The 135,346-nt window shown below is 44.5% G+C and overlaps 1 protein-coding gene and 1 long non-coding RNA gene across 6 annotated transcripts; one reads left to right on the top strand and one right to left on the bottom strand.

The window, feature by feature from the left end:
- Nucleotides 1-39,695: 39,695 nt before the first annotated feature.
- On the top strand, nucleotides 39,696-42,566 carry LOC121137564. Its single transcript, XR_005874849.1, has 3 exons — nucleotides 39,696-39,779; nucleotides 41,894-41,985; nucleotides 42,332-42,566. It is a non-coding gene; the product is annotated as an uncharacterized LOC121137564 (long non-coding RNA).
- Nucleotides 42,567-47,280: 4,714 nt separating this feature from the next.
- Nedd4 (NEDD4 E3 ubiquitin protein ligase) lies at nucleotides 47,281-135,105 on the bottom strand. Of its 5 annotated transcripts, XM_040740002.1 has the most exons (30): nucleotides 134,911-135,059; nucleotides 128,088-128,252; nucleotides 126,952-127,025; nucleotides 120,682-120,760; nucleotides 120,548-120,586; nucleotides 113,083-113,136; nucleotides 85,881-85,931; nucleotides 84,458-84,519; nucleotides 81,926-82,028; nucleotides 77,032-77,198; nucleotides 74,913-75,030; nucleotides 74,659-74,823; nucleotides 72,040-72,105; nucleotides 70,013-70,132; nucleotides 68,189-68,389; nucleotides 66,290-66,364; nucleotides 65,989-66,043; nucleotides 65,829-65,896; nucleotides 64,583-64,648; nucleotides 61,526-61,755; nucleotides 59,976-60,097; nucleotides 59,817-59,887; nucleotides 57,754-57,849; nucleotides 57,358-57,431; nucleotides 57,070-57,130; nucleotides 55,739-55,798; nucleotides 54,831-54,938; nucleotides 54,056-54,152; nucleotides 50,535-50,607; nucleotides 47,281-50,069 (listed from the first exon to the last, which is right to left on the bottom strand). In XM_040740002.1, exons 1-30 carry the CDS (start codon nucleotides 134,953-134,955, stop codon nucleotides 49,967-49,969), a joined length of 2,868 nt encoding a protein of 955 aa, XP_040595936.1. In that variant the 5' UTR covers nucleotides 134,956-135,059; the 3' UTR covers nucleotides 47,281-49,966. The 5 variants fall into 5 exon arrangements, with proteins under 5 accessions (XP_040595936.1, XP_040595935.1, XP_040595934.1 ...); XM_040740001.1 differs by lacking the exon at nucleotides 68,189-68,389 and having other exon boundaries at nucleotides 134,911-135,105; XM_040740000.1 differs by lacking the exon at nucleotides 68,189-68,389 and having other exon boundaries at nucleotides 61,526-61,758.
- Nucleotides 135,106-135,346: the final 241 nt, after the last annotated feature.

The following is a 135,346-nucleotide window of genomic DNA, read 5'->3' as shown; positions in this document are numbered from 1 at the left end:
CAAAACAATACAGAGAAACCCTGTCTCGAAACCCCCCCCCAAAAAAAAAGACTAGGGGTAGGTAGATATTGGGTCTCTCCCTCAGTTACTATCCCCCTTGTTTTTTGGAGCAAGGTCTCTCACTGAGCCTAAAGGTCACTTGTTCACTAAGTGACTGGGCACAATCCCCAGGGAGCCTCCTGACTCGGCATCTGGGATTGTCGATATGTCCACACCTGGACTATTTTACATGGGTGCTGGGGATCTGAACTCAGGTCCTAGTGCTTGCATGACGACCACCTTAGCAACTGAGCCATCTCCTGGACCATACTACTTTTTGTTGCTTCCTTGCTTTGGATGAAGTCAGAGTTTTGCTAATCATGCTGAATGTCTGCAAAGCTTTTTTTTTTTTTTCCAAGACAGAGTATCATGTAGGTTCAGGCTAGCTCCAGACATGATATGTAGTAGTTGATGACTTTGAACCTCAAATCCTCCAGCCTGTATCTCCCAAGTGATGTTCCAAAATACAGGTGTGTGCCCTCAGACTGGGGAAGTCATTCTTGACCCAACACTTGACCGTGTGGTGACAGTGAGTGGGGTGACTGTTTCCCTTTTTAGGTCTCCTCTTTACTCTCTTTTAGTATCTTTCTGTACTCCAGAGAAACTGGACAGTTTTGCTCTCAAGACAGGATCATTTGAGCCAGGCAGTGGTGGTGCACACCTTTAATTCCAATACAGGAGACAGAGGCAAGCAAATTTCTGTGAATTCGAGGCTAGCCTGGTCTACAGAGCGAGTGCCAGAAGTGGTGGCTCCAAAGTTACACCGAGAAACCTCTCTGAACCCCCACCCTCCAGAAAAAAAAAAGACAGGGTTATTTGGATCCCTGGAACTTGAGTTTCCAGTTTCTATGTCCTCTCCTTTCTGTACGGTAGCAGGAGAGACACCAGGGGACAAATGTGTTTGCTGTGCAGGTAACCATGCACTGAGCTTAGTTTCTCTTTCCTTCTTTTTCTCTCCCTCTTTGTTTTCCTTCCTTCTTTTTTCTTTTTTGGTGGTGGCACTAGGGATTAAACCCAGTGAGGCAGACACTCTACGACTGACTGTGTCACATCTCCAGCCCTCCGGAGTTCACTTAGTGAAAATATTGCAGCACCTTGCATTTGTGAAAATGGTTTCAAATTAGGAAGTTCAGGTTTCTTCATTGAAACTGAAGAGGCTTTCAGGTAAGATGTGAATTGAAAGGAAAGAAACTGCCAGTTTCTGTCCCAAAGGTGACCCTTTTAAAGACATATTTGTTAGTTGTGAGTGACAGAGGTTACAGAGCCAGCCGGGACCATTTCTAAAGTGTTAAACTGACCTTCGGTAACAAGGTCACGAGGTCGGTGGGGGTGGGGATCGGTGCAGGAGAACCCTTTGCCTTTTGTGGAAAGCTTCTTTTTAAATGCTCAGGCTTTCTCTCCCTCCCTCTCTTCTTGCCGGTCTCACCCTGCCTGGCTGTTTTTAAAAAGCACCGAGGTTTGAAATCTGACTCACAGGCTGACCTCCCCAGCCTGAGGGCACATGGACAGCCAGATGCTGTGGCCAGAGCCTCTTCCCATTTGGCTGGGTGGCAGGACCCTGGCAGGAAGGACTCTCCTGCCTTTGCCTCCCCCCAAGTCTCTTTAATGCTCTCTCCAGATTGTCCCTTCTTCTACCTCAGCCTTTCTGTGTCTCTGATGACCTCGGGCTGTCATTCACACTTCCTGGGACTTTTTCCCCCTTCTCATTGACAAAAGAAGAAATTTGGGCTGGGGGCTGGAGAAATGGCTCAGAGGTTAAGAGCACTGACTGCTCTTCCAAAGGTCCTGAGTTCAATTCCCAGCAACCACATGGTGGCTAACAACCATCCGTAATGAAATCTGGTGCCCTCTCCTGGTGTGCAGACATATGTAGAGGCAGGATGTTGTATTCATAATAAATAAATAAAATCTAAAAAAAGAAAAAAGAAAAAAAGAAATTTGGGCTGCATGGTGTATTCTGGGTTTTGTTTGTTTTTTCAAGACAGGGTTTCTCTGTGTAACAGCCCTGGCTATCCTGAAACTCGCTCTGCAGATCAGGCTGGCCTCGAACTCACAGAGATCCACCTGCCTCTGCCTCCCCAGTGCTGCGATTAAAAGTGTGTGCCACCAACACCCGGCCTGCATCCTTGATTTTATCTTTTTTGTTTGGGTCAATAAAAAGCCTGCACTCTTTTTGCTCTTGTTATTCCTGATTAATAAAGTTTAAAAAAAAAAAACACTTGGTACAACGTCCAAGTTCTTACACATCATGTATGCTCCATGCATGGTTCTGTTTTCTCTGGTGCATATGACGTGGCACTCAGACAACCCTGACACCACACCACAGTGTTGTGCACTCTGGTTTCTGACAGAGACAAACTATGCTCTAAACACACTCTTTCTCTTCTGAGCATGAGAGGCACATTCTGAGATGTATCCTTTGAGCAGAGAGATCCAGCAGCCTGCCCACCAATGCCTGAACTCATGCAGTGATACCCCTTCCTCATTAATCTCTCTCTCTCTCTCCTTTCTCAATCTTCAAAGGCTGAAAAAGCCTTTGACAAAATCCAACACCCCTTCATGATAAAGGTCTTGGAGAGATCTGGGATAACAGGAACATACCTAAACATAATAAAAGCTATATACAGCAAACCAACAGCCAACCTCAAACTAAATGGACAGAAACTCAACGCAATTCCTCTAAAATCAGGAACAAGACAAGGCTGTCCACTCTCTCCATACCTTTTCAATATTGTACTTGAAGTTCTAGCCAGAGCCATACAACAACAAAAGGGGACCAAGGGGATACAAATTGGGAAGGAAGAGGTCAAACTTTCACTATTTGCAGATGATATGATAGTTTACATAAATGACCCAAAGAACTCTACCAGGGAACTCTTACAGCTGATTAACACCTTCAGCAAAGTGGCAGGCTACAAGATCAACTCAAGAAAATCAGTAGCTCTACTATATACAGATGATAAAAGGGCTGAGAAAGAAATCAGAGAAATATCACCCTTTACAATTGCCACAAACAACATAAAATACCTTGGGATAATGCTAACTAAACAAGTGAAAGACCTGTATTGCAAGAACTTTGAGACTTTAAAGAAAGAAATTAAAGAAGACATCAGAAGATGGAAAGATCTCCCATGCTCTTGGATAGGTAGGAGCAATGTAGTAAAAATGGCAATCCTGCCAAAAGCAATCTACAGATTCAATGCAATCCCCATTAAAATACCAGCACAAATCTTCACAGACCTTGAAAGAACAATAATTAATTTTGTATGGAAAAACAAAAATACCCAGGATAGCAAAAACAACCCTGTTCAACAAAGCAATGTCTGGAGGCATCACCATCCCTGGCTTCAAGCTCTATTATAGAGCTATAGTCCTGAAAACAGCTTGGTATTGGCCCCAAAATAGACAGGTAGACCAATGGAATCGAATTGAAAACCCGGGTATTAACCCACACACGTACGAACATCTGATCTGTATCCAAATATACAATGGAATAAAGAAAGCTTCTTCAACAAATGGTGCTGGCATAACTGGAGGCTGGCATATAGAAGAATGCAGATAGATCCATGTCTATTGTCATGCACAAAACTTAAGTCCAAATGGATCAAAGACCTCAACATAAATATAGCCACACTGAAACACTTAGAAGAGAAAGTAAGTGGTACCATTGAACGAATTGGTACAGGAGACCGCTTCCTGAACATAACACCAGTAGCACAGACACTGATGTCAACAATTAATAAATGGGACCTCCTGAAACTGAGAAGCTTCTGTAAGGCAAAGGACACAGTCAACAAGACAAAAAGGCAGCCCACAGAATGGGAAAAGATATTCACTAACCCCACATTTGACAGAGAGCTGATCTCCAAAATTTACAAAGAAATCAAGAAGCAAGTCTCCAAAACACCAAGGGATCCAATTAAAAAGTGAGCTACGGAACTACATAGAGAATTCTCAACAGAGGAGTCTAAAATGGCTGAGAGGCACTTGAGAAAGTGCTCAACATCCCTATCCATCAGGGAAATGCAAATCAAAACAACTCTGAGATACCATCTTACTCCTGTCAGAATGGCTAAAATCAAAAACATCAATGACAGTTTTTCTTGGAGAGGATGTGGAGAAAGGGGAACACTCCTCCACTGCTGGTGGGAGTGCCAACTCGTACAGCCACTTTGGAAATCAGTATGGAGATTCCTCAGGAAAATGGAAATCAGTCTACCACAAGACCCAGCAATTCCACTCTTAGGCATATATCCAAAAGATTCACATTCATACAACAAGGACATCTGTTCCACTATGTTCATAGCAGCATCATTTGTAATAGCCAGAACCTGGAAGCAACCTAGATGCCCCCCAACTGAAGAGTGGATAAAGAAAATGTGGTACATTTACACAATGGAGTGCTATTCAGAGGAAAAAAACCATGGAATCCTGAAATTTGCAGGCAAATGGATGGCACTAGAAGAAACCATCTTGAGTGAGGTAACCCAGTCACAAAAAGACAAACATGGTATGTACTCTCTTATATATGGATTTTAGATATAGATCTGGGGAGTGCCAGCCTACAATCCCACGGCCAAAGAGTCTGGGAAACAGAACATTCAACCAATGACTGATGGAAGCAGAGGCAGACACCCACAGCTAAGCACTGAGTTGAACTCAAGGAACCCAGTGACAGAGAGGGAGGACTGATGAGCAGTTAAGACTGGCTGGTTTAACCCCCAGAAACAGCTGACCTGACAAGGGTTAGCTCTTGAATCCCAGACTGATGGCTGGGAATCCAGCATGGAACTGATTAAGACCCCCTGAATGTGGGTGTCAGTGAGGAGGCCTAGGCAATCTATTGGGTCTTGGGTAGTAGATCAGTATTTATCCCTAGCATACAAATGGACTTTGGGTGCCCATCCAACAATGAGAGATGCACTCTCACCCTGGACTCTTGGGGGAGGGTCTAGGCCCTGTCCTGGATGAAATGACAGACTATGGACACCCCCCATGGAGGGCCTCACCTTCCCTGGGGAAATGAGGGGGCATTGCGGGGGGGGGTTGGTGGGAGGGCATGGGAGGAGGGGAGGGAAAGGGAGAGGGACCTTGTATTGACATGTGAAGCAACCTTGTTTCTAATTTAAATTTAAATTTAAAAATAAAAATTAAAAAAAAAAGAGGCTTCCCTGTCTGTAGACTTAGGATGTCCTTTGTCCCTCAGAGGAAGAATGGACAGGGAAGAGGAGACTGTGGGGTAGCAGAGTCTTTGTTACTTCGGTTGTAACAGGTTCAGTGATGTGGACCTCTTGGTACAGAAAAGAAAACTGGAAATATAAATTCAGACATCAAGTGTACGTGGTTTTGATCCACAAGAATATTCTTTGTCTCCACATACGTCAAAGGGGAGGGGAAAAATCAATCCAGTATATTTTTTTAATTAAGCACTGTGCTAATTACCCCTAGGGAATAGACAGGAAGTTTCTGATTAGGTTTAAGACCCTTTCTCAGTCAGCTCTCAGGCTCTCTCTGTAGCCTTTTTGCCTCCGCCACCTTCCTAGACTACGGACTCCTTAATGCTAAGCCTTTGCTGGCTTCTTCCCTCAGGCCAAATGCCTGCAAGGCTCTACCTCGGCTGACAAAGTCATCCTTAAAGAAGATTACATTTCTGTAGGAAGTTTCCTGTCGCCTGCAGCACTGTGGTAGCTTTACCCCAGCCTGTCCTACAGCAGCAACAACTGATGTGAAGCTCTGGGCAGGGACTGAACCCATCCCACAACACAACTAGCAGTCTTCTGCACAGAGGAGACACTCAGTGCATATCTGTAGACTGAATGTAGGCCAGTGAAAGACCTTGCCTCAGAATAAATAAATAGAAAAGAGAGAAAAGAAACATTTGAAAACACCCCAGGACTCTCTCTCTCTCTCTCTCTCTCTCTCTCTCTCTCTCTCTCTCTCTCTAGTATAGGTGTTAGGTAAAAATTCCAGTGCCAGGGGCAGGTTGCCTGTGAGCTGTTGGTCAGGGATTCACTCCCCGTCCCCAGTATAGGCTGTAGATTGTACAGATTGCACACATCAGCTGGGGGGTTAAGTCCCTGTTGCTGAAGGCGCTGCTGTATCCTTTGGTTGTAGAACAGGGGAACTTAGGCTAGGGCTAAGTTAGAAGCCCCCTACCCACTGGTTGTCATTCATAGTGCCAGAGGGCACAAAGCAACTGCTGGAGAATTGTTTCCATTGGTCCTGCCAAGCTATGAGCCTAGCATTGAGACTAGCAGCCTGCCAGGCAAGATATGCACATTATGTGATAGTGGCCCAGCTATGGGGGGCACTATCAACTATTTTCCACTTGGACGTAATGCCTGATCCACAGGAGAGAACCTGTGTAAGTGGAGCAAAAACCTGTAGCCAGAGGTCCTGGTGGGGAAACTATTAGTGGTTTTTGTTATATGTGTGTGTTTGTGTGTGTGTGTGTGTGTGTGTGTGTGTGTGTGTGTGTGTGTGTGTATTTACTACTGCTTCTGTCAGTCTTGGTCAGAGAAGCTTTTTATTGCAGAGGATGGTGGTTGCTATGGAGACTCATAACCAGTCACCCTTCTTGGAATAAATTCTTGTTGCTATGACACATGGCCCAACACTCAGTCCTAAAGTGGAGAAATATACATCCTCTCTAAGCTTAGAGAACACAGGAGCAGGGTTTCTCTATGTAGCTTTGGAGGCTGTCCCGGAACTCTCTCTGTAGACCAGGCTGGTCTTGAACTCACAGACATCTGCCTGCCTCTGCCTGCCATGTGCTGGGACTAAAGGCGTGCACCACCACCACCTGGATCATTGTATTAAATTTTTTAAAGATTTATTTTTATTTATGTGTCTTGTGTGGGTATGCACACATGTGTGCAGTACCCATGGAAGCCAGAAGAGGGTGGAGGATTCCTCGGAACTGGAGTTACAGGTGGTTGAGAGGCACACTCACGTGGGTACGGAGAACCGAACTCAGGGCCTCTGAACAGTGGCAAGCACTCCTAACTGCTGAGCTATCTCTCAAGTCCTGATTATGGTCCTTTCAAATTGAATGCCTGGGATTGCTGTGGTGGGGGCTCTCATGAAATGGGGCCTTACTGACATTCCCTCTTGGGGTGGTTGGAGACTCAGAAGTCCCCTCTTCCCCCAAGCACGTACAAACAGTTAATGGTGGTAGGAGGAGACCCTTAGGAGCTATAGCTGCTCATAGATTGCCCGATTCCTTTCTCATGTACAACTCCAAATAAACTAACTGGCTCACCAAGACAGGTCTGAGAGGAATCCTTTGTGTGGTCTGTCACTGTCCCCTCTGGCTGGCATGGATAGAAATAGACCCTCCAGGGAAAGTCACACATGATCAAAGCCTTGTAGGCTTGTCTTCTGATGGCTCTACGCAGGGCTACTGATTTTTAGTTTGTTCAGCATTTTGTTTTTGCTTGTTTGTTTTCTTATTGGGATGAATATGAAGGTCCCCAAGTCAAGAATCATTAGTCTCTAGATAGAATAAGACTAAGGAAGTAGATGACCCAGAATAAGGATGTAAAGAAGCAGGCAGTTTTAGGTCTTGTGCCTAGTAGTTTCTCTTGTCTGTGAGGCTGTGCCCCGCTGGGATTTAGCAGCAAGCCCCAAGTTCCCTATCTGTGTCCTCCATATCTTACCTTCTAGGGAGGGCCTGAAGAGGAATTACTTATCCCTGGATGCTTTATCTATGGCTAAGGGCCTAAGGTCACACAATAAGCATGAGGCTCTAGAGCCCACCCCTGTGACCTGGGATCTTTGTAAGATGAACAGAGCCATAGGAAATGTCCACCTCACTGTTAGCTGTTGGAAGTGCTTATGAGAAGATGGAGGGCAAACTCAACATCTTTTCTTTTTTTTTTTTTTTTTTTTTTTGGTTTTTACGAGACAGGGTTTCTCTGTATTGTTTTGGAGGCTATCGGTCCAGCCTAGCCTCGAACTCACAGAGATCCGCCTGCCTCTGCCTCCCGAGTGCTGGGATTAAAGGCGTGCGGCACCAACACCCGGCCAAACTCAACATCTTACACGTGCTAGGCGAGGTCTCCAGCACAGAGCAACATCCACAGCTTCAAATACATCCAGGTACTAAAGACTGAAGGGACGGCAGCTAGAGGAAGCCAAAAAATTAAAACTAAAAACTTTGTGGAGTAAGGCGCTGGAGAGGTGGCTGTACAGTTAAGAGTGCATGCTACTTTCCCCAAGGACCAGAGTGGAGTTCCCAGTACTCAGGGCACATACCCTCAGCCCCACAGCATCTGATGCCCTTCTCTGGGTTTCATGGGCACTGTGCTCCTGTGTACACATAGACACAACTGGAAATAAAATAGTTTTTGAAAGCATATGGAATGGGAGGGGCAGAGGGATGGTTCAATGGTTAAAAACACTTGTTGCTCCTGTAGAGGATCTAGGCTCAGCTCCTGGCACCTATGTGGTGGCTCACAGCTATCCGTAGCTCCAGTTCCAGAGGATCTGATGCCCTCTTCTGAACTCTACAGACACCCTACATGCATATGGTATACATACATACATGCAGGAAAAACACTCATACACATAAAATAAAACAAATTAACCAAAAAATAAGTATATGGAACAAAAAACCTTTAAATTCTCTGATAATTTGGATTACCCATCGGAAATGTCAATGGAGAGAGGAAAATTGGGTGACTGTGGGAAGGAATTCAGAGATGGCTTTCTGAACAGAGTTGCAAACCAGAGGATGTGGCTGAGGCTGAGTCAGTAGGGGGAAGGGTGGGAGGGAGGAGAGGGGATCCACTGGGGGCTGGGGGCACAGTTTTGGCAACTTTGGGGGCAACTGTTTGGCAGCCTTCTGCAAACAGACTGGCAAGTCACAGGTTATGAATGGGTAAAGGGATCAGAGGCCAGGGAAGAGGTTGGGATCTGTTTCTCCATTTGTTTTATAGTGCTGCTGAGCAGATTGGACATGAGGAATCCACTGTCTCCATCCTAGAAACTGAGATTAAGATGTTGTCTGGTGGGGCTAGAGAGATGGCTCAGAGGTTAAATACATTGGAAAGTCTTCCAAAGGTCCTGAGTTCGGTTCCCAGCAACCATGTAATGGCTCACAGCTTCTATAGTGACTGCATCTGGAGCCTTCTTCTAGCATGTAGGTAGGCAGATAGAGCACCATGTACATACAATAAATATTAAAAAAAAGATGTTGTCTGGTGTCTGAGTTAGGGAATCCAATGTTTCTGTTACTTTGATAAAACAGCATTCCCAAAATCAACTTGGGGTGGAAGGGGTTTGCTTCATCTTATATCACTGAAGCCTGTCAGGGCAGGAACCTGGAGGCAGGAACTGGTGTGGAGGCCTTGGAGTGCTGCTTACCGACTTGCTCCTCACAGCTTGCTTACATTGCTCTCTTATATCACCCAGGACCACTTGCCCAGGGGTGGCACCACCCACAGTGAGCTGGACCCATCATATCAATCACTAATCAAGAAACGGCCTAAGAGCCGGGCGGTGGTGGCGCATGCCTTTAATCCCAGCACTCGGGAGGCAGAGGCAGGTGGATCTCTGTGAGTTCGAGGCCAGGCTGGACCGACAGCCTCCAAAACAATACAGAGAAACCCTGTCTCGTAAAACCAAAGGAAAAAAAATGGCCTAAGAACTTGTACCCGGTCCAGTCTGGTGGGGGCAATTTCTCAACTGAGGTTTCCTTCTCCCAGATGACTCTACTTTGTGTCAAGTTGACATAAAACTAGGCTGCACTCCTGGGTTGTAAACTACCCTGAGTGACTCCATTTTGTCCCAGAGTTAGCTAACCATCATGTGCTTCACCCGAATGTTCCCCAGCCACAGGTAACCACAGCCTGCAGAGCAGTGTGTTTTCATGCAGTGCACTTTGGGAGGTCCATTGTCTTACAACATAAAACAAATGGTTCTAATCAACCTAACTGAAACCTTTGAAATGTCTGCCCCTAGCCTGCCTCTAGTATAATGTAATTGTGGGTTTTGGCTTCATAAACACTACTCTTCCTTTCTCTGGGGTTAAGAGTTCTTTCTGGGGCTGGAGAGATGGCTCAAAGGTTAAGAGCATGGGCAGCTCTTCCAGAGGTCCTGAGTTCAATTCCCAGCAACTACATGGTGGCTCACAACCATCTCAGAGGGATTTGATGCCCTCTTCTGGCATAAAGGCATATATGAAGATAGATGCCTTTATCTTAAAAATAAAATAAATCTTTAAAAAAAAGAGTTCTTTCTGGCACTAGACTGCTCTGGACCACTGACAAATAAAGGACCCTTCACCTGACTTTTGTTGAGTGGTGGTTTCCTGCATGCCAAGTGGGTCCATCAGGTTGGTTCCTTCTGAGGCTGTGGGAGAGGATCTGCCCATGCCTATCTCTGGCCTTGTGGTGTGTGGCCCTTCAGGCTCTGCCTTCATCTGCACAGGCTGCTTCTTGTGTCTGCACTTGGCCTTCTCAGAAAGACAAGGGAGTGGAGTGTAACCTCATCTTTGTGAGTTATATCTACAACTACCCCTTTTCTAGATAGGGCCACATCTGAGTTCCTGGGGCTGTGGTTTCTTTATATTTCCTTTAGCACAGAGAACCAGTGAGTTTTCTGGTGTTACTTACAGGAATGTGGGTGGCTCAAAGGTGATGGCATCCTCAACACTCCCTGCACGACCTCCAGGTTAGAGAGCCCCCTCCCTAGTATCGACACATTTTCTTTTGAGGGGACACAAGTAGATGTTTAGCAGTTTCCACTTTATACATGAGCAGACTAAGAATCAGACAGGTCAAAAGAATTACCCAATGTCATTCATTCTGTCTTAGGCAGGGTTTGAATCTAGTCTCTCTGACCTCAGGACCAAGAGGCTCTCTTCTCTGTGATCTGAAGGCTGGTGCAGAGCAAATGGGCTCAGGAGAGGCTATCAGCAATGTGCTGAGCACGGAGACCAAAATAGCAAGCAGGTCTCTGGAGCAAGTGGGCAAGCTCAAACCCTCTGCTGGAGATTGGAGGGGAGTCCTAAGGGTCAGCACCATGTGCTTCTCTTGTAGAGGGCTCCACCTCTCCTCCCTCGTCCTTTCTCCTTCTGACAGCCTCAGCCACACCCTCAGGCTGCCATCTCTATATCCAGAAAGCCAGCTCTGAATTCCTTCCAACAGTCATGCTTTTCTCTTTACCGTTTGACAGCTGATCTTTCATATAGAACCCACATGAACAGTGGATTTAAGATTAGTCTTTGTTCCCCATACTTAAAAAAAGAGATTTATTCCATTCTTTTTAACTCTCTCTCTCTCTCTCTCTGTGTGTGTGTGTGTGTGTGTGTGTGTGTGTGTGTGTGTAAGTTCAGTAACCACAGAGGCCATCAGATTCCAGTTTGGTTCCCAGAACCCATGCAAGGCAGCGCACAACCATCTGCAACTCCAGTTCCAAAGGATTCAATAGCCTCTTCTTGTCTCTTCACACACACACACACACACACACACACACACACACACACACACTCCTAAAATTAAGGGCCAGACAAATGGCTCAGTGGTTAAAAGCATTGGCTGCTCTTCCAGAAGACCTGGGCTTGATTCCCAGCACCCACATGATGGCCACAACTATCTGTAACTCTAATTCCAAGGAACCCAGTGCATTCTTCAGGACTCCAAAGGTACTAGGCACCCTTGTGGTACACAGGAATACATGCAGGCAAAACATCCATATTCATAAAAATTAAATTAAAGCCGGGCGTTGGTGGCACATGCCTTTAATCCCAGCACGGGAGGCAGAGGCAGGCGGATCTCTGTAAGTTCGAGACCAGCCTGGACTACCAAGCGAGTTCCAGAATGGCCTCCAAAGCCACAGAGAAACCCTGTCTCGAAAAACCAAAAAAAAAATTTAAATTTAATTAAAAACTTAAATACTAGTAGATGGCTCAGCAGTTAAGAGCACGGGCTGCTCTTCCAAAGGTCCTGAGTTCAATTCTCACCCCCCACATGGTGGCTCATAACCATCTATAACGGGGTCTGGTGCCCTATTCTGGTGTGCAGGTGTACATGCAGACAGAGAATTAATATACATACATAAATGAAAATTTTAAAGATTTTTATTAAGTACACAGCGTTCTCTGCCTGCCTGTCTGCCTGAGGGCCAGAAGAGGGCACCAGATCTCATTACAGATGGTTGTGAGCCACCATGTGGTTGCTGGGAATTGAACTCAGGACCTCTGGAATAACAACCAGTGCTCTTAACCTCTGAGCCATCTCTCCAGTCCCTCTTTAAAAAAAATTTAAAAACCAAATAAATAAAAAGAAAATAAGCTGGGTGGTGGTGGCACACACCTTTAATCCCAGCACTTGGGACTCAGAGGCAGTAGGATCTCTGTGAGTTTGAGGCCAGCCTGGTCTACAAAGTGAGTTCCAGGACACCCAGGGCTATACAAAGAAACCCTATCTCAATGAGAAAAGAAGAAGAAGAAGAAGAAGAAGAAGAAGAAGAAGAAGAAGAAGAAGAAGAAGAAGAAGAAGAAGATTTAAATTAAACAATGGTGGTAATAATAAGGACATTTTTATATTTATTTATTTTTTGATTTTTTGAGACAGAGTTTCTCTGTGACTTTGGAGGCTGTCCTGGAATTAGGTCTTTGTAGATCAGGCTGGCCTTAAACTCACAGAGATCCACCTGCCTCTGCCTCCCGAGTGCTGGTACTAAGGGGGTGTGCCACCGTGGCCCGCTTAATAAGGGCACTTTTTTTTTTTTTTTACGAGACAGGGTTTTGGAGGCTGTCGGTCCAGCCCAGCCTCGAACTCACGGAGATCCGCCTGCCTCTGCCTCCTGGATTAAAGGCGTGCGTCACCACCGCCCTGCCAATAAGGGCACTTTTATAGTGTGCTTCCTTTTCTACAGGATGCTTGACTCAATTTTTTTTTTTTTGGTTTTACGAGACAGGGTTTCTCTGTATTGTTTTGGAGCCTGTTGGTCCAGCCTGGCCTCGAACTCACAGAGATCCGCCTGCCTCTGCCTCCTGAGTGCTGGGATTAAAGGCATGCACCACCACCGAGGATGCTTGACTCTTTGATGCTACTTGACTGAGGGCTGGCTTGGCCCTGCTCAGTATCTACTGGCATCCTTAGATTACTGACCAGGAAAGTGAGGCTTAAAAACTCTGTGAATTCTCTAGAACCTCCCACCTGGCACGGGGAACAATGTCTAGGGCTCTGGCCCCATTCTCCGCCTCCCTCCCCCAAATACCACCCTCAGATGTCTTCTTCATCAAGGGTCAGCTGGAGCCACAAGAAATGGGTGTCATCACCAAGAAAGGCCAGGGAGAGAAGGAAGCCAGGCTAAGGTGCCTCGGGGCGAAGAACCACAGTGGAGACACTTGAGTCCACACAGGGCAGGATCGTGGACTCAGAGGGAGTGGGATGGCAACGGGCGCACCAAACGCTTGAGTACAGTCAAGGAGAAGGAAGATGGAGAAATAATGCCACTGCTTTGGAAATGAGTGTCTAGTCTGTGACCTCTTGCTGGTTTCAAGAGAGCAGGGGAGGAAACAGGCGCGCAGGGGGGCCGGAGGCGGGACTGAGGAAATGGGAGCGTGAGTGGCCCCATTTTTCATTCAGAAGCTTTGGCAGAGAAGAGGAGAGAACGCCATGGTAGCTGGAGGGCACAGCAGGACCCAGCAAAGGTTTTTCCAAGGGGGGAGGTGGGAGGGCTGTGCGTGTCTGGAATACATCGCATTTCAAGGCTAGCCTCTGCTTCCAGATGTGCGGTAGTCAGTGATGAATACAACAACGTCTCCATCTGTCAGCGCAGTCAGAGTCTCCCTCGCGAGGTTTCCGTGTTCATCAACATATGTTACTAATCCTGTTTGCGTTGTCTTGGGCGGTGTTTTGGCCCACACTTGTCAGAGAAGTTCCTAGCTAGATTTAAATGCATCCTATCGCATGGCAACATTGACTTCATATGGACTAAGAGCTCAGATTTGAAGGTGTAAGGAACAACTGGAAACCTCTGGCCAGCTAAGATGCTGTAACTTCACTTTCCTCATCGGGAGCCCAGGGCGGTGCCTACTATAGCATATTGCCAATGGAAGGAAATGAACTCAGCCCAATGCTGCCACATTCAAGTGCTCAGTACACTGCTTTACGGATGGCTGTGGTCGTAGGTGCAGCTGTGAGAACCATGCATCTACTGTTTTGCCCTTAAAATGGAAATAGAGTCTTGTCTTATTTCCGTATGGAGAGTGTGCAGTCTCTTTACCAGAATTTTCTTTAGGTCAGAGACCACTGGTGCAGAAGGAGCTACATCCCATCCCAGAGCAGACCCCTCCCCCACTCATTCCTCTACTATCAGGTCAGTCTGTGTGTGGGAAAAAAGATCTGAGCTCTTTGCAAACAGATCTGGATGGGGGTTGGGGAGGAAGAGGAGGAAAGGACAGACACCAAATGAAACTCTTTGATCTAAAAAAAAATGCCCCTCAACACACACACACACACACACACACACACACACACACACGTTTGTTTTCTCCCTAGCATGAGCCTCCTTTTTTGAGGCCTAAAAGATAAAAACAAGAACACTGTTGAGAAGTTTTGCTTTTATAGATATTAAAAATGGTGAAATCTGATGGAACCATCTCAGCTCTTTTATTGACCCACAAAAGTATCCTGGAAAAAAGTCCTGAATTATTATCTGGAATTAGATATAGATAGATAGATAGATAGATAGATAGATAGATAGATAGAAGATGTAGATCCCTTACATATATTCTACACACAGACACACACACACAGAAGCACGCATGCAACTCCAGCATGCACACACACACACACACACACACACACACAGAGGCACACATGCAACTCCAGCATGCACACACATCGCTTGGGATTTAGAGACGCTACACACTTGGGGGACTAGGTGGAAACGGGATGGAGGAAAGGCAGACTGCCTTAGAAACCCGACAAATATAAACAAATATCCAGGCCCACTGTGATTTTCTTTCAAGTTTTCTCAGCTCTTCACAAATACCATTCCCCTTTGATCAGTTTCTTCTGAAGACGATGGATCGGGCTTCCTGCTGCTCTCTCCCATTTTATCTCATTAGACCCTCCGCTCATCAGGAGAAGGCCACTTGGCCAGGGGAACCCATATCTGCCTCCTGGAATGTGCTCCCTACAGTACTGCTGTCAAGGAAGACTGATGGCCTCTCTGGAGTGTGAAGATAAACAGGTTTCTCCTGGCTACAGGGCTTGTTCCCAGTGCCACCCATCTACTCCTGCTCTGGAAGGACCCTCCCTCCCTGCCTTAAAAATGTCTCCCCAAATATGAAATCCTGCAGAGGGACTCTCTCTAGGATGCCATGTAATTTTCATTCTAGCATCCCTGAAGCGATTAATAACAAGGCAGGCTCTTAAGAGGACACAACACCAAGACAAGACAAGACAAGACGACTCCATAATGGGTGAGCGAGCAGAGAGAAGCACAAGGACTTTCTCTGAGGTCTGGATCTGCCCCCACATCTGCATACATACACACAGAAACATGTACACACACACACATGCATATAAACACACATATGCACACATACACAAACATGCGCACAGAGACACACTACACAGAAACAGACATATCCAGACCCACACATACACGTACTCTGAAAGACAGTCATGCACACAGACACAGACACCCTCATCCCGCCAGACATCCCTGTGTAACATCTGATTGCAGCCTCTTGCCCTGGGCACCCCATCCTCTTCTTCACTCACAGAGGGGCATCTTCTGGGTGTGTTTGTTCCTGTGATTCAGTGGTGGGTTCGGGTGCAGGCAGAGAGTGACCACTGGAAGGGGCTCAAGGGATCCCAACTGTGCTGTTATTAACAGCTCAGGGCAGACACAGCTGTGGGAGGTGGCAGTGAGCTCCTGATCTCAAAAACAAAACAAGACAAAAACTCTTTTTCAGTGCAGAATTGATGTTGTTTTCAGATGACCACAGTTTCCTACTAGTGTGAGGTGAAGCCTGGATTTAGCTTTGCAAAATGAAGGTCCTCACATAAGTCAAAGAAAAAGACACAGTCCGCTAATGGAACCACACAAGCAGACCTCGCGGCTGAAGGGGGCAGAGGCAGGGCGGAGCACAGCCTCCAGGCCAGGTAGGAATCTTAAACCGATAACCTCACAATAGCCAATTGGGTTGATAATCCCCCTGGCGGCAGGCGACAAAGGCTGCTTGATGCCTTGCAGACAGGACTCCCCTGCCGGGGGCCCCTAATGGTCCCTAGTGCCCCCGTGCTCCTGCTCTAGAGAAACCTCCTAGGCGCTGTGGGTTCTCTTCTGGCGCCAACAACCCCAGGCCAGTGCGGGTGGGCAGAGGGGGGCCTAGGAGGTTGAGGAAGGACTTCTCCAGCACAGAGAGCACTCTGTAGGAGGTAGGAAGTCGAAGCTGCGGGGAGGGCAGCTTCTGATTCCACCACTGGCTTCAGAGCAAACTGATGAAGAAGCCCAAAGAAGGGTTGGTCCTCCCAGCTCACAAGGGCCCTTCAGAAAGGGACCGATTTCCAAGTGAGCCCCAGCAAGGGAGGAGAGGAGTCGCGGAAGTGGACCCACACCCATTTCGGCATTCCTCCAAGGCTTTGACTCCCAGGGTCCTTGTTCCCCAGCTTCAGCTGAAATTCCTAAGCCTCTTACATGAAGCCCTCCCTGTCCCTCCCATTTTCTTCTTTGATTCCAGACTAGCTAAGCTTTGGGATTTGTCTGTATCCTTGTCTCCCTCGGACCTTAGGGCTCCTGCAGGTGATGTGATGTCTAAACTGTTTGGTACACTCCAGGGTGCTGTGGATGCTGAGTGAATAACCACGATAAACAAATAACATAATGAATAATAATGATGAATGCATGGACCATCCTGGACCACTCTCTAGAGCATCCTGCATTATTCTAGAATGCTTTCATACTAAGAGGTCTTTTAAAAAGAAACTTTTGCGTGAGTGCATGCATGCACACGTGCATTTGTGCACGCAAGTGTCATTGTGCATATGTGGAGGTCAGAGGACAGCCTCAAGTGTCCGTCCTCACCTTCCGCTTTGTTTTACACAGGTTCTCCCGTTTGCTGCTGCATACAGCAGGCTGCCTGGCCGGTGAACTCCTGTGGATTCTGCGGTCTCTGCCTCCAGGCTGGGATTACAGCTATGTCCTTCTGGACCGGGCTTTCCTCAGTTTCTGGGGATCTGAACTCGGGCCCTCACACTTGCATGGCTAACACTTTACCCTCTGAGCCATCCCCCAGCCCCAACATGGAAAGGTCATAAGGTACAGGAGAATGAAAGCGACATTCAGAATGCTGGCTGCATACCTGGACCGTCCTGAACACCTCACCCTTCTCATTTCTGTCTTTGGGTTTGAAACAGGGTGTCCTATAAGCCCAGGCTGGCCTAGAACTCACTATGTAGCTGAGGATGACCTTGAAGACTTGATTCTCCTGCTTCTACTTCCCTAATGTTAGGATTACAATCTTGTTTCACCATCCCCAGGGGTTATTGTTTTGTTTTTTAAAGATTTTACATTTTCTGTAAGTGGCTATGCACACAAGTCTGTGGGTACCCACAGAGCCCAGAAGAAGGCATCAGGCCTCTGAAGCTTGAGTTACAGGTGGTTGTGAGTTACCCAGTGTGGGTGCTGAGAACTGGACTCAGGTCCTCTTCAAGAACAGTCATCTCTTCAGCCCCATCATGTCACTTATGTGTGTGTAAAGCAAAGCTGGGGGATTGAACCCAGGGCTTAGTGAACATTAGGAAAACACTCAACCAACTGAACTACATCCCCAGCCCCTCAATGGAAAGCTTTTCTTTCTTTTGTTTCTTTAAAAATATTTTTATTGCCGGGCGGTGGTGGTGCATGCCTTTAATCCCAGCACTCGGCAGGCAGAGGCAGGCGAATCTCTGTGAGTTCGAGGCCCGGCTGGACCGACAGCCTCCAAAACAATACAGAGAAACCCTGTCTCGTAAAAACGAAAAAAAATATATATATATAATATACATATAATTTATTTTGTTGGTTTATTTTCTTTTCTTCCTTTTTTTTTTTTTAATGTGCATTGGTGTTTTGTCATGGGTGTTTGGTCCCCTGGAACTGGAGTTACAGACAGTTGTGGGCTGCCATGTGGGTGCTAGGAATTGAACCCAGGTTCTCTGGAATAGCAGTCAGTGCTGTTAACCACTGAGTCATCTCTCCAGCCCCTTGTTTTGGTTTTTTGAGATAGAGTTTCTCTATGTAACAGTCCTGGCTATCCAAGAACTTGCTTTGTAGACCAGGTTAGCCTCTAAGTCACAGAGATGCACCTTAAAGGCATGCACCACCGATTTATGGACAATGTTTTCATTTAGGATGAGATGAATGGGTTGTGTTTTCATCCTAGGTCCAGGAACATCAGTGTAACCAAGAATGTCCTATGTCTTGGTCCATTCATCTTATTGTAATGGAGCATCCCAAGGCCAAGGGACTTGTAGTAAACAGAGGCTAATTTTCCCTTGGCTCTGGTTTCTGGGAAGTGCAAGATTGTTTCCTGTATCCAAGATGTCACCTTGCAGTGGCATCCTTACTTGGCAGAAGGCAGAAGGGCAAATGGGATGGATGCAGCTATGTCTTCACAGACAGAGCTGTTCTGCCCTTTCTAAGAGCCTTAATCCCAGCCAGGAAGGGGGTCAGCCTCATGACAGTCATCTGTTGTGTTGTGGTTTGAATGTGAAATAGCCCCCTTTGGCATGTGTGTTTAAACACATGATCCCCAGTTGGGGAAGTTATGGAACTTTTAGTAAGTAGGGCCTAGCTGGAGGAAGTGGATCATGGGGGGGGCGGTTTCACTTCCTGTCTGCTCTTGACTTCCCGTGTGCTCTAGGCTTCCCAACTGCAGATGTGACCAGCTGCTTCACGATCCTGCCTCCATACCTCCCCTACCACAAAAGACTGTTTCTACTCAAACCGAAAGCCAAAACAAACCCTCCCTCATCTAAATCACCTTTTTGTCATAGCAATGAGCATGTTTTAATATTCATCCCAAAGACACCACCAAGTCAATATGAATTGTGGCGGGCACAGACCACAGCTCCCTATTTAGCTACAACTGAGCCTAGTCTCTTATAAAAAGTCCAATCAGTCTGGGTGGTGGTGGTGCACACCATTAGACCCAGCATTCAGTAGTCTGAGGCTAGCCTGGTCTATATAGTGAGCTCCAGGACAGCCAGGGCTATGTAGGGAGACCACGTCTCAAACAAAACAAAAGTAAAAACAAAACAAAAAAAGTCAGACCAAGTTTTGATGGGGCCTAGCTTGGAGCACATGCAACTCAGAGATGTTTGAGATAAAAGATCACATCACCTTGCTGTTGGAACCTATGAGAAATTTGCCTCAGGCAAGCCTAGAACGGACAGACTGTATATACATCAGACTGCAAATGCGTATGGCCATGTTGGTTATTCTGGTCATCCAGGCCCACTGTAGGAAATGGTGGGAGTAGAGTCTGTGGGGTGCTTCAGCACAGAGGGGGCCCCAGCATCAGCCTCACCCTGGACAGACTCACAGGGCTTCAGATGAGAGGCCAGGAGGTAGCAGGTGTACAGGATACTCTGGCCTTATCCTAAGCCCAGCTATGGACACACTGCTTGGACAGGCTTTGCCGTAGTTAACACTTGACAACTGTTCTGATAACATTCTGGAAGTATTTTCTGTGGCAAAGCAATACCATGATACTTTGACATTTAGAAAATATCAGGAAATAGGGCTGGGGGATGGCTCAGTGGGTAAAGGGCTTGCTGCTCAATCACCCTCCCCACCCACATAAAAAGCCAGGCATAGAGGCGCACACCTGTAATCCCAGTGCTGGAGAGCAGGAAACAAGAGCGTCCTTGGGGCTTGCTGGACAGCTAGCCCAGCCAATCAGTGAGCTCCAGGTTCAGTGAGAGGCTGGAGAGATGGCTCAGTGATTAACACTAGCTCTCTTACAGAGGATCTGGGTTGGATCCCCAGCACCCACATGGCAGCTCATAACAGTCTGTAACTCCAGTTCCAGGAGATCCGATGCCCTCTTCTGACATTTGAGAGCATTGCACATATGTGGTGCACAGAGCTACAAGCTGGAAAAGTATTCATGTGGCCATTCTGATGACCATGTGGCCACCAGACACTGCTGTGTGACCCTCATTCTCCTCTCAAAGCCCAGCATGAGGTCAGACTGCCACTGAGCCTTTTGGATACAAACCTAAGCCCAGGCCAAGCTAGACCTGGTGTTTGGGTTTCTGTAGAAATGAGTGTCTGGTTCAGTTAGGGCCCCCTTGCTAAATGCTGGGAGTAAGTATCCTGCTCCCTGGTCACCCACAGGCCTAGTCAAGTTAGGAGGTGACAAAACCACATAGCCCTGGTGATGAGGCATCCACTGTGGCTGCAGAGAATAGATGTCTCACTATGGAGAAGGTGACAGAGATTGGATCAGAGTAGAGAGAAAACAGCCTGGGCCGGTTGAGCCCACAGAGGCATCGGCTTCTTGGAGGACTTCAGTGCCAGCTCCAGGAACCATCATGGGGCCAAGCACTGGACTTCTCGTTTTGCGTATTCCTCGTTCTTCAGGCTATCGGCCGGCCACCAGCACCACTGTTTACGGCTCTGCTGTGTAGCCCTTAATGCAGCAGGCTCCTGCACACAGAAGCTCCGTAGTGGCCAAGAAATTGATTCATGATTTCTCTTCAGTAGTGCTGAGATCTAGTTTTAGAGGGACTTGTCACAGTCAGAGACAGTTGGGACTCATAGCCAGGTCTTGTTGATGTTGGGAGCGTCTACCCTTAGGCACACCTGCTTGGACCCACCTGGGCTTTAAAGAGGGCATCATCCACAGTCTGCAGTGTGCAGGCTAGAAAGGTTGCTAGGGTGTGTCTGCAGATAGGCCACCAACTAGACAGACACGTGAAAACAATCCAGAATGTCTCCCCCCGCCCCCCCCTCCTCTCTTCTGTCTTCTTCCCTTCCCTTCTCACTGTATAACCTAGACAATGGCCTCAGAAAATCCTGCCTCAGCCTCCAGTGTGCTGAGATTACAGGTTAAACAATCATGCCCTACTACTCCCTTCTTTTTTTAATTTAAATTAGAAACAATCTTGTTTTGCATGTCAATCCCAGTTCCCTCTCCCTCCCCTCCTCCCCTGCCCCCCACCGGTCCCCTATCCTATCCCCCTTTATGCTCCCCAGGGAGGGTGAGACCTTCCATGGGGGACTCTTCAAAGTCTGTCATATTGTTTGGAGCAGGGCCTAGCCCTCCCCCATATGTCTAGACTGAGAGAGTATTCCTCTATTTGGAATGGGCTCCCAAAGTCCATTTGTATACTAATGATGAATACTGATCCACTACCAGAGGCCCCATAGATTTCCCAGACCTCCTAACTGACACCCACGTTCAGGGGGTCCGAGTCGGTCCTACACTGGTTTCCCAGCCATCAGTCTGGTGTCCATGAGCTCCCCCTTGTTCAGGTCAGCTGTTTCTGTGGGTTTCTTGACCCCTTTACTCATCACTTCTTCTTCTCTGCAACTGGATTCCAATTCCAGGAGTTCAGCTCAATGTTTAGCTGTGGTGTCTGCTTCTGCTTCCATCTGCTACTGGATGAAGCCTCTAGGACAGCATGTAAGATAGTCATCAATGTCATTATTGGAGAAGGGCATTTAAGGTAGCCTCTCCACTATTGCTTAGATTGTTAGTTGGAGTCATCTCTGTAGATATATGGACATTCCCCTAGGGCCAGATTTCTCTTTAAACCTATAATTCCCTCTATTTTGGTATCTCTTTTTCTTGTTCTCCTTTGTTCTTCCCTGACTCGATCTTCCTGTTTGCTCATGTCCTCCTCTCCCCCCCCTTCTCCCCTTCTCTTTCTTCTATCTCCCTCTCCCCTTCCCTACATGCTCCCAATTAGTTCAGGAGATCTAGTCCCTATCCCCTTCTCCAGGGGACCATGTATGTCTCTCTTAGGGTCCTCCTTGTTTCCTAGCTTCTCTGGCAGTGTGGACTGTAGGCTGGGAATCCTTTACTCTATGTCTAAAATCCATATATGAGTGAGTACATACCATGTTTGTCTTTCTGTGACTGGGTTACCTCACTCAGGATGGTTTCTTCTAGTTCTATCCATTTGCCTTCAAATTTCAAGATTCCATTGCCTTTTTTTCTGCTGAGTAGTACTCCATTGTGCAAATATACCACAGTTTCTCTATCCATTCTTCAGTTGAGGGGCATCTAGGTTGCTTCCAGGTTCTGGCTATTACAAATAATGCTGCTGTGAGATAGTGGAACATATATCCTTGTTGTATGAATGTGCATCTTTTGGATATATGCCTGAGAGTGGAATTGCTGGATCTTGTAGTAAGATGAGTCCCATTTTCCTGAGGAATCTCTATACTGATTTATAAAGTGGCTGTTTGAGTTTGCACTCCCATCAGCAGTGGAGGAGTGTTCCCCTTTCTCCACATCCTCTCCAGCATAAAATATCATTGGTGTTTTTTATTTTAGCCATTCTGACAGCAGCAAGATGGTATCTCAGAGTTGTTTTGATTTGCATTTCCCTGATGGCTAAGGATGTTGAGCACTTTGTTAAGTCATTTTAGATTCCTCTATTGAGAATTTTCTATTTAGTTCTGTACCCCACTTTTTAATTGGATTATTTGGTGTTTTGGTGACTAACTTCTTGAGTTCTTTGTATATTTTGGAAATCAGCCCTCTGTCAGATGTGTACCCCCTTCTTTTTAAAAACATCTTATTTTAGCCGGGCGGCGGTGGTGCACGCCTTTAATCCCAGCACTCCGGAGGCAGAGGCAGGCGGGTCTCTGTGAGTTCGAGGCCAGGCTGGACCGACAGGCTCCAAAACAATACAGAGAAACCCTGTCATGTAAAAAAAAATCTTATTTTATATGAATAGGTGTTTTATCTGCTTGTATGTTTGTACACCACATGCATGCAGTGCCCACAGAGGCCAGAAGAGGGCATCATGTCTCCTAGGACTGGAGTTATAAATAGGTGCTGAGGTTTTAACTTGGTCTCACCGATGAGTGGCAGGTGCTCTTATCTATGAAGCCATCCCTCCAGCCTCTCCTATCTGCTTCCTGAAGCCACCTCTCATTACTGCAACCTCGGGATTTGTCCTTGGCCCCTCCCAGTTCTAGAACACACAGCTGCTGTTCAATGAATATTACTAGGTATTTGTTCTTTGCATGCTGCACGTGGTAGTTTTATTTCTAAGTCTTTTCTTCTACCTTTGGATGACTAATGTTTCTGCATGTGTGTCTGGCTGTCCTAGGGAGACTAAGCAAGGTCTCTGGAAGGGCTACCCCAGTGTCCTAACCTCCCTGCTGTACCCAGGCTAGCACACTGTAGGGCTTTCCTGCGCATGCCGGGAATGAATGCGCCTGTCCTGAAACTCCCAATAGCAGGGTCTCCATGGTTACCCAGGTCATCCTGCTTCCGCCATGCCATTAGCTCTCGCAGCTGGTCCACTGTGTGGCCCCGTGCTGGGGCCCGAGGGAGGGCAGGAGGATGAGCGAACCCTGACTTTTGCCCTCCGAGGGTGGTCAGTAGCACAGACCCAGGGATAAATAACCCTAACTTAAAATAGGAAAATGTCCCTCCATCCGAGAACAAGAGACAAGACTTAGCAAACACATCAGAGGAGGGAGGATTGTTTCCAGCTGCTGAGCCCAGGCAGGCCTCCGGGACACTCACTGTCTTCTGGCACTCACCCCCATCGAGGAGGAGTGACCTCCCAACACTTCAAAGGACTCTGAACCAAAGCAGATAACAGAGCAACTGGAGAGTCCCTCCCTGCCTGCCTGTCTGTGCTCCTTGGAATACTTCAGCAATTACTGTGTGTAGGAAATAGGATCTCTCTCTCTTAGTGTGTGTGTGTGTGTGTGTGTGTGTGTGTGTGTGTGTGTGTGTGTGTGTGGTGTCTGTCTCTGTCTCTGTGTGTCTGTCTCTGTCTCTCTTTCTACCTCTGTGTTTGTGTCTCTGTCTCTCAGTGTGTGTGTGTGTGTGTGTGTGTGTGTGTGTGTGTGTGTGTGTATGTGTATGGTGTCTGTCTCTGTGTTTGTGTCTCTGTTTCTGTGTGTGTGTGGTGTCTGTATCTGTGTTTGTATCTGTGTGTGTGTGTATATGTGTGTGTGTGTGGTCTCTGTCTCTGTCTCTCTGTGTGTATGTGTGGTGTCTGTCTCTGTGTTTGTGTCTCTGTTTCTGTGTGTGTGTGGTGTCTGTCTCTGTGTTTGTGTCTCTGTTTTTGTGTGTGTGTGTGTATGTGTGTGTGGTGTCTGTCTCTGTGTTTGTATCTGTGTGTATGTGTATATGTGTGTGTGTGTGGTCTCTGTCTCTGTCTCTCTGTGTGTATGTGTGGTGTCTGTCTCTGTGTTTGTGTCTCTGTTTCTGTGTGTGTGTGTGTGTGTGTGTGTGTGTGTGTGTGCGCGCGCGGGCGCGCGCAGGCACACAAATGCCACTGTGGAGGTCAGAGGACAACTTTGGCTCTTGATGTTCCCAGCTTGACCGAGATCTCTTTTGTTGCTAGCCAGCCCGCAGGAGGCAGCCATTCTCCTGTCTTCTGGCAGATGATGCTGGGATCACAGCCACCAGTACTACCATGCCCAGTTCTTACCTAGGCTCAGGCGATCTAAACTCAGTTGCCAGGCTTGTGCTCCATCTTCCTGTTCTGACACAGTGTCTTTACGGTTGAATGAAATCCCATTGTGTATGTATACCACACTCTTACTGTCTGGCTGATGGACAATGGGGCTACTTCCATCACAATGGTGTTGTGAGGCAGGGCGTTGGTGGCACATGCCTTTAATCCCAGCAGAGGCAGGCGGATCTCTGTGAGTTCAAGGTCAGCCTGGTCTACCAAGCGAGTTCCAGGACAGGCTCCAAAACAACACAGAGAACCCCGGTCTTGAAAAACAAACAAACAAAACAATGGTGTTGTGAATAGTGTGCAATGTACAGGTGTGTCCTGGTGTCTATGTGACAAGCCGACTTGGCCTCCTTTGGGTACTCTCCCAGGAATCAGGAGTGGAAAGTTCTAGTACTATGAGGAACTGCCAAATACTGATTTCCAGAGTGGTTGCACTTTTATGCTCCCATCAGCAAGATCTAAGGGTCCCACTTTACCCACACTCAGGCAAACATTTGTTATTATTTTCTATTTATTTACTTATTTACTTATTTATTTTGGGTCTTCAATACAAGGTTTCTCTGTGTAACAGCCCTGGCTGTCCTGAAACTCACTTTATATACCTGGCTGGCCTTAAAGTCACAGAGATCCCCCTGCCTCTGCCTTCTGAGTGCTGGGATTAAAGTTGTGCGCTACCACCGCCCCGCACACAAGATTTTTTATTTTATATGTTCAAGTGTTTTCATATATATATGTAGGTATACCTCATGTGTGCAGTGCCCACAGAGATCAGAAGAGGGTATCCAATCCCCTAGAACTGAGTTATAGACAGTTGTGAGCCGTGAGATGCTGGGAATTGAATCTAGATCGTTTGTAAAACAGCAATTGGCCGGGCGTTGGTGGCACACGCCTTTAATCCAGCACTCGGGAGGCAGAGGCAGGCGGATCACTGTGAGTTCGAGACCAGCCTGGTCTACCAAGCGAGTTCCAGGACAGCCTCCAAAGCCACAGGGAAACCCTGTCTCGAAAAACCAAAAAAAAAAAAAAAAAAAAAAAAAGCAGCAAGTGATCTTAAGTACTAGGCCAAGCTGCAGCTCCTTGGATTGATTTTTTCCCCCATGGGATGAGATATTTCTGTTGGGGGATGTCCTGTGAATATATGCTGTGAATATATGTTTCTCTTATTGGTTGATAAATATGGCTATCTTGGCAGGAAGTACAGGGGGGGGGGGGCTACCAGACTAGAAGAATGCTGGGAAGAGGAATGCAGAGAGGAGCTTCGAGAGGAGACGCCATATAGTTACTAGGAAGGTAGGATGCCTGGGCATTCTCTGGTAAGATAAGGACATGTGGAAATACATAGTTACAGGTTAATAATTAAGAGAAAGCTAGCCAAATAAGAAGGCTGAGCCATAAGCCAACAAGTTTGCAATTAATATAAGCCATATAAGCCTCTGTGTGTTTATTTGGGACTAAACAGATGTGGGACAGGGAGGGACAGAAACTTCCATTAACAGATGTCAATGCCATTTCACTCCTCCACATGTGAACACCCACTCTACCAGTACCGTTGTTGAAGAGGAGTCTTTTCTCGAATGCGTGCTTTTGACACCTTTGCCAAGATTAGGAAGCTATGCCTGCATCGGCTTGTCTCTTGCCCACTATCATGTTCCTTTGGTATCTGTGTCTGTCTTTGTGCTTTTTTTTTTTTTTTTTTTTTTTTTTGGTTTTTCGAGACAGGGTTTCTCTGTAGCTTTGGAGGCTGTCCTGGAACTTGCTTGGTAGTCCAGGCTGGTCTCGAACTCACAGAGATCCGCCTGCCTCTGCCTCCCGAGTGCTGGGATTAAAGGCGTGCACCACCAACACCGGGCTTGTCTTTGTGCTTTATTACTATGGCTTCTGTAGTATATTTTATTTTATTTTTATATATTTATTCATGTATAGCACATATATGAGTGTTCTGTCTTCATGCACACCAGAAGAAAGATTTTTGATCCCATTACAGATGGTTGTGAGCCACTATGTGGGTGCTGGGAATTGAGCCCAGGATCCCTGCAAGAGCAGTCAAGTGCCCTTAACCACTGAGCCATCTCTCCAGCCTCTGAAGTACATTTTTCAAATACAGTTTTGCTATGGCTCCAGCTTTGTTCTTTCTGCTAAGGAAGTCTTTGGTGATTTGAAGTCTTTTGTGTATCCACATAAGTTTTAGAATTGCTTTTTTCCCCTAATTATGTGAAGAATATCATTATAATTTTGATGGCAACTTCACTGAATCTGTAAATTGTTTCTGATAAGACAGTCACTTTCACAATATTAATTCTGTCAATTCCTGAGCATGAGAAGTCTTTCCATCTTATGTCTCTTTCATGTTTTCAATTTTCTTTTCTTTGTGGGACAGTTCTGGCTGTCCTGGAACTTGCTTTGTAGACCAGGTTGGCATTGAACTCACTGAGCTCTCCCTGCCTCTGCCTCCCAAGTGCTGGGACTAAAGGTGTGTGCCACCACCAACCAGCAGTTTTATTTCATAACAGCACCACAAGCCAGGTATCCAACATGACCCTGTGGGGGACACTTCAGGTTCAAACCACACCGCAAGACAAAAGGGACAGGGACATGGTTTGGGGGTAGAGAGAGGGAGAGTTTTAAAAAACTGACAGGGGCTGGTCTGGGATGTTGGCTCAGCAGTTAAGAGTATTTACCAGGTGTGGTGGCATACAGCTTTATTTTATTTATTCATTTTTAAGATTTTATTTATTTATCACGTATACAGTATTCTGCCTGCATGAATGCCTGCATCCCAGAAGAGGGCACCAGATCTCATTACAGATGGTTGTAATCTACCATGTGGTTGCCAGGAATTAAACTCAGGACCTCTGGAAGAATAGCCAGTGCTCTTAACCTTTGAGCCATCTCTCTAGCCTGGTATATTCCTTTATGTTGGGGGGAAGTCCTGTGCATTTGTCAATAAAGCACTGCTGGCCTATAGGGAATCAAGATAGGTGGGACTAGGAGTCCAGGAGGACTCTGGGAAGGAGAAACACAGGAGGGCAAGATGTAACTGCCATGGGGTAGGAAGCCCGGAACTATTCTCCAGTAAGAGAAATACTTAGATTAACAATTATTACCGGGCGTTGGTGGCACACGCCTTTAATCCAGCACTCGGGAGGCAGAGGCAGGCGGATCTCTGTGAGTTTGAGGCCAGCCTGGTCTACAAAGTGAGTTTCAGGACAGCCTCCAAAGCCACAGAGAAACCCTGTCTCGAAAAACCAAAAAAAAACAAAAAACAAAAAACCAATTATGGGGTAATTACTTAAGTCAGAGCTAGCCAGTAAGAAACAAGCAAGGCCAACAGCTTCATAATCAATATAGCCTCCTGTGTGTTTATTCGGGACTGATGCGGCTCTAGAACCAGGCTGGCAGGAAGGCTCCTCTCAAGGAAAAAGCTTCTCTTTACATCTTTAATCCTAGGACTCTGGAGGCAGAGGAAGGTGAATTCTAGACCAGCTTGGTCCACAGGGCTAGTTCCAGAACAGCCAAAGCTACACAGAGAAACCATGTCTCAAAATAAATAAATAAATAAATACATACATACATACATACATAAATTTGCTGCTCTTGCAGATGACCTAGCATCCACCATGGGCAACTTACAAGCATACGTATCTCTGTCTCCAAGGGACCCAATGCCCTCTTCTGGCCTCTGTGGGTACCTGCATATGCATGTACATAGTACATATAAACTCATGTGAGCACACACACACACACACACACACACACACACACACAAATAGATTTCTTAAAATGTCAGGGAGAACAAGACAGCTAAATTTATAAAATCCAAAGAAAACATGTAGAATGCTTAAGCCACACCAGCAATGGGCTAAACACACCTTTTCAACAATCTCATGCCATCTTCACAAAGCTCAGATACAACAGTTCTTGCTAGTGATGAAGAAACGGAGGGACAAGGTCACACAGCAGCTAGGCAGAAACAGATAGGATGTGTGGACCCTATATGGAAGCCACACTCCTGAGCACTACACTGTGTGACGGGAATGTGGCCAGAAGACACCCAGCAACCTCGCAGAGTTGTTATCTGCTGCACAGTCTGGGAGGGCCCCAACCTTCCCCAGCGATGCTCTGAGTCAATCTGCAACTGTGCTCTGGTGCAGACCTGAGGGACCAACCCTGCTAGCTGCTTCCTCACCGCAGGCCCCACGGCAGCTCACCTTCAGAGCTCTGCTGTGTCCACTCCCAACACCTAGTTTCCCACACATCCCTGTAGGTGCAGCAGGACACTCTCCTCACCACCCTAAGTGGGGCCTTCCTAACTTCAGGACTTAGCACAGTGCTGCCCAAGCAGGAAGCCAGGGTTGTAGAATGAGGGGCAGGTTTGCTTTTGTGAATCACTTGTGCCGTAAGGCATACAAAAAAAAAAGATAGTCTCGGATTTCAATTCTCCTTCCTTCACACACACCGCAGCGTAACACAGAACAAAGCACGAGTTCCCTGGCTGCGTCCATGGCTAAAATCGGGGTGTCAAGTCCACATCACATGCCACAGCGTACCTCCTTCCCAGGAAGAGCTGGCTTCTGTCCTCGGATGTGTCTTTTTAAAGATTTATTTTTATTTGTGCACATGTCACACGGGTGCAGGCCCCTGGAATTGCAGATGGTTGTGTGCCACCAGAGGCAGCACCAAGAATTGAGCAGGGTCTCTCACTGTGTTGGAACTCATCAAGCAGGCTGGTTGGGTGACTAGTGAGCCTCAGGGATCCCTCTGTCCCCACCTCTCCAGTGGTAGGATTACAGGTGCCACCAGGACTCAGGGATTTGACTCAGGCCCCCTCCCGGATGAGCTATCTGCCAACTACTAGCCCCCCACCCCTGCGACACTTTTCTTCCTTCTCTTCTTTAACATGTGAGGAAAACAAAAAACAAAAAACAAACAAACAAACAAAAAAACCGGAGCCTGGGATCCCGTTGGGACTTTTCAGTTCACATTCACTTTGTCTTCCAGGCCGGCTTTGGTGGCATCAAGGACATGGCCCTGCTCTTTTTCTGTCCTGATCCCTCGTCACCATCCTGACCCGGCTCACAGAAAACTGTGATGACTACATAACCACACTTTCAGGGCCTCTCTAGCTTAGCTGCTGACAGACTGCAAAATTGTCTATCCGTGCTCTCCGGGCAACAATTAGACAATTGCCAAGCTCAGTGGCCGTTTGGACCTTCTGAACAGCATGCAAATGGCTGGTAGTGGATGCAATTCAATAGCGCATGAGTATCCCTAGCTCTGTTAGCCCTTTCCGGAAGCCAGATGACTGTCCAAAGGAAGACCACGGCGACATGCTTGAAGGCAGCAAAGGAGCAGACAGTGCAGTCCCACCCTGGCTGGAGGCAGGAGCATCAGTATTTTGAAGATTAGTCTGCTGGCGGCTGGTGAGTAGGTGAATTTCCTGCAGCTTCTGAAAGCAGGGAGGCTTCCCAAATGGCCCGCACACAGTTCTGGGGGAAACATGAGTTCGTGGCGCCACCTTCTGGCAGAAATTACCTCAGGCTGTTGCTGAGGAAAATGTAGACATTTTGTTGGAGGCTCTAGAAGATTCCGAGCTGGGAGAGATCACAGGACTGGTTTTTGATCTGGTCCAGGCTTCTCATTTCATGGGAAAGCAAATGGAAGCCTGGAGCTGAGGAGTAGGGTGGGGGGCTGACGGAGTCAAGGAGACAAGGAATTCCATGAACTGATGCCTACCCGTTGACTTTCCTTAAGACTGAGCACAGTCGAGTACAAGTATCTTATCTTACACCCTCCGTGTGAAAAGTGAGGTCAGAGACGCTCAGGTGACATGCCCTGGTGGCCTTTCATGCACACAAACGTCACATGCAGCAGACACTCAGCCTAGGCTCCAGGGTGTCTGCCACTCTATCTGTTCATGTCTCCAGAGCTCCTGAATAGACACAGGCCCTGTTCTTTGGCTAGAGAGCTGTGTAGGGGCCTCCAGGAAGCAGTGACATGGTGTCTGAAGGAGGCAGGGGGTCCGTGAGACGTCAGCCAGCAAATAACATTCACTGTTGCCCTCTGTGAGCTTTTTCACAAATGCCAGAGCAGTGTCTTGTTTGGAAAAAATAGTTCCTACTCAGGAGACACTGTTAAAGATAACAGATTGGGCTACAGAGACAACTCAGTAAGGGTGCTTGACTTCAGCGGGGTCACCTGAATTTGATCCCCGTGAACCACATGTGAGGAGATGCTGAAAGTAGTCCTCCAACCCTACACACATGCCATGGTACACACAGAGAAATAGAATGCATATGTCGTACATATGTGTGTACTTACATACATACATAATTAGATTGCCCACAAGAGAGAATATGGGCATCGTTTCTACACTCACACACACTACACACACACACACACACACACACACACACACACACACACACACACACAACCTACATACATTATTTCTCCAATTCTTTTTTTTTTTTTTTTTTTTTTTTTTTTTGGTTTTTTTGAGACAGGGTTTCTCTATGGCTTTGGAGGCTGTCCTGGAACTCGCTCTGTAGACCAGGCTGGCCTCGAACTCACAGAGATCCACCTGCCTCTGCCTCCCGAGTGCTGGGACTAAAGGCGTGTGCCACCACCGCCCGGCTATTTCTCTAATTCTTAATTCAGTTTTACTAACTCCAGAAATCGCTTGCCTCCCTTTAATATGTTCCTATAAAGTTATTCCTTTGTTGGCGCAGTTGTCAGACAACTGCAGTCCCTGGTCCTAACAGTCACTTCTTGAGGTCTGTTCGTCTTCTACCGAGTGGTGGTCATGTTCCTCCTATGCTCTTTCCATAGGACCTTCCTGGGGCTTCTGATCCCACCATGCAGCCCCATCCCTGGTCCCAGGTGCAGCCTGCCGAGCAGGTCAACTAGGGACGACGTCTCTTTCATACCCAGGCCCTGCCAGGACCAGGCCTGCCTCCACCAGATGACAGACCTGAAAAGCATCTTGTACCCGACTGTGGCTCCTAATGAGCCTAACAGCCTGGTTTGCACCTGGCTTTTCAGAGAACACTGTAATGTCTGCAATTATTCGGTAACTCTGTATTGTTTGAGCCCTGCCTTCCATCTCATCCATAAAGCAAGGGATGCCGGACTGTTTACTTCAGGGGCCCTTTGTGTTTCTGATGCAAGCCCTCTTGGCATCACCACAGTAGTTCTGAGCGCCTACGCTGGTCTCTGGGGAGCGCAGACGGAAGCATTTTCCAGTCACATTTGTGTCTCATCTGCATGCTAATCTTTTCCTTCCTAGAAATTTCATAATGACTACAGATTACTACTAGGCAGAATCTTTTCTGCCTGAGCTGAAGAATCCTTTCCATTTCTTTTATTTATTAGTATTTTGTTTGTTTGTTTGTTTGTTTTTTGAGACAATGTTTCTCTGTATTGTTTTGGAGGCTATCCTGGAACTCGCTCTGTAGACCAGGCTGGCCTCAAACTCACAGAGATCCTCCTGCCTCTGCCTCCCGAGTGTTGTCCATTTCTTTTCTTTCAGCCTCCTGCCCCTCGCCTTTCCTCAGGCCTCTCAGTGGAAGCAGCCTGGGCCACTTCCTCACCTCAGGACTTCCTCAGGTTCTGTGTAGTCATCTGGGGTAGCAATGCATGCCTTTCCCACACCGTGATAGCCCTGACAAGTCACAACAGGGATTTCATGTAATGTTCATGTATGTGTAGGCGTGCTTATGCGTGGTAAGGATGGCATGTGGAGCTCAGAAGTCAGCCCCGGCCGCTTTTCCTCGGGTGACTGCCATCTTTTGAGATAAGGCTTCTGGAACTTGCAAATAGGATGGACTGTGTGGCTTGTGAGCCCCGGGGATGATCCGTTCCTGTATCCCTCCCCAGGACTGGATTACAAGTGCATGTCACCACACTTGGTGTTTTTTATGTGGGTTCTGGGGATTGCACCCGAGTCCTTGGACTTGTAAGGCACTGAGCCATGCCTCAGATCCCAGTGGGGAATTCTGAACACTGAAGAGGGTGTTATCTTCCTGATGGGAAGGTGTTCCCCAGCAAAGTCAGTGACAACCGCCTGCCTGTGTATTCAGGCCACACTATTCCTGATTTTTCTCCTCAAACTGTAGAGAAAAACAGACAAGCTGTGGCTCAAACTCTGAGTCTAGGCTCTGCTGTCCTTGGAGTCCTCTGTCCCTGGTAGGGACAGCAGAGGCTTTGCTGTGGCTACCACACAGGAATAATCATCATAAGAGAGTAGAGACAAAAATATTTTAATTGCCTTGTAACTCTCCCTAGCTGTGAAACGAGGTGGCTTTTACAGCTGCCCCCCAGAGAGACTAAACACTGGCCAGGCCTATTCTGAATGGAGAGCCATAAAGCGCCAGCAGTTAACAAGAGGCAAATCTGTAATCAGGGCTATTTATAGCGCTGGCCCCACACAGGCCCAGAGCTCCTGAAACTGAGCGGGCCTGCCCTCAGCAGCTGGCTTTGCCCGGAGCTGAAGGCCCAGAATCCAGCAGAAGCTTGGGTTGGAGGAGGCCTAGGTTATGGGACTAATGTCTCACACACACACACACACACACACACACACACACACACACACACACACACACACACACACACACACACAGAGACAGACACACACACACATGAATAAATCTTTTGAGAGCATCAAAATAAGAAGGGCTGGACATTAAAACAGATGTTGAAACTGGGTGTAGCGGTGCACACCTTTAGTCCTGGCACTTGGGTGTTGTATGAAGTTTTACTCTTTACTCTTTTGGGGGGACCCACTACCCAGCTCCCAAATAACTACACATGGAGGCTTATTCTTAGTTACGAATGACCGGCCTTACCTTGGCTTGTTTCTTGCCAGCTTTACTTAAATTATACCATCTACCTTTTCCCTGTGGGCTTTTATCCTTCTTACTTTCCTTCTTACTCCATGGCTGGCTGGGTGCTGATCCCTGATGTCCTCCTCTCCTCGCTTCCTCATCCTTTTCCTCGTTTCTCCTTCTGTTTGTCCTCTCTGCCTGCCAGTCCCTCCTATCCTTGCTCCCAGCTCCTGGCTCTCACTATTGGCCGTTCAGCTCCTTATTAGACCATCAGGTGTTTCAGACAGGCAAAGAATCACAGCTTCACAGACTTAAACAAATGCAGCATAAACAAAAGTCACACTCCTTAAAATAATATTCTACCACACTCAGGAGGCAGAGGCAGGAGGATCTCTGAGTTTGAGACCAGCCTGGTCTACAGAGTGAGTTCCAGGACATCCAGGGCTACACAGAGAAACCCTGTCTGGAAAACAACAACAATAACAAAGATTGCTGAAAGAGAAATTCTATCAAAAAGAAAGTAAAAAAGAAACATGAAAGCCGGGTGTGGTGGGGCATGCCTTTAATCTCAACATTCATGGGGCGAGGCAGAGGCAGGTGGATTTTTGTGAGGCCAGCTTGGTCTACATAACAAGTTCCAGAACATCCAGGACTAGAGACCCTGTCTCAAAAAAAACAAAACAAAACAAAACAAAACAAAACAAAACAACAACAACAAAAGTAAAATACATAAATAACAAAACATACCACACTGGTGAGATAGAGAAAGAATTAAGCCTAAGGTTAGAATGTCCAATTCAACAGAAAGAACCACAAATAGGCAGGAGAGAAAACTATGAAAGGAAAAATGATTAAAGCTGAATAGCATTATGGCAACAAGTGACGTAAGAGTTAACAGGCCCCACCAGTGCTAAGGGTGTCATTTACTTGCCCAGCTCCCTAGAGGCTCCAGGTTCAATCCTCAGCAATTCACTCTTATACACAGAATGCCTTGCACAATAAACCTAGAAAATGGACAAGGTGTGGTGGCTCCTACCTCCATTTCCAGAGCTTGGGAGGCAAAACAGGCAGATCTTTGTGAGTTTGAAGCCAGCCAGTCCCTACATAGTGAGCCCCAGGGAGGGCTACATAATGAGAACCTATCTCTAAGTAGGTTCATACACACATATATCATGAACCCTCACAAAACTGAAAATGAAGGTTGGAAGTGGTTAAAAGCTGAAAAAAGCAGCATACCTAAACAGATATGCCTTGGATGATGGTCACAACCATTAATGGTAGAACACAATAACACAAATGCCAAAGACCATGAGGTAAATGACTATTAACTAGAAATCTGTACCCAATACAACTATCACCTGAACACGAAGGCAAAGCCAAGATCCTCTCAAGACTTAATAAATTATTTGCAATATGTGTTTTAGGCATTTACCCTAAGATGTGTCCTAGAAAAACAAATAAGCAGACTAGAGAGATGGCTCAGTGGTTAAGAGCACTGGCTGTTCATCCAGAGGACCTGAGCTCAATTTCCAGCAACCACATGGTGGCTTCCAACCATCTGTAATGGGATCTGGTTCCCTCTTTTGTCATGCAGGCATACAGGCAAATAGAACACTCATATATACACAAATAAGTAAATCTTTAAAGAAAAGAAGAGAAAGAAAAACAAGGGGGTAAGTTGTGAAAGACCCCTGACTGGGTCCAGTGTCAAAGAGTCTCAGGACCCAGAGGACCTGTGAACTGTCTGCCCAGATGGAAATCCTAGGAGACAGGTCTACAGGGAACATCGCCACTTCAATGGACATGCAGTCACAAACAGTTTGGAAATCAACGGAAACATGCTAAAGACATTGGTGGAGCAAATACACAAGGAAGATAACAAGAAATTCCAGGAGAGGGCCTAGAGAAATGCTTAGCAGGTAAAAGTGCATGTCGTACAAGCCTGGCGACCCGAGTTTGATTTTCAGATCCTCTGGTGGAAGGAGAGACTGACTTCCGAAAGCTGTCCTCTGACTCCACAGTATTACAGGCAGAAGTAAATAATGTATTTTTCAAATGTATGTATGGAGTGCTGATATCTGATACCCCGGAACTGGGAGTTAGCGATGGCTGTGAGCCACCAGAGGGCGTGAGCGCTGGAAATGAGAGTTCTCTGCCGGTGTGAGCATGCCCTGGTGTGAGTGGAGGTCAGAGAACAATTTGCAGGAAGTCGGTTCTCTCTCCCACTGTGTGTGCACCAAGGGTTGAATTCATTCAATTTGCAGGAAGTCGGTTCTCTCTCCCACTGTGTGTGTACCAAGGATTGAATTCACTCGTTGGACTTGCTGGCAGGGGACTTTGCCCACTGAAACATCTTGCTGGCCATTGTAATACGGATTTTCGAAATTGGACTTAGTCAGCAAGCAATGTAAGAAAAACTACATGCTGTTTTTGGACCCAAATGTTAGCATCTTGAATCTTGAAAATAAAAAGTTAGATGAACAATTAGGAAGAGGAGCGGGAAACCAGCTGAAAGATAAAATATGGGGGTTGTTAAAAATTCAATAAAAGAAACGCCACCCATGGCACATGAGAGGAGAGATAAAGGTATTATTTAAACATTTCTTTTTTAAAAAAGATTTATTTATTTATTACATATACACCAGATTGAATTGTCGATGGTTGTGAGCCACCATGTGGTTCCTGGGAATTGAACCCAAGACCTCTGGAAGAGCAGTCAGTGCTCTTAACCTCTGAGCCATCTCTCCAGCCCTATTTAAACATTTTCAACTTTGTGTTGTGTGTGAACATATGTGAGCCTGCTTGTCTATATGTGTACTGTGTGTGTGTGTGTGTGTGTGTGTATGTAACATATGTGAGCATATGTGAGCCTGCTTGTCTGTATGTGTACTGTGTGCATGCAGTGCTTGCTACAGTCAGAAGAGGGCCTCAGGTGGGGCCCTCCAAAGCTACACAGAAAAACCCTGCCTCAAAAACCAAAAAGAAAAAAAAAAAGAGAGAAGAGGGCCTCGGCCCCTGGAACTGTAGTTATAGATGATGACTGTGAGCCACAGAGACTGTGGCTGGGGTCTGAACTTTAGTCCTCCGCAGAAACACTCCTGTTTTGTTTTGTTTTTGTTTTCTGAGCCAGAGTTTCTCTGGGCAGCCCTGGCTCTCCTGGAACTCGCTCTGTAGACCAGACTGACCTCAAATTCAGAGATCTACCTGCCTCTGCCTCCTCAGTTCTGCGCCACTACTACCCAGTAACAGTGTACATTCTTATCCATTTCTTCAGTCTCAATATCAGCATTCCTGAAAGGTTCAATCTCTGTTCTGTGATTTAGGACGTCACTTCTTAAAATTGATGATTTCCCCCCATGTATTCATTTCCTGAACTTCCTTTGCTTTTCCCTAGTGTTTGGACATCACCCCTTCGTGCTTTTACTAATAGTCCAGCATCATTTTGAGGTGGAATTGGTCTAGCCACATCTAGTAACTTTACTTCAGTGTTTTCCTGACTTTCCCCGGATTTCTGCCTCTTTTATATTAATCTTTATATCAATTTGTCTTTTTAAAGGTTAGTGGTATCACATTAAAATTTTAAAAGTATCTATTAATGTTTAAATTTGTGTTTGTGTGTCTGCACAATTGAGTGCAGGTGCTCATTGAGGCCAGAAGAGGGTGTTAGATTCCCTGGGTCTGGAGTTAAGATGATTTTGTAATGTTGAATCATTTCCTGCAAGAATAGGGCTGTCTTCCATTTGTTCAAGAATACTCCTGGATTTTCCAGGAGTGTCAAATTACATTTTAAAATATACTTGTTTCCAACTAATGTCAAGGCTGTGTTGAGTTTTTAGGAATGTGACATACAACAAGATGGAGACAACATATGTCCCATTCTCAGTGGAAAAAAAGATCTACATCTTAAATGGATTTTGCCTCAAACGCTAAGTGATGCTTTCAAAGCCCACAGTGAGGCTGGCTGATTCCTTTGATGAGCATTGTATCAATGTCAGATGCAGAGGGAGGCTGTGGGCAACCAGGAAATGCCAGGAACACCGGATTGTTTTCTTTTTTGGGTCTGCCTCTCAGTGCTCTGCAGGAAGCCAGATCTTACCACCTAAACCATAAAATTTCTTGAGAAACATAAATAACTTCTCTCTTCTTGAGGAGAGTAGGCTGATGTAACCCACAGTCAATAATCTGAGACAGACTCTTTCAGAAAAGAGTGTAGGGATGTTATGGCCAGGCCAGTACTTGTGATAACCAGGCACCAGCTGTGCTGAGTACACATGTGTACCCACAGGCATGAACATACAGAACACACGCACACATGTGTATACACAGGTGTATACGTGTACAGGCACAATACATAGACATATGCATATACACAGTGCACATATATGCATGCGAACATGCACATACATACACACATGAGTGTACTGCACAAAGTACATGGGAATACATGCTGAAACAGGAGTGCATACGTGTGTGTGTGGGGGTGCCTGTTCGTACTCATTTGGACATCCAAGGCCACAGCACCTAAACACACTAGGTTTCTGGTGAACTGTATGTCATGTTTAACTGTGGTATATGTCAGGGTTTTAGGACTCATTAAGGCTATATAAAAATGTAAATCCAGTAAGGTCTAGCTGTCCTCATACTCTTCCCATGTGGAGGAGAGGAAGAGGACCTGACTCAGACTCCAGACAGAAGGGTGGTCTCTGACCTCACCTGCAGGTCAGGCTCCGGGGATTAAGGTGCTTGCATTTGACCTCCACGGAGCTTGGAATCTGTCTAAAGCCTGAGTCCAGAGACCACCCAAAGAGACTGACCTCACTTCTAGACCTCCCTCTCACTTAGTGGGTGAGTAACAGCAAGCCATGACGACTTCTGACTTACCTTTCTAGCCCTCAGATGAGAATGAGAGTGTGCGCCTTTGCAACCTTCCCTGGCAATCAATGGAATGAGACAGTAAAAGAGAAAACACCATCTAAATGGCAGAGTGTCATGAATTGTGGGCTAGCGCCCTTCAACACTGCTCCCCAGGAAGAACAGCCAGCAGTTAGACTCTCACAAATGAGTGCCATGGGGTTTGAAACTACCCACTCACGGGGGGGGGCTGAGTCACCCTCCCCACCCAAGCTCGACACATAAGTGTCATTGTACGCATGCACGGGACCAGTTTAAAGGGCTTAGGAACCTGGGTCCCACAAGCTGAAAACACTCCAAAGCCCCATAACTTGGCAAACAGGGTTCAGAATGAGGCTGTCCCCACACAGCTGGCAGGGCACGCTGAGGCTGAGTCAAAGGAAAATAGTTATTGTCACCCTGGCAGAGGTTCTATAACCTCCAAGAAACATTTCTTATATTCAATTAGGTAACCAACATCATTTCAAACCTCATATTTATGGCTGTCCCTTATGGTGTAGGCGTATTTGTTCTCTGAGCCTGTGCCTGAGAACACTAAGCATCTTTGGGGTAATTCAATATTCAGGAGCATTTTGTGGCATAGAATTGTGAAATACTTGTACTCAGGCAGATGACACAGTCCAGTGGCCTGTGCTTTGTGGAGAACACACTGTCTGCCCGAACCTCTGCCTGACTATCCCTCCTGGCCCAAGATTGGCTTCAGGTGTCTGGGGGATAGAGTATGGCTCCCACAGACCCTGGGGGCTCTTTTCCAACTTAGGGGAAGTGTCTGTTTTCTAAGTAACCAACTCTGAAACAAAAGTAACCAACTCTGAAACAACAGTTGACTGAGGTCAAGAAATCTACTTTTCCCTTGGCTTTTAATTTCTTTTCTTCCCCTTTCTGACAGGGTCTCATGTGGTCCAAACTGATAGGAATTCAACATGTAGCTGAAGATGACCTTGAACTCTAATCCCTGCCAGAGTGCTGGGATTAGAGGTGCGCGCCACACACCCAGTTTATGCAGTGCTGGGGATGGAAACCGGGCAGTGCCTGGTGCATACTAGGTGAGCTCTCTGCCGGCTGAGCCTTATCCTCAGCCCTGGCCTCGTAATTTCAGTGTGGAAATGAAAGGCCTTTTCTAGTCAGGTTCGTGGTGGGAGTGCAAACCCTAACTCTCCGGTCTCACCCTTCTGAGGGCTTTGCTTTTCCTCTTCCGCAAGACTTCCTCAAGGCTCTGAGAGTGTCTCATTGTTCTTCCTGCCTGGGCCTTCCGGTCTGGTTGATTTTTCTATCTACCCAATCAGCTCATGGAGGTAACGGGGCTGTATCCCTGGACCCAAGTCCTCTGCAGGTACAGGCGGGGTTCCCCACAGCAGCGGCCTCCTAGCCCTAGATGCTAATGTGGGGAAGAACGAGACTGCCTTTATCCTCTGAGGGTGGGGTAGGGGTTGGGTGGGGCTCAGGCCTCTAGGAGGCTCAGTGTTTTTAAAATGTCTAGGTTTTCCTAGTAGCGAGACACAAACCTTGACTCAACGATCCCACATGGAGTTTTATTGGTGGACAGGAAAGGAAAGGGGGGTGAGAGGTAACCAATCCGAGAGAGGGGGAGAGGGGGAGGGAGAGGGAGGGGAAGGAGGGAGAGGGGGAGGGAGAGGGAGGGGAGGAGGAGGGAGGTGAAGGAGGGGGAGGGGGAGGGAGGGAGAAGTAAAAGAATAAAAGAGAGCATAATCGAGCAGGGGTCAGTCCTTTAAAGGGATCCTTTGCACCTGCGTGGTTCTCACAGAACTCTGGGCTGGCCTGAGTGCATCTTGCTAGGTAACAGGGCAGGCCAGCGTACTGCCTGAACCTTTCACTCAGGCCTGGGGTAGGGAGCTCAGACACCCTCAGAGGGGAGTGCAGGTGCACAGACTGTGAACCCTAGCCGTCAGTGGACTTCAGGCTGCCCGGGTGTATGCACATGTGTAGACATCTCACCAACCCAATGGTAAATTCTGACTTCGTACCTGCTGCCCTTACACAATGGAAGTCACCTAAAAGGTGAACGAACTGCTCTCACCGTGGCCGTTGCTCACGGGACCCAGATTGGTTGTTTCCACAATCGTCTGTTTCTATTTTTCCACCCCAAGATAATCTCTGCTCTTGCCCCGCCGAGAGGAACCCCTTGTTTAACTTCACAGGCCACACGCACAGCTGAAAATGAGGGAGCTGCTACAGTTCAATGTCTCCAGCTGGACCCAGCGCCCAGCCAGTGGTCCGTCTGCACTCCATTATCCCTCCTGGTCTGGTCCATCTGCACTCCATTATCCCTCCTGGTCTGGTCCATCTGCACTCCATTAACCCTCCTGGTCTGCTCCGTCCGCACTGCATTAGCCCTCCTGGTCTGCTCCGTCTGCACTCCATTAACCCTCCTGGTCTGCTCCGTCCGCACTGCATTAGCCCTCCTGGTCTGCTCCGTCTGCACTCCATTAGCCCTCCTGGTCTGGTCGCATCTTGTTATTATCCTCATACCCAAAAAAACAAACAGATGTCTCTCCCACAGCCTCTGCCTTCCCCTGCATGTCAGAGGTTTGCTCCAGGTGACCCCTGTCACCCCAGTCCCCGGGAGCTCCTGCCTCAAACAGCTGCTTTCTCCCGGCATTCTATTTTGTCACCGCCCTGTTTCTTGCACTTTCAGACAAACCATCTACTCCTGTTCACCTCCCAGCTGTGGGGCGCGCTCTTTCACTGAGACCTGTTTCTACCCACCATGCCCACTGCCTTCAGGATGGCTCCTGGGGACAACCTCAACAACCCCCCCCTGAATCCCAGGATAGACTTGCTATATAGCCAAGGATGATCTTCAACCTTTTTCCCCCCTAGATAGGGTTTCTCTGTAGCTTTGGAGGCTGTCCTGGAACTCACTCTGTAGACCAGGCTGGCCTTGAACACACAGGGATCCGCCTGTCTCTGCCTCCCGAGTGCTAGAATCAAAGGCATGTGCCGCCAATGCCTGGCTCGCTCTTCATCTTTTGATGCTCCTGTGTCTGCCTCTGAGTGTCAGGGTTGCAGCAGGTGTGCGCTGCCACACCCAGTTGATACAGTTCTGAGGACCGGACCCAGGGTTGCCTGCACCATAGGCAATCGCTCCATCAACTGAGCCACACCCTCAGCCCTAGAAGGGTTTCTTTCCACATCCCTATTCCTCTCCAGCACGCACTCTGGCAGATGTTGGCATGAGCTGAGGGTTCAAACTCCTCCCCACCGTGGTGGTTTGAATAAGAACGGCCCCTGAGTCTCATATATCTGGAGGCTTAGTTACCAGGGAGAGGAATCATTTAGAAAGGTTAGAAAGAGGCGTGGTCCTGTTGGAGTGGGTGTGGCCCTGTTGGAGTGGGTGTGTCTCTGCGGTGAGCTTTGGGGTTTCAAAAGCCCATGCCAGGCCCTGTCTCAGTCTCTCTCCTTCTCTTCCTCCCTCTCGGCTTGCAGATCAGGTTGTGGCTCTCAGTTATTCCCCAGCGCCGTACCCGCCAGCTGACATGCTCTCTACCATGATGATAATGGACTAAGCCCCTGAAACTGTAAGCCAGTCCCTAACTAAATGCTTCCTTTTATGGGTTGCCGGGGTCATGGTATCTCTCTCTTCATAGCAACAGAACAGTGACCAAGATGCCCTCATACTCTGCATCAGCCTTTCACCCAAGTTGCCGTTAGTAAATGTTATCAGTGAAGTGAAAACTGCTTCTGGGGACACACAAATCCCTTCCAAACAGATAGCCATTCCGAACCCTCTAAGTGTAGACTTTGAAAATGCAGAAAGTGACCGTTGATAGAGCGTTGCTTACTTCTCAGCATTTGGCTTTCCTGGAACCTGAGGGAGAAAGTGAACCCAGCTTGTCAGCCTCTCGCTGTCTCTCCCTTCTACAGTTCCAGCCTTCTTCATCGACGCCAAGGCTGTTTGACACTCAAGCACCAACCACACGTGGGTATTTGGACATGGCCAGTCCGAACTGAGATGTGGTATGGCGTAAGACAATACTGGATTTTGAAGACCTAATACCTCAAAGTGAAAAATCAGTTCATTACTAATTGTATATGGGTTACATATTGAAATGGGGTACTGTACACACAGGGTCCAATAAACATTACAAGTGACTTCCCATTCTATTTTTTACTTGCTTGAATGTGAATGTGGCTATTAGAGATTATAAAATGATACGTCACACGCATGTCCACTGGTTAAGGCTGCAGTTTCCAGGCCCTCACACAGGTCTCAGTGTAGCTTCCAAAGTCTGTGTTATTTCTCCTTTCTCCCTAAGGTCACCTACCTTGCCCATGCCTACACAACTAATTACAAGTCTTTTTCATTGGTTTTAAGACAGGTCTTATGTAGCTCAGGTTTTCCTAGAACGCCCTGTGTAGTTGAAGGTGAGCTCGAACTTCTGATCTCCAGCGTATGTGCAGCATCACACCTGCTCTCTGACTAGAGAACTTCTGATCTCCGGCGTATGTGCAGCATCACACCTGCTCTCTGATCTCCAGCGTATGTGCAGCATCACACCTGCTCTCTGACTAGAGATCTTGACACTAACCCCCCACATTCCTTTCCACACTCTCCCCAGATGGCAATGGAGCAAGCAAGCAGACAGAGCTCCTGGGCAACCATAGATAATTCCAGCATCCTTGTAGTGACTGTATTCCTAGAACTTTCTCTTTTCTCATCTCACAATTCTTTTGAAGAGATAGATGAGGTAAAAATGTCTTTGAATCCTCCTGGCAAAAAACAAAAACAAAAACAAAACAAACAAAAACCACATCAGCAACACCAAGTCACAATAATGTCCCATTACAAGCAAAGGCAACACTAAGGAAGCAAACCCAGCTGGTGGTTAGCCATTCATCACTGAGAGCACGGCTATCCCCTTAGAGGCTAAACATAAGATATCTCACTGTCATCAGCCGGGAAGAGTATTTATGCTGCTCTTGGACTGGCGCCCAGGGACAGAGTATTAACAAAATCATTCGTCTGGGCTGTGCTTTCAAGTCTAGCATCAGTGAAAACTCTGTTTATTTAAAGGGAGATTAGCTGTGGTTTGCTGTGCTTATTTACCTCTTAGTAGTTCAAGTGACTATGACTATTCTTGACTTTCTCCTGTGTAAAATGTACTTGTTTGGGGACTGGAGAGATGGCTTAGCAGTTAAGAGCACTTACAGTTCTTGTGAAGGACCGGTCTGGTTCCCAGAACCCACATAAGGCAGCTCATAGCCATCTGTAACTTCAGTTCCAGGAGATCTGATGCCCTCTTCTGGCCTTTGTGGGCACTGCACACAGTTGGTACACACACACACACACACACAGACTCACACACATACACTACATTTAAAAATATTCTTGTTAAGGAGAAACTATTTTCAGGAACACAGATGATTTGCCTTGATAATTATTTTCCACAAAATTAAATTATGGTCCAAATAAGGGACTGGATGGTACTGCTGTACCTAAATACCAGTTGTGTATTTAGTCTCTGATTAACTGGCCTAGGAGGAAGATGTCTAACCCAGAGCCGCTAGATTGAAGAGGATGGTTCAGGGTGGGAGTCCACTGCTGCCTTTCCCTCTTGGGCTTTCCCCACTGCTGCCTTTCCCTCTTGGGCTTTCCCCACTTCTGGACTCTGTTCTGACTTGGACCCACCAACTAATCCTGCAAAAAACCTTCCAACAAAACCAGCAACAGCCTTGGCCTTTCATTTCTCTACATAACAAGGAAACACATGATGGGTAGGAAAGTTTAACCTCAGACCAATTTGCCCTCCATGGTATTGAGACTAAGCCTCAGGAGCACACGAGGAGTTTAGTCCCACGGTCTGGTGTTCGAGTCCGTTTACACAGCCTTGTGTTGATTACGAATGCAGTGAGTGACCTGGTTAGGGTTTCTTTTGCTGTGATGAAACCCTATGACCAAAGGCAACTTGGGGAGGTGTTCATCGTCTTATTTTTTCCTCACCACTGTTCGTCACTGAAGGAAGGCAGGGCAGGAACCTGGAGTTGGAGCTGATGCAAAGGCCATGGAAGGGTGCTGCTTACTGGCTTGCTCAGTTTACCTTTTATAGAACTCAGGACCACAAGCCAGGATGCCTCCCCACTTACGAGCATCAAGCACTGATTAAAATGCTCTACAGCCTTGTCTGCAGCCCAGTTTCATGGAGACATTTCTCAGTTGAGACTCCCTCCTCTCCAGTGACTCTAGCTTGTGTCCAGTTGACATAAAATAAGCTAGCACACTGCGTATTATAGAATTAGACACCTCAGCGTTTTTATATTTTGGGTTGTGAGCCTAGCCTTTAATGATTGAGCCATCTTTCCAGTCTGACCTCAGAGTTTTTACAGTAGAATCTCCAGTCCCTTCCCTTCCTATCTTTTAAATTGTGGGGAGGCAGATTTTCCTAAAACAAACAAACAAACAAAACAATCTGGTCAGGCATGCCTGTGGTTTGCGATGAAGGAAGGCTCTTACTTCCGGCCATGCTGTGCAGATGGGTAAGCTGATCTGCGAAGGGAGGGTACCAGGTGGGCCACGTTTGGTCAATAAACCCTATCTGAAGGGAAATTTTCCACCTGTGGCAGAGAGAAAACCAGAGGCTAGGAGGCTGAGGTGCAACCTCTTCCTGAGCGGAGATGGGACCAGTGATGGGGGACGAAGGTAAGTGTCCCACTCCAGTTAACCGCAGCCACAGGAGTCCAGGCCTGGAGCTGTTAAGAACTGGACTCGGGAGGCCTGAGGTACCTTGGAGAAGGTAAAGCCCGGTAAGTTGCCTCCTGGGGTTTTTTTTGTTTGTTTGTTTGTTTGGTTGGTTTTTTCGAGACAGGGTTTCTCTGTATTGTTTTAGAGGCTGTCCTGGAACTAGCTCTGTAGACCACGCAGGCCTCGAACTCACAGAGATCCATCTGCCTCTGCCTCCCGAGTGCTGAGATTAAAGGCGTGCCCCACCAACGCCTGGCTGCCTCCTGGGTTTTGATGCCAGCAGAAGCTATAGAGGGTCTAGTTTTTAGAGGCTAAGTTTCTAGCAGCTTGTGCAAAGAAGAGCAGCATACTCAGGGAATTCATTCAGTTTCATTTTTCTTTTTTTTTTCTTCCAACTGTTTGCTTCTTTAAAGAGTATCTCTGTTAAAGTATCTTCACAAACACCAGTTAGTTAATTACCAAGGGTTAGGGTTAGACCAGGCTGGCCTCGATCCGACTGCCTCTGCTTCCCAAGTGCCCGGATAAAAAGTGTTAACTACTGCCACCCGGCATTCAACACAGTACCTTTATTTTTGGGAGACAGGTTTATTGACTTGAGTGTGATCAAGATGACCCCTCCTCCTCCCCAGCAATGAGTAACTATTAAGAATCTCTCAGGGAACCATCTTGTGAGTCAGGGCCTGATTCCAGTTCCCAACACCCACATCTGGCAGCTCTCAGCTGTCTAGCTTCGGATCTAGGGGATCTGATGCCACCTTCTGGTCTCTGAGGACACCTGCTCTCAGGTGTCATACACAGACACACAGATATCCATAAATAAAAACATATATATGTATGTTTTTATATATGTTTGGTTTTTCAAGACAGGGTTTCTCTGTATTGTTTTGGAGGCTGTCCTGTAGACCAGGCTGGCCTTGAACTCACAGAGATCTGCCTACCTCTGCCTCCTGAGAGCTGGGATTAAAGGCGTGCGCCACCAACGCCCGACAAAAGATGCATCAAAAGCCTTTTCTGTCCCTAAGCTGCAAAAATTTGTGCAAAAACTTGCAAATAATCATTAATTAGGTTATTGGTACTAGTGTATACCAATACTGATGTCACTGAGCCCAAAGAAGTGATGGAAAAGTAGAAATAAGGTGAGTGTTCCAGGAAATACAAGCACTGGGGACCTTCAGTGATCGGGGGTGGAGGACTCATAAAATTTCCAAATGTTTTTAATGAGCAAAGAAAGTATTGTGAAGGTTGACAGGGGACTTATGAGTGAGAGCATTCAAGGGCCCAGGCTTTAGCCTGAGGTCTCTTCTTATTGGGTGTAAAGGAAGATAGGGCTGGTTACTAAGGGATGTAGTTTGGGTAGCTCCCTATTGATTGATAGATTAGGTCAGATATTCACTTTTCCCACTGTGACGTCCCATCCCATAATGCATCTGACTTTAGTCATATGCACAGACATAGAAGGTAAATGGGGCAGTCTTTCCAAAGTTTACCGGAAGACACAGTTTTGCCTTACTGCATATGTACCCCAAAACCAGTTCAAGCTGGACCAGCCCCCCCCCTTTTTTGTTTTTTCGAGACAGGGTTTCTCTGTATTGTTTTGGAGTCTGTCCTGGAACTCTCTCTGTAGACCAGGCTGGCTTCAAGCTCACAGAGATCTGCCTGCCTCTGTCTTGGATCAGCCCTTCTAATCTTCGTATTTTGGTATGTCGGATATTCACTTGGATACTGACTAAATCTGATTGTTACCAGGAACAAGGAAGCTTACACTTTTGTTCAGAGAAGGGAGGATGTGCAGCTCAATGCAGGTGAGACTCCAAACGTGTCCTGGGCACACTGCTTGGAGGGGGTGTGTACGCACAGTACATGCAGAAGGAACTAGACTGCTGAATTCACTTTTATGGGAGAGTCTGCATAAACCCAAACCAAATGGGGAGCCCCGAACCAAACCGCCTCCTACGCTTGCTTCAATGGAAGTCAGAGGGCATCTCTGTAAAGTGGAGACAGACTGTCCATCAGTCTGAGTTAGTAACTGCAGAATGCGTTCACACATATGTCATGTCCATCTTGAGAACCTGAAGATGTCCCTCAGTAAACTGGCCCGAAGACATTTCTAGGTAAAATGAGTCACAGCTTTGTCTTTAAAATTAGAATAGAACTTTATTTGTGGAATTGAGATTTTGAAAATGATTTTATAGTTTATGCAATAAATTTTGATACATTAATCTGGATATACATTTACCATATAAGAAAGAATTTAAAAACAATGTCAAATAGCTTATCACCAAAACCAATTATGTTTAACTTGATTATTTTTAAGGAATAACTTGGACATTATAAATAAAAAGCGAAAACAAATTATCATTTGGATTTGCATTTGTAACATAATTTTGTGTTTCATTTGTGTGTGTGGGAGGAGAATTAGAAAAAATGAAGGCTAAAATACTTTCCTGGAAAAGTACAAAGCCTTTACTTTGTGAAATTGGGTCCACAACTCCCCAGCAGTCGAATGTCACTGAGACATTCCCATGCAGACTGGACGAGGGGCTGTGGTGATCTATCCAGGCTCCTTCAGACCATTGGTCCACGCCTGGGTGAGTGGGGGAGTGAGCCTGGACATCCTAAAACCAGGTTCCAGTGAAGTCATTGGACCATTCAAGGGGCTATCTGCCTATGAAGAGAAAGCTTGTGTTTTCTAAGCTTTGCTGTTGATGGCTTCTCCAAGGTGGACCAAACAGCCATGCACAAGTCTGTTTCACAAGACAGTTTCCCCCTTAGTTCCAAACAATGGGGACATTCCAGATAACACACCAGCCCTTATTAGTGTTACTTTGCCACTGTAGAGAAAGAGAACTCTGATGCTGAGATCCATGCATGAGTACATATATATATAGTACATATATATGCCAGCACACATTTGGGGCCAGCCATATCCTTTCATCCTCACCTACTCTAAATCACTTTCTCTGTAGGTGAGCATCCTCACTGGGAGCAGAGGCAGCTCTGGTGCCTGGCAGGAAAGCATTTAAGAAGAACTGCCTGATCTTTTGGTACTCCAGAACTTACCTTAACCTTGCAAGACAAAAGGGTGGGCATAGCTATTCACACTGGCAGATGATGAAACTGGAGCCTTGTAGTGCAGGCCAATGATAAAATCAAGACCACACAGGTGGTCATGCCTGGCTGACTCAATAAAGACACTTGGGAAGCATGCACTGGCCTGGGGTTACTTTCCCTGACCCACATGATGATGTGACCCACGGAAAGGGTTTTTGCTACTGTCATTGGAATCCCTACCATGGGCTGACAGGCACATGTCTTGTTAGAGTCAACAAGCTAAAACCAATGGCCATACGTACTTGGGACAGCTCCCATGGGGCATTTATATGCACCCCGGAAAGTTCTTAACACATGAGTACATTACTTTATACATACCACATTGAAAAGCAGGCTTAGTTTTTTCATATACATGCATAATGAGCATTTTCTGCATAATCACAACATCATAAGGATGAATAAAAAGAGTCAGCATATATGCTCTCTGCAGGTGGACTGGGACCTCGCCTCCCTTTCCTCCTGCTTTGGAGGCTGCTCATCCCTGCTGTCTGCTGTTTATGAAGTCAGCTACACATCTCTAGGTTTCTTTAGGATGACAATGGAGCTGGATTTCACTGCTGACAATTTTATCTCAGGCCCTGGTACATAGCTGGCACTGTCTATGTGTGCTGATTCAGGCATGGGGTCTCTTCCTATACTTCAATGTGGTTTCGGTGGGATTCCACCTGTAGCATTTGCCTCAAGAGTTTTTGACTTTTAATAAAACATAATTTTCATAGTAAACAGTTTTTTTTAGAAAGCATAAGAAACCTGGTAACAAATTTATACAAATTATGCACTGAACTACTCTTTGGTTATTTTAAACAAATTCTTTTATACTAATGTGATACTAAAAATATAAAAATGCAACTACAGAAATTCGCTTAATCTGTAAACATAATGAACTCCGTAAACACGTATGCACTACGTGACTGCAAGCGTGAAGAGTGGCTGGTAAGGGCAAGTCATACATGTAACTCGATTCTTCACGGCATGCGTAGAGACACTGTTTCGTGGAGATTGTTTAGTGTTTGAAGGGATTCTAAACGCACTAACACATAATAACTGTAGGCTTGAGGGTACACAGGCAAGAGGGAGGCCTAACACTCTCTACACATTGCAAATAAAAGCTTGTTCCTCCACTCGTCTTCTGAATGGCCTGGAGACTCAAGCTGCATGCTAACAAACGTGAAATACATCCCGAGTGAAGAGTAAATATTTTTTTTTGCAAGTGATTCAAGTGACTAAAACCATAAATGACACATTTTCCAAAGTTGTTCCAAAGATCTAGGCAATAAGGTACACTAGGCAAGTTCTACAGAATAAGTAGTGACAAGTAGCACTAACTGTGTCGCAGTTACTCAATATTAAAGACTTTTTGTCCAAATTTCATCTCAAAGAAGCGTCAAATTTTTCCCACCAGATATTACAGATATTTCACAGTTGGAATCTCAGTAGTTTCAGAAAGATGTGCCTAGCAAGATGAGATACGGTCAGAACTCAAGCACACAGGACTTAAATGCCCTGTCGCGTGAACCCCAACAACAGGACAAAGTAACTGGACAAATGAACACTTCAATATGGTGGTGGCTGAAACCATGGATGAACTGTCCTCTGGTCTCTTGGGGAAGAGCCAGTGACTATCTTTTAGAAGTACTCTGGAAAATGTTAAGATGCAATTTTGCTTAAAAACTATGGTGTTTAAGACACCACAGCTTGTTCCTTGTAATCTAATCGACCCCATCAAAGCCCTGAGTGTTTTCAATCGCCATCTGAAGTTTATCCCAGAGTTCTTCAAATGACTCATAGGGTGGCAGGTCCAGGCGATTAAAGCTGAAAGGATGGAGAGGATCTGGTTAGATTTAACAGCGATGCAGTAGATGTCACCATGGCAACTGCAGTATCATTGCCACTTGTCAGAAATATGTTCCATCATTGTTATCAGAGGTCACAATAGGCAGGGAGGTTCCTTATGCAGTCTTGACCTCACCACCCGCCCCCCCAATAAGTGGGTTCCTTGACTGTTAACCTCCAAGATAGAATATTCTAGCACTTTTGTGATAGGTCATCACCCATGGAACGGGGGCAATATATATGGTCAACAGTTAGTTGGGCCTCTCTGCTCTGTCCTTAGCTACCTGGATTTTGAGCCCAAGCAGCATGAATTCTGCGTTTCTGTTTGTCTCTTCCTCTCTCCTAAGGCTGCCACACACCCATCCCACAAGGGCGTGGTAGGGGCGGCTCCTAGGGCAGCAGGAAGGGGAATCCTGCTCCATCAAGGGTGAAACAGCTACTCACCAGGTATGTGCTCTTGGCAGCTTATCAGGGGTGCCCCACTGTTCAACTGTGAAGGACTGTGGTCCATTCGAGCCTATGAGGAAACAGTTTCTGTGGTTTAACTTACTTTACCCACAAGACCCTAGACATTGCAAAACACACTCTTGCTATATGTAGAACTTGCACACATAGAAACCTGGCCTGTGCTTGGATTTGCCGGCAAGTCGTAAAACAAACTGCCTGTGTTTCATCTATGAGTGACACGCCCCTCTGCCCCACTTGGTACACCTGGTGACACACCCGGCTCTGACCAAGCTGCATCTCCAATTAGGGTTTTCTTTACAGGTACAGAGAGGAAGTGAGGGCTCTGCTTTTGATTCCCATTGAAGACAGGTATGTCTCCCCTTTTCTGATTATATAGTCACTGTAAAACTGGAAAATAGCAGAATAAAACAGAACCAAAGAGCATAAAGTCATTCACACCCTAGTTCACAAGGTGTGGTTAAGCTGGGGAGGGCTTTGTGTGTAGTTTCTTTTGTTTGTTGTTTTCCAGTGTTGAACTTAGGCACTTGACTCCCGAGCCACAGTCTCAGTCTTGAGTTTTAAAGAAATTTAAATTATATGTATTCCTTATTATTTTCTGTGTGTACCTTAGCGTACATGTGCTAAGGTCCGTGTGTGGAGGTCAGAGAACAACTTGTGAGAGTTCTCTCTCACCATGGTGTGGGTTCTGGGGATTGAACTCAGGTCATCTAGCTTGGTGGCCAGTGCCCGGACTGTTGAGCAATCTCAGTGGTCTGCTGTTCAAGGCTGGGCCTCGAAATATAGCTGAGGCTGGCCCTAAACTTCTGTCAGTCCCAAGTACTGGGATTACAAGTGTGAGAGCCCATACTTGATTTAGGAGTCTTTCTGAGTGTATGCACACTCACATAGTTAGAGCCGTGGTTCCCACCTTCCTAACGGCGCCACCCGTTAATACATACAGTTCCTCATGTGTGGTGACTCCAAACCATACAATTATTTTGTCGCTACTTTATAACTAATTTTACTATTGTATGAGTCGTATGTAAATATCTGCTATTTAGGACATCTGACATGTGACCCACCAAGGCGTTGAGACCCACAGGTTGAGAACTGCTGACAGATGTCCACTCGATCCTGTTCCATTATACATAAGTACATTATAGTACTTATGTTACTATAAGTGTTCTCATTATGGACATTTTAGAAACTGCCTTTCCTTTTCTCTCAGAGTTTCCACTTAGCTCTCTCCAATCCCCAGCACCCCAACCACCAGATAATGAGACTCCTATGCTGGTCTGTGACTTTCCATTCTTCTCCTTACATCTCATAATCCCTTCCAAATGTTGCCAGAAGCAGTGAGAGAGCATTTCATATTCTCAGCAGTCAGTTTTCTTAGAGGCATACCTTTGCACATCTCACCCACCACGATCAGATTCACAGCTACACGTTTCAGTACTAGGGCTGCAGAGGGCTCCGGGGTAAAGAGCCCACACCACTCTTGCAGAGGACCCAACGTAGGCTCCCAGCACCCACAATGGGTGGCTCACAACCTCCTCAACTCCAGCTCTGGGGAATCTGACACCCTCTTCTGGCCTCCATGGGTACCAGGCAAGCACGTAGTACACAGACATACAGGAAGGGAAAACACCATTACACATGAAATAAAAGGAAAAATTAAGAGAGAGAGAGAGGTGTGTGGTCTCATCTGGGGTCCTGCCATCTCCCTCAAGAAGGAAGAACCTGCTGACAGCCACTACTCCATAGATCACACCAAACCACTAAAGGAAAATCAAGAACCCACGACCAAGAAAACTCTGGAAAACCTTAAGAAATCTTCTGGATCTTCCTCATCGATAAGAGAATAGGTTTCAAGCCCCCCCATGGATGCCTTAAAGAGTGGGTAGCACTGACCCCCATGTTTGCTGGTGTTACATATCACACACTGACACCAACAAGGTAGTAATTAATAATCAACAAAGAGGAGAATGTAAACAGCACAGGGCAGCCAAAGCCATGAATGAGGTCTCTGCTTTTTTTTTTTCTTTTGAGGGAGGGTGGTTCTCTGTGTGGCCTTGGCTGTCCTTGAACTCTCTCTGTAGACCAGGTTGTTCTCAAACTCACAGAGATCCTCCTGCCCCTGCCTCCTGAGTGCTGGGACTAAAGGAATGTGCCACCACTGCGTGGCTGTGGCCTCTGCTCTTTACTGAAACACCTTTCAATATTTTTGGATGGATTGTTGTAGTTGAAATAGCAAAGCGAATCGTTGGACAAGAGAGACAGTTGAACTTTCTTATCCCGAGGCCACTATTCACTGCTTAGATGCTGGCTAACGACCTTTCAGTGCTGTCCCTACCTGTCATTACCCCAGAGCAGTAGTTCTCAACCTGTCAGACAAGACCTTTGTCGGTGTGTGTGTGTGTCAAGCTACCCTTCTACATGGGTCACCCAAGACCAGCCAAAAACACAGATATTTACAGTTCATAACAGTAGTCAGTTATGAAGTAGCAATGAAAGGGTCACCACAGCACAAGGAACCATCTTTTTTTTTTTTAAGATTTATTTACTTATTTCATATACAGTGTTCTGCCTACATGCCAGAAAAGGGCACCAGATTGAATTGTAGATGGTTGTGAACCACCATGTGGTTGCTGGGAATTGAACTCGGGACCTCTGGAAGAGCAATCAGTGCTCTTAACCTCTGAGTTAACCTCTGAGCCGTCTCTCCAGCCCCCGCGAGGAACCATCTTAAAGGGAAGTTGAGAACCACTGCCTTCCAGGCACTAATGTTTCTGGGACCACAGAGAAAATAGAGCTTAATGCTCAAGAATCGAAAGTAACTCAACCGTTTCCCAGTTTCTCCTTCATTCTCTGATTACAAGGTAGAAATACAACCTGACCTACTTCGGTATATCAATCACTTAAAAGTCTTAATTCTTAGCCGGGCGTTGGTGGCCCACGCCTTTAATCCCAGTACTCGGGAGGCAGAAGCAGGCGGATCTCTTTGAGTTCGAGGCTAGCCTGGTCTACAAGCGCTAGTTACAGGACAGCCTCCAAAGCTACAGAGAAACCCTGTCTCGAAAAACCAAAAAAAGAAAAAAAAAAGTCTTAATTCTTTGTGTGCCTACGTGCACGCACGTGTGTGTTGGAAAACAACCTCAGGTGCTGCTCCCTAAGGCATCACACATTTCTTTTTCCTGGGTCACGGTCTCTTAGCCACTTGTAGCTTGCCAAGCAGTCTAGGCTGGCCAGCCACTGTACTCCAGTGACCCACCTAACCCTGCCGCCCAGGACCGGGATTACAAGTGAGCCTCTAGACCCAATTTTCAATATTAATTCTGAGATAGTCTCAAGTGCTTGCCAGGTATGCACTTTACCAACCAAGTTGTTTTTCAAGTCCTCAACTTAATTCTTTAAAATTAAGTGAAGCATCGTGAAAACGGTAGAAGCCTGAAGACTTATCAGCCATGAAAATGACAGTCAATGGCTGCGTTTCTGAGAGATCTGTGCAGAACCCTTACCATAGAGTTCAGCAAATCCGTTCATAGGCACCCGGGACGTGCCAGTAACAAACTGAAGCAAGCGTATTCTTTTTTCTGAGTCCATCATTAAAACAGCCTGAAAAACAGAGACGTCAGACAAATTATCCTGGGGAAAAACCTATTAGAATTTAGAGAACTGATAATCACTACATTGTTCTTATTCTCAAAACCTCATTTCCAAGTCTTTACTCTTGGGGCTACACAGAGATGGCCCAGACGTTAAGAATGCTTACTGCTTTTGCAGAGGACCTAGAATCAGTTCTCAGCAACCACATGTTGGTTCACAACTGTCTGTAACTGATGCCCTCTTCTGACTCCTGCAGGCACTGCATATGTGTGATGTACATAAACTCATACACACACACACACACACACACACACACACACACACACACACACACACACACTTTTTAAAAACATCCTTAGTAATTACATTTATCGACATTACTGAATGGTGTAAGAGAATTTAAAGGAGTCACACTGCAGGTTATCACAAGTTCTTGAAAGAATCACCACTTCGGTGCAATGCTAGCGTGTCTACTTTGGCTCGTTTACAACTATTCTGAATGCTTCCTCTCCTTACCTCTAAATATCAGAAGGGTGGGATCACACTCAAAGACAGAACATACAAAATCAAACTTGTACATGTGTTCAGCTGGTGTGCTTTTCTGGGCTACCCGTGTGCATGCACCCAAAAGTTATTCTAGAGGCGCACAGTATAATTGAATCTACCAAAAAGCAAGTTTGAGATTACCTTCCAGAACCAGTGGATGACCTGGTGGTTCATGCTGTAGCCATTTTTGTACTTTGTATGTTCCTTCCAGTCGCTGACATCCACGTCACCCAGGCCACACATGAGAAGCTGCAGATAAGATTAGCAGTCAGAACTTCAAGCAGGAGAAACTGGGGGCAAAGCTGGTTTTCTTTTTCTTTTTCTGCAGACAGGTTATCACTATGTACCTCTGGCTGTTTTGGAACTAACTATAAATATCAGGCTGGCCTCAAACTCACAAAGATCTGTCTGCCTCCATCCCACCCTCTAAGTGCTGGGATTAAAGGCATACACCACTATGCCTAGTCAAAACTATTTTAACATAAAATAGCTCTCACTTTGTTGATTTTTTTTTATTCCATCTACTATTTACTTAGTTGTGTGTGTGGCATGTGTATGGCATGTTGCCAGTGTGAAAGTCAGAGGACAGAGTCAGTCTCCCTTCTAGGGCTCAAACTTGGGCTGTCAGGGGTCGGTGTTAAATGCCTTTCCCACTAAACTATCTTGTTGGTCCTCCAGTTCTCTCTTTAACGACAGGGTCGCCTGTAGTACCAGGTTAGCTTTGAACTCATAAGGAAGCCGAGGATGGCTCTTGCTTTCACCTCTTGAGAGCTGCATAGCAGGTGTGCACCACTATACCTGGCTTTCGCTCTCCTCCTGATGGAGCCCAGGGCCTCATGCGTGCTAAGCACACTCTCCTTTCTCCCCACCTCCTCTCCATAAACTCTACCACTCCACAGACTGAGCTGTATTCTCTCCTCCCTGCTTCTCTCCACTCCTCTGTCTTCTTTTTCTCACCCGCCCCCCCCGGGTGGCGCTGAGGACTGAACTCAGGACCGAGTTCTTACCACTGAACTATATTCCCAGCCACACACAGAAATATTTCTTACCTCTAGTTCATTTTCATCAAATATCTTGATGAGATCCTGTGGTATCAGTTCAAAGAATCCCTGAAAGGAAATGAATGTGTCCCAAGCTGGTTAGCAGACTTAGCTCCTATGCCTGGGCATCTTGCAGCATGGGAGCACTCTCATGTAGCATGGGAGCACTCTCACATCTACAGACGCCAGTACACATTCATGAGCTCTGCACCGTGATCCCAATAGGAGAAAATGAGAGGCCCTGGTCGGCTCTCTGTCTTTTTTTTTTTTTTTTTTTGGTTTTTCGAGACAGGGGTTCTCTGTGGCTTTGGAGGCTGTCCTGGAACTAGCTCTTGTAGACCAGGCTGGCCTCGAACTCACAAAGATCCGCCTGCCTCTGCCTCCCAAGTGCTGGGATTAAAGGCATGCGCCACCAACGCCCGGCTCGGCTCTCTGTCTTGATTGCTCAAAGTGACTGCATTAAAACATTCCACTACTTCTCAAGCCCCACCCACCCCATCATCACTTCTTCACAGCACAGAGAAGGAAGACAGAGGGAGGCAGGCCCAACCCCCACCCTGCTGAACCCCACGCTGGCAGTGTCACTGCAGGGGATGGAGGGCCCCTCTGGCAGCCTCATCACCTGCTGCTGCTTCCTCATTCCCTCCGCCCACTGAAGCCTGTCCAGTCCACAGCTGCCTTAAAAACACCTTAAAAACTCTTCTTCCTTTCACAGCCAAGCACACGGTACGTAAAGTCAAATCCAACTGTTCATACCCCAGCTGTGGCTCCACCAAACTGCCACCTGCACTGCTGCGGACAGAGCCAAGGTCACCTTTGCAGCGGTCTAGCAAACACTTCCTATTTCTATCCTCTTTGATCTTGTCTGCTTCTAAAAAATTACAAGTCTGTGCGTGCGCATTATTTTAAAAACATAGCATGGGGGTTTGTGTGTGTCCTGTTTCTACCTTCCAAGACAGGAATTACAGGTGGCGGCTGAGGCCACCCAGCATTTACTTGGGTTCTGGGGTCAGAACTCTGACCACACACTCGAATGGCAAGCACTCCGACGGCTCGGCTCCTCCCCTGCCTTCTCAGCGTTTGCTGCTCAGAGTGACTGTATTGGAAAGGTGAGCATCTACACTGCTCTTGCAGAGGACCTGAGTGTGGCTCCTAGCACCATGCTGGGCGTCTCACAACTGCCTGGGACTCTAACTCCAAGCGACCCTTCACTAGTTCCCAGACACGCAGTGTACATACTTTACAAACATAAGATTAGACTATACACACACTGAGCGTGGCTTTACAGAGCCCCACATCCTAGCTGAAGGTGTGGGAAGACAAGCGGAAAGGCGCCCTACCTCTTTGAAAGCAGCCATTTGTTTCTGGATTCGGTTCACAAAACGCCATTGTATTACAAGGCTAGAAAGAGAAAAAAAAAATCAAAACATTTTCCTCTCACACAAACCAAGAAACAATTTAACACATGTTCATTCCAGGTAGGAACAGACTAGCTGAAGAGAAGCAGGGAGGACTGAGGGGTATTGTTTCCAAGAAAATCGAGATTCTGGCCACGGGGGAACAAAGAACAAGTTAAGGAAAGAGCACAGAACTGTTTGTAGGAAAATACTCAGAAATAAATTACTTACTAAATATACTCCTTCTTGTTCTTATTGGTGACAACGATCTCTGATCCACCAGTTTTCAGTTCATGTTGATGTGTCTAAATCAAACATGATACGTTGTTTTAGTGAGGAAAATGAAGAGTGAAAAAGTGTACATGAGTTACACCAGAAGCCTGGTGTTTTAAATTAAATCCACTCAAAAGCTAAAAGCTAAGAAAACTTAAATGTTAGTTCTACTAAAATAAATACAGAATGAGTCAACATCAAAGCAACTACAAATGCTGGCCGAGAGACAGCTTTTGCTACCAGAAAAGGAAATTTAAAAGCAGTGCACAGAAGAGTTTCGGGCGTGTACTGATGACTACACTTAGGTGACAGCATTGGTTTTGCATACGAAGTATTGTCTGAAAGTCTACAAACCTGTCCAAAAAGTTCTTCATCTATGATAAATCTCAGGTCGAGCTCTGTTGGGTCATTTTCAAGAATCCATCGCAGTGAACTGTAATATTCGCTATCCTAGAAGGGAAATTACAAATTAATGAATTAATTTTGCAGTGCTGGGAACTGAACTCAGGACCCTGTACATCCAGAGCTGCACAGAAAAACTGCACTTAAAAAAAAAATCTGTATACACAGAGGCAGCTGAACGACCGCAACAACCACATTGGTGCTGGGGAGACGGCAGTCAGTGAACAGCTTGCTTCACAAGCTCAGGACCTGAGCTGGGATTCCTAGCACTGTATGAAAAGCCGTGCACAGGGCATCCACCCGAGATCCCAGCCCTAGGGAGGTGTAGACAGGAGGATCCCAGGCGCTCAACGGTCAGCCAGCCTGGCCAAGTCAGTGAACTCCAGGTTCAATGAGAGACACTGTCTCAAAGAATAAGATGGAGAGAAATGGAAAAGACACTGACATCAGCCTCTGCTCTCCACAAGTGCACACCATACATACATACATACGCACGCATACCACACATAGAGCTTATGAGCACTTTCCAACACCCACATGGCAGCTCACAATCATCTGCTACTCCAGTTCAGGGGAGCCAGCATCCTCTCCTGGCCTCTGACAGCACCAGACATACATATAGGCAAAACGCTTATATGCATAAAAATAAACACATCTTTTTTTTTAAAATCATACTGTTTGTACCAATAAAGTGTATCAAGAAGTAATAACAAAATACTTAGTACTAAAGATCCAACCTTGGAACCCACATGTGTTCACACTGCAGGGGGCCACCAGCAGCAGAGACAAGACTTGGTCCTTCAGCTTCTGTTTCTACAGGAGCCCACCACAACACCCCGTCTTTGGAATGCCAGCTTCTGTTTCTACAGGAGCCCACCACAACACCCCGTCTTTGGAATGCCAGCTTCTGTGTTTCTACAGGAGCCCACCACAACACCCCGTCTTTGGAATGCCAGCTTTAAACATTTGCCATCACTGCAAACGATTATAACTCAAAACCTGATGCAAAAGAAATATAACTAATGTACGGCATAAAAAACCCAGTGAGGTCTGGCAAGATGCCTCAGGGTGTAAAGGCAGCAGCCACCAAGCATGATGGTCTGAGTTCAATTGTTGGGATCCACATGACAGAACGAGAGAAGCGACTCCTACAGACTGTCCTCTGACTTCCACAGGTGTTCCATGAACTAGTGATGCTCCCCTTCCCCAAATAAATAAATAAATAAATAAATGTAATAAAAATAAATACATATAAATTTAGCAGCAAGTTGACCACGGAGCTGGCTCAGAAGCTAAACCCGATGAGCAGGGTTCAATCCCTGAATTCACACGATGGAGGAAAGAACTGACTCCCTTTCTATGTGGGTGTCTAAACATAAAATAATCCAGCAGGTGTAACTAATACTTGCAGTGCGTGAGAAACCTAAGATGACTGATAGGCACAGGCGCAGGGATAGAGCTGGTGTGTGGTGGACACTGACACTCACTGAAGTTTGTTCCCATGCACCATATGCAGGAAGATGTTCATGTGTGTATTTTTGTGTGGAAATGACTGTGTGTGGTGTGTGTGGGGAGGGAGTATGCATCCACTGAGCACACTTGTCCTGTCCTGCTCTGTCACTCTCCACACAGAGTCTCTGGCTGACCCTGGAACTGACCTCACAGTCAGCAACCCCCAGAAATTCTCCAGCCTCTGTCTCCCACAGTGCTGGGGATACCCACAGTCATGCTCAGGTTTTTATGTGGAGAGAAGACATAAGCTCAGGTACTTGAGCTTGCCCAACAAAGGCTCTTACCCACTGGGCCACCTCCTCAGGCCCCTTTTCATTTTGAAACATTAAAGTTTATTAATTTCTGTTTTAAAAACAAATTATCTGGGCTGTGTGAATCGCTTAGTGGTACAACACCAAGTCAGCAATGTGCAAGGCCCTGGGTTCAATCCCCAGCACCGTGAAAACAACCACCCCTGAGCCCCAATTCCCGAAGCCTATCAAGTTCCAGTGTGAGAGACCTACCACAGACTCCATATCGTGAAGCGTTATCAGTTTCTGAAGCATCATCTTGTAAAAGGGGCGGATGAAAAAGCCTTGTAAGAAACAGAATATGTTAAGATGCTTATCAATTAAAAACAAAACAAAACCCCACATTAAAGAAGTTTGCTACTTGATGCTAACCATCCAGCAGCTTGCCATGATAAACTGCCATCCCAGCCACACGACCGATGAACTTGAAGTACGAGAGGTGATCTTCGTTACACAGGCCCGAGTTTGGATTTATCTGGAGGGTGTAATTATCCCTGTAAAGACAAGCCACATTTATGTGATCCTCTCGATATTTCAATAGAAAAATTTACTTAGGCAAGTGATTAAGAGAATTTCCCTTTTTGTTATTTTTTTCTCTACTAAAACCAATGGGTCTGATAATGGTCTTACAAAAAAAAAACTCCATTTCTGTCAAAAGATGAATAACCCCAAAGTACAGGTAAAGGAATAGGCAAAACCTATATATTTTTATGTTCAAAAGACAAAGAGAAAACCCTGACACTTGGTGTAACATGTCTGGACAGAAGATTGGCTGTTGTACAACAAATTCCTCTGAATTAAATTCAAATACTCCCTCCTGGAGGGAGGGTGGGGCTCCTAAGACTCAGGAAGTGGGGCTGGAGAGATCGTTAAGTGCTGAAGAGCACAGAGGCCAGGGGTTGAATTTCTAGAATCCACACAGCAGCTCACAACTTATAACTCCAGTTCCATGAAGCTGATGCCCTCTTCTGGCCTGTGAGGGTACTGCATGCATGTGGTGCATAGGCATACATGTAGACAAACACCTATACACATTAAATGAAATAAAAAAACCAAAGACCCAGGATGTTATCAGTTATCAAAATTTGCAAGATCCACAAAGCCCTCTCCTGGGTTAGGTAAAGCAGCAATAACTGTGGGGAGAAGAATGCTGACCAACTGAGCTACCTGAAGTCATGCATTGTGGGCCCTCACCCACGCTAGGGTGGGCTTCTCTGTTGCCCAGCTGCCTGAGTCATCCCTGATGCTGGAAGAATCCCTCACCCGTCTTCTGAAAGTAATCCAAATAATTCACTGGTTTGCCAACCCGGGCTTTGGTTGAATCCTAACTTGGTCTGTTCTCGGCTCCCTATCTGGGGCGAATAGAGGTTTGTTCATGTTTCCCAAGGAAATGTCACTTGACATATACATATACAGTAATAACATATACTGAGGCCAAATGTTGTATGCTTCCGTTCATCTAATGTAACTAGAGTAGAGAGATTCACAGGGAATCTGCTGATGGTGTTTAATGGATGTAGACTTATTTCAGGAGAATGGAAAGGTACAGAGTTCCATGATGCAGAATGGACTTGAAATGCCAGCCAAGTGTGTGCTTACAGAGGGCTTGGGTGGGAGCTCTGTGGAGGCAGGCCTGCCGATCATGAGCAATCCAAGTGCACACAAACACAGTTAAAACAGGCACCTCTGACCGGTTAGTCTCCCTGTGACACCAAACACATGCTATCTAACATCAACCCAACTTTGAAGACTGACTTCCCTCCCCTTCTATACATGATCATTTAAAGTGCTTATACCGGTGCGGTGGCACATGGCTATAGTCTTAGCTAATCAGGAGGCTGAGACAGGAGGACTGCTTAAGCCCAGGAATTCAAGGTCAGCCTGGGAAAACTGTGAGTCCTGGTAAGAAGGAAGGAACTTACGTAGCAGAATATTCAAAGAGCCCATAATAAGGGTTAAACATTTCCTTTGAAATGAGGAAGAACCATTCCCGAGCAACTCCTCCATAATCAAGTCCCTTTTCACCATCGAACTCAATCCAGAGTCGAGCCTTGAGGAAGTCGGCTTTCTTCACACCCATAATTCTCCGGTAAGAGTCCTCCAGAACATTTGCGCGGCGAAGCTTCATTTCAAATTTGTTTGGAATGTCATTCTGCTGAGCCAGGGGGAGAGACACGGTTTAAACCAGTCCATCGTGTTTCCCACACTCCACTCTGTACCACAGCCCTCTTCCTTTTAAGCAAAACCATCAGGAAAAACCCACGGGTGCACTGACCTTTCTTCCCCCAGCCCCTCAAGAATCAGGGTCCATTCTTGTGACCTAGGTTAGCCATGCACTTGCTATATATACAGCTCAGGCTCGCCTAGAACTCAAGATCTTCTTGCCTCAGCAACCCCTTCTCCCTTACAGGTATATGTTCCCGCATCTACCCTGGATGTACGGTCTTAACATTTTTCTACAATGGCAGAACGTAGGCTTTTTGCTCCTACTCACTTCTGATTATACCTAAAGGAGCTAAACTGGTGAGAATAAACCCGAGAAGGCATTTTGCCAGTAAAGAGCTCCATGTTGTTACAGGTTAGGTCGGTCTGCAATCAAAGCTCCACCTACTGCGGGCCACCTGCCTACTGCTAGCTACTCACTACCTGTCTGTCCTTACTCCCATCCCAGGCACTGCTGTCTACATTTGATGGGATCATTCATCCATGCTTCGTAACAACACCACAATAAGCCACCATCTCTGTTTTAACATGAGAAACTATAGACAAAAGAAACTGAAAAGGTCTGACTTCCCAGCCTCAGCTCTTAATGTAGGACACGTGGCTCCCTCATCTCTTATACACCTGTGCTTCGGAGACAAATGCAGGTAACTGTCTCAGATCCCACTGTAAATACTATAATGTATCCGAGTGTTTCATCCCAGCTGTGTACAACCACCAAGTGGGTACTGTTGGAAGAGAGGTTCTGCTTCTACTGTCAGCTCAAAGACAGACAGACAAGTCTTTGGAGGACACAGGGAAAGCCGAAAGCCCCACAGGAACTTCATAGAAACAGCTCACAGAAGCAGCATAAGCATCCTACCGGTTTCCCCTGCTGCTTGTGCAAGTTCAACAGTGGTAGGATTGGAGAAAAGTGGTTTTTAAAAGACTAATTACCAGGAGGCTGGAGAGAGAGCTCAGCAGTTAAAAGCACTGACACCTTATCCAGAGGATTGGGATTCAATTCCCAACACCCACTAAGGCAGCTCACAACTGTCTGTAACTCCAAGATCTGACACCCTCCCACAGACATACATGTAGACAAACCACCAATGTACATAAAACAAAAAACAACTAATTACTAGGCGGCTGGTGCACGTGGCATGTAAATAAGGGCCCATTATGGGACAGGCGCCATAGTGGAGCCAGGAATGGGAAAAGGGAACTAAAAGTGGCGTGTCAGATGTCCTTCCTCAAGGGCTGTACCGTATAGTGTGGATGGAGGTGTAAATACAGTCAAGTCCTAACTTACAGGACCGCCCAAGAATGATCAGTGGGAGTATGCAAGAGTGAGTTCCAAACACTAGTGATGTATTTATTTATATTTAATTTGGGGTATTGTGTGTAGGTCAGAGGTCAACATTCAATGTCTTCCTCAATTGTTCTTCACCTTCAAGAAAGGGGTTCTCTGTGCAGCTTTGTAGACCAGACTGGCCTGGAACTCACAGAGATTTAACTGTCTCTGCCTCCTGAGTCCTGGGGTTAAAGGTGTGCACCATCACTGCCTGGCTTCATTGATTTTCTTTTGAGACATGTTTCACTATGTAGCCCTGGCCTGGAATTCTCTATGTGGACAAAGCTGGCTTCGAACTCCCAAGTCCTGGGATTATAGGTGTGTACCACCAGGCCCAAGTTTCCATCTTTAAAATTTTTTTGAGAGTTTCTCTGTGCAGCCCTGGCTGTCTTGGAATTCTCTACGTAGACTAAGCTGGCTTTGAATTCAAGAGATCTACCTTCCACTGCCTCCTGAGTGCCCAGAAAGCACTTTAACGACTAGACTATTTACCCATCTCCCTTATTAAATGTTGCAGAGTCAGAATGCCTAAAAGTAGAAAACAATTTTCAGAGTAATTTAGACATAAAGCTATCGTTTAAGGATATCAGAGCTCTGGAGGATTTAAAAGCCCTTTACTTTTAAAAGTTCTATTGGGGAATATAACATTTACACTAAAAAATTAGTATTTTATTTTGTTAAATTTGTGAAAAACTCTGGTATCCAACCCACCATTTTGAATCACTTGAAGTCACCAGCTTGGAGCCCTAGAAAGTACAACCCAACGTTGCCACCTAGTGGCCACACTCCTAAACTGTAGGGAAAGGAGGAAGGGACCAGCACATGAGGAAGGCATTTAAAATGTTAGTTACACCAAAGGATGGGCAAATGAATTTAATTCTGAACATACTTGCAGTTTGATGACGGGAGAAAGTGCAATGAACACATCTGCCGAACATAAGGAAATAAGTAACAATCCTACCATTTGCACTGTCTGCTCACTGTTAATTTTTAAAGTGTGTGGAAACGTGTTGCATTTAAAGCTGTGGAGAATGGATGGCTATTAACACTTAGTGTGGTAAAGGAATCCAGAAATCTCAAGCACAGTCACAGGGCTGGAGATGGCTCAGTGGTTAAAAGGACCCAGGTTCAAACCCACATGGGATCTTGACTACTTTTAATTCCAGGTGCTGAAACCCAGCACCCTCTTCTGGCCTCCACAGGCACCAGATCAGACACATATGTGGTGTATATGCATGAATGTCTGCAAACACACTCACAGAATAAAATGAATCAATCTTTAAAAAATAACCTAAAACTTCTTTAAAACACAACCCCTTTCTCTATGAGATAGTGACCACTCAGCCCTCAAACACAGCAGTGCGTATCTGTAAATGCTCACCATGCCCTGGGCCCCTAGAGAATGGCTGTTAACAGTGTCACTAACCTGCTTCTTCAGCTTTCTTCGGAAGAACTCGTACTTCCTTTTGTAATCCCTGGAGTAGGGCACTGCCTTTAGTTGAAAAATTTGGAAAAACAAAGTTTAGGCTTTATTCTGGAGCAGTGTTACATTATCTCCCCCTGGATATCTTATGAATAAAGAAAGAATTGTTTGGGAATTAATGTTTCATTTGAAGAAAAGCAAACAGAAAACTTAATTTAAAATAAAAAAACTTAAAGATAAAATTGCATTCAGCTGTTACTGTGGCTGCAATTTCTTCATGCATTTTTTAAAAAAGAGTCTCTCCATGTATCCCTGGCCGTCCTTGAACTCTCTACAGGTTGATCTCAACTCAAAGAGATCCACCACGCCCACCTCCCGAGCACTGAGATCAAAGGTGTGCATCGCCACTTCCAGCTCATACAAAATTCTTAAAATGCAACATCCCAAGGGCAAAGTAAGTCTTTCAGGTAGAGAAAATGTAGGAATGAAAATTTCTACTTCTGAAAGGCTTTGAAAGTGCATTCTTCACCGAAGGAACCATTGAAAAATGCATTTTTCCTTGAACTTCCAGGAGTTCCCCTTCTTACTTGTTATTTTAAAAGAGTACATGCTGAGATACTAGCCACTAATCTAAAAATCCTTACATTTAGTTTTTATTAATTTTGTGAATTAACAAAATCTGAAGAAAAAAATGGGAAAAGTAGTTATATATAAAAAAACAAGGATTTTTTTTTTTTTTTTTTTTTTTTTACGAGACAGGGTTTCTCTGTATTGTTTTGGAGGCTGTCGGTCCAGCCCGGCCTCGAACTCACAGAGATCCGCCTGCCTCTGCCTCCCGAGTGCTGGGATTAAAGGTGTGTGCCACCACTGCCCGGCAGAAAACAGGGATTTTTATAGTTAATCTGACTCAAGGGCAGTATAATCATGGTAGAGCACAGTATTTTTACAAAATATGAGTAAGGTTTAAACAGTGGGTCTTTACAAGGCTGACTAAAAATCACTCATCCTGACTCAGGCTGGCCCCTTCTGGTTTGCATTGTTTTTAGATTGGCAGGTGTCGGTCTAGGCCAAGCAGCTTACTGCCCCAGCCTCTGACTGTGTCTCACCGCCCAGGTTTGTGGTGTGCAGTAAAAATGTCTTCACACCATCTTTTCAAAGAAAAGAGTAGGTACAGTGGAGGGCAGGCCAGTGGAGGCTGTTCCTCTCGGTTCCACCCTTGACCTAGAGCAGCTGGACGTGGGAGACTCACTGGTCCAGTTGTTGCCAAGTTCTGAGTGTTCTGAGTGCGCGGGTCTTCCCACTGTGTCTTCTTTGTATCTAAGAGGGAAAAGAAAAGAGATGTTGCTCTTCCTCATGGCCGCCACAGGGTACTACAAAGAACTACAATGGAGAAGTCGTGCAGCACGTACTGTGATTTATATAGAAGACTCTTCCATCTGTGTGGGTTCTTTCTTCCCATCCTGGCTGCAATGAAACATTTGTTGCAATTATTTAAAGCACCAGGCCTTAGATAGACAGGTTATTTAAAAAGAACCCCCAAAACCCAAATAAACAAAAAACCCAACAAATTGGCATTGGCTTAATTTGCATATATCATTTTTAGCAGAAGGTATCAATAGTTTAGTAACAATGTTAATTACAGTTAAATAACTCCTATATTTGAAGGTACAAAGCATCTGAGTTAGTCATCAGCTCAGCAGCAGAACTTACAGGTAAAGGTCCCAGGTCATTATCCACTGGTGTCTTTGCTCTCAGATGAGCAGGGATCTTCGATCTTGGATCGTCCTTTATTTGGTTAAGTCACAAATAAAACAACACACATATTTCAAAATGATAGTCATGAGCTACAGTTGTTCTGTAAAGTTAACGGATATTTAAAATACTCCCTTTGGAGTTGGAGAGACAGCTCAGTTAGGAATGCATTTGTCCTGAAAGAGTTAGGACTGGAGTTTGGATCCCCTAAATCCACGTAAATGCCAGGTTGGCACCATGCCCATTGTAAGTCTTGGATGGAGGAGAGGGGATTCCCATGGCAAGCTGGCTAGACTAGTGGCACAGACAAGCTGTGGGCTTGAGTGACAGAGCTTGCCTTAATGAATTACTAGAAAAACAATGGAGAATGATTTCGGGCATCAACCTCAGGCCTCTACATGGGCGCATGCACGCGCATACACACACACACACACACACACACACACACACACACACACACACACACAGAGACAGCAAGCTCACACATATACACACATACAGCATACATAAAACATGCACACACACATATATATGAAAATGGACCACATCTGGGCTGGTGGCTCAGTGGGCTGAGGTAGCTGCTACCAAGCCTGATAACCTGAGTGCAATACTTGAGACCCACATAGAAGAAAAGAACAGACTTATACAAGTTGCTCTCTGATCTCCACATACATACATACATGTACACATACAGGATAAATAAATGCAAGGGTATAATCAAACAGACAAATGAACAAATAAATAGGGCCATATGTTGTGGTATCTGTTTGGGCATTGATTTACTATATTTTTGAAAAGGAGAAGGGTACGGTAGCCTAACAAGAAAGTAACTAAGATCAACTTACATCTTAAAAGACAACAAAGTTCAATTTATTTGAATTAATTAATGTATTAATTACTTTAATATTATTATATTAGTCAAGTTACTTAGCTTTTTTAGATTTGTTTCAGCTATGTTGACCTTTTAAAATAGTTACTAAGTCTCGAGTGTTGTTTGGAGAACTTTATGTTGGTGATGAGCTAAATACCAAACAACTTTAAGACTTAAACTAAAAATATCAGGACTCTGCAATTAAGAGTGCTGGCTGTTCCTTCAGAGGACCAGGGAGGATTTGACTCTCAGCACCCATGTGGTGGCTCACAAACATCGGTAACTCTAATTCTAGGGGATCTGACACCCTCTTCTGGCCTCCATGGGTGCACAGGCATACATGTAGGCAGTCATACATATAAGATAATGTAAATAAATTCTACAACAGCAATGACAACAAAATATCTGTCCTGCCTAGCTTGGCAGTCTTTCTAATAATATTAATAAATGAAACAGAAACACTGAAAGTGCTTTGAAAATAGAAAAGTTTCATATAAAGGTAAAAAAAGGATTACTAAAATCTTTCTAAGCCTTTATGACTAGTGAGCCAAAAGCTGAAAACAGGAAATAACTGTGAACACCTTCATAAAAATCTAACAATCTCAAAAAGTAAAAATATACTTTGACTACAAATAGTATTAAGACTCCCTGGAGCTTGGGGTGTGGCTCAGCTGGAAAACACTTGCCTAGCAGGCACAAAACCCTGGTTACATTCCCAGCAGAAACAGTGTCTCAAATGTGTGGGACTTGGGCAGTGGAGGCAGGAATATCAGGAGTTTAAGTTCAGGTCCAGTTACACAGCATGTTCTAGGAAAGCCTGGACTATATAAGACCCTGCCTCAAACAACAAGAACAAACCCAACCCACAAAGCAAGACTTTTACATGTAATTCACTGACTATTAGGAAAGGCAGACTGCGCTAACACATGTAATAGATGCAGAAGCAATTGTTGCTATGCATTTAAAGTGAGGAGCACGTAAGTTACCCAGGTAGTGGTCTTGGTGTTGCGGTCAATAAAGAAAGGTCTCCCATTTGGCGCATGCTGGACTTCCCCACCGTTGGGAAGGAATCTTTGCTTAGTGTCAGACGGTGGACTCGCCTGTTGAGCGGGGCCACAGGTAGGGAGCTGTGACTGAAGGCCTGTGGAACTCTGGCTCAATGGTAGCTGACTGGTCTCCGCTGTGGCCTGCCATAATGTAAAACTATAGAGAACTCACAAATACTATAATTAAAATAGCTAGCTTAACCCGTGAAGAGAAGGCACACCTGTAAATCAGCCCTAAACGTTTGAGGCTAACTTTTTTTTTTTGGTTTTTACGAGACATGGTTTCTCTGTATTGTTTTCGAGGCTGTCGGTCCAGCCCGGCCTCGAACTCACAGAGATCCGCTTGCCTCTGCCTCCCGAGTGCTGGGATTAAAGGCGTGCACCACCACCGCCCGGCTTGAGGCTAACTCTTAAAGATTTGTTTTTATTATGTGGAGGTGGTGCATGTGCCTGTATATCGATATGAGTGCAGGGGTCTGTGGAGAGGCTAGAGTTGTCAGGTTCCCTAGCGTTGGAGTTACAGACGATTGTGAGCCCTGATGTGGGTGCTGGAACTGAACTTGAATCCTCTGGAAGAGCAGCAAATGCTCTTAAATCATGGAGCCATCTCTCCAGGCCCAAATCACCAACATTTTAATTTCTTTCCCCTGAATTTAAATAAGTTTTCTATCAAACTTGGTTTTTATAATAATTTAGTCAACTAATTTACAATAATTTAGCTAATTAACACAAAGTAAGTTGACTGTTAACTGCTGAGGGCACATCTGACCCAGGAGCCACAGCTGCCAGCCTATGTAGCAGAGCTGCAAGGCGGGAACAGTACCCAGAGCAGAAAGCTGGCCAGGAAGATGGCTCAGTGCGCAAAGGTGCTTGCTGCCAAGCCTAAGACCTGAGTTTGACTCCCCAGAACTCACATGGCAGGAGAGGACCAACTCCTGTACGTTGTCCTCTGACCCCCCCCCCACCCTGTGGTGTCCACCTTCCTTAAATAATAAATGTAAAAAGAGAAAAAAAATCAATGAAAGAAACAGTGATAAGATAAAATAAACATGTTATCAGTCTGCTACAAGGAAGAGGTCACAGTTATGAACTGCTTTTAAAAATTTATACATTTTATTTTATATGGTGTTTTGCTTGCATGTATGGCTGTGCACCAAGCATATGCAGTGTCCATGGAGGTTGAAAGAAGGCATCAAGTCTTCTAGAACTGGAGTTATGAGTGGTTATGAGTCACCCAGTAGGTGCTGGGCACCCAACCTGGGTCCTCGAAAGAGCAACAAGTGCTCTAAAGCACTGAGTCAATTCTTCAGCCTCATAATTAACTATGTGAACAAGAGCCCAGGGTTGCCTCGGGGATAAAGTGCTTGCCATGGTATGAAGACCAGAGAGAGCTCAGATCCACAGCACACACTAAAAAGCCAGGTGGGTATGGTGACCAGATTATGATGTAGTATTTGAGAGATAGAGACCAGATCCCAGACAAAACTCCACATTCAGCAAAAGAGCCTCACTCAAATAAAATGGGGAACAATTGAGGAAGACACATGGTGTCACCTTTAGGCCTCCACATGTGTGTGCATGCTCAAATGAATGATCTCTCTCTCTCTTCTCTCTCTCTCTCTCTCTCTCTCTCTCTCTCTCTCTCTCTCTCTCTCTCTCTCTCTCTCTCACACACACACACACACACACACACACACACAGAGTAGAAGGGTGCAGCGCGAGCTTGACATGGAAGCTGTAAGACAAGCTAAGAGTGCAGAGTACCTGCATGGTGGGCTTGGCCCATGTGGTTGTTCTAGAATTGTGGTCTACGTAGTATGACCGTCCTCTTTCATCTTGTTTTTCTTCCCAACCTGGTGGCAATCCAGATGAAGTAGGCAACAGCTAATGTGTAACAAAAAAAACTCCATGTTAACTGGGAGAGCTCCTGGCTTTTCCCCACTGCCAGAGCTTGGAAATGATTCTTATTTTATTCTGAACTAAAACCATTTTAAATTTAGAACTATGGAACTCATTTTAAATAATATTAAAAAAAAACAGCAATTCACTTGGGAAGAAAAGAAAAGAATGAAAATTATAAAACATGTCAACACTAGAAACCATATACTTAGGGAGACATACACAGGCACAGGCACACACATACAAACTGATGAGATTATTGCTAACACTGGCCTACTTTACGTATGGTAAATTGAGACTTTGGAAAGGAAATGACTCCTAGGCCAGCACTTCTAAGAAAAGCAGTTGAGCTCTGAACCGAAGCACACTAACTCCAGAAACCACATTAAGTGGAGGGAGGCAGAGGCAGGGGTTCTCTGTGAGTCTGAGGCTAGCCTGATATATCAAGTGAGTTCCAGGCCAGCCAGTGATATCGTCTCTGCTTATACATGCTCTGGTCTAATAGAGGAGGTCAGATAAGACAGGATGTGGATCCCTAAACAACATAACAGGGACATGCCCAGTGGCTTCTGTAATCTGTCGCCATGTTGACCAGACCCGTGGGTTTCAGAGTCAGTTGAGCCCTTATCCTCAGCACAGGATGGAAGGGATCTGTTGTAGGACAATCTTTCTGTACACTATAAAGATGTGTTTCTGCCTAAGGTGCCTTTTGATTGGTTTAATGAGTTGAATGGCCAATAGCTAGGCAGGAGAGAAGAACTTGGAAAGATCCTAGGCACACCGGCGATATCAGTAGGACATACCAAATAGAAGAGGTAAAAGCCATGTGGCAGAATGGAGATAAATAGAAATGTGTTAATTTAAGCTTTAAGAGCTAGTTGGAAAAGAGCCTAAGCTAAAAGTCAAGCTTTTATAATTACAATGAGTCTCAGTTGTCATTTGCAGGCTGGCAGTTCCAAAGGAAAGTCTGACTACAGGAATCCTTTTCAGTAAGGAACCATCTTTTTAAGACAGATAAACCACTTCTAAACTGATGATTCCAGAGCCTCAGCATCTCCATGCTGTAATCCCATGAACGCACAAACCTCATTCTCATAACTGATACATGGACCATCATTCAAAGGTGCAATGATTGGTGGTAAAGTGAGGATGTATTCTCAAGGGAAGTGGAATGTGCACAGATGAGAGGGAATTAGGATTGTGAGGACAGCCAGGTGTTTGGAAGAAGGCAGTAGGTACCAGGCAATGGGAAGGGAGGGCCGAAAAGGCCTGAGTTTAGTTCTATCTGAAAAAGCAAGTGGGGCTGGGTATATAGCTTAGTTGGAAGAGTGCTTGTGTAGCAAGCATGAAGCCATATGTAAATCAGGCATGGTGGCATATGCCTGTTAATTCTAGCACTTGGGAGATGGAGGCAGGAGGATCGGGCACTCAAGGCAGGCCCGGGACACATGAGATCCTGTAACAAACAAAACAAAACGTGACTAACAAGGCAGTGAGAACTTGGCATAATGAGAGGGGATTCAGAAAGACGGCAGAGGAGGGAGGATCACTGTCAAATGACAGGAGTGGATCTCTGCTGACTGGTGGACTGAGACCAGTGGGAAGAGAGGAGCAGGAGATGAAAACTCCAAGATGGCTACTGGCACACACATCGGATTGAGAGACGGTGATCCCTCACTAGCCAACGCACACAGAGCAGATCTGGCTGCTGGGTGCCAGGTCCTGCCCACCACTATCAGTTCTCTGAGGGCTGACTTCCGAGGTTGTACCCCATGTCTCCTCAGCCCCCTGCTGGGCGGCCACTCACACTCAGGGTTGTGATATGCAATAGTTTAAAAATGGCTGAGTTTTCTGTCTTCCATTCTTGTCTGAGGGGAGAGGAGAGAACTTACCACAGGAAGTGCAGGCTGTTCCTCAAAGATACAGGCTTGCAAGCTGCCACTTCTGCCGGAATGATTCTTGTGGGGAAGAAACAACACTTTTAGGTCTTCCCTCAGAGCACAGACAAGGAAGTAAGGGGGAGGGTGAAGGAGCAGGAGAGAACATGCTGGGGAGGGCAAAGACTCACAGGGAGAAGCCTTCTCTCTCCCTCCACCCCAAAAGGGCCAGTTCTGTGTCCTTTCTCCCAGGCCTCTGCTGTCCACACCGGACTTGATTTCCCGGGTACACCTGAGCTAACTCATTCCTTCACTCACTCAGTCTTCCCACCTGGTGCTCAGCACGTTCACCTTCCCTGATGGCTAAAGTATGGCTCTTGTTGTCCCTAAACCTAATTCTCACCATTTGTCACCCTAACCACCCCAGCAGTGACAAGGGCTTCCTGACGCAGCCAGAGGGCTTGATGGAGTCCCCTGGTTCTCTGGCTGAAGCCTTCAACAGAGTGTCAGCTACCACTCGGATGTACAGCACCAAACAGGGCTTCCGCCCCGGGCCCCACCCCTTCCTCATCTCTAGTCACTTCAGACCTCCCAGCCCACCACTGGGCATTCCACGCCAATGACTTATTTCCTGGAAATCCCATATTCTCTCTTCCCCTTTCCCTTGATATATAAGCTCTTACCACTAACTGAAATATCTTATTTTTGTTATTAAATGTCATCAAAACTTATAAACACACATGCATGAAACCAGAATATCACAAATTATATTGTTTACGGTAACAGATGGTTAAACAATCTAAGTTCATCACAACAGGAAAACGGCGGATACTTTCAGGACAACTTATACAAGAGCCATGCTACAACTTTAGATTGTTTTTGGTGACTTTAAAAGAGGTACATTGATAGCCATGGAAACAGTCCAATTAGCAAGTGAAAAAAAGTTACCCAAAGGCCTACATAAGATAATTTCAAAGGGATGAGGGCGTGGCTCAGAGTAGGGCACAAGCTCTGTATGCATAAGGCTGAGTTTGATTCTCATACCCATAGCAACCAATCCCCAACGCAGAACAGAAACACACATACAAATAAACCATGCACAATTGTTATACGGGCTTGAGAGATGGCTCAGCAGTTAAGAGTGCTTGCTGCTCTTCCAGAGGACCAGATTTTGGAATTCAGCACCCATCAAGTGGCTCACAACTACCTGTAACTCCAGCTTCAAAGGATCTGATGCTGTCTCTCGCCTTCATCGGTACGACACTCAGGTGCACAAACCCGTATACAGACACATCATTAAAAACAGATCTTCTATAAAAATTTTAAAAGTATACATGTATGTTTATGAATGTATAGAAAACGTTTAAGACACCATGTCCCAAGCCATTAATGGTCACTGAGGGGACATAATTACTAGTTAAGAAAGAAGAACCATTTATTGTTCTGTAGATCTCAATACTGTCTCACTGGTGACACTTGTATATGGCCTAAGCGTGATGACTGTATGTATGCCAGCACACCTGGTTTTTATTTCACGTGGGTTCTGAGCATCGTAGTCAGGGACTCATGTGTGCACGGCAAACACCGTACTGAGTCATCTCACCATTCCTATTCTGTGAATCTGACGAATCCTTTCCCCAGCCCCCAGAACGAACAGGCAGGTGGAAAGGGGAAAGCGGCAGGTGAACTGATGGACAGTGCATTCAACTGTGTAGTAAGCTTCTTGAAGGTGCTCCAAGATTGCAACCCCTGCCCACCAAGGTCCAACACCGAATGCTAGTTCTTCTAACTGCTCAACTCTGAGATACGGTGCGAACGTGGTTACGGACAAGTAGCAATGGCTGGATTCCAATGACACCTTATTTATGGCAACAGGCAGCTGGAGATTTGGCCCGCAGGGTGCAGCGATGACCCCTGTACTAGAATGGAAGTCTTGTAAAAGAAAGGGGTTCTGTTTGCCTCATTACAGATGAACTCCCAGTGGAGTGATCAGTTATGGTGCCCTGAACCTGCTTCATGATATAGATATAAAAAGTCAGCCAGAGTTTCTCACAGGGGTGGTATATGCTAGGATGCTTTCTTCTGGATTCTGCAGACAGTAAGTGAAACCATCACCTCTCATTTAATCCACAAGGCTCTTATTTACATGTGTGGACTAGTGACATTTGTGATGTAATGTTAAAACCTCATGGAGGGGATGGAGAGGCTGCTCAGTGGCTTATAGCTCCTTTTGCTCGTCCAAAGGACCTGAACTCAGTTCTCAGCGTCCACACGGTATTTCACAACTTTCTGTAACTCTAGTTCTTGGGGATCTGTTACTCACTTCCGGCCTCTGAGGAGACCAGGCAAGCGTGTGGTACACATACAATGCAGTCAAAACACTCACACACATAAAGATGAGTTAGAACAAAACAAAACCCTCGTATAATCAAGAGAGAGAAGCAGTCTCTTGCTGAAATGTGCAAGGAACTCAGCTTGTGGTTTTGCTGATTCCGGTGGGACCCTGAGACTACAGCGGCCATTAGGATTATCCATCATTACATGCTATTTAAACAAAGGTTTGCATAAAACATAGCTGCTGAATCGTATTTATATGAAATCACAAAGCCATGAAAAAAGTCTAAGACATCTTACTGAGCTGGTGACTGGCTGGCCGGTGGCTGGATTTCCATACATAGTGAGTCTGGTATCTAACTCTTCTGCAAGGCGAACCTGCACGTCTACTTGACCTGCTGGAGGCGACTGGATGGCCTGACCGCTATACACAGCGTTGTCATCATCTCGTACAATTTCCCAGTTCTAAAAAGAACAGAACCCACTTCAGCCACACATACACTCATCCACTGCTTAATACGTGCTGGAAACAGGAACAAGAGAAGGGTTCGTACCTCAGGGGACTCTCGGTTGTCAGCACTATCCACATCCTCGGATATCTGCCGCCTGGTGGTAAATGCCCGCTGCGCCTGCAGCTGGATATTACCGTTCTCAGCATCTGAGAGGTCATCCCTAGGGTGGAAGTGTAAAAAGGTATCATTCCTGTCATGTCACAGTTAGAATCACAACCAAAGACTGCAATTAATCAATACTTGGACTGAAAATGTATTGGTTTTGTTCAAAAGCTGTATCAATATGCTGATCATACTGTCAGCATATTGGTACCTGGTCTAGGGGACTGGGGAAGGGGGAGAGAAAGTACCTTGGAAGTGGAAAATCTCATGCAAATGTGTAACTAACAGCTGATATGTACTTCATCACTGTGCCTAGGACAGTGTCCTAGTTTGCTTCTTGTTGCTGTGACCAAAACAACTCAGGGAGGAAAGGGTTTATTTTATTTAATGGGTTCCAGTCATCATCAAGGAAGTCAGGGCAGGAACTCAAGGCCAGAACGTGGAGGTAGGATCAGAAGCAGAAGCCATGGAGGGTGCTGCTTACTGGCTTGCTTCCCCACTGCTTGCTCAACCTGCTTTCTCACACAACCCAGGACCACCTGCTGCTCTGGGGTGGCTCTGCCCACATCAATCAATCCAGAAAGTGCCTGAGACATGCTCACAGGCATATCTGACGGAGACAATGTCTCATGTGAGGTTCCCTCTTCCCAGCTGACTCCAGCAGGCCTCAGGGTGACAAAACTGACCCAAGCAAATCACATCTGACATAAAAGAGCTTTATAACTCATTTACTTTACCACATTAGCATGAGATTAAAACCCAAGGCAGCGCTGTTATATTCCACCTCCGTGAATCGAATAACTGATAGAATTGGTCTTATTAACAAGGAGCTGCCGGGTGGTGGTGGTGCACACCTTTAATCCCAGCACTTGGGAGGCAGAGTCAGGCAGATCTCTGTGAGTTCGAGGCCAGCCTGGTCTACAGAGTGAGTTCCAGGATAGGCTCCAAAACAATAGAGAAACCCTGTCTCGAAAATACAAAATCAAAACAAAACAAAAAAATTCACTAAGGAAACAAGAACTAGAATATACCAAAGGTCATTACATCCTTGCTCTTTTCATGTGGGAAGATTTGTGTCCACTGTCCAAACTGGAGACGGGTCTTTAATATAAGACCCTTATTAGTAGTAGCTCCTCTATGATTTAAGAACAATTTATATTTTAAAAAATGAAGTGCTGCGGTTGTAGTTCAATGGCAGAATGCTTGCTTAGCATGAATGAGATACTTGTTCAATCTCTAGCAACACAAAAACATTGCAGAAAATACAAATTTTATATTTTAACAGACCACCACAAAATTTTCTGATATGTGCATGTATTTGTTGCACGGACACACATGCAGCCATACACATAATATACATAACCCCAGGCTGGTTCTTAGCCTTGCTGTAGTTAAGAATCATCCTGCCAAGCCAGGTGTTGGTGGCACACGCCTTTAATCCCAGCACTTGGGAGGCAGAGGCAGGCGGGTCTCTGTGAGTTTCGAGGCCAGCCTGGTCTACCAAGCAAGTTCCAGGATAGGCTCCAAAGCAATACAGAGAAACCCTGTCTCGAAAAACCAAAACAAACAAAAAACAAAAAACAGAAACCTCCTGCCTCCACCTCCTAAGTACTGGAGTACAGGTGTGCATCATCATATCACATTTTATGTGGTACTGGGGACAGAACTCAGGGCCTCCTGTATGGCAGGCAATTACTTCACCAACTGAGCCACAGCTGCACCCTTGAGTCTTTTTTTGTTTATGTATAAGTATGAGCATGGCATGGTACACAGAAGACAGCTTTTGAGATTTGGTTCCCTCTTTCCATTATGCAGGACCTGGGTATCAAACTTGGGTTGTCAGGCTTGGTGGCAAGTGCCCTTCATACACGAAGCCATCTTGTTGGCTTCAAATAATTTTAAATATTATCAAATCACTAAAAAAAAAAACCTCAGCCGAGATAGCAGTTATCACTGACAATTATCTTACAGTTTAAGGATGTCTGTGCCACTATGAACCTACTGGAAACAAGGCATCGACATGCAAAGCAGTGGAAAATATATCCAGATTGGCACATACTCAGGGCTTGGTCTTTTCCACTGTGTTCGTCTAGAATCATGGTTCACATAGTAGGTCCTTCCAAGGACATCCTGTCTCTCTTCCCATCCTGGAGGTAGGGGAGAGGGTTCTGGAGGATGCTGCAAATGGGTAGCAGCATCTGGTTGGTCCAAAACAACCCAGCCAGGCTGAAAAATAGAATGGAAGCAATTAAGTTATGCTCGACATTTTTTAAAACTTTATAAGTTATAAATAAAGGAAATTAAGAAGAATTTCACATGTTCAATTCCAGAAATTATATATAAACAGAATTAATACATGATCAACTCTTGAAGCCAGGATGTGAATGTTTTATAGCCAAGACTTTCCCACAAAATGATAAGCATTTAAATTTTGTTTGAGAATGTTTTCAAATTATTCAAAAGGCTTAAAATTCAAAACAGAAATGAAAAGGACAAAACAACAACAAACTATCACCCCCCACGCCCGCCGAAAATGAACCAACAAGAAAAAAACCACCCCAATCTCTTTAAATAACTGAACAAAGGTGGTGATGTTAGAAGGTACGGAGGAAGTGAGAAAAAGGCAGGGAAGGGGTCTCGGTGGTCACCGTCTCTCCCCACAGGGAAAGTGCATTGCTTATGGTGGAAATCAGCCAACACCAGAGACATGAAAAGAGCTGTCAGCTGAGGTCAAATCCTGAGAGGCCCAACACAGACAGGAGAGTACTGAGAAACACTCACTACACAAGGGTGTGTGGTGATGGATACATCACTCTGATACTCATGTCTGCATTTTCTATTTCTCCCCTGGACCCAGGATAGGCATTGTGGTCAGGTCATAAAACAGTCAAACAAAGGATTAAAAAAGAAATGCACAGGGAGTTGGTTCTTTTAAGACTATAAAAAGAGACACAATGTACTTAACGAAAGGAATTAAGTGAAAAAGGTACTAGATATTAATGACATGCTTTTGTATTAAAAAACCTGGTAACAGAGCCTGAAGAGACTGCTCAGTGATTAAGCACATACTGTTCTTGCAGAGGGCATGAATTTGGTTCCCAGAGTCCCCATCAGGTGGCTTACAACTGCCTGTAACTCAAGTTCTAGGGGATGCCATACCTTGAGGCTCTGTAGGTATGTATACTCAAGTACTTATACATACACTCTGACACACACCTAATAATAAAAATAAAATAAAAAATCTCTTGCTAAGAGGTGGTGGTGGTGCACACTTTTAATCCCAGCACTCAGGAGGTAGAGGCAGGAGGATCTCCGTGAGTTCAAGACAAGCCTGGTCTACAGAGTGAGTTTCAGGATAGCCAGGGTTTCACAGAGAAACCCTGTCTCGAAAGAAAAGGAAAGAGGAGAGCTGGAGCATGTAGCTCAAGTAATAAAGTGTGTGCCTATCATACACAAAGCTCTGGGTTCCACCCCCAACACCACATACATCAGACATGATGGAACACCTCCTCAGGACAAATTTGTCAAAATTCTGATAAAAATATTATATGTTATAGAAATATGTTTATAAAAATATGTTTAAGAAGAATGAGAACCACTTCTCAAGTTCAAATAGAAATACAAACAAGATATAATCAATTTATCTTCTAAGGAAGAAGAGAGGTGTGGAGATGAATCAGTAAGAGAAAACACTGTAGACTGAGCAGGGTGGTACAGACAGCCCAGAATAACAGACTAGGACACCCAGAAAGAACGAAGCTCAGAGGGTTTCAGCATATGATAAACAAATTTTCAGTATGTAGAAAAATAGGAAGATTATTTAGACAATGGGCACTTGGGAAAAATTAATTTGGATCCAAACTGTATACCAATATATGCTACAGACTAATATTCAAATGTTAAAAAAAAGCAAACGCAGCAGGGTGGTGGTGGCGCACTCCTTTAATTCCAGTACTGGGGAGGCAGAGGCAGAGACAGGCAGATCTCTGTGAGTTTGAAGCCAGCCTGATCTACAAAGCTACACAGAGAAACCCTGTCTTGGAAAAACCAAACCAAAAAACCAAAATCAAAGAGTATTTGAACAAATTTGGATAAATGTAAAGCAACATATTCTAAGCACAGGAAAATGTTTAAATAAATTTAAAGCAACATATTCAAAGCACAGCAAACTCAGAAAGTACAAGGGAAGAATTATATACCTGACTTGAAAACCACAAACATATGTGCCCAGCCTCTGCTAAATCAAAGCAAAGATGATTCCCTGGAAAGGCTTTGGTACCATGGCAGATAAAAGTAATTTAACATATACTGGGCTTCTATTCTGGGCAATGCGGGCTGGGAAGGAACTGCTGCACTGTTGGAAGGCTGTGCCCGACAACGGGGGGGCCGAGAAAAGATGTAGGAGGAAGGGGATGTGGAAGAAGAAGGGATGAGGGGCAGGGAGAGGCTCTACACAGGAGAGTTACTTGGTGGGGGTTCTACCCGGAAAGCTAAACCCCTTTCTAACTTATTCCTATCGATTTTCCTTTTACTTCTATGGGAGTCAATGCCACATTTTTCCCTGTTGCTCAAATTCCATTCTCCTCTTTGAAAACGTATATTCTCTCTTAAAGATCTGCTTTCATGTTGTCCATGTAAATTCAATAAGAAAAGTGAAAAATGTAACTTAATTTAGGGCTTTAAAAGATTAAATGGTTTCAAGTTTGAGAAACTACAGTTGTACCCCAAATACTACTGGAGAGACAATGTTTTCAGTCTTTGGGTAGAATTCCTCTAAGAAATATGGGTTATCTATTTTTCTCATAAAATAATTTTCTACGAGTCAAGGAATCCTAATTACTAGTCTTAAAGCCAATATGCAAATACCTACAATTTCGCAGAGTCAGAGGCGCCAGAAAGCAAGTACAAAGTGCTTAGACAAACATTTTACCCTAATCTTGTAAAATCCATACAGCTTGCCCTACGGCACAGAGAGCACAGAAGGAAATGTTATATAACTGCTATCCAGAGCCACACGATATTCAGAAATGCAAGCTGCCCAGAGTGCGTCTCCCTCCAAAATCACAATTGTTTTCTTCAAATAGCAGAATTTTAAATATTTACTTACAAACTTGATGTCAAAGAACCAGGCAAGACTTTTCTGGTCTTTGGCTACCCAGAAAGATAAATAAGCACATTTGTGTGTCTGAATTCCTTGGCCTTTTTGTAAATAAACGACACGCTTACATCTCCTGAAATTATAAGGTGGACTCTGAAGGAATTCAAACATTGCAATGGGAGGCCACAGCATGAAGCAAAGCCAGTCTACACCACAGAAGCGAACCATGAATGAGGTGCCTGTGATCCATGTGCAGGCAAACCCTGGAGCAAGATCCTACGGAATGAAATGCTGTTCAATATTTCAAGTCTCTAGGAAAGTCTTCATTTCAAACAGAACTCAACAATGTAAGATACCCTCTGTACTACAATGCAGACATTTACTTACCCACCCCCATCTCTTGGAAGCTTAAACTTTGGGACAGTGAGATAGCTCCAGAGGTAAAGGTGTTAGCTGTCAAGCTTTATGACCTGTTCAGTCCCTGAGACCTTCATGGGGGGAGGTAGGAGAGTGACCTTCTGCAAGCTGTCCTCTGACTTCTACTAGAGTACCATGGAAGACACACCCACCCACCAGCCCCCCTCCTCCACACAGGGAAGGAGGAGGCAGGGAGAGAGGGAAGAAAGGAAAATGAATGAATGAATATGAACAGGGGATGGAGAGATGGCTCAGCAGGTAAGAGCACTGGCTGCTCTTGCACAGGATGTTGGTTCAATCCCCAGCATCCACATGGCAGCTCATAGTTATCTGTAACTCTAGTCCCAAGGGATCTAAAACACAACCTCTGACTTCATGAGCACAAGGCACATACATAGAGCGTGGACATACAAGCAAAGTTACATCCACACACATATCTGAAAAATTATTATAAGGGAAAAAATGAGACAGATTTGCTTCTATTTTTTCACACACTCCCCCACAAAGCAAAATCTCATTAACACATTAAATAAGTACCAAAAGCTTTGCTAATTCATAATTCACTTCCTGCTCTAGAATGTTCTTTATCAAGGCATCCAGGCACATAAGCTAGAGCCCAGACCTCGGGGGGGGTCTTGGTTTCATAGATCTTGTGGGGATCAGAGCAGACCTTCAGCGGAAGAGAGACAAGCCTGGTGAAGAAAACACATGCAACAAAGAATCTTCCAGCACAGTCAGCAACATACATACACCGTGTGTGGTTGAATAAACTCTGCCTCTGAGGGACCCAGGAAGGAGGTGCTTTGTCTTTTCAACTTAGGGAAGAAGCCCTAAGGGTGACCCGGTGCCGGCCACAGCTTGCCCCTGGGGCTCAGCTGTCCACACCCACTCCACCCTGATACTCAATTCCTCCACAGACCCAGTTCATGGAGCTCGGTCCAGGCACCCGGCTTGGACTTCCTGTTATTCCTGTCATCCATGAAAATCATGAACTTATACTTATTTCAAGTAAACACAACAAGAATTACATATCCCAAAAGTTTCTTTTGTAATAATGTAATTATTATATAATAATATATTATGGTAACTTTATAAAGTAAGATGTCTATATACTTAGCTTTACAAATACTACATCATTTTCTTATTCTGAAGGAGACTAGGGTGTGGTTTTGAAAAACTGAAGAGTCAATGATGTAATTATAATAAACACATTGGTAACTACTGCATCTCCTATTTTCTAGAAGTCTACCAACAGCAACCACTCTACAGAAATGCCTTCACAGGAAAGAACCACGTAAGGAGGATTTGGTCAAATCAACATCTCAGTGATTTTTATTACATGTTAGCTTCTCTGAACAACAGTATTGTTCTACAAAGGGTGTAGAACGACAGCAGCCAGCTCCTTTGCGGTGTAAGCAAATATCTCGGGGAATCTCACCTCTAATTCCTCAGCCTGGTCTGCATTCTCATCGTCCGAGCCAGTGGATTTAGGTAAGTAAGTCATTTTTAATCTCAGATAACCTTTAACTCTGGATTTGTGACTGTGGAAAAGAAAACAATTATTCACAAAATTGAACACCAAGTAGAAAGTATCCATTCATTTGATGAGTTTACAGAACACCTTGCTGACTCTGAGGGGTCCTACTGGGGGCTCAAGGTCAAGTTTCTGTGAAGATAGAGGACATTCATCAGAGGAAACAGGGGTGGAAGGAGGCCATCACACTACAGGTAAGGTACTTGGGATGGTTAAGGAAAGGGTCAGAGAAAACCCAGGCTCTTCAGTTGGGCTCCAAGCCGAGGGGGCAGGGTGGTGGTGGCTACGGTGGTGGTGGGGTGGGGATGGGATGATATGGTGTAATCAGAAACCCAAGAGGCTGTAGTGTCTGCAGCAAAGTCAATGCAGATACGAGATGTAATTTCTTTGTTCTTTTCTTTCTTTCTTTTCTTTTTTTTTTTTTAAAGAACAGGATACTACACAGAGTTTTCAGCAACTGAAGGGCCGGCAGGGCAAGCGAATAAGAGGGAAAATATTTGCTTAGCTATTCTTGGTATGCACACATTGCAATCAGTCCAAAATTAAAGGAAGAAAAGAGATTCAACTTCTAGACTTTTACAGCAATTAAACACAGGACTCTCCTCTAAACAGTAACAGCCACAAAGCATGGGCTCCTTTATTTTTAGTATTTATATTATAACGAATAGGTTAAGGCAATCATTTTGACTGAAAACAAAATTAAGTGCCCGTAATATACTGTTCAAATGCACTGCTTAGTTTAAAAAAACTAAAGTAAATGCTATGGCTTTCCCAGATGTCTGTTTCTCTTGGTCTGTTACTTGGACTCATAATGGTAAATCACACATTCTAAATCGACTTTACTTGGACTTTGTGGCACAAATGACCAAAAGGAGTTTCATTTACAACCTAAAATTTAAATTTTGAGGAACCCAAGTGATGGCTCAGTGGGTAAAAGCACTTTCTGTTCTTACAGAGAACCTGGGTTTGATTCCCAGAACCCACATGGCAGCTCAAATCTGTCTGGAGACTCACTCTCACTCTCTCTCTCTCTCTCTCTCTCTCTCTCTCTCTCTCTCTCTCTCTCTCTCTCTCTCTCTCTCTCTCTCTCTCTCTCTCTCTCAGGTAAAACACTCATACACATAAAATAAAATCATAAAAAAGTCTCTTAAAAATATTGCACTTAGGGGGCTGGAGAGATGGCTCAGAGGTTAAGAGCACTGACTGCTCTTCCAGAGGTTCTGAGTTCAATTCCCAGCAACCACATGGTGGCTCACAACCATCCATAATGAGATCTGGCGCCCTCTCCTGGCGTGCAGACATACATGGAGGCAGGATGTTGTATTCATAATAGAATAAATAAAATCTTTAAAAAAAATATTGCACTTAGGGCTGGAGAGATGGCTCAGAGGTTGAGAGCACTGACTGCTCTTCCAGAGGTTCTGAGTTCAATTCCCAGCAACCACATGGTGGCTCACAACCACCCATAATGAGATCTGGTGCCCTCTTCTGGCGTGCAGACATACATGCAGGCAGAATGTTGAATTCATAATAAATATATAAATCTTTAAAAAAAATATTAGCTAGCCTTTATTCACAGCACTTGAGAGGCAGAGGCAGGCGGATCTTTGTGAATTAAGGCCAGCCTGGTCTACAAGAGCTAGTTCTAGGACAGCTAGGTCTACAGAGAGAATTCCAGGGTAGGCTCCAAAGCTACACAAAGAAATCCTGTCTCAAAAAACAAAAACAAAAACAAAAAAAAAACAAAACAAAACCCAAAAAGATTAAACTTCTACTTTGAAAAAACCAAAAAAGCAACCATATAAACCATGTAACTTAGTTCAGGAAAATGGAATTACAAGAATGCTATTTGGGTTTTAAATTTACTCTGTTCAAGCTATTTTCTCTGAATATGTGCTTTCTAAAATATTTTTAAATTAAAATTTTTATTTGCAATGTAAACCAAGTACTTTACATTTTTAAAGATTTCTATACATGTGAATCTGTGTGTTTTGTATGTGTGTCCACGAACACCAGATCCCCTGAGGCTGCCACTCAGTATGAGCGCTGGGCCCACTTTTAATCACTGGGCATTTATTCAGGCCACCTCAGTGTATTTTAACACCTAAAGTAACTAAAGCTTTTAAAAGAAAAATACAATATTTATGAATTGCTTATTTATAGGGCATTAAATCCTGGATTTTCAAAAAGGAGGGCAAAGGTTTAAGGAAGACACAAAAAAATTTAATATGTGTAGTTGGATCTATGGCTAAATGGTTCAGTTCCTATCAGCCACATGGCAGCTCACAATAGTCTGTAGTTCCAGTCCCAAGGGATTCAACATCCTCTTAAGGCATTCTTGGGTACCATACACATGGCAGGTGGACACTCAGATACATAAAAATAAATTCTCAAAGAAATTTAAACTTAATATGCTACAATCTTATATTTACTGACCTCCTTGGATGAAGAACGAAATCCTTAAATGTATATGGTCTCTCCATTCTTGGGTTTTCTGTCTAAAATGACAAAGGACAAAGGGGATTAGGTACTTTTCAAGAACACTGATGAACTATACGGAGAGACATAACTGAAGAATGAAAAAAGGCAGTTTTGACTTGTTAAGAGGAGGCAGTCAGTAGAGCAACAGTGCAATGTTGGCAGAACCCTGGCACCAGATAAACATGGGTGTGTAATGTTAGCAGGTTGGCTTGATTAGAGCACAGAGAGATTCTAGAACAAAACCATCAACAGCCTGGAAAGGAAGAGTGGGTCAAATGTATTCATGAAAGCTTAAGGCCACTAAATACTGCACAGAGCCAGGAATCTTGAATGGGGACAGAAGAACGCTGCCTTCCTGCTCATAACGGTCTCCGGCCCTTTGCCTTTGTGTCTCTGCTTCTTTGCATCCTCCTGCCTCAGCCTCCCAAGTGTCAGGATTACAGGAATGGGCTATCATATAGAACACGAAACCATCTCCTTAGATTTTCTGACACTTTTTCTTTGGTTCTTGTCCACTCTATCTTCTGACTTTCCTTTGATGCACCCATGTTGGCTAAGGTTTTCCATCTGGTCCTTTATCTTGCTTATTTGGACAGTGAGAACCTTTAACCCCTCCTGTTTCATTTCCCTACACAATTTACTTGGATACTGCTACTGCCTCTTTAAACTTGCATTTCTCCAACTTTATACTGAATGAAATAGGTTCTAAATGTGCACCACATGTGTGCAGGATCCATCAGAAGCCAGAAGAGGCATTGGATGCCATGTTCCTGTGGTTTCTGGTGGTTGTGCGCTGTCAGAAGAGTGCTGGGAACCGATCTTGGGTCCTCGTGACAGCCCTCTTAACACCTGAGCCACCTCCAGCCCTTTCGTCTGCTGTACTTCCAACTCGGTTCTCAGGGTTCCAGCTTTCACTGTTGCAGGCTCTTAATTCCCTTCTGTGAGCCTAGGCTCTTGCTGCTCTACTTACTAGTGTAATTCCAAACCCTTCTCCTTTAAACCTGTTTGCATCTTGCTAACCAATTCTAGCAGTTCTGTTTCCTATTGGAGCTCATGTAAGGAAATCTTACAGAAGACTGGAATGGAAAATTGAGACGGATTTCAGAAAATAGCTTATATATTCACATTGGGAGTTATTATATTAAAAATCACAAGCACAGCCGGGCGTTGGTGGCGCACGCCTTTAATCCCAGCACTCGGGAGGCAGAGGCAGGCGGATCTGTGTGAGTTCGAGGCCAGCCTGGTCTACAGAGCGAATGCCAGGACAGCCTCCAAAGCCACAGAGAAACCCTGTCTTGAAGAACAAACAAACAAACAAACAAACAAACAAACAAAAATCACAAGCACAACACCCAAAATGATGGACACCTATACTAACCGGTAACGGATAGAGAGGGACATCCACTTGACCTAGGAAATCATCTCTTGTCTGTAAAAGAAAGAAGAAACAGCATTACTGATACATTCAGTATTATGGTTTGAAGAGAAACGCATCATTCACACACACAAAAGTAAGTCAGTATTGATCTACCACAACACTGAGGGAAAGTCAATGAAAATATGCAAAGTAATGTGGTCCAATGCCTGGCAATGCCTGGGCAACAGAAATAAACCAGTCCTTCTGCAGATAACGATTATATACTCAGGCAGAGTATGAAACACACGAGTACAAAACAGAATGACAGGAGAAGGCACCTCTGAAGAAATAACAGTGCTAGGGAGGATTCCCAGTCAAACAACCACGCAGAACACATAGAAATGTTTAGTCCTAGAGCAAACACATGCAATGTTCTGGTGTGAGCGGTGGGGAAGTCAAGTGTAGAGCTAGCAGGGTCACAGGAAAGTAAGCGAGGAAATCTCAGAAAAACAGACGATAAACTTCTATATGAAGTCTACCTGACCCTCGCTGATCCCTGCATTGCCATAGTTAAAGGACTGAGCATAGATAACAGGGAGGCAGTGTTTGTAATACAGCTAAGTTAAGCTGCTAGCATGGGAGTGAACATTCTTTTGTTTTGGTTTTGAGACAGGGTTTCTCTGTGGCTTTGGAGGCTGTCCTGGAACTCACTCTGTAGACCAGCCCGGCCTCGATCTCACAGAGATCCACCTGCCTCTGCCTCCCGAGTGCTGGGATTAAAGGCATGTGCCACTAACACCCAGCTGAAAGTGAACATTCTTTAAGGAAAAAGAACACAATATACTCTCTCCATTAAGAACTGTATGTGGGGAAACTTACTAGACATGAAATAACAGGGAAGAATAAGGCAGAAAATTATTTGAAAAACTAAAAGTAGGCAGTTTTTCCATATTTGGGAAAAGAGTAGCTTAAGTTTCAATGAGCTCACTGAACTGACATCTAAAAATATAAAGAAGGGATGGATAAGTTCATCACTATTAAATGCTGGAGATAATGGGAAACTCTTGAAAGTCAAATCAACACAAGCACCAAAAACAACTGTACACAGTTAACAAAAACACACGTAGTCCGGCTGAAGAGGTGCTTGGTCATTTAGAGTGCTTGCTACTTCTCCAAGACCCAAGTTTGGTTCCCAGCTCCATGGTATATGATGCCTTCTTCTGGTCTCCATTGGCTCTGCACTCATAATACACCCCCACTTTAAAAAATATCTTTATTTCATTTTATTTTAAGCATATGGGTGTTTAGTATGGGCACTGTGCCACTGTGCCTGGGGAGGCTGGAAGAGGGTGTCTGATGTCCCGGAACTGGAGTCGCAGACAGATGTGAGTTGCCATGTGGGTGATGGGAACCAAACCTGAGTCCTTAGGAAGATCAGGCAGTGCTCTTAACCACTTGAGCCATGTCTCCAGCCCCATACACACTTAACTTAGAAAAGAATACAAATGACGGCAGGTCACCCACTGGAATTGAGGAGACAAAAGAATGCTGCCTATCAAGGGCTCAAAGTACTTGGAATTTTCACCTCGCAAAGCAATATCTCTCAAAACTAAAAGGAAGACAAAGAGTCTATGGCACATGAAGAGAGATAAGTCTGGCAACAGCAGGCTGGCAGGGTAAGTGGGAGGAAGCATTCACCATGCGAAGGGCACCAGACAGAAGTTCAGGTCCAAAAAGGAATGAAGAACATCAAAAACACTAGCTGTGGGGCTGGGAGGCGGCTTGATGGGTCAAAGCATTTGCTTTGCAAGCTTACAGACATGAATTCAAATCCCAGAACTAACACACACATAAATAGAGAAATGAATTGGGTGGTGGTGGCCCATGCTTTTATTCCAAGCAATCAGGAGAGGGAGGCAGGTGGATCTCTAAGTTCGAGGCCAGCAGGTCTACAGAGTAAGTTCCGGGGCAGCCATGGCTGTTGCACAGTGAAGCCCTGTCTCAAAAAACATGGAGGAAAAACAGATGAGAGGTGGCTCAGCACTTAAGAAGGCCCGAGGTTCACTTGCTGCACCCAGGTGGTGGCTGGCAACTATCTGAAACTTGAGTTCCAAAGGATCCTATGATGTCTTCTGGGCATCAGACACACAGACATATGTGCAACAACAACAAACAGAGGGCTGCTCTTGCAGAGGACCGGAATCAGGCTCCCAGCAAGCAGCCTGCCCACTAACAGTCACCTGCAACCCCAGCTCTAGGGAATCGACACTTCACAGCTGCAACACGACCCCAACCATCCATCCCACCCCTACATACACGCAATTGAAAAAAATAAATAATTTTCAAAAGAGCTTTGATATACAATCCACATGAAGTTTATCCACTTTAAGTGTGGGTGGGGTGTATGTATGTGTGAGTACATGTGTGAGTGCCTGTGGAGGCTGGAGGTTGTCAGCTGTTTCCTCCATTACTCTCTCTCTACCTTACCTTTTGAGACAGGGCTTCTCACTAAACCTGGAGCTGATTCGGCTATGCAGGTGGGCCAACAAACTCAGGTCTTCCTGTCTCTACCCCCCTTCCCCCGTGTTGGGGTTACAGGTGTGTGCTGACACACCCTGCTTTTTATGTGGGTTCTGGGTTTCCAAACTCAGGTCCTCATGCAGGTACGTCAGGCACTTTACTAACTGAGGCATCCACAGCCTCATCATCTTCCTTCTTTAAAGCAAATCATCTGAATTGAGTTTCCAGTGTGTGTGTAAGTTTCTCAAGAGCTGTCTGTCTCCTTTTTGAGACAGTGTCTGCTTTTCATTGGTTGGCCTGGAGCTCAACAGCCTCAGGAACCTACTTGTCTCCAGCTCCCCGGTGCCAGGATCATAAGCATCTGCCACCACAGCCAGTTTTTCACAGTGGGCCTAAGGATCAAACTAGGAACTCCACGCTTTCAGAGCAAGCACTTTAATGACTGAGCCATCTCCCCAGCCTGAATTGAGATCTTAAATTTTTAAAATCATTGTTATGTGTGTGTGTGTATATATATATATACATACATACATACATATATATATATATATATATATATATATATATGGAAAGGAATGGGCACATGCAGGTGTATGCATGCCACCAAACACAGGTCAAGGAAATACCCTGGGAGTGGGATCTAGGGACTGGACCAGGGTTTCCCAGCTTATGCTGCAAGCATGTTTACTGTGAGCCATCTCTGGCCTCTGAACAGTTCTGAACTTCTATATAAAATAAAAGTCTCAAAGAACTGAACTTCCAATATTAGAAGAATGAGCAATTTTCCCAAACTAACCATCTGTTTGGTGGTCTAAGAAGGAGGATGTGAACCAGGGAACTCCCCTGGAAAAGTTCAGACACATGGCTGCCATAAATGCAGGGCAATCTGAGGTGCTTTTTCCATTTACAAAGGAAAAATAAGCAATTTAAACTCATTCCTATGAGAGAAAGTGCATCTGTGATCTTCATTACGGTGTCCCTGGCCAAGCAATTGTTCCACACCCTGAGTATCAAGTATGTCTCTGTGGCAGCCATTTCCAACATTTGAGGCACAAGCAGCTTGCTTCAGGAGCAAACCCACACTTGGGGAAATGTAAGTTCTTTAAGAAGGCCTGAAAATAGGAGCAAGAATTCAGGATGCTGCCTCGTTAGTAGCGGACACAGTCTGGTCACCAAATAATACTCTTTCAATGATTTCAATTTCATGTTCCCAAAAACACTTTTTAGAACATACAAGGGGGGGGAAATCAAAATTCATTTTAATACAAATTTCTATTAGAATTACAAATGTTTTCTTCCTCTTTGCGTATGTGAACTGTGGTGTATGTGTACATGATTTGCACGTATGTTTGTATGTGTTGGATTTAGTTCATGGTCTATAAAGGCACTGTGCTTGGTTCAAAAAGTTTTAAAAAACTGGAACGGAAAATCTTACCATTTGTCTCAAGGAAAACCCCTCCTTTGTTAAAACTTGCTATTGAGTTCCAAATGAAGCATTTTTTGTTATACACAGAAGGCACTAGCAAAGAAATAGTATTTTGAGATCATAAAGTCAAATCAGCAATTATGACAGGAAATGAGACCACATAGAGCGGTAGCAATGGTCTCCCTGACATCTTAGGTGCCTTCTGTCTGAATCCTATCTGCCCAGTCCAAAGGGTCAGAATGCTCAGCAGAGCTGGATCAGTTACCATGAGCCTTACATGGCCTGCTCTATCCTGGACTTGAACGGGGACCCATGATGCTCTCTCGGAGTAGCTTACCAAGCCCCAGGTCATGCTCTTCACTGCTCTGACAATGGGTTATGCTTTGGGATCATTTTCTGGTTTGCCCACCTCAGAGTCTGAACTGGGTTTCATCTTTATGAAGAGTGGTCCATGTGTTTCCTAGACATGACCATCTATCTGTCCCTGCATTCTAATGGCCATGAGCCACCCTGCCATCCTTGACACATGGAATCCACCAAAGAGAATCTGAGTATTGTTGGTAAAGTTGGACAGATTAGAAGGTTATTCATGAAATTACACATGTATGACACACTGAATTTTAAGTTTGCTGAAATTACAACCCTGACCTCCTATTGATAAGACCTCCAACAAAAAAAAAAAGCATCATTGATAGGTAAAATCAATAACTCAAGAGGTCTTATATCGAGCTAAAACACTTAACAGTTTAAATATCATCTAAGAAGATTTAAACAGTATTTTTTTTAAAGTTAAGGTAATTCTTTGGACCTGAAAGATAGCTGAGTTGGTAGAGTGTTTGCTGTGTAAGCATGAAAATCTGAGTTTGCATCCCGAGAACTTACATAAAATATGGGCATATTGGAGCAGGGAGACGGCTGAACCTGAGTTTGGTTCTTAGAAGCCACATGGCAGCTAACAAGTGCCCGTAACTCCAGATCCAAGCTCTATAGGCACTGCACACACATGGTACACAGACATGCAAGCCCAACACCTATAGACATAAAAAATAATAATAAATCAAAAAGAGCTGGATGTATTACTGTGAACCCATAATCCCAGCACCACAGTTAGAGACAAGAGGATCCTTGAATACCATTGGCCATCCAGTTTAGCCCAATAAGTGAGCTCCAGAGTCAATGAGGGCAATAGAGGAAGGCACTCGACATCAACCTGTGGCCTCCATATGTATATGCACCGTATAAACAGGAGCACACTAATGAATACAGCACACACAAAAGGTAAAAATAATTCATAAGCCTCTCTGTACTACATATAGTATGACCTCGTTGTTTAACTGTGGAGTTAACTACATTTTCATTGCCTCAGTTTACAGGGAAAAAAAATCAGAGATTAATAAACTACTGAGCTACAGTGAACACTGGCAGGCTACATAATGCTGTTAATTTAGGGTTTATCAATGTTTTATTTATATATAATATACACATGCATACACACATACATACATAAAACTTCCCCTATCACATATACATATGTGTGTATATATGATTAACTTCTATCTGTATAACCCAGTCTCGACTAGAGCTTGCTATGTGGCCAAGTTCATCATTCTGAGGGCTGAGGTTACAGGCACCAGCGACCACGCCCTGCCAATCTACAGTTTCATGAAGGTATTGAAGGAATTCTCTTCAATCTCTGTATCTTAAACATTGCATGTCAACACACCAAGAATATATATATACAACTAAGCAATAATACATACAAAAATAATAAATAAATCTTAAAAAATAAAGTAAGATGTCTTTTGTCTTTTTATGTAGGTTGCTCTATCAAACTATTCTATAATAAAATGTACTAAAAAGTACAATTTGTTTGTTGAGATTTTTCCTAACCATCAACAAACAGTAACACACATAATCCTCAAAGAAGGATATAGGGGAAGTCACAAAATAAAATTAATACAATTAAAATAGGAACAGAAGATGGGACAAAATGACCGGAAATATTGACAGTGTTTGTGTTGTCTGAAAATTTCCACAATAAAAGGTTTTAAGTATGTGTGGAAAGGTAGTTTTTAATGACAGGCGGTGGTTTTTCATGAGGGTGACATGAATAGATGGTGCTGTAGGAGGTGAATCATGCTGGCTGTGTTATAAGGTCACTAAAGGTACTCAGAGCCCTGGGAAAGAGGCTCAGCAGCTGAAGTGCTTGCCTGCAACCGTGAAGCCCAGAGCTCCAATCTCCAGTACCTACATAAATACCAGGCAGATGTGGCCACCACCTGTAATTCCAACCTTGAGGGAAAGAAGTGGGAGGTGTCCCTGCCCCCCACAAGCTGGCTTGTAAAACTAGTCATGTCAGCAAGCTCCAGGCTTCATTGAGAGACACTCCATCTCCAAGAGTAGAGTGGGGGGCCACTGAGGGCCATCCCTGACATTAACCTCAGGCCTCCACAAGCACATACACATATGTGCACCCACAGAAAAAGCAATCAGAGAAAACAGAGAAAGTCCACACCTCTGGCCACAAGTTGGGAAAAGAGAGACAGGTAAAAGGGAAATTGATTTTCCAGGAATGTTAGGTAGTAAGTTCTAGCTAGCCTTAGCTGTCACTCAACAATGGCAGTACGAATGGACTTGACCTGTGCCCCATGCTACTCAGCCGGGAACATTATTCATCAGGCTGTAGTCACCCTGATGGAATTTTCCCTCCAGACACTTGTTTTTTCCTTCTGGTGTGACTTTTACCAAAATAACCTTTCCTAAGCAGCTTTCTCCAGTTGGGTTTTCCTGCTGCAGGGTGAGAGTCCTGTGGTAGAGCAGGGACACATTACAACATAATGGCATCAAGCTTCAGTCCTCAGGGCTGTGAGCATTTATTCCTTCATCTCATGCCGAAGGATCTGGTTGGGCATTTGTTTATTTATTTATTTATTGTTTGTTTGTTTTTTGAGACACGGTTTCTCTGTATTGTTTTGGAGCCTGTCCTTGAACTTGCTCTGTAGACCAGACTGGTCTCGAACTCACAGAGATCCGCCTGCCTCTGCCTCCCAAGTGCTGGGATTAAAGGCATGCACCACCAATGCCCGGCCAGCTCTGTTGTTTTTTTTTTTTTAATATGGCATATGAAATATATCTACTGATTAACTCTTTGTAGAAGAATGCATCAAACTTTCCTTCCTTCATGTTTAAAGTCCTAGTTGAGGCTTTGATATATTGATGGTAAGCATTCCACATCAAACTCCACCAGGAGGCCATCGTGGTATCTTCTACCACCTGGTCCTACTCTGAAGCACACTTTTGGGGATGTGTATGTGTGTACAAGTGTGTGGTACACATGTGCACAAATATGTAGAGAACACAGGACAATCTCTTTTAATGATTTATTATTTTACGCACATTGGTGTTTTGCTTTCATGTGTGTCTGTGTGAGGGTGTCGGACTCCCTGGAACTAGAGCTACAGACAGGTGTGAGCTCCCATGTGGGTTTTAGGAGGTGAACCCAGGTCCTCTGGAAGAGCAGCCAGTGCTCTAAGCACTGAGCATCTCTCCAGCTCCACATAGGACAATCTTTGGGGTCATTCCTCAGGCACTAGCCATCTTGGGTTTTGGGTTTGTTTGTTTGTTTGTTTTTTGAGATAGGGTTTCTCTGTGTAGCTTTGTAATCTAGACTGGCCTCGAACTCACAGAGATCCACCTGCCTCTACCTCCCAAGGTGATAGACGATACCACAATGGCCTTCTGGTGGATACACTACTGCCCGGCAGGTTTTCTCAGTGTCTCACCTAGGAATCTGGGACCACTCTTTGACTAGGGTAGCTGACCTGCAAGCCCTAATAACCTGTCTTTCTCTGTCTCCCATTCATCATGTGCCAGCATGGCCAGTCTATTACATGTGTGCTGGAACTGGAACTCAGGTCCTCATGCTAGCTCAACAAGCACTTTACTGATTAAGCCATATTGCTCTTCTTTTAAACATATCTCCCCTCCCCCAAGACATGGTTCTCTGTGTAGCCCTGGCTGGCCTGGAATTTACTCTGTAGACCAAGCTGGCTTTGAACTCCAGAGAGAAATCTGCCTGCCTCTGTCTCCTGAGTACTAGAATTAAAGGTGTGTACCACCATTGTCTGGCTCTAATGCATTTTTAATAGGATGGTTCTGTCTGTGAGTGACAGGAATGCATGCTTATAGTTAGTGTATTGTCAAGAATGTGCAAATCTTTAATCCGAGAACACAGGAAGCAAAGGCAGGCAGATTTCTGGGTTGGAGGACAGCCTGAGTTAGAGGTCTATAGATCGAGTTCCAGGACAGCTAGAGCTACACAGAGAAACCCTGTCTCAAAAATCAAAAACACAAAACGTCACTGTGTATGTTAAGGGAATCACATTTTATATTATGAGGTATGCTTGAATTAGTCTCTCCAGGAATAGATATGCTTCCAGAATGTATTTAGGTATATCAAACAATAAATTTGAAGGCCAGGCATACTTATTTAAATTAATTCCCATCAGAACCTTGAGAACCAGATAGTTACTTCAATATCACTTTTAAGATTTGGTTTGCCCTGAATTAACAGTTATATAAACCCACATAATGGAAGCATCTTTCTGTGTCTATCACTGTGTGTATGAAACTCACTGAGCAACAACAGAAAGTGCTCTGAAGACAGGAAGTGACCAGAGTGACCAGAGATGGAGCTGCACAGATTACTTCCTGTAGAAGCACTTCCCTACCCCCAATTTGAAAATCACTACATTATAGAACCGACAAATACTTCACACTGATTCTTTTTCAAAAACAAATAACAGCCTTCTTAACCTGGTGGTTCAAGCTTTTAATCCAGCACTCAAGAGCTAGATTCAGGCAGAGCTTTGTGAGTTCGAGTTCAGCCTGGTCTACACATAGTGAGTTCAGGGAAGCCAAGGCTACATATAGGACCCTGTCTCCAACAACAATGAACAGCAGGCATCTGGAGAACAGTGCCCAGTAAAGAATTAACTGTAGTGCGAGTGAAGAAACAATGCAGCCCTCAAACAAAACAAAGATGAATGATTCTCAGCATAGAAAAGATTGCACAAGCAGTAAGTGAAGTAGCAGAGAATAAGAAAGACAAGCATGGGGTCTCACATCTGTAGCCCGAGCACCTGTGAGGCAGAGGCAGGAGTTCTGCTTAAAGTTTGCAGCTAGCCTCGTGTATGTAGTGAATTCTGAGCCATCCTGGGGTGAGGATGTAGTTCATTGTTGTGCAGGGAACCTAAGTTTGACCCCCAGCACAGCACAAACTAGGTATGGTGGTGCATGTCTGGTTAAAACCAACACTCAAAGACATGGAGGCGCCGGGCAGTGGTGGCGCAGGCTTTTAATCTCAGCACTCGGGAGACAGAGGCAGGTGGATCTCTGTGAGTTTGAGGCCAGGCTGGACCGACAGCTTTCAAAACAATATAGAGAAACTCTGTCTCATAAAACCAAAAAAAAAAAAAAAAAAAAAAAAAAAAAAAGACATGGAGGCAGCAGCATTCAGTTCAAGGTCATTTTTGGCTACACAGCAACTTCCAGACCAGCTTCAAATATGATACTCTGTCTCAAGACAAATAAAAAAGAAGCACTCCCCATTGAAACTATAACAATTAAAGGTAATAATAAAAAATTAAAGGGAAAACGCATGAAAAATTTTCTGGAAAATAGAATAAGAAAGAAATTTAAAAAATGAGAGGAAAGCCAGGAGGAATTTGGTTATGAGGAATTCTAGAAACGGAATAGATGGAAAACCCTTAAATAAGTAACATGTAACTTTTCTTGCTTTCTTTTTTTAATTTTATTTATTTATTGTATATATATTGTCCCTGCCTGCACACCAGAAGAGGGCACCAGATCTCATTATAGATGGTCGCAAGCCACCATGTGGTGCTGGGACTTGAACTCAGGTCCTCTGGAAGAGCAGTTAGTGCTCTCAACCTCTGAGCCATCTCTCCAGTCCCGTAACATGTAACTTTTCAATTAGGCATGTTGTCACTGTGATAAAACTTAATTCAATGTATATGGGCCATCACACCCCTTGGAATTTGGGTGGTCAGCTGTTTGAATTAGGCATTTAAAGTTTATTCTATATTATAACATTTTCCCCCTCTGGTTGTTTTCTATAAGTTATGTTTTCTTTTCATCTCAATTAAAAGCTCTTCAAACCCTAGAATAATTTTTGCTACTTACATCAGGCCCATACTGTTTCTTTCTGGTAAATACTTTGAACTCACTTGCTATGGACTTGATTGTTCATTAAGCTCCATGACCTTGTAAGAGGGCTGAGTCTTGGTCATGAGAGGAAAGGTCATTCTTAGCTAAAATTCACTCAAAACTCCAGCAACCATTAGAAAGACCTCCACTTCAGGCGCAGAGGAATTCGTGTTATTAAACAATGCTTGCTGTAAGGTAGCCTGATGGTCTTTGCTGCCCTTTCAAGTCTTTCTCCATTCAATTTTCCTTGCAGAAAACTTGATCTGCACCTCTAACATAGACATGTAGTTCTAGGGTTCCAGTCAGTGGAATGTGTAGGCTATGAATCAGAGTCTACTGTGGAAACTAATCCTTGAGTCAGGATCACAATATTCCACTGGCACTCACCCCAGGGACAAGATACCCACTTAAGGAGAACCGTTCAGTCATCACTTAAACAGCCTAGTTTGGTTATCGGTGCCTGGCAGGCTGTCAGATCACCCTGCTTGATGTGGGTGCTGGGAACCAAATCTGTCCTCTGTAAGGACAGCAAGCACTCTTAACCCATGAGCCACATATCTCCAAGCCCTCAAAGGAAAGAACAATTGCTAAGATTCTTTTTTAAATGTTGACTTATACTTGAAAAGTAACATACAGCTTTCATTGGCATTATGAAGGTGCATAAAAATGATTTTCAAACTTTCTCCTTTAAGGTAGCAAAAAGAGAAGTTACAACTGTGCCCTTACAGTATACAATGTCTCAGTTATTACATTATGCAGTTTAAGAGTTAGAGTCTCAACAGTGGGCTGGAGAGATGGCTCAGAGGTTAAGAGCACTGACTGTTCTTCCAGAGGTCCTGAGTTCAATTCCCAGCAACCACATGGTGGCTCACAACCACCTTGAATGAGATCTGGTGTCCTCTGCTGGCGTGCATAAGACTGTATACATAATAAATAAATAAAATATTAAAAAAAAAAGAGTCTCAACAGTGTACTGACTAGCAGGCCAGAAGAAGTATGTTTAGAGGATTCAAAAGTTGCTTGAAGAAGCCAGAAGAGTTAAGAAAAACAGAACATGCCAATTGTGTACTTTTCAGTTCTCATGTTGAGAAGGGAAAACTTAACATAAGAAACATTTTTAAAGTAACACAAACAGGGACTGAAGAAATAACACAAATGTTTCTGAATGGCAGATTTTGGTTAATGCCCAAAAGATGAACGAAAGATGTGTATATAATATTGTTCAACATCAAATGAAACGTCACTACGCGGTAAGAACTCCCTAAGCCATCTAAGAATGTATCTCTAAATATCATTGTTTCCATGAAGACTGATAGCATACTAGCTGGGGGGGAGTGGCGCACACCTTTAATCCCAGCACTTGGGAGGCAGAGGCAGGCAGATCTCTGTGAGTTCGAGGCCAGGCTGGACTGACAGCCTCCAAAAACAATACAGAGAAACCCTGCCTCGTAAAACCAAAAAAAAAAAAAAAAAAAAAAAGACTGATAGCATACTAAACACAAAGGCAGCCTCTTTTGTATGTGTCTACTTTTAGTGGCTGAATCCAGGGCCTAAACATCTGGATATAAACTGGGCGCCATAAATATATATAAAATCAGGAAACTAATCTAAATCATCATTGATGTTTTATTTCCCACAGAAAATAATCAAGCCTACCATGTTACAAAGGTTCCATTTCCTTTCAAATTCCAGCTGAAATCACCATCGACTCTTATGTCTTGAAACTTTGAACAGTAATAATCCATTCTTTAAAATTCCCATTTTCTCTCTGAATTCTAGCCTCCCACTTTCTACATGCTTGAACTGCAATGCATACAGTGTATGTGTCAGAAACAGGGGACTCACTCCAGACTGGCGTGCTGGAGTGAAAGTTAAGCTGAGGACATTCTTTTTGTTTTGTTGTTTTTGAGACAGGGTCTCTCTACATAGATAGCTCTGGCTGTCCTGGATCAACCCACCCACTTCTGCCTCAACTGTGGGGATTAAAGGTATGTGTCAGCACAGCTGGTCTTGAGGAATGTCCCTCTTACACTTAAAGATGCTGTGTACAGTACCATCTGTCAAGGCTCACTCAGTACCTATGGCCCTCCCCGCCCCCATCCTAAACTTCTCCACCCCAAACTTCAGATTCCTGTAACTCAGCCATTTTGCCTATGTACTCTCTTGGCCCTCTTTCCCTCCACCTCTCACCCCCACCTCCACCAGCCCAGTTCAGATCGGACATGAGCCATGGTGCTTTCTAGAAAAAAAAATGTGTTGCCAAACAAAGACTTCGCATCAAGAATATTAATGGTGAATGGAAATGAGGACATGGCCACTCCAAGATATGATGGAGGATGAGGGCTGTGTTGTAGATACGAGAGCGCAGCCTGAGGTATCTGGAATCATCCCAAGAAGGCCTGATCCTTTCTTCCTCCCACAGGCATACAAGACCCTTCGTAGAAATACCATATGTTCACCTAGTCAAAGTGAACTGAGCTACAGAGTTCGATGCCACGCCGGGTGCTGCTGGGGTTGTGTCCCCGAGGTTTCCACATCTTAGCAAAGGGGAGACTGCTGCCAACAACTGCCTCCACAAGGGCCAACACCAGAGCCTGAAGCAGAGACCAGCGATGCTTTCTTCAGATGCTCTGGGGGTATGCCGACAGACAGACAACTGTTTTCTCTTCTCCCAGTCTTCCCTTCCACTAATCACCTTCCCAAGCTCAGCACGTGGCCTGGCCACACCCAGCAGCTCTGCCAAGCCTCCTGCTTGGCCATGCTCCCAGGCTTGGCCTCTCCAGGTCTAATCTTGTCTTGTCACCCCTCATGGTCCCGAAGGGTTTACAACAGTTAACACGAGTAGGCTCCATATCTTACAAGAAACTGACGCAGCTGCCTATTCCCCAGTTTCTAGGAAGTAGCCTTAAAAAAAATCTTGGCTCATTTTCTACATGGAGGCTCTACGTCACTTTATTTTCTACAAATGTTTTGTTATATTTATCTATCTGTATGTTTGTGTACACGTGTGTGCTACAGTGTATATGTGGAGGTCAGAGGACGCTCGTGGGAGTTGATTTTCTCCTTCTGCCATGTGGGTCCTAGGGATTCCATTCAGGCCATCGAACTTGGCAGCAAGTGACTTTACCTGCTGAGCCATCTTGTCAGGTATACTTTATTTTTGGTGTCAAGCCAGAGGCTGAGAAAGGCAGGACAATGCTGTTTAGCCTATGCTCTAGTGGCCCACACCCATGAGCATATGGGCAGTATAAATTGGAGTCAGTGGGCTGCTTAAAACAAAACAAAAAACCATAAAGTCGGGAGTGGGAGAGAGATAAGGGTAGATCTGGAAGGAGTTAGGGAGAGTAATAAGGAGTGAGTATGATCAAAACACATTACATGTATGCATGAAAATTTCAAAATAGCAATAAAATATTATATTCTTAAAGATTAACTGTGGTTGTGCATGGCAGTCCTGAGCTCCTACCTGACGTTTCCTGTTCCTCACATGGCACTGCCACAGCATGCAGTCTGGATTTTCCTATCAACACTCTCTTATCTAAAGTTCCAAGGTGAAAGAACAGAGAGCCCTCCCATTCCTGGGAGAGAGAGGGCACTTCCTTTGTTAGAGATGGAGTCTATCTTATTTCATTTTAAAACCACCCAAAACTGAATCTTGTACGTAACAGTCATTAGACTATACCTTGTTTTAGGATGGCTTGTAGCCGGCTTTTATGCTGTTTTTAGCTATTTTATTATTTCCACTTGGGCTTTAACCCTGGGGTTCTCCTAGCCGACTCTTGCTCCTAAGTACTACATGGAGTGAACAACTGGGTTCCCTCTTAGAAGAACATGCTATCTTCTGACCCTTCTCTTGACTCCATGTCACTAAGCTCTCCTGGGCTGTCTACGGGCTCACTGGGTCTCCCTTTTATCTTCTTTCACCCTCTCCTCAAAATTAGTGGTCCCCAAAATTTAGATACAGCAGTCTATCTTGTCTCACATAACGCTGGCCTAACTGAGCTTACCCGAGGCTCTGAACATGCTCCTACCTCCTCTCTGGGATCAGCTCCTGTTACCCCAGCAGCCGTACCCAATAACACTACCAGGGTCTGTCTGTGTCTGCACCATTTCCTTCTCATAATCAGTCTGGTCTCACCTCTTGTTCTTCCTATCTTGTGATAGTTCACAGCATCAGTGTAAAACCCCATCACACAAGGTAAGAAAAGTTAGATTCACTTAACTTTAACAGTGCCATAAATAATTATCTTTTAAAAACACAAAGGTGAACACTTTTGAATAAAGATGCCCATTGATGGGGCAGACTGGAGAGATGGCTCAGAAGATCTGAGTTGGGGTCCCAGCATCCACATCAGGTGGCCACAATCTCCTATAACTCCAGCTCCAGGGGATTCAAGACCTCTGGTCTCTCAGAGCATGTGCATTCACATACACATACATACCCACGTAGACATAGACACACAGACACACACTTAAAATTATTTTAAAAAAAAGAAAAATGTCACCGGGCGTTGGTGGCGTATGCCTTTAATCCCAGCACTCGGGAGGCAGAAGCAGGCAGATCTCTGTGAGTTCGAGGCCAGCCTGGTCTACAGAGCTAGTTCCAGGACAGCCTCCAAAACAATACAGAGAAATCCTGTCTCAAAAAACCATAAAAAAGAAAGAAAGAAAGAAAGATGTCTATTGACTAAGTTCTGCCTGTTAACTGGATACAAAGGATTTTCTTTTCAACTGCAATTCCAACAAAAGGATCGCCTCCTTCCACGCCCTCTGTGCCTCTCATGGAGTCATACCCAGAGACTTACAACATAAGGCCCTTGCACGTCTATCTGTTCTTCATGCACCGGGGTTCTGCTTAAAGTAGCAGATCTTACCAGGAAGCACTTTAGCCCTGGAAAACATGTGGCAATGCCTGAAGACATTTTCAGTTGGCACTCTGGCAGGGTGTGCAACTGGTATTTAGTGTGTGATGGTCAGGTCAGCTGCTCATCACCTTACAGTGCCCATGACAGCCCCACCCCCAACAAAAGAATTATCTGGCCCCAAAATAAACAGTACTGAATGGAGAATCCCTGCCCTGGAATATCTGTCTGGACTTTTCTGGGAAACTTCAATTCACTTGTCAAGACCCAGCTCTAGGGTCACCCACCTCCTCTGTGAAGGCTTCTAACAGGTCCCTTCAATGCCGTGCTTCTTTCTCACGCAACCCTCTATCTCTGCATGCCACACGTCTGTTACTGTAATGTCACTGTTCCCTTAAACAAAGATTATACTTTATCCACCTCTTATTGCCATTGTCCAATATTTAAATGTGTGCTAAATAAATTAGAAACGATATGCTGCAGAGAATATACAGTATCTCCAAGCAAATAAGCCAGGTCCAAATACCTCTGAAGTCATTATTATAATTCTTCCAGTCTAAGAATCATTTTTTTTTTGGGGACCACATTTCTAAAACTGGTCACTTACATTGCTGGATCACAGTTCCAGGGTTGATATTTATTTATACATGTTTTTTTATAGGAAAGACTAAGTATTTTTTAAGATACACTTAATGTCCTTAGATAATATTCATTAAACTATATAAAATATATAAAACACTGGAAAAATGCTAAAATATGCAAATATTTAAAGCATTGATCTTTGGAGGAATTATTAAAGAAATTACTGAATTGTATCACCTTGAGATTAATAATGACTATAATAGTGAAGACATAAAAATATTTTAAGATCTACCTGTTTAGGCTTAAGCAATATGCTTATCTAGGATTAAGTACTACACAAGAGCAGAAAACTCTTTTATTAAAAAAAAACAAAAACAAAACAAAAAAAAAAAAACAGAACCAGAAAGAGTTTCTAACAGGAACGTGAACACATACAAGCCAGAGTTGGGCTCAAAGGTTACTAAGCAAGGCAATGGAGCCACTGAGTAGCCTCACAACAACATGACGAAGGAGATTGAGATCATAATCACAGGGAAAAGAGAACTAATAATGAGCAAGCTAACTACAGATTTTAGAATAGATATTAATTTCAGAACTGTGAATGTCCCTTAGCTCCTCAATCTATTTCTTGATTATGCAGGGAGATACTATACTCATCAGTGAAACACCAAACTTTTCTCTCTTGGTAGGTCTAAGGCCTTCATACTGCCTTTACCTACATAATATTGCATTTGAGATGCACTCAGAAAATTCTACAAACAGTTGTTTTCTTTCTTTCTTTTTTTTTTCTATACCTGAAATAGACTATGCTGAGGTTTTTAAGAGCCAATTTTTAGTCTCAGTTATAAGGACAGAGGATAGCCTGTGTCTCAGACACAGGTTAGAAATCTTCACGAAACACAGATGTTAAACATTAAGTCATTCACGAGCTGGGATTATAAGAGAGCTATAAACGCGACACGAGGCTGCTGGAAGCTGGTAGTTAAACACACGAGAAGGGAACCGGAGGCCTGTCTACCTCAGACACCAGGGTCTCTTTACCAAAGCAGCTATTTGATTTCAATACTGCTCAGTACAGATAGCTGACATTACCAAGAGCAACTCCAGTATCAACTTGTTAGAAGTGCATGCAGACTCAGCAGATCTGAACAGGAACCCAGACTAAATGGAGACATGAGAAATATTTTGGGAGCTGTTTATTTATAAGTGAGTTACAATAAACCACTATAATTAGATTATTATTGATAAACACAGTATTACTTCTGCATTTAGAAAAGGAATTAGTATAAGTGCTCAGTTTGCCATTCATCACTGAGATCAATTTAGACACTATAGACAATAAATATAACTGTTACATTGCTTACAGTATTTTTATAAGGAAATTGTTCAATGAATGTTGAAGAACAATTTAAAGTTCTCAGGCACATGGTACCTTTTGGATTATTTCACAACCAACAGAGCTTGGGCACAGAGCTAGGTTTGCCACAAAGCAGTGTATGTTAGTTTGCTAGAAAGTTTAAAGGTCTGTGAAAACGTATATTCTATTCTTAGCAATGCAAACAGCATTTAGTTTCTATTTCACTGGATACATTTAAAATGCCCCTTTGGAAAGTGTCAGTGACAAAGGACAATGTCACCACAATAACAACTGTCTTGGGGTTATTCCTATAACTCTATTTCTATATATTCTTTCCAGGTTAATGGCTTCCTCGGGTTACTTTGAATGTAAAATAAGTCTGTAACGCTGACTGAATCAACAGATTATTAATGTTGCTTCAAGCCCCCAGTTCCCCTCCTGTTTTTGGTGTGTTGCTAGTGGTGGGGCTATTAAACTGATCACAATGCCCTAAAAACAGTTTTAGAAAAATTTGAAATCTGATCTCTCTTTATCCCCAGTAAAGTAGCTGCACAGATTAACCCTAGAAATATTTACCAGATTTCAAGAGAAAAACCAATTACCTAATTTTCTAACTCCATTTGTCTAGAAGTTATCTGGATTTTGCCCTCAAATTTCAATACAGATATTTGATGTTATGAAAAATAGAAAAAGAAAACCCATGTAATGTCAATCTAGAGCCAATGTAGTCAGAAAAACAATTAAATTTCCTGGAATTTAGCAAGACTTTCCAAATACAGAAATTTTAAAGGCTACTTTAGTTCAAAACACTTTAAATGCTTTGGAAGGGCCAAGTTATACAAAGAGCCAATCTGACTCCGATCTGTTAGAGTTAAATTACTAATAAAATAAAGCAACACTGTCAAAGCAACAAACTAATGTAGTAAATAGAAAATTGTAGGAACTACCTAGTAAGTTTAAGCCAATTCAAACACATAAAACTTAGAAATCAATACTGTTGAAAAAGTGAGTTACATTTGGGAGGCAGCATTAACTGGTAACTCAAGAAAAAACAGGGTGGAACAACGTTCCTGTGGTTAGGGTATATATAAACGCGAAACCTATTTATTTTTCCTCTTCTTAAAACATGCAATAGAACAGTCTTTTAAGTGCATGCATTTGAGAGGGATTTCTTCCATGTTCGTTTATAAGCAAGTAGTCTCATTTTTGTGTTTGGAGCTTACAATTTTTGAAGGAACTCCATTATGGCTTTGTTTCACAATGATTAAGGAAGGGAAAGAAGGAAATAGCCATTTCTAAACGTGGAAAGAGCACAGTGGGCTGTGTTTGAAAACACACTGGAATCGAGTGTTATAATAAGACCCAGCCAGTTCTAGAAGAATTTTATGATTTAAACCACCAAGGAAAGTTGCTTTATTTTTTAGTAGTTTATCAAATAATAAAATAACAAAGAGTGGAAAAAAATGAAGAGTTCTTCAGATTTACAAATACTCCCTCGCTAAGGGCCAGAAAGGAACAGATACCACTAGAATCAGCTCCATTTCAGTAACCCACTCTAAATCAGAGGTTAGCAAGACCAAAGGACACTTACCTTACTACACAGCTCACTTGCCCAGGCTTTCTCTCTGCACAAACTATCAACTTTACCATCATTCCCAGATGCAAACTTTATGAGGAACTGAGATGGTCCCCCCTTGGAACAACTGTGCTTCAGGCTGGATAAGCAGGACACATTCGGGTATGTCCCTCCCAGTGAGACACTTCTCTGTAAAGCAGCATGGCTGTTGCTTATCTGTGAATTTGGTCTTTCCAACTCTCCACGGACGTTAATATGGTAATCCATGTCTGGTGTGGTTGGTAAGCAAGGGGATGTGCTCTGCGTGAGAATGGAATGGTCCAAATCAGGCTGGAGCTGGAGTTCTGACCTCTCCGATATGCAGCCACCATGTGAGTTTTCAGAACCTGACACGGTTGGTTTTTGTTGGGTCAAGTGCACTGAAACACAGGAAAATGCCTCAGGCAACTTCTCACACACAGTGTGTTTGGGCCTATTATTCGAAATGACAATTTTATTTTGCAACGAGCCCTTGACGTGCAGTGGTCGTACATCTCTGACTTCTCCGGGAGTACAAACCATTTTAGATAATCGGAGCCCGTTGACAGCTGTCGACAGAAAGCCTTTGGTGCCAGTACCATCTTCATGATGTGCAGTTTCAGTAGAAGACACAACCAGCTGGTGTGAGGTCTGGTAGGCACCTCTGCTTGTCGGGGATGCAGGCGGGGTGTTTGAAGGACTTCTGGGGAAAATGACCAAAGACGTGCAGCGTTTCAGTGGGACCTTCGCATTCCTGCTCACTGGCAGTTTCATAGTCTCTACTCCACGATCCAGGTCCTCCTGGGCGAAGGGAAGCCCACTGGGACTTCTGCACGTAACTTCACAGGGAGTGGTACTGACGGGCACACTTCTGTTAGAGGTGCTGTCAGAAGGTAAATTTCCACTAAAAATGGTCTCATAACCACTACTGTCGCTGACAACACTGCTGGTGTAGGAGCCTCCACTTGTGATGCTTGCACACGACCCATAGTCACTGCCACTGCTGCTGTAAGACCCATTGTCACTGGCTGAGAAGTTACTGACGCTGCCGTTGTACACAGTAGAAGTACCTAAGAGGCTGCCATCACTGGCACTGGGCAGTTCACTGTCCACCCCAGTGCTGCTGCAAATGCCATCCTTCAAAACACAGGTAAAGGGTGTGTCATCCCTGTCAGCCACAACAGTGCTGGATGGAAGGTCCCCTCCGTACCTGGGCTGCAGCGAGATCTGCAGGCAGCTGCTCTTTTTGTCACTGCTTTCAGAGGATCTTTGCTCTATCCACGGAGCCAGTGGCGTCTGTCTGGGGGTCAGCCTCATTTGAACCACACTGGCCACTGAGATTTGGGGTGGCCTCTTGCCATGTGTGTTAACGTGGCTCTCCAAGTCATCTCCGGAGGGTTCCGACAGAGGGTAAGTCTTGCTTCTTCTGGCTGCAAAGTGCAATCGTAAACTCTGTGCCATTTGTTCTCATTTCCAAGCATGTTCAGGGCTGAGAGTCAAAACAAAGATCTCTGTCTGTAGACAGGCTAGCAGCAGCTGTGCTGCATCCAGAGAAAAAGCCATCGGTGGCGTTAGAAAAGCGAGCCAAGAGACGTCTTTAACCTTAGGACAACGTGAGATACCAGATTTCATAGAAAAGGACGACCCACGCCGGAGACGGACATTTCCCAAGTGTCTAGAATCGCTCGTAGTCAGAACGCCTTCACTGACAAAGCACTTGATTTCCAGCGACCTTTAAGCTGAGCTCAGCTGCAGCCCTGACTCAAACACAGCCAACCTTGTTTCAATTATACCTTCGCCAATTTGCATGAATGAGTAACGCAAGAACAACAAGCTTCTTGCATTTCAACTTGAAACCGTATTTTTTTTACCCCAGCCCTACAAAATGAACATTTAACTCCAGAAATCTCAGTGCCTATACTTTCCCCAGCGATCCTGACCACTGATATTTTCACCCAAAGGTATACGATTACAGGAAGTGGGTAGGAATAAAACCCGTGTGATTGAGTATCAAATTGAAGATTGAATTTCCAAATAGTAGCCATACTGAGGGATTTAGCCAGGTTAGTTAATGCTGAGAATATGGACTGTAATATGTTTTTAAAGAGTAAGTGTAAACAGTTAAACACATTTGGAAATATGAAAACTTTGGGGGGTAAATTAAACAGATAAATATTTTAGCAAACCACAATTATGAAAGTGAAAGTTGACAGACTGAACTACAAAATGAGCCTCGTAACACTGCTGTAAACACTGAACAACCTCCTCAAGGGGAAATTAAAAAAAAAAAAGCCGAGGAGAAGCCGTCACCAACTATTTTGTTCTGTAATTTTAAGGAGTTTTGCAGCCAAGTAGTACAGTCTTTAAATGATGCCATTTATATTTTGACTATTAAAATCCTGCCAAGAAATAGCCTAGGCAAACATTCCATTAAAAATATATGCAGATTAGACAGAAAAGCTATACACCAACATAGTCTGAACACATTGGATATTTTATTCCACTGTGTGCAATTCATTTTCTTAAAGAGAGTGTTGTGGCAAGTAAAGAAGTCTAAAGAGGATTTAACACATCAAATAAACATATCTCAATGCCAATTCTGTTCTCTGCTGGCCCCTACCGGTGCTTTGAAACAAGCCATGCAGCTGTCAGATACCTATAAAGAAATACAAACCACGACACATATTTCATTATGTAAACAAAGCGGGCACTTGTTTACATTTCTGCCTACTAGCCCTGCCTTTGAGGTAGAATTACAAGTGCTGATAAAACTCTCACAGCAGAGAACAGTAGATGGCCTGTCTTTCAGGGGTAGCGATTCTCTCTATATATATAGATATGTATTTCTGACTTGTGTTTACTTAACCTTTACTGTATTTTCAGCTTACTCGGCAATAAAAGTTTTAATATTTTAATTTCTCTCCCAAATGTCACAGACCAAGGTCGGTATTCTATTTGAAAGAAACAAATTTAATTTTAAATAATACTCTAGGGTATATTTAAGCCCCTTACCTGAATTTTATAGCAAGACTCCGGCAATAAATATATACTAGCTCATTCATAGGAAGAGTAAAAAGAAAATGGTTTAGCTGTTTACACCACAGGGTACTACACCCAACTTGTATTTTTCTAAGTAAGTTTTTTTTCTAAGTAAAAGCAAATATGTAAAGCATATACTCATACTTTGTTTGAAAAAGAAAACTGCTTAAGTTAGATCTGCTTTTAATCCCAATTTTCTAAGAGTATTTTTAACCAGTTAAGCTGTAACAAAGCAGAATTTGTTAAATTTTATTTTACTAGAATAAGACACCACACTTTAGAAGGTGCTTAACATTAAATAATACAATAATTATACTCTAGTTTAATGTAAGTCCTCATGCCTTTATAGACTTCAGGAAATACTCCTTTATTATTACTCTTTTTTTGTAAGGAAAGCCCTAATCTTGTTTCTTCCTTCTAACTTTCTTTTTGGACTAACTTAGGAGTTTGCCATCTTAAATGGGTCACTTGTAATCAGATAATCAGTAAGATCTAAGTACACAGGCCTTGGGATAAAACTTACAGCTATCGAGAAAAACTCTGATTATTAATATAAAACAATTCCAGATGTTAGGTATTTGGCATGTTTTCTCCTTGACAAACAGCTTTGCAATGTGACCTTGAGCTTCCAGACTGTGTGAGGACCACAACCAGGTCCCCCTGCCCCTTCTGATCCAATTGAGCATAAAACAGACAACAAGTTACCCCAGCTGAGAGGGTAAAGGTGGGGGTGATGGGTAGATACTGTCACTGCAACCACCTTTAATACCCAATTTTTCCTTTTAGTTTGGTGGGGTTTTGTTTGTTTGTTTGTTTAAGTTGATGAAGGGCTGGGAATGTACTCAGTTGGTAGAGAGCTTGTCTACCATGCATGAAGCCCTAGATATAATCTCCAGTACCCTATAAACCTGGTATGGTGGCACTCGCCTGTAATTCCAACATTCAGGAGGTAGAGACAGAAGGATCCCAAAGTGCGGAACAGCCTGCATCGTGGGTTCAGGTCTAAGGAGTGAATAAGCCACAGTTTGCAGGGCCAGTGTCAACTCTGACCTCAAGCCAGAGGAACGGGATGTGCTGGCAGCCCTCATCGGGGAGGACTCTGAGCTTGTCCTGTCGAAATCCGTAGTCTGGAAAGAAATGGAAAGTGCCTAAGGACTGAGGCTTGGATCCTCACTCTGAGCTGTTTGGTCACTGGCTGGTGGGCAGTGCCGTGAGGCTGGCCCCCTACTCTGAGCTGTTTGGTCACTGGTTATTTCCACATAGAATAAGTGATCAGCTATGCTGTGTGGACAGGCTCTAAGTGACGTTAACTGTAGATGAACCTTGGGGACTGGTATCTACTGTGGTAACTATACCTATCAATTTGACGACATTTGGCTGCTTGGCTAAATTCCAGCCTACACGTTGTTGAAGGTATTTCTAAAGATGTGAAGATGTAAAAGTAGATGGCCTTTCACAGTGTTAGTGAACCTTATCTAGTCAGCTGAAGGCCTCAAGAGAGAAAAGAGAGAAGACAGATTTCTCAAAAAGGCAATTTTGTTTGTTTATTTATTTTTAATCTTTTTTTTTAAAGTTTACCAAGACAGGATTTCTCTATGTAGCCCTGGCCTTCCTGGAACTCATTCTGTAGACCAGGTTGGCCTCGAACTCACAGAGATCCGCTTGCCTCTGCCGCCTGACTGCTGGGACTAAAAGCATGTGCCACCACCACCCAGCTTATTTTTAATATTTTAATTATGCATGAGTGTGTGTTCACATGGGTGTTAAGAGCAGTATCCTCAGAGGCATAAACTCCCTCTGGAGCTAGTTACAGGCAGTTGTGTGCTACCTGGTGGGGTGCAAAGAGCCAAACTCAGATCCTCTGCATCTACTCTTAACCACAAAGCCACACCTGCCTCCAGTAGAGCAACCCTGCCTACATTCATTCAGCTTGCCCTGATTCCAGACCTGTCAGCCTGTACAGCCCTATACACCAATGCATCCCAATTTCCCCTTTCAGACCCTAGTGAGAACACCCATTAAGTCCCAGGAGCACTGCTCTACCACAAGCCTTCAGTGGCAGAGGTGTGCAGGTGTGGTTCAGAGACTGGGGACACACAGGTTCCCTGTGCACCGCTTTATTTTTTTCTTTGTTTTGTTTTCAGGCACACCATCCTGAAGCCACATCACCCCTCTGTGTATCACTAAGAACATGGACCGCCACGACCACCACTTAAAAATCAGCTAGGAAGGAAGGGAGGGAGGGAGGGAGGGAGGGAGGGAGGGAGGGAGGGAGGGAGGGAGGGAGGGAGGGAGGGAGGGAGGGAGGGAGGAGGGAGGGAAAAAAGGAATGTAGCTCCATTTTTTTTCTCAAAAGCAAGAATCATGTATGATTCAGGAAACATTTTCCAGATGACTGGAAATGATTTCTACTTAAAGTTATACTTGTGCTCTCTACCCTACTTTTCCAAAGAGATTTGCTAAGCAAGTCAGGCAATCAAGCTCAGACGTTTACAGCGATGGCAGTCTGCTGCTGGCTGCCCAGCCTGGGGGCTACAGCTCCCACTGCATCGGAAATGACTGATGAACTTCAGTTATGTGCTGAGGTGTGGGTGGCACTTGGCACACCACTCTAGTTTTTTCTGGCCCTGATAGCTGCTCACATTCACTTCTTAAGGAAGCTCTATTTCCAGCACACAGGAGGATCAACACATCATACACCTAACACAAGAACAGGTATCATCTGTATCATCATGAAGACATTTCTGAGGCTGGGATGAGGCTCAGTCGGAGAACTGCTTGTCTAACATAAGAGAAGCCCAGAATTTGATCTTCAACTCCACAGATGCCATCAGGTATGGAGGCATATACCTGTAATCCCAGAACTGGGGAGGCAGAGGCAGGAGGATCACAAGTTTAAGATCATTCTCAATATCAAAAGAATTTGAAATGAGTTTGGGATAGATGCATGAAACCCCACCCCACTAAATAAATAAATTAGAAACAGTCACACTCCATTACAGTTCCTGGAAGGAAGGACTAGACAACCAGCAAAGTGGAAAGCAGGAACTGTCCTTCTTTGTGGATGACATTTAAAACCAAGGGCTATCCATACCCAAGGACCAGGCAGACAGTCACTTTAGCATGAGCACCAGCAGGGAAAGGAACACAGTGCTGTCACAGCAGCCACAAATTCAGCTCCCAAATCCCCAGCCTAGCGATGCACTCAGACATGAGTCCACGAAAACAGAGCAAGAATGCCTATCAATCAGTAACAAGGAAAGAAATTTGAATCAAGTCAGATATGGAGGGTTATGCATAAAATATGGTATTTCATCCTGCAGTCGATGGAAAACTTTGGGTGAAAATGTGTCAATGAGGGTCAATTGCACAAATATAAACCACTCAGGGGTGCGGCATGTATAAGTTTAAAAATATATAAAAGGGAGCTAGAGTGATGGCTTAGCTATTAAGAGCTCTTGATGCTGAGGACCAGAGTTCAGTTCCTGGAATCCATGTCATACAGCTCACAAACAACTCTTACTTCCAGGGGATCTGATGCCAACTTATGTCCTCCACAGGCACTACACTCATGTGCACATACACAGAAACATATATATACACAATTTCAAAAATATAAATCAAGCTGGGTGTTGGTGGCGTACGCCTTTAATCCCAGCAGAGGCAGGCGGATCTCTGAGTTCGAGGCCAGCCTGGTCTACAGAGAGAGTTTCAGGACAGCCTCCAAAACAATACGGAGAAACCCTGTCTCCAAAAACCAAAAAATTAACAAATGAATAAATAATATATATATAAATCAAATCAATTATAAATATGCAAAAGGAAACAATGTTTTTAAAGATACACACACATATGTACATGATAAAATATTTTAGAAAACACGGAAACGTTAAGCAGGAAACATAGGGTAGTGGCCACTACATATGGGGGAAGGAAAAGGGACACTGCTAGAAAGGAGCACAGGAGGCCTTTGGAGGCTGCAGATGTTGTGGGGCCTCAGCTGAGGCATCTGTACACAGACATTTGTCGTTACTAAACATCTGCACTGTGTATTCCTTTGTTTTAAGATTTACTTATTTTATGTAAATGAATGCTCTGTCAACTTTATGACAGAAGAGGGCATCAGAGCCCACTAGAGGTGGTTGTGAGCCACCATGTGGGTGCTGGGATTTGAACTCAGGACCTCTGGAAGGGCAGCCAAAGCTCTCAACCACGCAAATCGTTAGTTAAAAATGTAATTCAGATTATTTAATTCCTCTTTTTGGTGTTTATATTTAATAACCAAAAAAGACTGAATACTTAGAACTATTTCTATAGTGTCAAGGTTTGTATCTGAAGTGAGCTGAAAGCTCACGTGCAAGATTGATCTTTTGCACTGGCATTCAGAGACAGGATATGATTGGACCAGGAGAGCACTGATCTCATCAACCAATTAACTGATACATTCCCAGCTTAATGGGTTTGGAAGCAGGGACTCCATTATGAAACTGACACCCCCACCCCACCACAACAAAGGTGAGTAGTTCTGTTCTACCAGACAGTTCTCCCATGATGCTCTGTCTCATTGCAGGCCCCCAAGCAGTCCTAAGAGCCCATGGGCTAAAACTCCTCTTTTGTTGGATTTTCTCAGATATTTTGTCAGTGAGCTGGAAAGCTAACACAATCTACATGTTCAGATCTTACACATATAGAATATAAATGTAAGCCACTCAGGGGAAAGTTTGAGAAGGCATCCTAAACAGGGAAGAGGAGGAAAATTATAGAATTTCCAGATGTTTTTTCAGGAAGGCAGGAAGCAGAATGATCGTTTTATAAAAATGAAACCAGGCTGAATATGGAGATTCATGCTCCCAGCACTTAGGAGGCAGTAATAGGAGAGTCACTGCTAGTTCTATAGAGTGAGTTCCAGGACAGCCAGGGCTACATAGGGAGACCCTGTCTCAAAAACAAAACAACAACAAAAGGAATACGGTTTGGCTTTGTTCTGGCCTTTGTGAATGATGCTAATACCCTCGTCGTGCACAGGGTTATAGGAGAGCTGGGATAAGAGAGTGGACGGACACTGAAACTAAGCACAGGCAACCTTAAGAAGAGCTACCATTGGACTTACCTTCCCAGTATCCACATGAAAGGTTGGGTGTAGTGGCACACACATGTAAACCAGCACTGGGAGACAGGAGGTGGAGCTAGGCAGGTTCCAGGACACTCAGAGATATAGCTAGTCTTGCCTACCTAGTAAAGCTCCAAGCCAATGTGACCGAGAGTTGTTCTCTGACCTACACTGAAACTGGTGCCCCCCCCACACACACGTATGGGGGGGGGTATAATACTGTGGTAAATACACACAACTGCAGATATTCTGCAATTCAAAGCACATGGCATGGGAAACAAAAGAGGGGCTTTCCCTCCTCCATCTTACAATCATGACAACCAGGAGAGGTGCTTGGGAACAGAATGGAATGGCAGGGTCAGCTCCAGGAAAGGGGGAAGGAAAACACTGAACTTCCACAAGCAGCCCTTCTGTCTCCGTCATCACAGGCTCCTGAACCTCCCTGCACCCTGAAGTCCCTCCCATGCATCCGTCCTTTACACTCATGCAGGGTAACTTAACTTACCAACCGGTTTTCATCAAACACTTCAAAAAGAAGCCGATGCTGCTGCGGAAGGACCTAGGCAAGAGAAACAAGCTTTCTTTAAAACATGAGCATCCAGCCACAGACACCAAGACATCTTCAAAATGTGGCTGCTTGTTGATCAAGCTACACAGTTAAATTACACACAGGCCAGACTCACGTCACTCATGGTCTCCTGAATTCAAACACCTTTTGTTATAACAATATGTAAAAATTTTCAAAGCTAATGTCTTACATTTTTGCACAAATATTTCAATAAGATAAAATCTACTTAATACAAAACATAACGAAATTACTTTTTTTTTTTTTTTTTTTGGTTTTACGAGACAGGGTTTCTCTGTTTTGTTTTGGAGGCTATCGGTCCAGCCTGGACGAAATTACTTTTTTTAAAAATGTATCAGAGGTTGAAGATGTCATATAAAAATACATTTAGGCAGGGCATGATGGTACACGCCTTTAACCCCAACACTCTGTAGGCAGAAGCAGGCATATCTTTGTGAGTTCTAGACCAGCCTGGTATACAAAATGAATTCCAGGCCAGCCAGGGCTACATAGTGAAAACCTGTCTCAAAAAGCAAACAAAAAATATATTTAGGAAGGAGTTCAGTGGATATAGTACTTGCTGTGTAAGCATGAAGTCCTGGGTACTATACTTACACATACTAGGATCCCCTGTGTAGGGCATAATGGAACTCACTCTGTAGACCAGGCTGGCCTCAGTGATCTGCCTGCCTCTGCCTCCCAAGTGCTGGGATTAAATGTGTGTGCCACAACTGTCCAGCAGACGTTATATTGTATTCAATTGGCAAAGATATTCATCACATCAGCAAAAGAACACCGTGTTGAAATGAAGGGGACCCCTTCTACAAATGAGAGAATGCTTCATGGAACATCCTAACCTTTGGACAGTCACACATTGGCATGCACGCACACGCACAACTTGAGATCCTCTCTTTCTATCTGATTTCAGGAAGGCATTTAGCTCAGGATTCAGTTGCAGTGCACGAAATAAAAACAGCAACCAACTGTGAAATATTATCTCTGAATGTGTATATATTTTATATACAGAAGCAATGCAAGGCTTTTCCATTTTTTCACTGCTAAGTATGATTAGATCATCAGAAATCATAGCTGTTAGGGGATGGAGAGTGGTTCAGGGGTTAAGGACACTCAATGCTCTGCCAGAGGACCCCAGTTCAGTTCTCAGCATACACGTGGCAACTTACACTGCCATCACTCCAATTCTATGGATGCAACAGCCTCTTCTGGCCTCTGCAGGCTCCTGCATGGTGCACACAAGCTCACACAGGCTCAACCCACATACATGCAAGTAAAATAATAAAAGGAAAAATACATCATAGATGCTTCCCCAAAAAACCCAAAGTAGCTAAGGTAAGAAAACAAAACTATAAGCAGCATCCTAATACTCAGGACACTCACATGCACAAAACATGAAAATCAAACTAGTACACTACAGGATGAGAGTTACTGGAGAGCAAAGGCTGTTAGAATCAAATGGAAATGATTTAAGGTGAATTTGTGGTGGTTTCTCAAAATAGAGGAAAATGTGAAGTTGAAGAAAAAAAATAGACCAAGGGGTTGGGGATTTATCTCAAGCAAGGCCCTGGGTTTGGTCCTCAGCTGGGGGGGGAGTTAGACAAAATAACACAAGCCTGGCTTTACTCCCAGCACTCAGGAGTCAGAGGACGGTGGATCTCTGTGAGTTCGAGGCCGGACTGGACAGATAACCTCCGAAACAATACAGAGAAACCCTGTCTCATAAAAACCAAAAAAAAAAAAAAAAAAAAAGGACATTTCTATACAAGCCATTCTCGATCATCAAGCCAGTGTTACAAGATGCTTCAAGGAACACCTCATATCCAGGAGGTGTAAAGAGTCACTCACAAAAGCCCCATAATCAACAGTGACTCAATCCAGAAGGTCCAGAACAAGACAGACCCACTGATGAATTCAGACAAAACATTAAGGAAAGTCAACATTAATGTTTCCCAATCTGTTCTATAAAGTAGACAGGGAAGGGATGCCACCAAACTCATTCTACAGGGCCAGTGTTATCCCAACACCAAGTCTAGAAAAGAACAAAAAACAAAGAAAACAATAGATCAATTCCCCAATGAACGAACACACACACACACACACACACACACACACACACACACACACACACACACACACGAGCTTAAACAGAACAAACTAGAGCTAAGGGTAGAAATCTTGTGATCATCTCAACCAGTGACCATACACAGACTTTAGGGTAGAAACCACATGATCATCTCAATCAATGCAGAAAGGCCTTTGACAAAGTTTCCTGAAGAAACTGGGAGTAGAAAGAATATACCCTAACATAATAAAGGCTGTTGTGACAAACCTACAGCCAACATTATGCTAAACTGATAGCATATTCTTTGGAATCTTGATCAAGACAAGGGTGCCCACTTTCACTCTATTTAGAGCTAGAAGTCTCAGCCTCTGTAGTAGGAGGAAGAAAAGGTCCACAATGAAAAAGTCAAATATGATTCCTTGCAGATGACTGACCATTTATTTAAAAGGCCCTAAAGACTCCACCAGAAGTATTCTTAAACCTAATTGACACTTCAGCAAAGCAGCAGCTATAAAATCAGCATGCAAAAACCAGTAGATTTTTTAGGAACCAGCAAGAAATTAAAAAAAAAATCTGTGGCCAGGTGGTGGTGGCTCATGCCTTTAATCCCAGCACTCGGGAGGCAGAGGCAGGCAGATCTCTGTGAGTTCGAGGCCGGGATGGACCGACAGCCTCCAAAACAATACAGAGAAACCCTGTCTCGTAAAACCGAAAAAAAAATCTGTGGAACCAGAGAGCTGGCTCAGCAGTTAAGAACATTTGCTGCTCTTGCAGAGGACCAGGGTTCAGTTCCCAGCATCTACATGGTGGGTCAAAATAAGTTCCAGAGGATCCAATGCCTTCTTTTGAGCAAGGGGCACCAAGCACACATGTGTGTTTTACATACATGCATGCATGCAAGGAAAACACTCATATACATAAAATGAAATAAAAAAATAAATCTAATCAAAAAACTTTGAATACCTATAAGGTGAAAGGTCCCTACAATGAGAAGTTCAAGACACTGAAGACACTAGGAAATGGAAAATCTCCCACAACCAGAGACTAGAAGATTTAATATTGTGAAAATGGCTGTTACCAAAAGCAATCTTCAAAATCAATCCCATCCCCATCAAAATCCCAAATGAAATTCTTCACAGAGCTAGAAAAAAATTCCTAAGATTCAGGTGGAAATAAAAAGACTTGTTCAAACAGCTAAATCAATCCTAAGCAGAAGGGACAATGTTACGTACTAACAAAAGCCATTGTAGTGGCACCTAAGCAGGTATGCAAGCCAAGGGAATGGAGGAGAGGACTATATCCACACAATAGAGTCACCCTATGTTTGACTAAACTGCTGAAAACATTCCCTGGAGAAAACAGCTACTTTAATCCTGGGTGGACTCCCAAAGAAAAAGAATGAAGCCAAACCCTTATCTCGTCTTGTGCAAAAACCAATTCAAAATCCATTACAAACCTAATGTAAATCCTAAGTTTTAAGTGCCCAGGGAACACACTTCAATATACAAGCATAGGCAAGGTTTTTCTGGTGCTAATAAAGATGCTAATTATGTAAGAAATAATCACAAAAATTGACAAATGGGTTTATAAGAAATTAAAAAGCTTCTGTACAGCAAAGAAAACCTTTGCCAGAGTGAAGGGAAACTGTAAATGGGTAAAATGTGTGCCAGCCACATGGCAGATGACCCCAGAAATTAAACTCCAAAAGAATCAACTCATCCAACCAGTAAGTAGGAAGAGATCTCTGTGGGGTTGGGAAATGGAGGGCAGCAGAAACACTGCAATCAGAAAGTAGGAAGGGAAATGGGGAAAGAAGGAGCCGGCCGGGAGGTGAGGGGCTGTGGATGAGGGGTGAGAGCAAAGGGCGATCACAAATGCTTGAAAGTGCCATACTGGAATGATTTGTTTTGTATGCTAACCTAAAAAAATTAATTAAAAAATTGATTGTCCTAAATTCTGAAGTCATCAAGGATATTTTTATAGTCGATTTTCACATTTGCCTGTGGTTAAAAAGCAAGAATTACAACCAGGTGGTGGTGGCGCACGCCTTTAATCCCAGCACTCGGGAGGCAGAGGCAGGCGGATCTCTGTGAGTTCGAGGCCAGCCTGGTCTACAGAGAGAGTTTCAGGACAACCTCCAAAACAATACAGAGAAACCCTGTCTCGTAACCCCCCCCCGCAAAAAAAAGCATGAATTACAAATAAATAATCTCAAGGCAAGTAGAGATGAAGACAAAAAGATGAAAACAAAAAGTTTTTAGTTCACTCCCTTCTGTGACATCTTTTTGTTTTTTTGTTTTGGTCACCAACGCCTAGCTCTCTTCTGTAACATCTTTATGTAAACTGTTTCATGGAAGTTAATAAATTAAAAAATAAACAGCTGGGTATGGTGGTACACAGAGAAACCCTGCCTCAAAAGAAAAAAACCTAAATAAATAAATGGTATGCAAAAAAGACAAACACACACTCATCAGCACTAGGACTACTACTACATGTCAGCAATGATAAGTTAATATTACAAAAAACAAGGCATGGTGGCACACCTTTAATACCAGCACTCAGGAGGCAGAGGCAGGCGGAGCTAGAGCCGAGCCTGAAAGAAATCCTCTCTTTAAAAAAAAAAGAAAAGAAAAAGAAAAAACAATGTGCAAAGAAAATGTTGGTACATTGAAAAATGCACAAACTTCCGAGCAAAATACAGTAAGGAAAGTAACAATAAATTTTAGATAAGCAACCGAGCCACTTGGGAGGACTTTGAAAAATTCCTAAGCAATACACATGCCAAGAAAACCACCCAAGGCGGCCTCCGACTGAAAAAGTAAAACCAAAAGTTAGTTTCACTTTTCTCTAAATGACTCTAACCAACTGTGAGCCATTTCTTCAGGGATTCAAATACTGGTTCTGCACGCTGAGCGGAGGGAGGGAGAACCGTCTCGGAACGTGGACACCCGGAGCACTCTGCTGGTGCTGGACCCTCAGAGGTTCCTGGGTCTGTGTCCGCCTTCAGCCATCCCTTCCCTTCTGTTTCTCTTCATCAAAACTGAAAACAGCAAACATAAACCTTGGACTACACAGCACGGGCAAGAGGCCTCTCTTCCCTGACTGAAACCAAGTATGCCGCACAGTTGCAGCCACATCCAATTCTTTTTTTTTTGTTGTTTGTTTTAGTAAAACAAAATAAATATTTACTCAGAAGAGCACTGCACCAAGGGGAAGAGATTAGAGGAGCCTGGCAGATGAGTCACAGTGACCTTGGGTGAGAGCTAGGTCAGAGTGAGGAAGAGTCCATTGGAGAAGCAGAAATGAAATGGAGAGATATGCCTTTTAAGAACACTGGCCATGCATGAACCCACAGGAAAAGGGGAAACAGAGGCAGGAAAACTATTTAAAATAAAACACAAGCAGAAAGGATTCACCCTTCGAGGAACAATAGGACTTGAGAAACAGGGACCGCAGAGTCTCTCCAGGGAGCTGGGATCATGGTTGGAATCTGAGGTGAGTGAGGTGAGGTCAGTTGAGGTGAGGTGAGGTGAGTGAGGCGAGGTGAGGTGAGGAGAGGTGAGGTGAGTGAGGTGAGGTGAGGTGAGATGAGGTGTGGTGAGGAGAGGTGAGGAGAGATGAGGTGAGGAGAGGTGAGGTGAGGAGAGGTGAGGTGAGTGAGGTGAGGAGAGGTGAGGTGAGGTGAGGAGAGGTGAGGAGAGGAGAGGAGAGGTGAGGAGAGGTGAGGTGAGGAGAGGAGAGGTGAGGAGAGGTGAGGAGAGGTGAGGTGAGTGAGGTGAGATGAGGTGAGGAGAGGTGAGGAGAGGTGAGGTGAGTGAGGTGAGATGAGGTGAGGAGAGGTGAGGTGAGTGAGGTGAGTGAGGTGAGGTGAGGTGAGGTGAGGAGAGGTGAGGTGAGGAGAGGTGAGGTGAGATGAGGTGAGTGAGGTGAGGTGAGATGAGGTGTGGTGAGGTGAGGAGAGGTGAGGAGAGGTGAGGTGAGATGAGGTGAGTGAGGTGAGGTGAGGTGAGGAGAGGTGAGGTGAGGAGAGGAGAGGTGAGGTGAGATGAGGTGAGTGAGGTGAGGTGAGGTGAGGTGTGGTGAGGTGAGGAGAGGTGAGGTGAGGTGAGATGAGTGAGGTGAGGAGAGGTGAGGTGAGGTGAGATGAGGTGAGTGAGGTGAGATGAGGTGTGGTGAGGTGAGGTGAGGTGAGGTGAGTGAGGTGAGGTGAGGTGAGGTGTGGTGAGGTGAGGAGAGGTGAGGTGAGGTGAGGTGAGTGAGGTGAGGAGAGGTGAGGTGAGGTGAGATGAGGTGAGTGAGGTGAGATGAGGTGGTGAGGTGAGGTGAGGTGAGGTGAGTGAGGTGAGGTGAGGTGAGGTGAGGTGAGTGAGGTGAGGTGAGGAGAGGTGAGGTGAGGTGAGGTGAGGTGAGGAGAGGAGAGGTGAGGTGAGTGAGGTGAGGTGAGATGAGGTGAGGTGCGGTGCGGTACGGTGAGGAGAGGAGAGGAGAGGAGAGGAGAGAGGAGGCTGGCAGGTCAAGGAAGGGTGTGAGAGCAGCATCTCCACCACCCCACAGTTCTGCTCATGTGGAATAAGAGCACTCTGTCTCCATCACTTGGGTTTATTCGAACGGCATTCCCAGCCTCACGATAGTCTTTCACTACTCCATCACCTTGCATTTATTTTTCAAAGTAAGATTAATGGTCCTACCACGTCATCAGAGGGTTCAGAGTTTTAACTCTCTTTTGAAAGCACTCAGAGGTGGGAACAGGGCACTGGATCCCTGGAACTGGAGTGACAGATGGTACTAAGCCAATAGGTCTTCTGTAAGAGCAACAAATGCTCTTGACCTCTGAGCCATCTCTTCAACCCCTAATTTTAACTGTCCTTTTTGGCGGGCACATGGGCACGATGGTGCACACCTTTAATTCCAGCACTCAGAAGGCAGACCTCTGTGAGGTCAAGTCCAGTCTAGTCTATATAGCTAGTCCCAAGCCCGCCACAGTTCACAGTGAGACTCTGTCTCAGAAAAAAATTTAAATTTTCTTTAAAAAACTTTGGGTCCAGTGAAATATCTTAGCAGGTTAACATTTTTTATGTGAGCTTGAGTTTGATCACGGGAACCCACAAAAAGGTGGAAGGAGACAGCCAAGCTCAGAGCTGTCTTCTGACCCCACACATGTAATACGTCATGTGCATGTCCTTCCTCACTCACATACAGGAATAATAAAAAAATTCAAAACTCTAGGCAAATTCCAAGATGTATTTTTAGAATATTGTAAATGAGTATTTAATATTAACTACAAAGAATTTTTTTCTTTTTTAATAAAATAAAATGCATACTTACTCTGAATAGTATTTCTTCGTTCCATTTTGGATTCAAAGACTAAAAGACAATAAACATAGTGTAATTTATTTTTTAATAATTTGTCATACAAAAATCAGTTTATTAAACATTTTTGGAAATTGGTTTAATCTAACCTTTTTGATAGTTTTTGTCTGAACGCTGGTAAGGACGCCACTCATCGGGTCGTACAATGTCACTCTCACATAAGGGTCACTGTTAAAAGCAAAAACATTTTGATAGTTCAGTTCAACTGTTCACATTATCAGATTTTCAGAGTTTTCCTTGTTAACAGTTGCTACTATTTTATTATTTCTATTACTTTGTATCCTTAAAAGCCAGGGATCTGTAAGCAGGCTAAGTCATTTGCAGAAACATACATTTTTGTTAAAAAGCTTAAGGACCACATCAGTAAAACAGACAAAGACTTAGAGTGTAGATCTCTTACCCATAGTTCTGGTGCCTCACAAACTTTTTAGATAATTGGTGGCTAATTCAGGGGCTGTAAAAGTAGCTTTTCAAGAACACAGCTCTTTCCAAACCATCTCATGGTGTAAACCTTGTTACATAGCAATGACCTGCACACACGTGGTGCACATCAAATCATGTAGGCACGCACACATATACATAAGAACATTAAGTAAATCTTAAAATGTTAAGTCTTCAGACTAAATTAAATCTTTAATTACACTAAGATAAGATAAACTGCAGTTAAAAAAGGATCACATCTTTCCAAGCACGGTGGGGCACACCTTTTAGTTTCAGAACTCAGGAGACAGAGGCAAGTAGCTCTATGAGTTTGAAGCTAGTCAGGGCTACATGGTAAGACCCTGTCTCAGCCAGGCGTTGGCGGCGCACGCCTTTAATCCCAGCACTCGGGAGGCAGAGGCAGGCCAGCCTGGTCTACAGAGCGAGTTCCAGGACAGCCTCCAAAGCCACAGAAAAACCCTGTCTCGAAAAAACCAAAAAAAAAAAAAAAAAAAAAAAGATCCTGTCTCAAAAATAAATAAAAGAATAGAAATCCTTCTAGCTTAAGGTCTGGTTTATCTTTTATTCATGTGTGTGTGTGTGTGTGTGTGTGTGTGTGTGTGTCTGTGCGTGTGCAAGCGTGTGTCCCCTGGAGCTAGAGTTACAAAGCTACCTGACATAAGTACTAGGAACCAAACTGAGGCTCTCTGCAAGAGCAGTAAGTGCTCTTAACTGCTGAGCCCTACTCCGGTCCCAGAAACCTTACTAAAGGGAGACATGGAAGAGGACAGTCTGTGACGCATGGTTTTAAGGAACACAGAGACCTTACTCAGCCACTTTTTCTTGTGTATCTCAGAGCTAGTACTGACCCTTCTCACTTCCTACTCTCCAACCCTCCTTCCTGCTCTCCTCCTATAGAACTGATCCTCTTGTTCAGAGCTCTCCACCTCAGAGGCCCCAAGTCAGGGCATTTCACCAACTCCTTTATCCTCCAGCTTTCCCTTTGACCTAGTTTTTCTAGGTATAGCAATGTGTTTTGAAACTCTTCCATTCCTGACTCCCCCTCCTTCCTAGCAGAGTGGAACATGCTTTTTCTTCCTTTCTCAGTTAAACTTTACAAGAGAAACTGTAAATTATGCTTGGCAATAACACTTACACAGCAACTACTCCACATCAAAGACTGTTCAAAACAGCTTTTGGGGACCAGGGCCAGCTATTACCCTTTTCTCCAGGTTGTACAGACCACACGACAGGGGAAGGCCTGAGGGGGAGGGGGAAACTACAGCACCTGCTCCACTGAAAACAACTCAACCAACGCAGTGACCTCCCTTTCTCCCTCCTTTCATTCCCACGGCTCTTTAGAACCCCTAAGCCCAGCTTCTGTCTCCGTCCTCAGATCTGTTGTGAAAATGCTTTGAAATACTCGTCTCTGGGTTCTTATCCCTTCCTAAATTCCTCTTTTCTCTTCCTCTCTTCCTGACAGTTATTACGTAGCCCAGATGGCCCTAACATCTCCATGTAACCAAGAACCTTGATTCTCCTGCCTCCATGTCAAGGGTTGGGGTTACAGGCGTGCATCATCTCGTCCAGTTCACGTGGTGCTACGGATCAAACCCAGGGCTTTGTACATTCTGGGCAAGCCCCTCCCTCTCTGTCTTTCTTAAGCCCCTTTCTGTTGTCTTCAAGTTTCATGCCTATATCCCCTAGGGCATTCACCTAACCTCCTGTTCTCTACATTTCCCTTTCTAATTTCATTCATAGTTTTTACAACTAACTATATACTGTCAAATAAAAACTATAAAAATTGCTTGGCATGGTAGCACATACCTTTAATCCTAGCACTTAGGAGGCAGAGGCAGGAAGGTAGATCAGCCGGGTCTACATAGGTCCTGTTCTAAGACAGCTAGAGCTATGTAATGAGATCATCAAAAAAAAAAATCTAACCTTCCCAGATAGATATTATCATTTAGATATCTTAGACTGTCTGTCCCAATTAGTGTCTCTGCAAGACCTCATGACTGAATTAGAAACAAACACGTAACAGCCACTTTGTAAGACCCTGAAGCAGTGAGTCAAACTAAAGACTCCAGGGGCTTCTGACTCACAGACTGTGAGATAATAAAACACATGCTCTGTCGAGACACCAAGCTGTGGCCAATGTTATCAGGCAGCAAGAGACACACAATCCTCACATGGCCTGTGACTGTCAATGTACTATGTACACTTGAACATCTACTTTGCAGTCAAGAATGGTTTGCAGCCATTAGGAATTATCCTTTAGGCCAAATTTATTTGCAATACTGTATAAATTTGTTTTTACCATTAGTTTTAAAGATTTATTTTTAATTGTGTGTGTGGGTCTGTACACATGAGTGCTAGTGTCTGCAGAGGTCAGAAACTTTGGATGTCTCTGGGACTGGAGTACAGGTGGTTGTGAGCTGCCAGACACAGGAGTTGGGATGAGAACTTGGGTTCTCTGCAAAAGCAGGAAGAAGCACTCTTATCTGCTAAGCCTTCTCCCTCCAGCCACATGTGATTTAAAAAAAAAAAAAAAGATGTGCTTATTTTATGCATGAGTATTCACTTTAAGCCAGAAGAGGGCATCAGATCCCACTATAGATGGTTATAAGCTACCATGTAGTTGCTGGTAATTGAACTCAGGACCTCTGGAGAGCAGTCAGTGCTCTTAACCACTGAGCCATTTCTCAAGCCCCCTCATGTGATGTTTTTTAAAGTATCTGTCTTAACAGTTCTGAAAAAGGTGTTTTTACCTATTATAAAATTTTCCATTTTCCCTTTTCTGTCAAATTTTGAGCCAACATCTCCAAGTTCTAGTCATAGGCATACACACATTTCTAACTATTATATATTCTTGATGATTTTATTATGATTGTGAAATATTTGGGAATAGTTTCACACTGAACCCTTATTTCATCAGATTTTAATGTATTCACTGTAATCTTTATCATACCAATTTTGAAACCATTTTTCCCACCTTAGCTGTGTCACTGTATTTTAAGCATATCTTTCTTTAAAGAGTTGCTTCATTATTTATATGTACATGTATGCAGTGTCTGTAGAAGCCAGAAGACAGCAGTGGATCTCCTGGAGCTGGAGTTCTACATCATTGTGAGCCAGCAGATACAGGTGCTGAAAACCAAAATCCATTCCTCTAGAACCCAACCCTGAGCAGCCTCTTCAGCCCCTTAAATATTACCAACACACACTAGTTGATGGCAGGACCCTCCCCCCCATACATCCCTCACTATCAGGGATTCAACACAGACTACCCCGGCCCTAGATTTGTGAAGATGTCACTATGTAGCTCGGGCTAGCCTAGACCTCACAATCCTCCTGAGTGCTAGAATTATAGGACTGGGACTAATGGGGTCTAATGGGTCTTACTTTCTAATTTATTGTAATACCCTCTATCTTGTGTTTACTTCTCTCCATTAATGTTTCATGTAATTACTGACATGACTGGATAAAAGTCTACAACTTACTATATATTTTTCTTTCCTTGCCCTGCCCCCTTTCAAAAACAAAAACAAAAAACACCTTTTACATTTTTTTCAAGAACTTCATTTATAAATTTTTGCTTTTATAGCCAGGCATGGTATAATGTACACCTTTAATCCCAGCACTCAGAAGGCAGAGGCAGGTGAATCTCTGAGTTCCAGGACAGCCTGGTCTACAGAGCAAGTACACAGAAACAGAAGTTCTGCATTTACAAAACCTGTAGTTCTTTGCATTACTGTGGATGGTTTTACTTATGTCTTCTATTATATACCCTTAGTGAATTGCTTTACCTATGCTTTCTATTATACATTCTTCCACATAGGTTCACAGCAGACCATGTACAGTGTACACACCACTGTCCTTTGCGCTGCAATTGCCATGGGTATGCCCTGTACCTATAATATGAATCTGTAAGACAAGATTGTGAACCATGACTCCAAAGGGCCCTGTATGTTAAAAGCACTCGCTGCTCTTCCAAGGGACTCAGATGTGACTCTGAGCACAAACATGGCAGCTCAAAACCATTTTATAACTCCAGTTACAGAAGATTCAACACCCTCTCGGACCTCTGTGGGCATCAGGCACACATACATACACAAAGACAAAACACCCACACACATAAATAAAAATTTTAATGAAAAAAAGAAGTATCTGTAGATTCCAGGTGTTTATTGTTTCTGATGCTCTTTTCCTTCCTGAGGGTCTAAGCGTCCATCGGGCATCAATTATCTTCACCATGAGCAACTTGGCTGTAACATTTCTTCTTTAAAAAGATTTGTGATGTGTGTGCATGTAGGTGCAGTGCCTGTGGAGGTCAGAAGGGGGTGTCAGATCCCCTGGAGTTGGCCATAGGCAGCTCACTAGGAATAGTCTTCTGTAAGAGGAGTACAGGCTGCTGAGCCCTCTCTTCAGCATGGTGTTTGAGAAAATAGTGTTTCATTGATTTCACTTATTCTTTTTTTTTTTTTTTGCTCACCACACGGTTTCACTGTATAGCCCTGGCTGTCCTAGAACTCATTGTGAAGATTAGGACTCAGAGATCCCCCTGCCTCTGCCTACCAAATGGTGGGATCAAAGGGAGCAGCACCACCGTTGAACGCACCACCGACCAGCTGAACGCTCACTCTGCAAACATGTTTTATTTCATTATTTAGCTCTCCGTTCTTTCTGGAACAGAGTTATGACAGATTTTCTTCTTACCTATCATATGCTAATTGGTAAATAATCCCTCTTGATTTAAGTTCAGTTCATTTTTTTCTCTATACTCTGTTATCCAACCATCCAAGCATCTTAATTTCAAATACTATATTTTAACTGCAAAATTTTCCTTTTATTATTTATTTAGGTTTCTGCTTCATTCCTGAGACTTCTAATGTTTTGACTAACCATGAGCGTATATCTTTTCTTCCTTCTTCCTTTTTTTTTTTTTTTTTTTTTGCTTTTGTTTATTGTTTTTCCTGAGACAGTCTCTCTATGTAACCCTGGCTCTGCTGAAACTCAGGAAACCAGGCTGGCCTCGAACTCAGAGATCCACCTGCCTCGCGAGTGCTGGGATCAAAGGCGTGTGCCACCACTTCCTATTCACAGATTCTTCATTGGTTCCCTGGAACTTTATAGACCAGGTGATTACATGTTGTACCATGGACACTGTAAGCTGAGCTACAGAAACTCTAGCTTCTGTTATTTTCCTGTTTATCTACCTTCTTTGGACAAGGGTCACACTGTTGGGCAATGACTCTGCTCAGATCTTTTGACATCAGCTGAGAGTCCAACTCTTTCTTCCAGCACGCTCACCACTGCCATGCTCCCTTCAGATGAATGATCGTCTCGATTCTCCACCACGGTGCCCACCACTGATCCAGATTTTCAGGCTGTGGAGACTCCCAACCACTGCTCCACCTTGTGACTCTATGTAGCTTCAGACTAATCCCTTTTTTTTTTCCATACAGGGTTTCTCTGTGTAGCTCAGGCTGTCCTGAAACTCCCTCTATAAACCAGGCTGGCCTTGAACACACAGAGATTCACCTGCCTCTGTCTCCAGAGTGCACCACTGCCCATCTCAGACTAATTCCTAAAGTGGGCAACCACTCTATACTTCTTTTCTCCAAGTATGGATCCCCACCAGTACTGCCCTGCTCAGAGAGCTACTTTTTATATTGTATTCAGAGATTATGGTCGTTATCCACTAACGAACTTGGAGAACTAGAATTTTATAAATTTTTGGGAGCAGAACTCAACAATAAATCTGTATGTATCACTGTCTTTAATTTTACAAATTTAGTAATGATTTACCAAGAATGATTTCACTGTGCATCAAAATTTGCTATTATCATTCAAATTTTCATTTAGTCAAAGTTTAAGAAAAAAAACTAAGAAATGCCAAATTTTAAAATCCCAAACCCAACATATATTATACTTACCTGGCTCCTAAGATATCTTTCTTGGCAAGGCCTATGCCAGCTATCACCTTCACTCTCACAACTCGTGTATTATCCTAAAATGCAAAAGTTCTGCTTTATTTTCATGTAATTATCAGTTATCTAATATAATAACAATCTAATTCAATAATAATACTAAAATTAGAGAAATCTTAAAATAATTAATGTGATTAAAAGTTACATAAAAGAAAATAAAAACAGAAATTACTTTTAGATACAGTTGATCACATACAAAGAAAAGCAAAGAGCTAAAGTTATTACACTCAATAAGAATTTAACATTATTTACAAGAAAATCTAATGACAAAATATAACTAATGAAATTGCCACTGTTGCTGTGTTCATAACATAAAATCAAAAGCATACAATCATTTGTACTAACTACTAAGAAAGGGTAATTATTTTTAAAGTCTCATCAAATAGGTATAAATAATAACATAGTACACACACTGTAATATGTTAAATACCATTGTTTTGCATATCATGGTGAGATAAGATCTTATGGGAGAACTTCTTTGTCTTAAATTTAAAAAAAAGAGACTCATTAGGGAAGGGAAGTTTTGAGCTTCTGTCTCTGTACTGGATACTAGGAAGTAGAGGAAAACCAGAACAAAATAAAACACCTCTGTGCAAACTGAAAAAAAGGACATATCATCTGAGAGGAGCTAGGGGAAGAGTTAGTGGGGTGAATGTGATCAACATACACTGTATATGGCTGGATGTATTGGTACATCACTTTAACCCCTTGGAGGGAGCACTCAGGCAGATCTCTGTGAATCTGAGACCGCCTTGGCCTAGATAATGAGCCCCAGGCCAGCCCGACTAGACAGTGAGATCATCTCCAGATTAAAAAAAATGAAAAAGGAAGAAAGGAAAAGAAAATGGTGGGGCTAGAGAAAAGGCTGAGCAGTTAAGCTCAGCAATTAAGAGCACTGGCTGTTCTTCCAGAGGACCTGGGTTCAGTTCCCAGCACCTACTTGAAGGCTCACAACCATCTCTAACTCCAGTTCCAGAATCTGAAGCCTCTTCTGGTCTCTATGACACCAGGAACACACACAGTATACAGACATACAAACAAACAAAACATCCACATACATAAATAAAAATTAAAAAACATACATTGTGGGAATGGAGACACGGCTCAGTGGTTAAGAGCAAATGATCCTCTTCCAGGGAACCAGGGTTCAACTCCCAGCACCCGCATGGTGGCTCACAACCATCTGTATCATCGCTTCCAGGAGATCCGACATCATCATCTGGCTTATCCAGGCAAAGCTCCCATATCCATAAAAATAAAAAGAAATACATTGTATGAAATTCTGAACCAATTAATAAAAATATCATACTTCCTAAAGAGATACATATCAAAATATTTAGGAGGAAATGACACAAATTCTGTAACTTTTTTTCCAACGGCTTAGCAAATAAAAAGTTGGATGTGAGTCTGTGCATGTGTAAATAAAAAGGGACAAACACAAAGCTACCACTCTGTAGACTGAGTTCACGGCTATAGAAGGATGTGTTATACCCCTCTCTTAACTGTCCTATAGATTAGAAACAGTTTAAACCAAAAGCAGGTAGGTATGGATTAATTTTGGCTATTGGGAAAAAATAACCCAACAAAAAGCAACTTAGGGGACTTATTTGGCTTACAAATTCCCCACTCCATCATGGAGCAGAAATCAAGGCAGGAACTCAAGCAGCTGCTCTCATCCCATCCACACAGATCACAGACTGAGTAAACCTGGCCTTGCCTGCTTGCCCTTAGTTTTTCCTCTTTCACACTGCTTGGGACCCGTCCCAAGAATCTGTAGGACAGTTTGGTATAATGTATACTTCCATAAATCGGCCCACAGTCTGGTAACACTGTGTCCATTCTCTTTTATTTATGTACACACAGACATATTCACACTCAACTTTTTTTATTTGCTATGTATGCTGGCTAGTTTTATGTCAACTGGGAACAAGCTATAGTCATCTGAGAAAGGGAACCTCAATAGAGAAAATGCCTCCTTAAGATCAGGCTATAGGTGCTGGGCAGTGGTGGCACATGCCTTGAATCTCAGCACTTGGAAAGCGGATCTCTGTTCGAGACCAGCCTGGTCTACAAGAGCAAGTTCCAGGACAGCCTCCAAAGCCACAGAGAACCCTGTCTCGAAAAACAAAAAAAGATGCAGACTGTAGGGAAGCCTTTAAGGCATTTTCTTAATTAATGAATGATGGGAGGGCCCAGCCACCCTAGTCTGGTTCTGGCGGTCCTGGGTGCTACAAGGAGGCAGGCTGAGCAAGCCATGTGGGAGCAAGCCAGTAAGCAGCCTCTGTATCCCCTCCTGCCTCCAGGTTCCTGTCCTATTTGAGCTCCTGCCCTACTTCCTTCAATGATGGACTGTGATGTGGAATTGTGAGCTGAATAAACTCTTTTCCTCCCCATCTTTCCTTGGTCATAGTGTTTCTTCACAGCAATAGGACAGCAACTAAGACACTAAACTCTGGAGATGTGTGCTACCCACAATGGGCTGTGCCTTCTTACATCAATTAACAATGAAGACAACCCCTACAGACCTGTCCACAGGCCAACCTAATCTAGATCATGCCTCATCAAGAGTCTTCCCCCGATATTGGTACATGGCTTTAATACCAGCACTCAAGAGGCAAAGGCAGGCAGATAAATCTCCGATTGAGGCCAGCATGGTCTACATAGTGAGTTCCATGGCAGCCAGGGCTACACAGTAAGACCTAGTCTCAAAAATATTTAAAATTGTCAAGAAACAAATAAAATTAAACACACACAAACTTCAATAGGGTTAAAAATACTGTTGAACAAAAGGGAAATAATAAATGAAGATATTCTTTGTGCTTATGGGTGAAGATATTTAATAATAGTTGTCTATTTTCTCCAAAATAATATATAAATCCAACACAATTACAATCACTAATACCGTGAATTTTTTTGTGGTCTTAACAAATTATTTGAGAGTTTATTTCAAAGTGTAAAAACAAGAAGTTAAAGATGGCACCTGATCACTCATACAACACAAATAAGAAACAAAATTCGATGGTCAGTGGTAGCCCACACTGTTAATCCCAGAACAGAGGCAGAGGTAGGTGGATCTCTGGGTTCTCTGAGTTCAAAGCCAGCCTGGTTTACAGAGTGAGTGCCAAGACAGCCAGGACTGTTACACAGAGAAACCCTGTCTTAAAAAGCCAGATAAGAAAAGAAAGAAAAAGAAACAAAATTCACTGGGCAGTGGTAGCACACCTTTGATTCCAGCACTCAGGAGGCAGAGGCAGGCGGAGATCTACATTCGATGCCAGCCTGGTCTACAGAGTGCGTTCCAGGATATTCAGGGCTACACAGAGAAACCCTGTCTCGAAAAACCGAGAGAGAGAGAGAGAGAGAGAGAGAGAGAGAGAGAGAGAGAGAGAGAGAGAGAGAGAGAGAGAGAGAGAGCAGACAGACAGACAGAGACAGAGACAGAGAGACAGAGAGAGAAAATTCCAGGTAATACTAAAGTGAAAAAGAAAACCTAAATAACCAAGGCTGGAAACATAGCTAAGTCAGTAGAGTTTATGCCTACATATATAGATACCTGGATTACAGGTGTACATTACTGGTCATGCTAGACAAGCACCTAACCAATCAACCTTGATCTCTAACCTCAGACACTGGCATTCTTTTTTGTTTTGATTTACTTTTATTATCTTTAGTTTTATGTGTGTGTTTGTGTGGGGGTCCCGGTGGGGGCCAGAAGAGGGTGGTACGGGGGTCCTCCATTGCTCAAGTTACAGGCAACTGTGAGCTGCCCTATGAGAGTGCTGGGTACTGAACTCAGGTCTTCTATAAGCGCAGCAAGTGTTCGTAACTCCTGAGCTTTCTCTCCAGTCTTCAACACTGTAATTCTTTTGTAGGAAAATTCAATCCTCATACACATATGCTTGCCAGCAGAAAAAGCTAAGAAACAAAGTGGTAACCTTTTTGATTCCATTCCCGTATCTGCAGTAAGTGCATCTAAGAAACCTACTGCGGAATAATCCATTTGTACACTGTAAAGATTTATCACTTGAACTGATTTAATAAAAAGCTGATTGACCAATAGCTAAAATTTTTCCTGGCAGAGAGAATGCGAAAGAAGGGCTGAGTTGGGAGTCACCAGCAGACAGAGAGAAGCAAGATGGACATGCCACACTGAAAAAACGTACCAAGTCACGTGACAAAGCATAGATTTAAAAATATGGGTTAATTTAAATGTAAGAGTTAACTAATAACAAGCCTGAGCTATTGCTCAAGCATTTATAATTAATATTGACTGTGTGTGGTTACTAGCAGGACAGAAACTTCCACCTACAACCTACTTCTCACTGACACTAACTAACTAACTAACTACCTGGGAAACAGTTTCAAGCCTCTAAAGACATGGTAGTCCCTCTGGGAAGGGGCTGGAAGAAGAATATCAGGTAGCAATCCCCAGGTCCACTTCCTTTCTCTCCCACAAAAGCCTGGCACCCTTAATCCCAGCATTCTCACTGGAAGGAGATCCAAGCAGACCCCTGAGTTCAAGGCCAACCTGGCCTACACATAAGAATTCCAGGTTACATATTAAGGGTGATGAGCACTGTTTTCCACTTAATCCCAAGTGACCATCGGAGCAAATCAAATAAATTATATCACACTTCTTCATTTAGCTAAAGGTAAAATGTCTGCAGATAGAACCTCTCTCCACAGGGTATACATGGAAGAACTAAAACTCACTGAAAAGTGGGAAAGGCATTAGATCTAACCTCATCATACTTTAATACTTTTACACAGCGGCTAATCGATGTGTAAAATGAAACTACAATTCTCTGCATTCCGTGCCATTTCTATCCATTTTTCTCCTTGTTTCAAATTTGTTCAAATCCATTTTTTTCTTTTTGAGAGAGCAGCTCACAGCATAGTTCTGGTTGACCTTAGTCAGGTGATTGTCTGGCCCTCATCTTCCCAAGTGCTGGGATTACAGGTGTGTGCTATGATGGCCCACTAGATGACTTTGTACTTTTCCCCCCTTCTGAGACAAGGTCTCTCCATGTAGACCTGGTTGTCCTGGACCTTGCTATATAGAATATACTGACCCCAAACTCACAGAAATCCTCCTGTCTCTGTCTCCCAAGTGCCAGGATTAAAAGCATGGTTTATGCAGTGCTAGGAATCCAATCCATGGCTTCAGGCACACTAACCAAACACTCCACCCACTAAGCCACACTCTCAGCCCAACCACTTTTAATCAATAGCAGAGGGCTGCCTACTCCCAAGACTAGTGAGTTTAAAAGATGACATAACTGCCATGTTCCCTTCTTTATCCCTTCTTTAAATACTGTGTGTGTGTGTGTGTGTGTGGTGTGTTTCAAGCCCCCGTTTAGTTTTGTGATAAACCAGAAAATAAACGCCAAATGGCATCGATGAGCTGCCAACTACAACCAGAAAACAATCCATTTCTGTCTTTTCCTCCAGACAGCAAACTCCTTGGAGGCTGGCAGTCTTTTATCCACTCTGTCTCCCTGGTGCTTGGCACAGTGCACACAGAACAGTTAATGAACGTCTGCTGAGTAAATATTAATAACCCAATTACCGCCGCAAAGGAAGATGCTCACCACCATGTCTGCCTCTATCCTCCAACCTCATTCTCTTCCTTAATGTGCACAAAGAATACACAAAAAGATGGAAGGAAATTTGAATCATGAAATGCACATCTAGACCTCCATCGTGGAACTTTAACAGTACTTAACTACAAAGGTGGAGTCCTAGCCCCAGTTGCTGCTGAGCACTTACTAGCGGCTGCACAGATCTCTAGTTCAGTCGGGCAGATGAAAAAGACAATCAGGAATACAGATACCAAGCCAAGAGGGAGAAAAAAAGATGGGGTAAGATAACTTAAGCAATATTTAGTCTGTGATCAGCTGGCTCTGTTGGAAGGAGGTGAGAAAAAAAATCTGGGAGAGCCAGCCTCAGGTAGCAATGCAAAGTCCAGGGACAGGGCAGGATGCCAGCTTGAGGCCCACCACAGTGGGTGGTTATGCAGCAGGGCATTGTCTCCTAACTCGGCTACACTACAATAATGGGGACTAATCAGACTGTCACCCCTAGCTAGAGTAGGCTGAAGACTGCTTCTGGGGAGTAAGGAGTTGGAACCATCTATTGCCCAACATCGCAGTCTGAGCAATACTTGAGTGCCGACCTTTTTCTAAAGGTTTACTTCTTTATTTTGTGTGTATGAGTGTCTTGATCCATGTAATCATATGCACCATGCCTGACTTCCAGAGAGATCAGAAGAGGGCATCATTTCAGATGGTTGTAAAACACCATGTGGGTGCTGGGAAGCAAACCCAGGTCTTCTACAAGAGCAGCAACTGCTCTTAACTGCTGAGCCATCTCTACAGCCCCTCCTGGAACATTCTGAAGTACACAAACATTCAGCCCACCATGTATTTAATAGCAGAGCAGAACTTGCTGCTCCCAACGATGACTCAGTACCCACTATCGGTCTTTGTCTGCCTCTCTCCCACACTGCTCTTCTCTGCCTCCAGTAATCACAAATCTACTCTCACTTTTTAAATATGCATTCTATGTGTGTGTGTGTGTGTGTGTGTGTGTGTTCTCGAGCTTGCTAAGGTGCCACAGAGGCAGGAAGAGGGGATCAGCTCTCCTGGAGCTGGAATTTAGAGGTTTTATGAGCTGCCCCCGCAAGGGTGCTGAGTACTGAACTCTGGTCCTTTGCACGCGCTCTTAACCACTGAGCCATCTCTCCAGCCCCTCTACTCACAATTTTTATGACACGAGAAAAATCTTAAGTACCCATCGTTTCTCTAAGCCTGGCTTATTTCACTTAATATGTCTCCCAGTCCACACATGTTAAAAATAAAAGAATCGCCTAAGAAATCAAATTCTAACCACAACACAAAAAAAGGTTCTCAAAATACCCTTCAGTAATTATTCTACATTAATAAAATGTCCATTGTTTATAAACAAAAAGCTCTAGGGGAAGTGGGGGAAATTGAAGGGCGCAACTTGCTAAGAGAATGCACCATTACAATAGTGTTTGGAGGTACCTGAGAAAGGAATAGAAATTGGGGGGTTGGGGATTTCCAGCTAACTGGGCCCAATATTGATAAAGGGTACATGTGACCGCTAGAATAAGTAAAAGGAACTCGCAGATTTGATTCACACACACACACACACACACACACACACACACACACACAATCTGAAAGGGTCACTGTTAACCACTACGAAGCCTTTAATGCCCCACCCATTTGAGACAACCGCCAGCTCCCTCCATCGAAGCACTCCTCGAGAGGGCCTCACTTTCAGTGAGCGCGAGGCAAAGTCGCGATTAAGTTGTTCGACTGTAACAGACGGCTTTGCCTGCCTCAAACCCCAGGACTACAGTTTTCAAAGCCAACAGCTGCGGCGGGGGGGGCTTTAAAGTATTTATATTTCTTCTGCCTTCGTTTTTTTTTTTAAACCCTAACAAAGGCAGCGAAACAAAGTGTGAACTTCCCACATCTGACACTTGCCGCGGAATCGAAGGAATCCCACCTCCCCGCGTTCCCACCCTGGCCTCTGGGAAGCCATGGTAGGAAAGTCGCTAAGTTCTTTCTGCTCCCGCTGCGGCAGGAGCGGGATGCTGAATCCCGGGATGTCGCCCCACCCAAGCCATCGCCCTCGCCGAGGGTGCGCGCGCCCAGGCCGCAGCCAGGGCCCCCGGAGGCCGCCAGGGAGGGCGATGGCCCTGAGCAGTGGGGCGGGCCGGCGGGGGACCTGCTCCCGCAGCCGCCTCGTGCGCGCCCCTCCCCACCTCTCCCCCGCCGCGTGTCCCGCTCTAGAGCGCGCGGCCGGGCCCCGGCCCGGGTCACCCTCTCCCCCACGCCTCGATGGGCCCCCGAGCGGCCCGCAGCCGCCCCGCACCTCGTCCTCCTGGAACCCCGGCGCGTCCGCCTCTTCGGCTGCCATGTCCGAGCTCACGCTGGACGCACCGCCCCGCCCAGGCTGCAGCGGCGGGAGAGGAAAAGGAGGAGGCGGCGCTGCGGCTGAGGCCCACCCCGGGAACGCGCGGGGTGCAGGGGCGCGCGGCGGGAAGGGGCGGGGCGCGCTCTCCGCGGCTGCGCGCGTGGCTGGGCTCGGGCGCGGGGGGGCTGGGCTGGAGCAAGCGTGGCGGGACTCCGGGAACAAGGAGCTCCTCTGGAGCGCGCGTGGCAGGCAGGGCCTGCGGCGGGGGCGCGCGCGCAGGCGGGGGAGGTTGGCGGCTGAGGCCCGCAGCCCCCGCCTGGGCCGGAGGGGGGGATGGGGAGGCCGGAGGAACGTCGCTCTTCCGCAGAAAAACTACCTTGCGGTTTTGCTCAAC

This window comes from Mesocricetus auratus, unplaced genomic scaffold (assembly GCF_017639785.1).
Source record: "Mesocricetus auratus isolate SY011 unplaced genomic scaffold, BCM_Maur_2.0 Super-Scaffold_100691, whole genome shotgun sequence".
Lineage (NCBI taxonomy): Eukaryota > Metazoa > Chordata > Mammalia > Rodentia > Cricetidae > Mesocricetus > Mesocricetus auratus.
This window is presented reverse-complemented; position numbering and strand designations above follow the sequence as displayed.

What these genes read in the sequence shown, in the direction of transcription:
- Nedd4 (XM_040739998.1), bottom strand. Translation starts at nt 105,889, where the DNA reads ATGGCACAGAGTTTACGATTGCACTTTGCAGCCAGAAGAAGCAAGACT. An exon ending in CAAGTGAGCTGTGTAGTAAG is followed by an intron (nt 85,932 to 104,425) that starts GTAAGTGTCCTT and finishes TTTCTTTTACAG; the next exon opens with ACAAGAGATGATTTCCTAGG. An exon ending in AAATGGCTGCTTTCAAAGAG is followed by an intron (nt 55,799 to 57,069) that starts GTAGGGCGCCTT and finishes ATTTCCTTTCAG; the next exon opens with GGATTCTTTGAACTGATACC.